The sequence below is a fragment of the Anastrepha obliqua genome, chromosome 5 (assembly GCF_027943255.1).
Source record: "Anastrepha obliqua isolate idAnaObli1 chromosome 5, idAnaObli1_1.0, whole genome shotgun sequence".
In the NCBI taxonomy this organism is placed as follows: domain Eukaryota; kingdom Metazoa; phylum Arthropoda; class Insecta; order Diptera; family Tephritidae; genus Anastrepha; species Anastrepha obliqua.
In genome coordinates this window covers 112666999-112770441 of record NC_072896.1, presented here as the reverse complement: position 1 = coordinate 112770441, position 103443 = coordinate 112666999, and the positions used below count along the sequence as shown (strand labels likewise).

The window sequence follows — 103443 nt, the reverse complement described above, 5'->3', positions numbered from 1 at the left end:
CGAGAGTCCACGATATCGAAAAGTGATCACACACGCCATAGAGCATTTTAAACAATTTGATTTGGACGCAGTATTTATTGTGACTAATGCCCCTGGCAGGAGCGCATTCAACAGAGTAGAACGACGCATGGCTCCACTCAGTCGAGAGCTAACAGGCTTTGTTCTTCCCCATGATTCTTTTGGGACACATCTTGACTCCAGCGGCAGAATATTAGGCGAAAGTCTGGAAAAGGATAATTTCAAAAGGGCAGGGGATATTTTGGTTGAAATATTTTCTGCAGTGTGCATTGACGGAAACGAAGTAGTCGCTAAATATATAGTCCCGAATAATGACACTTCCAGCGTTCCAGACCTGCCAGCCAAAGAATGGTACACTGAACACGTTAGAGAAAGCCAATATTTACTCCAGGTACAGTGCAGTTGATTCATATCAAATTTTTATGCGTGCTTTTTTTTTTTTTTTTTTTTTTTTAGTTTTTTAACGAGCGCGAATGTCAACAAATTTTCATTAAGTGGGATTAACGGGAAATTGTTTTTAATTTTTTTTAGGTTGTGAAATGCGATGACCAGAAGTGTTCCAGCCCACGCCGGAGTGATCTGCATATGATTCTTCACCACCGTTTTCTGCCACCTCCATACCCTATCACTCAGGTTGATGGACGTTTGACAATTCCGGACTTTAAAGAACATGACGGAAAGTCATTTGCTCCATTTCGAATACGCCTACCGATTCAACCGCTGAATGCCTTCATTATCTCTATTGCACAAGTATACGTGATGATTTAGAGAAAAGATGCTGCAGTACACGCGGTATTTACTTCGCATCGATCACAAGAGCTACAGAGCACAGGCGAGCAGCTCACATTGCACCAGCTAAGCAAGCGCGTATGTTCCGCAAAGTGCGACCCTCACGGATTGTCACAAGACGAGCTAATGAGTTACTGTGCGCAAGCGTCAACGGCTTAGAGTGGATAGATCAGAACGAAGTTGAAGGAGCAGATGATTTTACTGAAAATCATATGGACATGTTGGTCCCAATAGTCTCTCTAGAAACCGCGCATGTTTCTCCATGGACTGAATTAGAGTAGATATTCGAGTAGTTACGATTTAAGTCTTCTATTGTTAAATTTTTATTACACTTATAACTCTGAGCAATATTGATTAGTAGTCTTAACGAGTCATAAATAAAAGCACGAAGCAATTTTTTTTTTCTTTTTACAATCCAACGCGTTTACATAAGAAACCCACATTTTGAAAAATCTCACGTGGGATTGGGGGATGGGGGAGGGGGTTGAATAAAATCTAACGACATCTCACCAGGGGGGGAGTAAGGGACAGAAAATTAAAAAAAAAACCTCACGTAATTTATGGACGCCCCCTAAGCCGCATGCACCAGCGGTTCCCAATCGTCCGTCTCCACCAATTCCCGGGTCGCTCTTGTTCGATGTGGCGGTGCATTGTCATCAAGAAAAATTACTTTGTGACGCCGATCGGCATATTCTGGGCGTTTTCGGTGTATAGCGCTATTCAAATCGGCCAATTGTCGTTGGTAGCGTTCACCATCAACTTTTTCACCTGGTTTTAATAGCTCGTACCAAATCATACCACGCTGATCCCAGAAAACACACAGCATTGCCTTGCGGCCGAAGCGATTTGGTTTGGCCGTTGTGTTTTGCTTGTGGCCGGGTGGACCATTCGATCGTTTACACTTGGAATTGGAGAAATACACCCATTTTTCATCACCCGTAACGATTCGATGCAAAAAAGACTTCCTTTTGAATCGGGAAGGCAGCATTTCACAAGTGGTTTTTCAGTTCTCTTGCTCTCTTTCAGTCAGTTCATGCGGCACCCATCTTCCGACCTTTAAAATCATGCCCATTGCTTTCAACCGTTTGGAAATGGTTTTTTGGGTCACTCCTAACTGCTCTGCTATCATTTTGTTTGACTTCATCCAACAATGTTTGCAATTCGGCGTCCGCAAACTTTTTCGCTGGCCGGCCACGGACCTCATTCTCCACGCTTAAATCACCACTTCGGAATTTTTCAAACCACCTGAAACACTGTGGGCACGAAATTCGACATTTTTAACCAGTTAACTGTGGCGCTCCCATTTAAAAGTGCGCACAGTTTTGTGTCGCCAGAATTGAGCTATGACGAGTATATTCGTCAATCACAGAGTAAGTTGCGCTGGTAAGATATTGGATAAAAAAGATGGGTTAATTTTATAAAATTAAAAATTTTATTTTCTTTGCTTCTTTGGTTAACATAAGCATATATTACATACATATTAAACTAAAAACGCAATAAATTCAATTAAATATTATACATATAAAAGTAAGAATTCAAATTCTTGCTGTGGAGTGATACTCAGCGAAACAGGGTATTATACATAATGGGACTTTGCAAATCGGGATTCCTTCCTGATTTTTGACTTTTGCCTTTGCCCCTTTTAGGTTAACATCTAAAAAACGTTATCATCGCACATAAATAAATTCATTATGCGAACTGGTGAACTTTTTCAACCATTGCATACGGGGAAGCAAGACATCATCTCAAACTGTTTATATTTTCTATTTGTTTGTTTTATTCCGGCATAGCCTCAAAATATTCTAAACATCTTGAAATTTGAGAATATGTGTTGTTTTTCTCAAAAATTGTAATTTAAATAGCCAATGGTCACTAATTTATACGCATGACGAGTATACTCGTCAATACACAAAATTTTGCCACTTATCCATGACGAGTATACTCGTCAATCACAGTTAACTGGTTAAGAGCGACGAAAATGCATTGTTGTATGAAACGTAGCAAACACAAAATGCGTTATGAAGTAAGGAGAACTTTTTTAAATATAAGACGAATAAACAGTTTTTTTCTTCCAAAGACTCGTTTATTTTTATTCAAAATAATCCCCCTCCAACTTATGGAGCGTATCGAAAAAGTATTTTTGTTCGTTGGGCGGCATATTTCTCAGTTTTAGTATCTTTCGACGTCCTCAAATGGACGTATCATCGTGAAATATGTCACTGCAAAACTTTGTTCAACTCACGGAGCTTAAAAAGTGGATGATATCCGATGGTTTCAATTCTTGCATGTGTTGGGTCTTGCATAGGTGTAAGTTAATATATTTCTGAATATTTTCTAAGTAGTAAACGGCTCTTTGCCCGTAAGAATGCACCCGTATCTTATCCATTAAGGTGACCAGAAGACACGGGGGCGCAGGCCATTATTTAATCCAGATATTGAGCGGTCACGAATGTTTCTTGGAGTACCTCCATCGCTTTTACATGGAGGTCACTCCGTTCTGTCCAAGCTGCAACAATGCAATAGAAAGCGCGGAGCACGTGTTCTTCTTCTGTGATCGTTTTAACGAAGAACGCCGAACCCTTGAGTTAGTCTTAGAAGAACAGCTGAGTCAGACAGCTTAATCAATAACATGTGTGCAGCAAACGACTGCTAGAACGCAGTTAAAAGTTTTGCAAAGAGGATAATGCTGCACCTGCAACGCGCGGAGTGGCAGCGCAAAACGCAGAGATAGGAGGTGGACTGTCTACGAACTTACGACAAATCATAGACGGTCGGGTCATGTGCTCACGACTAGAGTTGGGTTTCGGGAATTTCCCGACGGGAATTCTCGAGAAATTCTCGATATTTTTCCATCCCGAATCTCGAGAATTGAAATTTTTAGCATTTCGGAAAATCCCGAATCTCGAGAATGTTTCAAGATTTCTCGAGAAATCCATTTTTTTTTTAATTTTTGTTGTCAAATATTAAGAGAAAAAACAATTCTTTCAAAAGTAAAAGAATACACATACATATGATTAATACCTGGAAACACCAAACTGTAACGGCCATTATGTTACAAAGAATCGCACACTACAGACTGTTTCGCAGAATCACATACAATTCACACCATAGTTTCAATTGCTATGCGAAAAGCCACAACAGTATAACTGTTCCATTTGTTTGTTTGTTTTTTTTTTGTTTTAGGGTGACTACAGAGTAAATGCTAGATGCGTTGCTATGCTATGTCGAGGAAAAGCACTGTAACATCAAGCTAATGAAGTTTAGTTTTATATGTTTCTTATATGTAGCAGCAGTTAAGCAATTAGAAATGCTTTGAAAATAGTCAAGCAATTTCAATTTGTTCGCAGACTGCACAGACGACGTTTGTAAATTTATTTTTTGTAGTGAGCGGGTGCATTTCATTTTGTGGTACCTGATTAAGTATAAATTATATACCGTATAATAAAATATTTTGTGGTCCAAATATTACTTATTTTTAAGTTTTGAATCGACGTATCGTTGACTGTGAGTACCGGTTAGTTACTTCCTTTAAAAAACAAAATTTAAAAGAAATTTTGAATTTTTAGCATTAAAAATCATGAGTTCAGAATACGAATACGACCAAGTGTGGCAGCTTTTCAAGCGATTTGACGACGAAGCAACATGTTTGAAATGCAATAAAATCATTAAATGCAAGTCATCGTCAACATCTGGACTTCACCGTCACATGGAGAGGATACACAACATGAAGCGAAGGGAACATGAGGCTCCAAAAGAACAGCCACCAGCCAAGAAGATCCGAACTCTTCACAACTTTTTCAATACTTCTTCCTCGCCTGAATCGCTTGAACAAATTGTTGCAAAATTGGCTGCAAAAGATGGAATTCCAATAAACGCGATAACAAAAAGTGAGTTCATTCGTAATAGTATCAGCCGCTTAGAATTTCATCTTCCAAAGTGTCGCAAAGCTGTTCTGGGTTTGGTTATGAAGTACTGCACGAAAATAAAAAGCGATTTGAAGATCAAAATTGAAAATTTTAAATCTGCACAGCGTAAGTTCAGCTTGAGCATCGACGAGTGGACAAGCGTGCGAAACCGACGTTACATGAACATCCATATATATTATGACGATGGACAATCTGACAACCTTGGCCTGGTTCGCATTCAGGAATCATGTCCCGCTGAAAAAGTATATGAGCTCGTAAATGCAAAGCTTTCAGACTTCAATATAAAACTACAGTCCGACATCGTGGCTATTACAAGTGATGGTGCCAGTGTCATGATCAAATTTGGGAGACTATCACCAGCGCATCAACAGATTTGCTACAATCACGGCATACATTTGGCGGTCATGGAGGTAATGTACCAGAAACGAAAAGTCGCAAACAGGATATACGATAGTGACGTAAACGATGGAGACGATTCGGCTCCGATGAAAATGAAAACAATGCAGCCAGTACTTCATTTTCCGACATTAATGCGGAAAACGCTTCCGATGACGAGGACGACAATATCGTATTTGTTGCTGACAAGACGGTCACTATAAAGTCTGCATTTGAAATCGTAAAAAAGGTTCGCAAGATAGTTTTGAAATTCAAGAACTCGCCTGTACGGAATGCCATCTTGCAGAATTATGTTCAAGAGGTCGAGAAGAAAGAGCTTTTCTTGCTGTTGGATTGCAAAACACGTTGGAATAGCCTGGAAACTATGCTGGCCAGATACATTTGCATCAGCAAGCATGTTCGTAAGGCGCTCGACACTCTTAATTTAAATTTTATGGCCACTACTGACGCAGAAGAAAAGTATTCCGAGGATATCATAAATGCTCTTAAACCTATACGTGTTGCTGTAGAAGCACTTAGTCGCCAAAATGTGAACTTACTTGCTGCGGATTCTGTTCTCAAATTTTTGTTCACAAAATTGAAGAATCAGCACACCGAATTGGGCAATGAATTCTTATCCAGCCTAAAAAAAACTTAACAGCTCGTAGATCTAGCCGTTTGTTATCGGCCTTTAAATATTTACATGATCCAGTTAACAGCTCTAGTGACAAATCTGAATTTTTCCACACCTGTTCTAAAACAGAATTGATAAAAGAAGCCGAAAACTACTTGGTTCGTCTATTTTCTACGAGCATTCAAGAAGACCAAGCAGTGTCTAGTTCTGACGATGATGACGTATTTGCAACCAACAACGTCGATGAAGAAGATATGGCGAAACAGCTTGAAAAATACGTTCAGCAATGCTCAAAACCGAAAGCAGACATTGCGCAACATGCGGCGAACCAGATGTTTTCGTCGCTTAGAAACGAGCTAAAACTATATGAAAAAACTGGAGAGAAAACACAAAATGTGGAAAGACTGATCGGGGCTTTTAACACTCTTAAGCCAACATCGACTCAAAATGAGAGGAATTTTTCTACAGCGGGTAATTTTGTGTCCAAAAAGCGTACGCGATTGTCAGACGAAGCCATTGACAGTCTGTGTTTTTTAAAACAGCACTTTGGGAAGTAATGTTTACAATCACTTTTTTCCCCTATTTTAATAAGCATAATCTTGAATTATTTTTGTTTTGAATTTTTTTGCAATTATTTTTGTTTCACTTTTTTGTTTGCAATAATTGAAATAGTAATATTTTCAAATATTTTTTTATGTAATTTATACTTTAATAAAAATAAATAAAAATAATATTTTATGAAATTCCTTGCTCTTACACTGGTTTTCGATTTTTTTTTTAATTTTTTGGAATTTTTCCCGAATTTTCGAGAATTCTCGAGAAATCTCAAAAATTATTTTCGGGAAATCCCGCATCTCGAGAATTGAAATTTTCGTTATTTCGGGAAATTCCGATTCTCGAGATTGGGATTTTCTCGGGAAATACCCAACTCTACTCACGACGGCATAAGACGGTATAATATTACCGCAACATCTTCTGTGCTGCAGGTACAAAAGAAGCATCGATAGCGTATAACATCCATACGTCCAGGGGAGAGGGGCCTGAGAGCATGCCACACATACCACTGGTATGACGGCACAGAGACATTAGACAACATTGATTCATAAAGTTATTTAAATGCGATTTAAGGGGATCCGGTGGTCTAGAAATTTCAAAAATGCTGAAGAAGATGCTGTGAAATTTTCATGCGGTTATTTGCAATATTATACAGCCCCTTGGCAGGGAATGGCAAACCTCCGAGTGTATTTCTGCTCCTCATAAAAATATCTGCTGTTCGGAATCGGCTTGAAGCTGTAGGTCCCTCCATTTGTGTGGAACAACATCAAGACGCACGCCACAAATAGTAGGAGGAGCTCGGCCAAACACCCAAACGAGTGTACGCGTCAATATATATATGTATATATATATATATATATATATACAGCCCAGCCCCAGCGCGCTCTTTTACCTCAAACCTTAAACTCGTGTTTCTCGAAACGACTTTTTCGGCCTGGTGTTGTAAAAAATAAAAGATATATAACGGAATCGTTTAAAATTTTAATATTTTGTACTAGAATCATATTATTATTTCAATTATTTCGTATTTTTTTATTAAAAAACTGAAGAGAAATATTTTTATGGTGTCAAATTCTAAACCGCGACATTTTCTCAATTTTTTTTTTATTCTAGTGGCGGGACATAACCACAGTCATACTGATTTAATAATTTTTTTGGTTTTTGTGTTTCAGATAAATAGAAGAGCCAAAATGGACAACGCCGTCCAGGTCCAATTTTTCGGGAAGTTCAACTTCAGCGCCATTTTTTAAATTATTAAAATTAAAAAAAAATTCATTTTTGTATGTAAAAGAAGTTAAATAAAAAGCTTAAAAAATTTCAATATCGTTTTTAATTTTTTTATGGTAAAAAAAAATTCCTAAAAATACTCTAAATTTTCGAGCTCTAAATCACCGGGGCCCCTTAAGGAGAAATCGTTGAATATTTAAACACGAGAATTCATAATTCCCCATACACCGGCAAATCACCGCATAACCTTTTCTATGCTTCACTCTTTCTACGGGCAAACTCTGTATTTGATTTTCGCCACATAAATCTTTTGTTGATGTGGTTCTATATACTTGCCTTGGACTTTCAGTACAAATATTTGAAGTTTAATTTATTATTCCATATTTTGTGCACCAACTTAAATATAGTTTGCACCAGCTTAAAGAGTTTGTTATACATATTTACTTACATATAAACGCGTTCTCAGAAATACCACTCAAACAACTCAAACAATCACTTCTCGAGCCAGTGCGTTATTATATAATTAATTTGATCTCTTTTCCGCTCTCTTTTGTTTTAGCGTTTGATCGCATAACAGCAGGTTATCTGTTTATTGTACCGACGCGGCGTTGTTGTTTATTTGTTTACATTTGATAAACTCAACAGCCTTGACCTTTAAATATTAATTTCGTTCTAAATAGTTATACGTGCATGCAAGCGCGCAGTTGCAAGAGGTTCGTATTTTTGTGGCATAATTTTAGGCATTTTTAACCACTCAGATTAGGCTACTGCAGAGGCGGAGGCATTTTCACGAAATTCCCCAGCAGGGCAAATAAATGAATCGAATTATGAAAAAGGCACCTATGGCGCTTGCATATAAAAGTAATTTGTTTTTGTTAGGGCTCACTGCATACCATATACAAATTTTATGTTATGGTGAACATAATTTGTTTTGATTATACATACACATAGTCCATAAGGTGCTATTTTGGGTGGTATATTTACATGTTGCTGCAAATGCTTACTGTTATGAAAAAAATAAAGTGAAGAATCTCTTTATTTTTTTTCTTTTGTAACTTATCACATGGGCTGAAAAGTTCCTGGCCTAACACATAGATGGCACAAGTTTTATTACATTTACCTCTTTTTTCAGTTAGTACTAACCTTAAAAAGACAGCTGTTGAAATTTGATGATATTCTACAGGTATTCATTAGTTCGTGAGTTATTATGCTAAGAGCGAGGCTTCTTTGGTTATTTTCAAAACAACGGATAAAAAACTCGTGTTTTAATTTTACACTGCTTCTTGAAGGGGAAAAATACATTTCGAGCAAAGCAATGGCTTCAAAAGTATTTTAGGGACACCGTTCCATTAGAAACAACAATAAAACGATGGTTTCTGACTTCAAACGTAAAGGGTGGTTGAATTTCAAGGGCCGATGTTGAAGGTAAACCACACCTAAACGTCAAGTTTTTTCTGCATTTCATTTGACATTTTTCAATTCCAGATTAACTCAATTTGAACCATGGAAAGACATATAATCGAGCAACGCGTTAAAGTTATTCAGGCTTATTATGAAAACGGGCGTTCAAATCAAAATGCATATCGCGCATTCATCTTCAGTGATGAGGCACATTTTCACCTCAGTGGATTCGTCAATAAGCAGAATTGCCGCATTTGGGCGAATGATAATCCGAGAGTGATTACCGAAAAACCAATGCACCCACAAAGAGTGACTGTTTGGTGCGGTTTAATGGCCGGCGGCATCATTGGGCCGTATTTTTTCCAAAAGCCAGCAACAATTCAAGAGCTAAAGGATAAGATAATTCGGCACATTAATGACATAGAACCTCAATTATGCCTCAGCGTCATCGAAAATTTGGACCATCGGATGGAGGTGTGCCACCGAGGCCGTGGCGGCCATTTGGCCGATATTTTGTCCCAAACGTAATTGAGCTATACCAATATTACCATAATAAAGAGTAATGATGATGATTTCCTAAAAAAATTGTATTTTATTCAAAATTAACACCGGCACTTGAAACTTAACCCCCCTTTACACCGCAGTGGACGTCCAAATGAGGCGGACGTCGAACGCCAGAAAAGATTAAAAAAATGCGCAAAATCGTTTTAAATGATCGAAAAGTGATCGAAAAGTGATCGCAAAGATATCAAAAGAAGGTGTTGGGTTTATATTGAATGAGCATTTGAGAAAGCTCTGTTCCAAGTGGGTTCCACGTTTACTCACTTTCAAGACAGCGCACCGTGACACAAGTCAATCAAAAAAATGGCAAAACTATGATACATGAATTGAAATTTGAATTGCTCCCGCATCTTCCATTCTCGCCAGATTTGGCTCCCAACGACTACTGGCTGTTCGCAGACCTAAAAAAAATGCTTCTCGGTAAGAAATTTCGTTAAATGAATGAAGAGGTTATGGTTGAAACTGAGGCTAATTTTGAGGCAAAAGCAAAATCGTTCTACAAAAGTGGTATTGAAATGTTAGAGCGGCGCTGGAATGATTGCGTTTTTCTGGATGGAAATTACGTTGATGAATAAAGCAAATTTTGAACTTTGAAGAAAAATGTATTTTCTTTGTTAGGCGCGAGACTTTTCAGCCCATGTTTTATGTAAATAGAAACATAGAAACATTTATCGATTTTATTGGATACTCAACTTAAAATCGGCCTTGGTTCCAAGCATAAAAAACACACAAATGCTATTTTATAGATTTAACGGAGTAACTATTCCTTCGCAGTTTGATATCAAGTAAAGAAAACAAAAGGGTATGCAGTTACAAAATATATACATATCTATACTAATATTATAAAGAGGAAAACTTTGTTTGTTTGTTTGGTTGTAATGAATAGGCTCAAAAACTACTGGACCGATTTTAAAAATTCTTTCACCATTCGAAAGCTACATCATCCACGAGTAACATGGATTATATTTTATTTTGGAAATAGGGCTCGAGATATAGGTCAAAACGTGGACCCGCCGTGTCTTTGCACCGAATTAAACCAAACTTACGCACATTGTTAAGTAAGTATTGAAAATGGGTTTCGTAAAGTTTGGTTGTAATTCGGAGCACTGGCAACGGGTACAGCGTTCTTTTGAGCCAGCCATAATGTCGCTTACTTTTTTAACGCTTGGGGCGGAACTGAACTGTCAAATTGACAGTGTGAGTTACAATGTGTCAATATTTCTTTCTGATTTGGATGCCATCAGGAAAAAACGTAAGTGCAACATGTAAAAATTCTTTGTGAATTTTTTTGGAGTGGATTTTGCAACAGTGAATAATTTCTTACGAAATTTGAGAATTTAATGTGAAATCCGAATGAAATTATGTGTTCGTGGAAAAAAATTTGTTTTTCGTTTTTTTTTTGATAAATATAAATGGATAATGGTTAAAGAAGCTCCAATGCTTAATAAAACATATAAATTAAAACGAAAAATTCATGGATGATCAGGAAAAAAGACGATTGTTTATTCATATGCGTTGATTTGAAATTTAAAAACAATCTTCTTTTTTCCTGATTTTCAATTTATATTTTATATTTACTCAAAAACAAAAAGAAAAACAAAAAATATTGTTTATGCCAAAGCGCTTGAATAAAGAATAAAGAAATAAATAATATGAAAATCATATATTTTCTGTTCTAAACCATATCTATTCTATTTTAGTGTGCACAGCGAAGGGGGCCGGGTTTGCTAGTGTATGTATAAAGCACTGATGCGACCTGTGCTCACATAAGGCTGTGAACTATGGACGCTGAAAGCTAACGAGACAAAACAGCTAATATGCTTTGAAAGAAGAGTGCTCCGAAAGATCTATGGTCCGCTTAGACTGGCAGATGGCACTAATCGCATTAGGCACAAGGCCGAACTGGAAGACATAAAGGGTGGTTAAGTTTCAAGGACCGGCGTTAATTTTGAATAAAATATAATTTAATTTTTTTAGGAAATTATTGTCATTTCTCTTTATTATGATAATATTGGTATGGCTCAATTACGTATGGAACAAAATATCGGCCAAATGACCGCCGCAGCCTCGGCAGCAGACCTCCATCCGATGGTCCAAATTTTCGATGGCGCTTAGGCATAATTGAGGTTCTATGCCGTTAATGTGCCGAATTATGTCATTCTTTAGCTCTTCAATTGTTGCTGGCTTATCGACATACACCTTTTCTTTCAAATAACCCCAAAGAAAGAAGTCCAACGGTGTCGTTGACGTTTAGGTCTGGTTCACATTCACCATCGGCCTTTGAAATTTAACCACCCTTTATAGTAAGATTTATTAAGTCAGTCATGTGGCTGGAATGCCAAGGGAGCGATCAAAGAGAAAGGCACTAGATCTTCGCCCAATTGGTAAAAGAAAAAGGGGACGCCCGAGGAAAAGGTGAATAGAAGATGTGGAAGCTGATTTTAGGAAAATGCGCGTGCAATGGTGGAGAGAAGTGGCTGTAAATCGAGATCGATGGTAAGAAGCTGTGAAGAAAGCAATGGTTCACCAAGGACTGTGAAGCAAATAAGAAGAAGACGAAATTACAGAATACTGGACTGTACGTTCGTTTTTCGTCTGTGGCAAGAAGAGCTGATTTGACCAACTCTACTTACGAGTAGAATTGAAGCACTGGCCTTAAATATTGCTCGAATATCCCGACTAGAAATTTTGGTGAGGCGGTGATTAGGCGCAAATAAGGCAGACCGCATTTCAAATTTGCGCCTCATAAGGCAGCCAAACTAGGCCCAAGTCCCGAAAGGTATCGCCACACATCTGCCTCATTAGGCGCAGGTTCGAAAAACCGAACTTCGGTAATACTCCGGATGCCCTTTTACAAATCAGTTAGGAACTCCAGTTTATGCCTAAGTGAAACACTGCCACAGATTTTCGTGACCACAACCAAATTTGGTATTGTTCTGGCATGCCAATCTTTGCCTTGCCTAACGTGGGACTGGTAAGGTAATAGTGAGGCGTGCCTCAGTAAGGCCTGCCTAATTCGGGCCTAATTGATTCTTCGGCATGCCTCACTGTAATTCTAGTCGGGATGTTAAGAGAAGCTAAAAAGAGTTTTATGTCATTTTATGCTCGATGTGGCCTTCGCACCTGGAACTCACTAAATTGTAGCCAATCCGGTTGCCGCATGTGTATTGCTTCAGTTTATTTATGGTACCCACCTTCTACTTCTTTTTTGTACTAATTGGGACTAGTGCTCTTATGAAGCTGTCTGAGTTTTTACTTGGTAAATAAAACAATCAAGAAGAAGAATTTATAAAAAAGTGGGTAAAATTAGTGGGTATTAAATAATAGGTCTATGGATAAGTTCGTGCGGTTTTACAACAGATGGCGTAACTTGATTATTATTCCATCGATCCACATTTCCAAACATTCATTGGAGAGCTACTGTCGTAAGGCACAAACGTCAGTATAAGTTTTTTATTTGAAGCGTAAACAACAATATTTTTACCACACTTGAAAATGTCGAATTTCGTGCCAAATAATGTGTTTTTGCGGGGAATTCTTCTTCATTATTTTAATATGAAGAAAAAAGCAGCCGAAAGTCATCGTAACTTGGTGGAAGTTTATGGTGAGCATGCTCTAGCTGAGCGAACGTGCCAGAAGTGGTTTGCACGCTTTAAAAGTGGTGATTTTGGCCGCGCCGCCAAAGTTCATGGATACCGAATTGGAGGAATTGCTCGATCAAGATCCGGGTCAAACGCAAGAAGAGGTTGCAAAAACTTTGGGAGTTGATCAATCAACCATTTCCAAACGTTTAAAAGCCATGGGAATGATCCGAAATTCAAATTTCGAAAAAAAACCGCACGAACTTATTCATAGACCTATTATCTGCAAAATTTGATGATTCAATTAATACAGGGTGGCGCACGAATCGTGCTACAAAAACAAAACGTAATAACTTTTTTTCTAATCAATGTATTTAACTTTTTGTTTTTTTATTGTATAGATAGTTCAATTTTATTTTATGTAACTAATTAATTTTGAAAATAATAGAACGTAAATGACCTCCATGCTCATTCACGCATATGCGACACCTGATGAGAAAATTGTTCATTGCGCACTGAAGGGTTGAAGTCGGGATCGCCTCAATTATTGTTGTGATGGACTGCTTCAATTCAGTCAAATTACTTGGTTTTGTTTTATACACCTCTTGTTTGAGATAACCCCATAAAAAAAAATCTGGTGGAGTGAGGTCAGGTGACCTTGGGGCCAGCGGAAAGTGGAATTTCTGGATATCAATTTATTTCTAAATTTTCGTTGGAGCTCCTCCATAACCGGTCTGGCTATATGTGCAGTTGCTCCATCTTGCTGGAACCAAATGCTGTTAAAAGGGATACGTCTTCGCCGCAGTTCTGGATAAAAAAACTCCTTCAACATGTTTAAATAACGGTCCCCATTTACAGTCGCTGTTACACCGTTTTCTTCGAAGAAGTATGGCCCGACAATGCACCTTGATGAAACTGCGCACCACACTGTGACTCGTTCTGGGTGCAGTTCCATCTCATGGAGTATTTGCGGATTTGATTGACTCCATATACGGCAATTTTGCTTGTTTACATTGCCGTTTAGATCAAAATGGGCCTCATCAGACATAAACAAGCAATTTATGAAGTTGTTGTCTTCTTCGGCCATTTCAATAATTTTTTGGCAAAATTCCAGGCGAATAGGCAAATCCAGAGGGTTTAATTTGCTTGTGATTTGAACTTTGTACGGAAACAAGTTTAAGTCATCATGAACTATCCGCTGCAATGCCCGTCTGCTAACTCCAATTTGCGCCGACAAGTTACGAGTCGAAACTCTTGGATTTGCCTGAATTGACGATGCTACAGCCGCGATTGTGGCTTCGACCCGAACATGGGGATCTCGATGGTACGGTCTGCGTGCGATGCTTCCAGATTCAGCAAACATGTTCACCAGCCTCATAATGGTCCATCTGCTCGGGGGAGTGCCGCCAAACTCCCGGCTAAATTCCCTTTGGACGGAAATGATGGACTGCAAAGCATGGTACCGCTGCACTATCCAAATCCTCTTTTCGGTATCCCAAGCCTCCATTTTTTGTAAATCTAAATACTAATCTGCAAAATAAAAAAAAAGCCGATTACTCACACAGAAAAAAAGTTATTACGTTTTGTTTTTGTAGCACGATTCGTGCGCCACCCTTTATTATAATTATCATAAATATTCCGCGCTAACTGCGTACAAGGTTTTACAGATTAGAGTAAACCAGGTTAGGTTAGGTTAGGCGGCCGCCGTAGCCGAATGGGTTGGTGCGTGATTACCATTCGGAATTCTCAGAGAGAACGTCGGTTCGAATCTCGGTGAAACCAAAATTAATAAAAACATTTTTCTAATAGCGGTCGCCCCTAGGCAGGCAATGGCACACCTCCGAGTGTATTTCTGCCATGAAAAAGTTCCTCATAAAAATATCTGCCATTCGGAGTCGGCTTAAAACTGTAGGCCCTTCCATTTGTGGAACAACATCAAGACGTACACCACAAATAGGAGGAGGAGCTCGGCCAAACACCTAACTGAAGTGTACGCGCCAATTATTTATTTTTTTTAGGTTAGGTTGAATTTGAATTTGAAAAGGTCGAGCCAAGGAGCACCAGGAGATTTGGTGGCTCCTAAAACACTCAGGCTAAAGAGCCCATTGTATTTAAAGCTCTGGAAATGGGGTAGATAGTTAAGGAGGGAAGGAGAAAAGTATCAGAGAAAGAGATAGGAAAGAATAGAGACAGAAATAGAGATAGTTAGTCCTGTGAGAATTTTCCAGATTCTTTGGCAAATCTGTAAATATCCTCCAGTTTTAGAGAACGAATGTTACTCATTCTCATGACATCGGATCCCAATACTCGTAGCCTTGCTCTAGCAAAGGCAGGACACTCACAGAGAAAGTGCTCAGTGCTATCCGCCTCCTCCAAGCATGACAGGCATACCGGGTCCTCGATGATTCCAATGATGGTCATATGCTGACCCCATGGGTGGTGTCCTGTAATGATGCCGACCATCAACCGAATATCTTTCCTTCTAAGTTTTTAGGTTAGGTTAGGTAGTGTTGGTTGCCCAGAGAGTGGGCCCACTTGGACGAAAGAAGTTTGGTTCAACTTTTGTGATACACATTGCAAGAGGGGAAAAAGAGGTGAAGGAAAAAAGGACGAAAGGGGAAGGGATGGGGAGGGTTGAGTGTTTGTGGACTACGAACGGTGACTAGTCTGCGGTTGTGTTAACCTCTTTATGCTGTTGATGAAGTTCATCAGATTTTTGTTTTCAAGACCTGCTATAACAGCAGGCGCAGAAATGAAGTGAGAACCAAGATGCTTGAATCTTAGTCCCGCGAGAGCTTGGCAGCTGAGGAGCAGGCGCCGAGATGATTCCACCTCATCCTCCATACAGCTGACGCAAAAAGGACTCGAAGTAATTCCGAGTCTCACGGCATGTATACCCCGCGAACAGTGCCCCGTGAGGATGCCCACAAAATTTGAGAGATGAGATTTTGTCATTTAGAGTAAACCAATATTATCATATTTAATTTGTGGCAAAAAATCGAGTATAAGGAATCTAATCCAATACAAAGCCATTTTTTTCTGTTGTTTTGAAAAGAAGGCGTGGCACGTTTTAAGAATATGTTTTAACATATAAAAGCACATCTAAAATGAGGCTAATTGGGCCGAATTGTTTTGTGCATAACTAACATTCCGTAGGTAACCCACCGGGGATATGAAATAGTAAATTATAAAAAGTGTTCCTTCGAAAGCAAATGAAAAGCCTCTGAGTGTATTTATGCTATGAAAAAGCTTCTCATAGAAAGCACTTGCAGTTCAGAGATTTCATTGCATAGATTAAAGTAAATTTTTGCTTCGCTCTAGCAGGCGCCATAATGAAAGTAATGCTTCCTCACGTTTTCCTCACACGTTAATGACACTAATAAGTAGCAGCGCTTAACTAGCGTCTACAACTAGTAACGTATTGAATTTGCAAACCTTCCGGTATATCCCTGGAAATGGCAATTATCATTGAGTGCATGCGCGTACGTACATATGTATGTAAGTGTGACCTTCATTTGATTATGCGATCATAGTTCCGATAGGCCTGGTCATTCTGGGCATCATTTCCATGAATTTATTTACACAATGAATTGTAAATTTTATTTTATAAACATTTCAGTTACTATAACTGAAAGCTGAATTTGCATAATTTTAACTATTTTTTTTGCTTTTACATATTTATTGTAAACAACTTTGTTTATTATTTCAATTAATTAAAGTCTAATGCTACTGCCATATTGGCGAATATGCTCGTCAGTTAAAAATTTAGCAGTTTTGACTGAAACTGAAAACTGGATTGTGATAAGATTTTTAAAATCTCAGAGGATACAATGGCTCTTTTCCCCTTGTTCATTCCTCTCGGGAGCATAGGGCCTCGACAAGACTCAATCTTGCGTTGGTTTCGTTAATCTATTTGATTTCCTGCCGCTACCAGTCCTAAGTGGTGGAAATGCTCATCTGTCGTTGCTTAGAAACAACGCCTTCTTTACTGCTTGGAGCGCCATCTGTTTCTCACATTTTTCTGCAGAAGGCTGCAGATGGTTGAGGACTTTGCTAAATTTGGTGCGTCTGCGCTATTACCGCGGTTGCCCGCTCCCTCTTGCAGGCGCCACTGGTGCAATGTGTAACTCTGTGTTTTTCTTCGTTTTTTTTTTTGCTTGTTTTAGCAGCCACAATGCAAATAATGCGCAGACTATTGTGCGGGAGTAAAGGATAAGTTTTTTGGGGTTGAAGAATGGAATTGGAGGCATTTTTTTTGTTTATTTTAGAAACAAGGGAAAGTACCCACAACCTTTGGGATGACAGGCTAGTGCACTTACGCTAGACTACCGAGGCCGCCATGTAAAGGGATGGTTAAATTTTAAGGGCCGATGTTGAATGTGAACCACACCCAAACGTCAACGTCACCGTCGGACTTCTTTCTTTGGGGTTATTTGAAAGAAAAGGTGTACGTCGTTAAGCCAGCAACAATTCAAGAGCTAAAGGGCGTGCGTCTTGATGTCGTGCTGTAGGTCCCAGTTTCAAGCCGACTCCGTACGGCAGGTATTTTTGACGTGATAACGTCTTATAATTCGATTTAGCTGGCTGCACGCACGAAAAAATGTGTCGTTACCTTGCTCATTAGTGTTACCTTGCTCATTAGTGTTACCTTGCTCATTTCTCGTTACCTTGCTCATTGCCGTTACCTTGAATGAACTGCAAGCGAAAGCGCGGAACGAACGACAAAGCAAACAAAGCAAACGAACGGCAACGTTCGACATCTTGCTCTCTCCTACTTAAGTGAGCGTATATGTGTATGTATTATATATGCGCATATGTACATATATAATATAAATTCACGTATTTGTATTTGCATATGCCTTCTTATTGATTATTATTAATTTGATTTACTTGAAGAACTTAAAATAAAACCAAGTTTGTTAATAATACCTGTTGTTTTAATGTTATTATTATTAATTTTTTTATTATATATGAAGGAAAAAATGTATGGTAATATTTACCATATACCTTATAAGATATGTTGTATACTAATATATGTATATAAACATGCATATACATATACAATTTCGCGCAAATTTCAAAAAGAACAAATCTATATGTAAAGATGCATACAAATCATATGGACATATCAAATATACGAATCTGTTCCGTACGCAAGCAAATGTAAGCTAATGTGCTTGAACTGCAAGCGACAGCGCGGAACGAACGACAATGAGCACAATCGGCCCCCGCGTTCGGCAACGTTCGACATCTGGCTCTGTCCTACTTGAGTGAGCATATATATGTATGTATATGTATGTATATGCGCATATGTAGGTATATAAATTCACATACTTGTATTTGCATATGCCTTCTTCCTGTGTGCATGGTAATGAACCATTTCTCTGTTGAGAGTAGGACGATGATAGAAAAAGTAGGAAATGAAGGGGAGTGTTTCGAGTGTAAAGTGTCTTGAAAAAAACAAATCGATGATGGTGCCTCTTAGTGTTGTTGACTTATTAACGTCTGATGCACAATCGAAATTGAAGATATCTTTCATGAATTTGATAAATGTTTCGTCATTTTGCACGTTTGTGTAAATGTAACTTGACCTATTCCATTGCAATTCCATTTACCTCCTCCTCTATATCCATACAAAATATCTATCAAACAAATAAAATTAAAATTTTGTTTTGAAAATTGCAACCATTCCATCAATATTTTCTTATGACGTTGTCACGTTAAACTATCGTCAGTAAACCGACTTTACAGACAACCTCTTTTTTATGAGCAGTTTTTCATAGCAGAAATACATTCAGAGGTTCGCCATTGCCTGCCGAGGGCCGACCGCTATTAGAAAAAACTGTTTCTAATTTTTTCTTTCACCGAGATTCGAACCTACGTTCTCTTTGAATTCCGAATGGTAGTCACGCACCAACCCATTCGGCTACTGCGGCTGGCGTCATTTATTTGCTTTATTTCTTCTTTTGATTTAATGCGAGGTAGCTCAACAGAACAAATTTTTAATATTTTTGATTTGTCCCGCCAAAACTTTAATCAGCTATCAGCATGTGGCTATCACTTAATGTTTCACTAATTGTAAATACCTACAAAACGACAAACAATGACTTTTGCATCGAATCGCATTTATTATAAGCGAGAATCATGTGAAAAATAAAACCAGCCCAGCTTGTAAACCGGTACCACAGTGACTAGCAGAAATCACATAAGTTAAACTAGTAAATTCTATGAAACCAAATCATGTTCGCACAACAGCCGGAAAGCTCTAATCCAGAACAAACCGCGAAGAGAAATAAACTTTGAGAAGTTAATCTAAAAATACTCTACAGTTAAAACTTGCTTACACTAAGTAACATTTTTGAAGATATTTTTCCACACACACTTAAATGCATTTAGCAGTATTTAGATTAAGACGCCAGCTGATACCCGCACATCGGCATTGGTTTATTTATAAGTTTGTACTGATAAGTACCGACCAGAAATATTCACAGGGTGCCGAATGTGACTGACAGCAAATTAATAGATTTAAATTAATAAATAAATAAAAACATACATACATACATACTTAGGAGCAATATTTGCATAATTATGTATTTTTTTCTTAATTTGATAAGAAATCGCTTGTCATTTTCCCCGGCGAGTACGAAAATCAGCAATTTAAAATGGTCTACGTAAAATCAATCTGCATTCAGTACCAATCGGGTCGGTTTAGTTGAACGGTCGGTGCTCAATACATTAAACTGCTAACGGGCGTATTGGGGAGTATATCGCAAAATCCTGTAGAGAACATCCTTGGTGCAATTTCAGTAGAAAATAAAGTAATTGAGGAAACAAAAAAAAAAACAAAAAATGGTTATAGAAACGTGGAAAGAGTCGGGCATTGCTACGAAGTTCCCCACTTATCGGAATGACAAGTTGATAACAACGAAAAGGTGAGTCCTGTGAAAGCAGTGTAAATAAAAAAAATAAAAAAAGACAAAGTGCTTTTGAAAAGAATGCATCAAAATCTTACACCGATTTGTGATATGTGGATATACTTAATTTCATTCAGCTGGTAAACACTTTTATAATTATCAAATGGTATAAAAAATTGTTCATTGAAAGTGCGAGCTATTTATCTATTATAAAGAGACTCTTGCCAATAGCAGTTTGGGCTACTCACTTAAGTCAACTTTCTGGCTGCTAAGGCTTAAGCTTATATCCGCAAACTGGAGTTTGAGAGTCGTGCCAGGGCAATCTTTCCAAGTAGGCAGGATTGGAGCGAGAGGAAAAACTGTGCCTCTGCACCGAAGCTGGCACCTCTGTCCTGACTGACGGCTTTAAGATGGAATTGGGAGTCGGAGAAGTGATTTTCTCTAAATCAACCAATTTATCTATTTCCTTAAAACTGCCGAAAGCTGCTAGTGTTTTTTCAGGCAGAAGTCTTTGGTCTCGACCGAATTGGTCTCAGAGACCTCCTAACTGATCTTCGGTATTCCACTGACTGTTGCACAACTTATTTATCGGGAATGCGCAAACAAGATGGAGGAGCTCTATTCCTTCATGAGCTATTTCGAAAACCCTTTGGCCCCAGTACAATAGAAGGAAGACTCAGATAGTCTTGGGGACTCCACGCCATTCAACTCCCATACTCGTAGCTGTGTACTCTAGCTTTACCATTTAACCCCCATCGATAAAGCTGTGAGAACGTGCTTTAGTGCTATTTGGGGAGTGCCAGTACGACGCTTCAATCATTTCACCTACCTACCTACCTGGTAGAGGTGAGTTGGGAAGTCGTCGAGATTTCAAGATTGACAGTAAAAGCAATGGACGTGAAAAAATAGTTTATTCCACAATAGATATATCCAATGGCGAGATCAATAACATTTTAAACCCATCAGGTTATCTACGAATGAACTTCATGCCAACTCGACTCCCGCGAACTACGTATGTAGCCGCAAAATCAGAATAATATTTATGGTATTTTTAGAGAGTTTTTGGAGCATACGAGTACAATTCATGAATTGTTGCCGATAGCGTGGACCAGTAAAAGTGCTGGCCCAGTGCAGGCTTGCTGTGAAAGCTTCCATGGCCAAATGCTTGCTTTGAATGGTGTCAGAATAATTCCAAAAAAAAAATACAAAAACACGAAGCGATGCAAGAAATTGAAAAGAGAAGAAAGAGAAATTGAAAGACCCTTAAAGCGCTGTTCGAACCGTTAAAGCACTTGAAGCACATGAAGCAAAGCTGTGATTTGGCCAACTTTCATATATTACAGAATGTTTCTATTTTCTTTTTTTTTGGCAGTTGTCAAAACGAAGCAAGTGAGCTAGCACCTTTACAGTTTCTCCTGGTTTTAGAGACATAAAAATAAATTTCTGCTCGCATATCGAGATGTGAAGGCATACAAATCGGCTTAATTAGTTGAGGGAAAAGGTTTTGTTGTGAGAAATTTTTACCATTCGGAACTGCTGGATGTTAGAAGAAGTAAAAAAATGTTTTCAGAATGAAAATTTTAAAAATTAAAACATTCGATTAACGCAACTCCGGTTTCATAGGTATACATCTGGCATTTACATAAAAGCTAAAGCTAATACTGATCAAATCTAAGACTAAGCTTACATTCCTGATGTGCGAATAATCAGAATTTCTGTATGCTATGGCAGCATAAGCCATTAAATAACGGAGCCACAAAGTTAAGGTTAGTGATATCATCTGATTCATAGCTATGAATCATGGAGAAAGGTTTTCAGAAGGCGTGGCCAATATCAGACCGTTAACCGGCCCCCAGCGAATTTGAAAGAATCACCTGATTAGCCTACGTTACCGGGGTAATGACAGCGGTTTGTTTATGAAAAAATCGAGATTGTGTTGGTGATATACAAAAAAATCCACTCACGGTACTTCGTTGCCATCTAAACAATCACTGATTGGACGAGTGTTTGAAATGAGCGAATTCTGCTGCCGAATCCCCGATGACGATGCAGCCGAAGTTACTCGCTCAATTTCGTTTTTCACCATAGTTCATGCTGGCTTGCCCCATGATAGTTACCAGGTTTGCTCGTTAGGTATGGTGAAAAAAAAAATTGAGGGGAACTTTGGATTCTACGTCATTCGCTTTATATTTCACAAAATTTAGATTTAGCTTAGTGAAACACAAAACGAATGACGACAGCATATCTGTCAAATTCGCTCAGAGCCGAATAACGGTCAGCTAGGTAGAACACCTCTAAAAATCGTTTCACCATGATGCTGGGGTACGCATAGGATGGTTGTTTAGTACTACTCTCTCTTTTGGTCTGTGCTTCTTCTTGAGTTTCATGATAATACTCTTTAGCTGTTCGGCGATCGTTACAGGTGCTGAGCGGATGAGATGTAGACTGGAGTTATACATAGTACAGGTACAAACATTAAGAAGTATCCCAAAAAAAAAAAAAAAAAAAAAACACCATAAATTTCAAATATGTTATATTGTAAGACTTCTCCCAAAATATTTCGGAAAATATATATAACAATATTAAGGTTTATGTGAAAGTACCTCAACAAATTTCATTATTTTGATTCCGTTGATAAAATTGTTCAACATTTTTTTGCAGACCTTTTAAGCTTGAATTCTTGTGTGATCTGAGTCAAGGTATATTAAACAAAAACGCGATAGCTGTAGAGCAAAAACAGCAAGAGCAAAGCATTTTATTTTTGCTTTAGATCACTAAAATGTTGTAAAAGTTTCTTTTTAAAAACTCATTAAAAAAAATTTTTGTTTTGGATCTGATTTGATTTTTTGGAAAAATATTTTAAAAGTTTAACTTATAAACTAATATTAATTTTGAAAAAAAAAAAATATTCATAAAAAAAATTAATTTTGAAAAAAAGAAAATTAATAGAAATCGGTCCAGCTCACTTAAATTTTTATATCTTTCCGAAATATATTAGCGGACGTCTTAAAATATAGTATATAATTTTATTTATATAAAAAAAAATAGATTTTTGAAAAAAAATAATAATTGACTAATTTGCTTTGATCTGATTTGATTGTTGGAAAAAATATTTTAAAAGTTTCATTTTAAAAACCAATTAAACAAAAAATTTATTTTTGAAAAAAAAAAAATTTCACTGATCTGAGTTTTTTTGAAAAAAAAAATGTAATTGATCTGATTTTGTTTTGGATCTGATTTGATTTTTTGGAAAAATATTTTAAAAGTTTAACTTATAAACAAATATTAATTTTGAAAAAAAAAATATTCATAAAAAAATTAATTTTGAAAAAACGAAAATTAATAGAAATCGGTCCAGCTCACTTAAATTTTTATATATTTCCGAAATATATTAGCGGACGTCTTAAAATATAGTATATAATTTTATTTATATAAAAAAAATTGATTTTTGAAAAAAAAAAAATTAATTGACTAATTTGCTTTTATCTGATTTGATTGTTGGAAAAAATATTTTAAAAATTTCATTTTATAACCAATTAAACAAAAAAGTTATTTTTGAAAAAAAAAAATTAATTGATCTGAGTTTTTTTGAAAAAAAAACATTAATTGATCTGATTTTTTTTGGATCTGATTTGATTTTTTGGAAAAATGTTTTAAAAGTTCAATTTATAAACAAATATCAATTTTTGAAAAAAAAATTTCAAAAAAAAATGGAAAAAAAGAAATTTATTATAATTGAAATTGGTCCAGCTCACTTAATTTTTTGAATTTTTCTGAAATATGTATATTAGCGGACGTCTTAAAATATAACATATAATTTTATTTATAAAAAAATTGATTTTTGAAAAAAAAAAATTAATTGATCAATTTGTTTTGATCTGATTAGATTGTTTGAAAAAACATTTTAAAAGTTTGATTTTAAAAACTTTTGAAAAAAAAAAAAAATTGAATTGATCTGAGTTTGTTTGGAAAAATCATATCATTGTTTGGAAAAATATTTTAAAAGTTTAATTTATAAAATAAAATTGATTTTTGAAAAAAAAATATTCATAAAAAATTGGTTTTTGAAAAAAATAAAACTAATTGAAATTGGTCTAGCTCACTTAAATGTTTACATTTTTCCGAAATATATTAGCGAAAGTCTTACAATATAATGAGTTTTATAATTCCGTCACCCCAATGCACTGAGGCCCTACGCACCGATGGGAGATCAAGGAAATGAGGATGATGACCCTAATGTACATTTGTATATGTATTTGTATGTATACATATAGTCCCATTCTGTTCACTGAATATTATCTTTCATCAAAATTTAATATTCATCACCATTCTTGTGCTCTGTGTCCCAAATAAAAAGCTCTCTTTTGGCATAATTGTCGAATTTCGAAATGGACTTGCGAAGTTGACATAGCTGCTGGCCACGACTTTTGTTTCGCCAAGTTATACTCGGAATTCCAAAAAGCTGTCGGATGGCAGTTATAAATCTTCATTATTTTCAATTCTTTATTAATTTGTCAAGAGTACACAGATAACGAGCACACAGCGCAGGGTGTAGTCTGGCAGTAGGTTGGTAAACTTTTTATTTCTAATTGTTTTGGGCAAATCTGCTAAGGTATGCGCACATTTATTAGATCGTGAACGCTTTGGTTATTCATTGCATTCAAAATATTAACGTAATCTCATATTAGAATAATCTGAGTTCTGCATACTAAAGTGCAGGGTTATCTCAATAAGTGCGCTTTAATGTTATTTTCTCTTATCAATTGTTCTAAATTTTTACTCGTAGATTTCTAATTAATTCGCAGATTTAATTTGTTTACAGAAATGATCACATTATGCAATATTTCGCTTTGGCATAGAGGCACTGACAATGATAATAATAACTAAATTTTGACAGGTTGAGCCACTCGTTTGAGGAATGCATTTTCATTTTTTTTAGAAGCTGATATGAACTGCCAACTATATATACATTTTATTTATTTACTTTTTAACTTCAATTATTATTTTTAGGTGCGCAACTAAGTTCGCGCTGTTTTTTGATGGAAATACAACTTTATTCTGAAAAAATGGATGCAAGTCAATCATTGAAAGTATTGCCCATCGCTGGCTACTACTTTTTCCCATCTTTCTGGTAAATCTCGTATACCGTCGCTGTAAAACTGTTCATCTTTTGAGGCTATCCACGGATCAAGCCATTTTTTGATGTCTTCATATGAATGGAGCTGCTAGACCATGTGCCATCGATCGGGACAGGTGATAATCGGACGTCGTAATATCTCGAGAATATGGTGGGTGGAGTAGGATTTCCCATTTAAGTGTTTCCAGGTAGCGGCCGCTTCTCGCGCAGTGCTCAGTTCAAACGCATCAATTGAAGTCGATACCCCAGTGATGGTTTCGCTTGGTTTTAACAGTTCATAACAGTTCATTGGTCCCACCAAATATATAGCATAACCATCGCAGCGTGAATATGTGGCCTAGGCGGCGACGTAGAAGCATGGCCGGGCAGTCCCCATGACTTTATGTTCTTTGAATTGCTGTCATGAATTCATTTTTCCATTTTTCACCACCCGTCACGATGCGATGAAGAAAGCCCTTCCTTTTTTACCGCTGGAGCAGTTGTTCACAGGCGAAAAAACGACGTTCAACATCTCTTGGTTTTAACTCATAAGGAACCCAAGTCCCCTGTTTCTGAATCATTCCCAAAGCGTGCAAACGCTTGGAAATGGATTGGTGGGTAACTCCTAATACTGAAGCAAGCTCTTCTTGCGTTTGACACGGATCCTCATTGAGCAATGCCTCCAATTGGGCGTCTTCGAGGGTGTTTGGCCTTCAACATTAAAATCACCGTCTTTGAAGCGACGGAACCAATCTTGGCACGTTGTTTCACCTAAAGCAGCATCTCCATAAACTTTGTGTAGCTCTCGCTGCGCTTCAGCTTTCGAATGAAAGAGGAAAATCAACACTTCCCGCAAATTACGATTATTCATCACAAAATCAGGCATTTTCACAAAACCAAAAGTATATGATACCAAAACAAAACCACTAATGTGTCGAAGCAGTTTGTTTACCATATGCCTATGCTTGGTATATGACTTCTACGTTATGTTAGAATCGACTTGCACACACTGCTGGCGGCATCTATTGACAAACAGCGCGAACTTAGTTGCGCACCTAATATGAACTTAAATTATTATTTTATTTTATAAAAAATTCAAAATTGGTAGAAAATTTTACAAAATTCGGCAAAATTTCAAACTTTATATTCATAATTTCAGAAAAATTTCAAGCATACAATTTTATAGGTCAATAAATTTTGATATTTTGTTATAATAAACCTAGTGATGAATTTTGTTATAGCTCAAGTGCAAGTTTCAAGTAGGTTAAAAAGCACACTGATTTTTTCGAATTTTTTTCGAACGCGCTCCTAAGTGTTTTCTGCATTTAACGCCTAGTTACATTTTTTTATATGGAAGAAAAACCCAATGCCTTCAGCAAAAAAAAAAATTATGAAAAACCAACGCAATTTTTTGAAGCACTTGAAACATGCACTTTACTGTACCAAAACTCAATGATCTATGAAACTGCATACCCGAAATTTTTCTAAAAATTCTGAGTAAAAAGTTTTCAATTTTACCGAATTTTTGCAAATTTTATATATTACAAACTTTGAGACTTTGCTTTATATGGTTCTTATAGGGTATATTACTATCCTCATGTTTTGGAGTAAAAAAAAATTATTTTTGGTTAAAAATATCTGAGAAAATTTTAAATTTTACTGTTTTATTTGTTATTTGCTAAAAACTACATTCGTATTCAGTGGTTAATAAAAGATTTGCAAAAGGTTCGATTTTTTTGGAATTGGGGATGTGCACCCCTGTAATTAAAAAAAAAAAGAGGTTGTCTGTAAAGTCGGTTTACTGACGATAGTTTAACGTGACAACGTCATAAGAAAATACTGATGTAAGGGTTGCAATTTTCAAAACAAAATTTTAATTTTATTTGTTTGATAGATATTTTGTATGGATATAGAGGAGGGGGTAAATGGAATTGCAATGGAATAGGTCTAGTTACATTTGCACAAACGTGAAAAATTACGAAACATTTATCAAATTCATGAAAGATATTTTCAATTTCAATTGTGCAGCAGACGTTAATAAGTCAACAACATTAAGAGGCACCATCATCGATTTGCCTTTTTCAAGACACTTTACACTCGAAACACTCCCTTTCCTTTCCTACTTTTTCTATCATCGTCCTATTCTCAACAGAGAAATGGTTCATTACCATGCACATAGGAAGAAGGCATATGCAAATACAAGTATGTGAATTTATATACCTACATATGCGCATATACATACATATATATGCTCACTCAAGTAGGACAGAGCCAGATGTCGAACGTTGCCGAACGCGGGGGCCAATTGTGCTCTTTGTCGTTCGTTCCGCGCTTTCGCTTGCAGTTCATTCAAGGTAACGACAATGAGCAAGGTAACGACACATTTTTTCGTGCGTGCAGCCGGCTAAATCGAATTATAAGACGTTATCACGTCAAAAGACATCGCATATTGATAAGTTCAGACTATTCATTTCTTTATAATTGTTTTTTGTTATTTATGTATAAAAATATTTTTTTTTATATGGAGAAAATACGCAACACCTCTGCTAAAAATAAATAGCAAAAACTAACATCGAATTTTGAGCCACTTGAAGCTCGCACTAAAATTGAAGCGACTAGAAACGTGTAAGCCTAAAAACTCTGACTAAAAATCAGATATGTTGATGAGAATTTGCCGAATTTTTATGGTCTGCTGGGCGGGCTGATAGTCTTATGCTTGTTTACACTAAATAAAGGCTGTTACACACATTGCATTTTATTAGCTATTTTATGTTTAAGAATTTACATATGTAGGTATTAATTGTAAATAATGTTATTGTATTACACTCGTATTTGCAAAAAGTTGGTTTTTTTTGGAATAGAGGGTACATATAAATTCGTGAAGTTTTCAAAAGGTCAAATTGATTAAAACAATCAGCTGCCATTAGAGCTTAAATATCGTCGCTGATTAACCAACAAATTCATAATTATTGATTATACTAATTAGAACTGTCAAATTTTGAAGTGCCCTTATCATTTTGCTCGTGATGCTTCAAGAATATTTTCACATTGTATAGTTGCCGAATCGATAAACTGAATTTGTAGAAATAAGGAAGAGGCAGAGCACATATAATATTTATGCTGCTAATTTATGAAAGACCCCCCTTAGAGGATCCATCCACATGATCTAGGTGGCGTCTCGTTGAGTGGGCCGTCTAAATTGAACAAAAGGTAAGGATAGTTTAGCCATAAGGAGGTAATAAGTTCAGGAAATTTTTTTTTACAACCATTTTTGGATGTTTGACCGAGCTTCTCCTCCTATTTGTGAGATGCGTCTTGATGTTTTTCCACAAATAGAGGAAAACACTTTTTCTATCAAGTGGGGTTTCATGCCCGGGTTCCGAACCTGTGTATTTTCTAATGGTAATGCATTCGGCTGTTGTGGCCACTCAGGCATCAAAATTGGAATTCAAAATCTACGAGCGATCTCTTTGGCAGAAACGAGCCTGGCCGAGATATGTTAGAATAGGGAAAAGATACCTCACTTATTAATTGTACATTAAATATTATGCTAAACTTATTACTATTCGAACTATTCGATAAGCAATTAGCTGCCAAATCAGCCTTTAGATTAAGGGAAATAAACTCATTTAGAACGACCCATAAGGGCTACTCGACCATATTATATAAATTCGCCTGTATTCACCAGACTTTTGTAATGCCAAGGATATTAATTTAAATAAATCCTTTATCACATTATCCTTATTGAAAATGAAACAACCATCTATACAGATGGCTCAAAGTTAGGTAACAAATTATTGGAGAGGTCAACTCCGAAAAACTAGAGATAGAGCAATTATTCCGCCTATCCACCAGGAAAGTCGTTATTTAATCAGAACGCACTCGTCAAAAACTGTCATGGAATGTTATAAACGCTTAAACGACTTATCCCGGTATTTCAATCTAAACCTAATTTGGGTGCTAGGTCATAGAAATATAGCAGGAAACTGTATAGCAGATGAACTTGTCAGAAAAGGCACAACCCACACCATTCAATCGAATTCAATTTAATTGAAGAGTTGATAAACATGCCCAAATCTACTTGTAAATTACTGATAGACAGAGAAACATTAAAGCAGTAAATTCAAAATAGCAAAAACTAACGACGCAAATTAAGCAAATTGACATTGCCGACACTCTAGATATAAAGGAAGAAACTCTAGTGGTATCACAATGGATCTACGACAAGTGTGTCATATTGGCAGCTACCAGACCTACCTACCTTCTCCTCTTCTTAATTGGCGCGATAACCGCTTACACGATTTTGGCCGAGTTTAACAAAGCGCGCCAGTCGTTTCTTTCTCGTGCTAACCGGCGGCAATTGGACACACTAAGTGAATCCAAGTCCTTCTCCACTTGATCTTTCCAACGCAGAGGAGGCCTTCCTCTTCCTCTGCTACCACCAGCTGGTACCGCATCGAAAACTTTCAACGCCGGAGCGTTTGTATCCATTCGGACGACACGACCCAGCCAACGTAGCCGCTGGATATTTATTCGCTGCGCTATGTCTATGTCGTCGTAAAGCTCATACAGCTCATCGTTCCATCGTCTACGATATTCGCCGTTGCCAACGTGCAAAGGTCCAAAAATCTTACGCAGAATCTTTCTCTCAAACACTCCAACCGTCGCTTCATCGGATGTTGTCATCGTCCAAGCTTTTGCGCCATACGTTAGGACGGGCACGATGAGAGTCTTGTAGAGTGTTAGTTTTGTTCGTCGAGAGAGGACTTTACTGCTCAGTTGCCTACTTAGTCCAATGTAGGAGGGTGGTTCCATGTGTAGAAGTCCACGCAAGTGGGGAAAGTTACTGATCACCATTCACTTGGGAGTGGCCAGGACGATTCTTCTGCATATGGTTCAAGTAGCTCACAACGTCCGGGATTAGCCCACGTATCGTCTGGGTAGCTTCCGAACAGCCGTTCGGGAGTGAGCTAACGTGAGAAGGCGAAGCATTCCAGGATAGCTTGTTGTGCGCTGGGTTTGGGACCCACCACTTAAAAAGCCCCCCCCCCCCAATGAAAACAGCAACAAAGCCTCGGATGAGAACTACCTTTACCTACCTACCTACGTAACTGTTATTGATGGTACTTTTCTCAAGATTGTTTTGTTTTATACTAAAGGAAAGGTAGGCACAAGAGGGTTATTTTGGAAGTGAATAAAATAACATTTTCACATTTATGCACCGATAAGAAAACTAAAAATATCGGTTAAATAATCAAACAGCAACACTTTTGGTTTTAGAGATTATTTCTGGCAGGAAATAAATGCTCTCTTTAAGAAAATTCTCGATTAGGGATAAATCTTAAATTATTGCTATTGTGTAATGTAACCGCTAACAGATCAATCAAAGAAATTGGAAGTAGCGGTAGAAAGTGATGACTTACTTAGACGTCATTGCAAAGTAGACAATTCCCTTGTAGTCCGACCAACCTGATAACAAAACCTTCTTCTGATGAATATCAGCTTTTGATGTTGTTTGAGTTGGTTCACCTGGCCTGCTCCACGATCTTTTCCGCTTCATATTATTGTGAACAACCCATTTTTCATCGCCAGTTATCAGGCGTTTTAAAAATGGATCATTTTCATTGCGTTTATCTAGCAAATCGCAGCTGTTAATGCGTTGCGTTAAATGCATTTCTTTCAGTTCGTGAAGAATCCATGTATCGAGTTTTTGGACACTTGGCTATGTTGCTTTGAGATGCTTTCCATTTCAATTCAACCGGGCTATTCGGGTCATGTTCTTCGATTTCGATGTAACTCAAATATGTTGCTCTCTGGTCAAAATAATGAGACTCGTATTTTTTTGTTCGCCCGAAAAAAATTTTTTTCAAGAGTTATCGGCAATTTTGTTTTTCGGCTCAAACTCGATTTTTTTTAATTATATAAGAAAAAAATTTTTTTAAATGCCCATAACATAGTCAAAAATGAACCGATTTTAATAATTCTGGGTTCAAAATGATCGTAATTACTTACATGAGCGACTTCATGTAGAAACAATTTCAAAAAAGTAATTGAAAATTTTTTATTTAGCAAAAAAGAAAAAAATTGAAATTTTTTCGAAATTCAATATTGCAAAAAGTGTATTTTTTTTTTTTATAACTTTTTCCAAATCAAGAGGACACCTCAAACTTCAATTGAGCTGAATGCCCAGTAGCTAAAATGAGTTGTTTTTGAGTAATGAATTTTTGAGTAAAAAACCTGTTTCGCACTTTTTGTTTTTTGCAAAATAAAAAATTTCCAACTACTTTTTTGCAACTGTTTCTACATGAAATCGCTTGTGTAAGTAATGACGATCATTTTGAACCCAAAATTATTAAAATCAGCTCATTTTTGACTAAGTTATGAGCATTTAAAAAAGAAATTTTCTTATATTATTAAAAAAAATCGATTTTAAGCCGCAAAACAAAACTGCCGATAAAGCTTGAAAAAAAATTTTTTCGGGCGAACAAAAAAATACGTGTCTCATTATTTTGACCAGAGAGCAACATATTTGAGTTACATCGAAATCGAAGAACATGACCCGAATAGCCCGGTTGAATTGAAATGGAAAGCATCTTGAGTGATTTTCAATGCATGTATGTGATACATGAAGCTTCTCTGCAAATCTCATGTGTTGTCCTCTGACGATCCGAATCGATTATTGCTTTGATTAGGGCGTCATGAACTTCAACTGCACGACCAGAGCGTTTTTCATCTTTGTGTGAAAAATCACCAGAACGAAATTTGGCAAACCAATTTTGACACTGTCGTTCTTTTAAGGCTTCGTCACCATAAACAGCATACAACTTTTTATGGGCTTGCGATGCGGTTTTCCCTTTGCGGAAATAAAAAAGCAAAATATGACGAAAATGTTCCTTTTGATTTTCCAAAAACCTAAAAATTCAACTGAAACCATCTATGAGTGAAATCCGCAATTACTTAGTTGCCAACTCAATAGTTTTAGGGGAATAGGTGGAATTAGTAAGCTGCCTGTGGTATCACATTCACCCAAAATCTGATTGAGTCCTATGAAGTATTACATTACTGCTTGAGTAAACCTAGTTTTTCTTCAGACACTCTTTGAGGTTTGCCTCTGGCATGAATTGGTTTTACGGCGTACTCCTAATAAAACTTGGACAAAAATATGCCTAATTAGTTTTTCATCACATCTTAGTTGAACACTTTTTGCCCAGAGGGGATTGCTGTACCGTATTGGGAAATCTTTTTTGATACAGGGTGGGCCATATAGCGTTTGCTTTTTGAACCACCTATTTTTTTGAGAATGGTAACACAATTGACATGTCAAATGTGTTCATAATTTACTTAAAAGTTTGACATTTACGAAATGGGACGCTATACGCTTGAACAAAATTGGGAAATATTGAAAACCTACTTCCAAAGGGCTGAGTTTTCTACTCAAACTGTGAGAAATTTGAAAAAAAAAATTGCAACAAAAAAGATTTGCCAACAAGACAATTGATTGATCAATTTGTTAATCGTGTTCGTGAAAGTGGATCGTTAATGGATAAAACAACACGTGAACGTGCTCCTACAGTGCGTACACCCGAAAACATTGCTGCTGTAGCCGAAAATGTGCGTGAACATCCAACAACCTCAACTCGTCATCGTTCTCAAGAATTGAACATTTCACGCATTTCTTTGAGGAGAATTTTGCATAAAGACCTCGGTATGAAGGCTTACAAAGTTCAATTGGGCAAGAACTGAAAACTAATGACCATGCAATGCGTTTTCAGTTCGCTCAATGGGCAGAAAATCGTTTGACCGAAGATGAGCATTTTTACCGAAAAATCATCTTTTCTGATGAAGCTCATTTTCACATCGGTGGCTACGTCAATAAGCAAAATTGTCGGATTTGGGGCTCAGAAAATCCACACTCTACTGTAGAGAAGCAAATGCATCCACAACGAGTCACTGTTTGGTGCGGTTTTTGGTCTGGCGGCATCATCGGGTTCAAAATTGGGTTGATCGAATGGCCTGCTGTAAAGCCAATCGTGGCAGTCATTTGAACGATGTTATTTTTTATTCATAAATGACAATGTTTAATCTTCAAAATAAAAAAAAAAGTTTGAAAAAATATTGATTAGTTTTTTTTTTATAGCCGATTCAAAAAGAAAATTTTACATGGCCCACCCTATACTTCCCTTTCACAGTGGGTGTTTAATGCAAAACGAATGATAATCAGTCCTAAAGACACACTCAGCTATGTCAAGCAGAATTAAACTAAAAACCATACATATTTTCTTCCACAGCTGGCTCTTAGGCAAACAACTGGACGATGAAGCTGAGGGCTTATGGCGAATTTATGATGGCATCTACGACTTCACGGATTTCATTAACAAACATCCAGGTGGCCAGTTTTGGCTAATCGAATCGAGGGTAAGTGAGAGAGAGAGAAAGAAAAAGATTTGTGGAGAGAGAAAGAGTGAGAAAGAAAGAGAGAGTGAAAGAGTGAGAGTGTAATGTAAAGTACTGAAAAGGAATTTTTATTAACTTAATCCGAAACATTTCCACACAGGGCACCGATATCACCGAAGCATTTGAGGCACATCACATCGCCGCAGGACCGCATAAAATGCTCGATAAATACAAAGTTCGTGATGCTAAAAACCCGCGCATTTACACGCTCACCATGCACGAAGATGGCTTCTATAAGACGTTGCGTGGACGAGTGCGCGAGAAGCTGAAAACTATTGATAAAACACCGAAAGCGAAGAGTGATGTAAGTAGGCTATGGGGAGAGAAAGAGACGGCATATTTACATAAATATATTTTTTATTGTATATTTTGCAGCTCATACACACCTCTTTGTTGGTGTCCATCTTCATATTCGCCATTCTCAGCGCCCGCTTAAAGAGTTTGCTCTTCCTTGCGCTAGCCGGCACCGCACTCTGCTGGACCACCATTGTGGCGCACAACTACTTTCACAGGCGTGACAATTGGCGTATGTACACCTTCAATCTGAGTATGTTCAACTTCTGCTCATGGCGTATCTCACATGCGCTGTCGCATCACATATATCCGAATTCGTTTCTCGACTTGGAGTTGTCCATGTTTGAGCCGTTCGTTTGTTGGGTACCCAATCCGTATCTGAAGAGCAAACTCATGCGTTATGTCTCAATAGCCACAGAGCCAATAACTTACTGCATTGCTTTTCCGCTGCAGTTGACGACCAGGTAAGTTTTGGGCTGCTTTTCATATTTGAAATTTCATATTCATATTTCTATTTCAGAATCATTTACTCGCTGCGTCAAAGCAATATCTTGTACTGGCACGACATTCTGCCACTCAGCATACCGCTTGCCATTTTCCTCCTCTCTGATCTTTCGCTACTTTTATCACTGCGCCAATGGCTATTCATCACTATGATTGCAAGTTTTGCCTTCTGTGTGATTGGCTTGAATGCTGCGCATCATGATCCAGAGATCTATCATGAAGGCGATGCTAATCGAGAGGATCGTGATTGGGGACTCTTCCAAGTGGATACGATTATCGATCGTGGCGATTTGAAACATTCACAGTTCTTGGTGCTAACTCATTTCGGCGATCATATTTTGCATCATTTGTTCCCTACTCTGGATCACGGCATCCTGCCCCAACTCTACCCGATACTCTATGAGACTTTGGAAGAATTTAAGGGAAAACTGCGTGAATGCAATCATTTGGAACATATACTCGGCCAACATAAGCAATTGTTGCGCACCAAACCGAATACGAAACCACCAGGTTCTCATAATTAAAAAAAAAGAAAAAACATTTTTAAAAAAGTTTAGAAAGACTTAGAGTAGACTATTCTGTGTATATAAATAACCTTTTGATTGTTTTAAAATATTTTATAAGTTTCGCACTATTATTTTTTATTATTTCTAAAAGAATCCAGTTCACAATTTTAATGAATGCTGATTTCTGCATTTAAGTATAAAGTCTGTAATTTTATCGATAGTGAAAATAAATAAATATTTAGAAAATAATGATTTTTGTGCGTTTAAAGTGGCTCGAGTAGTAAGTGTAGGTGCTTAGGTTGAGTTTCACCTCCAATTTGATATCTAGGTCGTGATACATACCCAAACAGTTTGATGCCGTTTCCAAACCTTAGACCTTTTTTGTAAGAAAAGTTTATCCTTGGTACACATTCTCTTCTATGGGGTTACTGTTTGATGGTAAACATTGTGAAATATAGCATTCAAGAGTAAACTGCAAAGGACACAGAGGGCAGCATCTTTGTTTATCACTGAAGCTCTTATTTGGCAATGCTCTGACTCTTGAGACTATATTGGATCTTCTCCACATAGATATCTAATATGAATTCCGAACTAATTCCAAAACAATCAGACAAGATGCTGTCAAAACGCAAAGAACGGTAACATAGTAAATAAGGCAATGAAATGGAACCCACTCACAGCGCGAGGAGAGCGCCTGGCAGACCAAGGGAAACCTGGGAATGAACTGGCGATCGCGAGATGGCTCAACTCGGTTTAAGTTGGAAGCAGGGGAAGGCGTTATCCAGTAATCGCACGCGATGGCACATACAGCTGTTGTCAGCTAATTAGAAACGCTCTCTTTTGATAAACGCTTGATGAGCATAATATTAAGCTGTTTAAATTTACCGTTATTTTTTCTCTTAAAATCATTTCCATTGCTTTTATTACTCTGTTTACTACCCAATGCGCCTCGTTTTGTAGTTGTGTAATTGAAGTACCGTTAATTTTATCCAACGCAGTGCATGGGTTACTTAGTTCAAGGTAAATAAACTGAGACCAGTAATTAGAAACAGTTGTTCAATGGAAGCATATTCGGCAAGTTGTGTTATTTTAATAGTAATATAATCGACTTTTTGGTATGTTTATATTTTAAATTGGTTGTTTAAAAGCAACTAAAATATTCGTCTTCAAGATGTGTAATGGGAAAAAGCAGCAGCTGGAAACCTGTCCTGCGCAGCTCCTTTTTTGACCTTCGTAAAGCTGGAAAGTCGTACAGTGAAATTTCTAAGCAAGTCAAATGCTAAAAAAAATGGTTTTTAACGCCTTAAAGCATATCCAACTTTTTAAGACTGTTGACAATGTTCCACGTAAGAAAAGGCCCCGGAAAACTTCAGCAGAAATTGACCGCAAGATAGCAATCATCTCCAAAAGAGACCCAAAAACGACTTCCACTGACATCCAACGGGAAATTCAGGATCAATATAATTTCGAAATATCCAAGAGGACAATTGCTCGGCGTCTGGTCGAATCTGGACTGCATGGCAGAGCAGCACGCAAGAAGCCCCTTCTAACCAAGATACAAAGGAGACGGCGAGTAGTCTTTGCGAGATCCCATTGGTCATGGACTCCAAATCAATGGAAATATATCGTTTGGAGCGATGAACCCAAGATAAATCGCATAGGCCCAGATGGTAGAAGGTATGTTCGACGACCAATCAACCAAGATCAATCCTCGCTACGTTTCGTGGGTAGTGAATCAATCATGGTGTGGGGATGTTTCTGGTGGAATGGTGTTGGCCCAATCCATAGGATTGATGGAATTATAAATAAGGAGAAATACGTCGATATACTAAAAAATGTAATGTTGCCGTGGGCTGAGGAAAATTTGCCTGTTATATTGAAAGTTCAACAGGATAATGATCCAAAGCACACGGCAAAGTTGACGAAACAGTTTTTCGACGAAAATTCCATCAATGTTTTGGAATGGCCATCATCCAGTGCGGACTTAAACCCAATAAAGCATCTCTGGGAAGACGTTAAAAAAGCCGTGAGTGCCAAAAATATTGCAAATATGGATGTCCTTTTTGCCGAAGTAAAAACGGCATGGCAAGCAATACCTGTGGCGCTCTGTCAGAATCTCATTACATCAATGCGCAATCGATGTGAGGCAGTGTTGAAGCAAAAGGGTTATGGAACCAAATACTAACATAATCTTTATGTAGATCTGATAATACATTACTGTTTCTAATTAGTTGCCCTATACAAATCGCGCATTCCACATGCTTTAAAAAATATATATGTATATATATTTAATAAAGAATTGGGATTAAATTGTTTTCCACTAGCTTTTAAGTTTATCATATGTTTAAATAAAATTGGCAAAAAGTTATGAAAATACGTGTTTAAAAGGAAAATGGAAAATTTATTTTGAAATAAGTGTCGTTTCTAATTAGCTGTCAACAGCTGTAGGTGTTGCTATTGCTCTATATCCCGCTAGGGATTCAAGGAAACAATGATGATGATGATGATCACAGAAATGTGTCAAAGGATAACTTTTAAGCCAGTGCGAGTAGTTAGTTATCTGCACTGATGGCTTAAGGCTTAATGAAAGGAGCGCCTGTGGCATCCACTCAGAATCGCTGCAGTTGAACCTATGCCCTGTAGGTCCCTCCATTTCCAGGAGGAGGGGTTCGGCCAAACACCGAACAGAAGTGTATGCTCCAATTATTTATTTTTTTTACATCAGTTCAGAACACATATAAAATCTAAAAAGTTTTCTCTAGTAGTCAAAAAAAATTCCTTTCCTGCAAATAGTAACTAGTTTCAAATCAGTTCCAAACTGCACGCTAACATCGCCACTTTTTTGTCACAGTGGTAAAAAACAGTTCGCCGTTTACATACATACTACTGTGGGCAAAAAGTAAGGTGAATTTGGTTGTTAAATGAAAAATCTTTATTTATTCTTGTCAATCAATTTCATCACCTTCAAAATAATTCCCTCTCGATGAAATACCCTTATGCCTACAATTTTTCCAATCCCCGAAACATGCCAAATAGTCCATCTCCGGTATAGCCATCAGCACCTTCTTCGATTCAGCTTTTATCTCTTCAATCGACTCGAAACGCGTTCCCCGGAGTGGTCTCTTGAGTTTTGGGAATAGCCAGAAGTCACACGGAGCCAAATCAGGCGAATACGGTGGTTGCGGACCGATATGCGTTGAATTTTTGGCGAAATGGTCACGAAGAACGAGTGCAGTGTGAGACGGTGCATTATTGTGATGCAAAAACCAAGAGTTTTTGGCCCATAATTCTGGTCTTTTTAGACGAATTGCTACACGTAAACGAAGCATAACGCTCAAATAATATTCCTTATTAACAGTTTGGCCAGGTGGAAGGAATTCATAGTCCACCACACCATGAACATCGAAAAAAACTGTCATTATGACCTTTATTTTCGAACGACTTTGACGTGCTCTTTTCGGTCTGGCCTCGCCTGTAGCACGATATTCGCTTGATTGGTCGGTTGTTTCAGGGTCGTAAGCATAAATCCAAGTCTCATCTCCCGTAATGATGCATTTGAGCTTGTCCTGATAGTCTGAAAGCATTGTTTCACACACATCAACGCGACGACTTTTTTCCAAGAAATTGAGAGTTTTCGGTACCAAACGAGATTTGACTTTTCGTAGTCCCAAATGGTCTTTAAAAATGGTTTTCACAGATCCTTCTGATATTCCGATAATATCAGTAAGGTCTTTAACAGTCAACCGACGATTTTTGAGCATTAACTTCTTCAGTTTATTGACGTCTTGGTCATCTGTTGACGTCGATGGTCGTCCGGAGCGCTCCAAGTCATCAACACGTTCTCGACCCTCTTTGAAGTCTTTGTACCACTTATAAACATTTTTCTGCGACATGGTCGAATCACCAAACGCCTTCTGCAACATGCTAAACGTTTCCGCAGCCGAAATTTCATTCCGCAAACAAAAGTTGAGGACACTTCTCTGCTCAATCAAATAAGACATTGTAAAAATCGAAAAATGCACTCTTGGTCGTTTGGTAAACACAAGCGTAAATATAATATATTACTGATAATGACATTCACATGAAAGTTGGCCCAGATGTTATTAGCAGTGCTGCCAACTCATGAAAAAAATAACTAGAGCGAAATTTTAATCTCGCGAAGTTTGACAAATAAATTCACCTTACTTTTTGCCCACAGTAGTACATACGTAGAATTCTCTAATTATCTCTTGCTGCACGTCAGCACTCCTAGATTTCGCTACAGTGCACTGCAGTGGTTGAAAATGGTATCCGCCTATTCGCTTTCGATCAACTTTTACGTTTAATTATTAGGCTACACACCCTACAACCCCTCCTCCTCTAGCTCCTCAAAGCAGTGAGAACACAACTTTTTGTTTTTGATTTTTTTTATTGATTTACATTTATTTTGTTCCTTTTTTGTATACTTTTATCTTTAAATTTAATATTACTTTCAGATTAATTAAAAAAGTAACAGTAAACATAAGCTCTGCCATAATGAGAGTGTCTGTCTATGTGTATGGTTGCTCCTCGGCTGCGTTGGCTCTCCATTTTATTTCCCATACTCCTTCTCGTGTGTGCTTGTGTTCGTGTGCTTAAAAAACTACATACAATTTAAACGGCTATTTCAATCAACTCTCACTCGTTTACTATATACTACAGATGGATTGTTCGTAGAAATTCTTTTATGCCTTTGCGACATTAGTATTTTTCTTTGTTTTTGTTTTTTTTTTTGTTTTGGTTAATTTTTACAAATTGCATGTGGTTTTTCCTCAACACTTTATTCTTGTTAATTTAAAGTCATTATTTGTATAAAAGCAAAAATTAAATACAATATAGGCTAGACTGACTTTCGTACACCGTTTCGAAAAACAAGACGCAGTACATTTCCGATTTCTCGCTTTTAACATACATACATAACTAACAACAACATCGTCATCGGTGTGAGCTTATGCTAGTGTTTGTTTTTTTTTCTTTTACATTGGTTTGTTGTTTGTTTTTGGTTTTTTTATATTTAGCTTTAAGAGATTTTTTGCCTAAGTGCATATTTCTCCCGTCGTTCGAATTATACATGTGTTTTTTTTATTTAAATTAGTTAAACAAAAAAAAGTATTGTAAATAGTTTAAATTAAATTAAACATAACAAATAATTATGAAATATTATTTTAAAATAATTTTTTAAAAACGAAGAATAGAAATGGCATTTAGAATTCGGTGTCTGGAGCAAGGTCGAATCTTGGTGGGAAAGCCAATCCGTCGAGTTGTGGCCGTACGGACATCGCTCGGGGCTGTAGAGTGCGTGAGAGAGGGAGAGGAAGAAAATACATATTTAGTATACAATGTTTTATGTAAAATGTAAAATAATACGTATAAATGTAATCATGAAAATAATCTTAAGTGCCCTAAATGGTGTGTTGGCTGGTAAGTAGGAGGCTCAAACAAACTAGACAACACTATTGAGAATGCAAGGAGGGCAAACAATTTTCTGGGATTATTTAGGGTGCACATATGTATGTATGTATATATTGCAATACTTTTCAAATATTGGAAATGGTGCATCAGATAATAGAATAATTGTTTTAATAATCCAAAAATTGCATGACACCAATTTCCTTCGAGAATATGATGAAAGTGATTGTGAATAATAATTCTAGTGCATTATTTTTCTCATTTGCTTATTGTATATTAGGTATATACTGATGACATCGTGCAGTGAGTGCAGCAGTGCAAACATGCTTGTGCGAGTTCAACAAACATCAGGTGGGCACAATGAGTGAGAGTACTGATTCCACTTTATATGTATGTGTATGTATGACAAAGGGGCATGACTGTGCCGTTTCTCCTATAGAGTACGGTTCATTGCTTGATTTCGTGTTTTGGTAGGAACAACTATGTAAAGCTCTCATATTGCATACTATTCACTTACAAATGTAATGAGAAGTAATTATTGGTCCAGCGCATTCTGGCGGCCACCCTTTGACGCTGTCGGCTACAGTTTACACATACATATATAATAAAAAAGTAGAGTTTTTAAGATTTTTTGTTGTTTTTTTAAATATTTTTTCAGCTTTTTGTGATTTTTTGTTAAATAAGTATCGAGGTATCGATGTCTGATTCAACTACACTTTTCTATCATGTTTTGTGATGATGAAAAATAAATTGAATGTTGCATGGCGTATTGGTTTTTTGTTGTTTCTTTTTTTTTATAAATTATTTTAAACTTTCTTTTAATGGCTGCTTATGAACTACAATTCTCTTTGCATTTGTTTCTCATGTGTTGTGGTCTGATGGCACCACCACTCTACTGTTGGACCTTTTGGTTGTGCCGTATTTAATTCTAATCGAGCGCGCATGAATCGAGAGGGAGAATAATAATAATAATAATAACAAAAATAAATCAATACATAAGTTCGCAAAATAAATATTTTTGTTTACAAAGCAAAAAATAAAAAAATTTAAATAAATTTCGAAAAGGAAAAATGTCACTCTACTTACCGCTGGGCTGGCACCACGTCCAACTGAACCGGCACGTCCCTTGGCGCGGAATTTGCTGATAGCCTGTTCGGCCAAGTCAGCGCGTTCCTCAGCTTCCTCGAGTTCTTGTTGTGCCTTGCGGAATTTGGCCAAGTTGAGGGCAGCGATTTCTTCGGCTTCTTCGATTTGCCTCTTGTAGGTCTTGATCTTCTGTTGCAGTTTGTCGACTAAGTCTTGCATGCGTTCGTGGTTCTTGCGGTCTTCCTCAGACTGGAAGCTCAACTCCTTAATGCGACGTTCAGATTTGCGGAGATTCTTTTGGGCATCGGCATGTCTTCTCTGCTCACCATCCAATTCGTTCTCCAATTCGCGGACACGTTGTTCCAATTTTTGGATAGCCTTCTTGCCACCCTTCAGTGCGTTGGCCTCAGCCTCATCCAAACGGACTTGCAATTCCTTGATTTGTTGTTCCAAGGCCTTGCGGAGTTTCTCTTGGGTTTGTGCGTGATCTTGTTCGGCGCGGAGTTCATCGGCGAGACGGGCAGCATCAACCATAGCCTTCTTGGCCTTCTCTTCGGAGTTCTTGGCTTCGTTCAGCAGCTCATCCAAATCGGAGTGGAGTGTTTGCAGTTCGGATTCCAATTTCCTCTTGGCAGCAGAGATAGAAGCATTTTGGGCGGAGATTTCGTTGAGTTGTTCATGGGCATCGGCCAATTCCTGTTCGGCTTGGCGACGACCGCGATCAGCTTGTTCGAGCAGAGTGCGGGATTCCTCGAGTTCGTTCTGGAGGGCGTTGGCGCGACGCTCGGAGATACCCAATTGTTCGCGGGCATCGTCACGGGCTCTCTGTTCTTCTTCGAGGGCGGTCTGGATATCCTTAAGCTGTTGCTGGTAGCGTTTGATGTTCTTCTGGGCCTCGGCGTTAGCCTAAAATGTGCAATGGATATAAGTATACATTTAATTTTCAATTCTTTTTTGTTGTACTGTACCTTGTTGGCATGATCCAGGGCAATTTCCAGCTCGTTGATATCGGCTTCCAACTTCTTCTTCATGCGCAGGGCCTCAGCCTTACCCTTGGCTTCGGCTTCGAGGGAGGCTTGCATGGAGTCGAGTGCGCGTTGGTGGTTCTTGCGGGTGTTTTCGAATTCTTCTTCTTTCTCTTGGATGCGGCGGTCGATTTCTTGACGTACTTGTGACAATTCCAATTGTGCGCGCAATACCTTGTTCTCTTCCTGTTCCAGGGCAGCTTCGGCTTCCTCGAGGGCAGCTTGGAGTTCATCCTTTTCGGCTTCCAAGCGTTTGCGTGCCTTCTCGATTTCATGGATGTTGCGGCCACCTTCACCGATTTGGTCGAGCAGATCCTTAACTTCATCGGCAAGATTCTTGTTTTCACGACGTACAGCCTCCAATTGTTCCTGGCCTTCTTCGTAGGCACCCTTGAGACGGAACAACTCGGTGGAGTAGTTGCGGCATTCCTTCTGTGAGGCATCCAATTCAGCAGCCAAATCATCAACCTTGAGTTTCCATTCGCCAATGATCTTGTCGAATGCCTTCTGTTTCTTCTCGGCAGCGTTGGCAATAGCGTTGGCACGGTCGACTTCCAATTGCAAGTCCTCGACTTCAGTAGCCAAACGTTGCTTGGTCTTTTCGAGACCAATGCATTTCTGGTTGAGCGATTCGATGGTTTCCTCAGCCTCAGCCAAACGAGCTTGCAACTTCCTCTTGGCTTCTTCCAATTCCTCAGAGCGAGCAACACCATCAGATTCGTACTTGCTGCGCCATACTTGAGCTTCAGCGTTGGCCTTGCTGAGTTGACGTTGCAAATCAGCCTTGCCTTCGGCTTCCTCTTCTACCTGCTCGCGCAGATTGTCTAGGTCGTGTTCCAAGTTGCGGAACTTGCCCAAGAGGGTGGCACGTTCGCGTGATTCTTCGTCGGCCAAACGCTTGGTATCCTCCAATTGGGTAGTCAAGGAGATCTTGATCTTGGACAATTGCGACACCTGCGATTCGGCTTCCTCCAATTGACGCAACAGATCGGAGTTTTCGATCGACAGCTTCTTCTTGGAGGCATCGAAGTCGTTGAGGGTGCGGTTGGTCTCATCCAATTTGCCTTGCACTTCGTTCAAAGTGTGCTGCAATTGCTTGGCGATCTTTTCTTGGGCAGCCTGCGAGAATATAATTCGAATATTAGAATTTGTTTCAAGCAAGTTTTGTATTGTTTTTCGAAAAGTGTAAGGCGATTTTGTGTGTTTTGTACAGTTAGTAGTGGCGCTTGAATATCTGTCTTACTTTACAAAAGGAGAGTTAGAGCTTTAAGGCTTAGGTTTAAGGCATATCTACAAAACTAATTTTATACTGCTTTCAGCGATCGATGTTGCTTTAGAGACAAGATCGTATACACAGTCTGATTTCTTTCAAATTCGCAAATTTTCGCGCACAACGGGGAAAGTACGGATGAAGTATCCTTACTTTCTCGTGTACGCTTGCTTTATGCACTCAAGTTGATTTAAGAACAATAATAAAGCAGATCTACAAATAAATATACAATTGACAACTTCAGCGTAATTACAGCAGCAGCAATGCGTACAATAACAACTTTCAAAATATATCTTTATATTTCTGTATACCTTCTCGTTGGAAAGGTGGTCAACACCGGCGCGGAGGTCATTCAATTGAGCGTAGTATTCATTCTTCTCCTTCTCAGCCCTAGATTGTGTGAATAATAGAGTAGATGTGGATATGGTTAGAGTTGTGTTAAAATGTGTAAGGGGAATACAATTCAAGAGATACATTGCATATATAGAGAGAGAAAGAGAGAGAGAGAATTGCTTCCGTTGGAGAGCGTACGCGCGTTTCGCATGAAGAGACCTGTGACAGACTGCCTTCAAAATGCCTAGCTTGTTGCAGGACTTGCTGTGAAGTGCCGCGGAAATTCTTGAAAAAGATGCTTTCATTTTCATTTGAAATTGCATGCGAATATTCTACATATTTATATGTGTCTGTAATATGTGTAATTGTTGTTGGAGGTATTTGTGGGGATAGTGCAGTCTTTAGAGACGTGGATGTTTTCTTTTTTCGTTTTGCTTTTGTTTTGTGCTTTTACGACATATTACCTTATCGCGTGACAGTTGATCGCAGGCGGCGCGAGTTTGATTCAACTCATTATGGACGGTCTGGCGATCATGTTCGGCCCTGTATTGCATTACAAGAAATTGAAAATTATTAACGGCAATCAAGTGATTTCACAAACGAATACAACAATAACAACGACTTCCAACAACACATTTTTAGCCAACGCTCCACATCACATTCGATGCACATACGACGAAATGGCGCATATGTAAACGTCCCCTAGAAACAAGTATCTCGAAAATTTCATAAAATCACGCATACTTACTTAGCCTTCAACTTGTTGAGCTGATCAACTTGTTCGGCCATCTCAGCAACGGCATCGTTGTGCTTCTTGCGCAAGTTGGCCAAAGTGGATTCGTGCTGAATGTTGGCTTCCTCCAAGTCGCGGCGCAATTTGCTGAGTTCGGCTTCACGTTTCTTGTTGAGTTCGATTTGAGCAGAGGTGGCACCACCGGCTTCCTCAAGACGCTCACCCAATTCCTCCAATTCGCGGGCCAAATCAGCGCGTTGCTTCTCAGCCTTGGCGCGTGCTTGACGTTCAGCCTCAACTTCCTCTTCCAATTCTTCGATGCGGGCTTGCAATTCCTTGATTTGACGTTGGTGTTTGCCAACACCGACCTGTTCGTCTTCCAATTTGGCGGTGATCGATGACAATTCCTTGTCCTTGCGTTGGATGGTCTGTTCCAATTCCTTCTTGTTGCGTTCCAAGTCGGAGACAGCTTCCTGGGTGAGTTTCAAATCACCCTCAACCTTGCGCTTGGCCTTTTCAACATCACCACGCAATTTCTTCTCGCGCTCCAATGAGTCCTCCAATTCATCGAGGGTCTGTTCGAGCTTAGCCTTAACCTTGTTCAAGTGATTGATCTTGTCCTCGGCAGCTTGGAGCTCCTCACCAGTCTTCTGGTTGGTCTCACCCTGCATCTTCTTCTCCTTGTTCAACTTGTTGATGAGTTCATCTTGGTGGGCGATCTCATCGTTCAAGTTGCGGATTTGGTGATCCTTGGTAGCCTTGTCTTGTTCGGCCTTCTGGACGCTCAATTCAAGATCCTCAATATCCTTCTTCAGGCCAGAGATTTCTTGGTCAGCCTTCTTCTTCTGTTGGAACAATTGGTTGCGGGCATCTTCCTCTTGACTCAGGCGATCTTGGATATCCTATTAAGCGTAGAAATGAACGAGCGTAGGAATGTAATTATAATGTGAACACACAACTGTAAATATGTATGCATGTGTGTATGATGTGTATGTATGTGTGCATATGCACTATGATTATGATTTGATTGGATACACTCAAATATCGCGCGATCGTTTAACGATCACTCGACTCTTAAGCTGCTATTTTTAGTGCCACGCACAAAAGCACTCTTTTGAATAGTTGTGTTGAATCAAAAATCGAAATTGCTTCTAAAAATAACGCACACGCCGTACGTGAAAGATTTAATAAATTTCTTCGTGTTTGTTTTTATTTTTTTTTTGTGTTTGCTGCCTGTTTGCCTGCTCGTTGTGTTGCAGCTGTGATCTATTGCGGCAAGTGCAAATCCACCACACAAATACCAGAGTAGTGATTAATTTGCAATGCCTGTGACTGTTGATGTTATTGATTTGCGATTTGCGATTTGCGATTTGCATTGGTTTATGATGCTCGCTGGCCGCACTTAATGAGCCGCTATTGCATGTGGACCGCAAAAATGCAAGAATTTGAGAATCGAGGATCGCCAAGTTTTGTACAATAGAATGGCAATCAACGATCGGTAGGAAGGTGGAATTTTTATGTTTGCATAGTTGATTTTAATTAACATCGCTGTGAGTCTGTGAGCCATCGCATGTGTGTGTGAGAGGACGTATATAATACATACACGCGAATTAGCTCTGGCCAGGTAAGCGAATTTTACACTCGTAGAATGAGCCAAAAGTTAAACGAGGCGGAATAATGAGATTATTGCTAATTAGTGATACAAATAGAAGTTTTTCTGTTTTTTGTAGTTTGGAGGCACAAGCAGTGCTGGTTCTTTTCTGAGGTTTTCTAATAGTCATCTTCATATTGAATGCTATAGCCTACTAGTTTTTCGAAAAAATTGCCATATTTGGAGTAAAATATTTTGGTGAACAATTTAGTGATGGGCGACTGTAAGGAGCCGCGTGAACTGAAAATAGATACTTCGTAAATCTTTGTGATGATTATTTTTCCTAAATACCTTAGCCTTTTTTATGTTTTCCCAATGATTTTATTTTACCATGGGTCTAATGCAGTGGGATTGAGTGGCATAATTTTTTATATTTTAATAAAAAAATTATACTTTGTTACATTTTATATATTTTATATATTTTATGTATTTAATTTTTAATATTTTATATATTTTTTTTGTATATTTCATTAATTAATTTAATTTTTCATATATTTTTTATATTTCTTCGAGGCTTGCATTAGTATCAAAAAATCATCTGTTATAGTTTTGAAAGTATCTTTAAATGTTCACCTCCTACTTTGCTCCTGTTTAATGTTGCTTAGGTCGAGTTGCTTTTTTAATTTGTGGTATGGCATAAATACTGTTCCACAAATAGATAATTCATCTCCAAACAAATGGACGAACTCAAAATCTCAATTAAAATTCCTGAGTGATGAGCGAGCGCTCACAGGATTTTCCCGTTTACTTGAGTGACATAAAAGTCAGTGATGATAAAATTCAGCGAAATCCTTAAAAGATCAACGAACACTTTGGAAAAATCGTACGTGCTTCGCATTTTTTTCGATTTAACTTTTCACATGTGAATAATAAAATTAAATTTAAGGCATAAATTTGGTTATGGCACTTTTTTAAGCACACACATCTTCTATATTTTTCTAATGGCTTTTCTTACACAGTTCGAAATTTGACCAGATATCCTTTGAAATCACAAATTTGCTGCGTGCCTAACGGTTCGACGATACTATTTGTAATTATTATGATTTTTCTGATTTTTATAGTTTTATGGTTTTATGATTTTCATGATTTTTATAATTTTTATGATTTTCATGATTTTCATGATTTTTATGATTTCATTGTTTTTTGCCTAAAAATTTCTACTTACGCGCAATTGGTTCTCGAGGTCGTTCTTCTGGGCAGTCAACTTAGCGTTCCTCTCCTGGAAGTCTTGCAATTGACCCTTCTCGCCGGACAGCGAGTCCAAAAGGGCAGTCTTTTCAGCCAACAACTTGGCGTTGAGTGCTTCCAATTCCTTGCGTACCTTCACTTCAGCGGCATGCAATTCCTCAGCCTTCTTGGCCTTCTCCTCTAGACGCTGTAATTCGTTAGAATCAAAAGGAACAGATGGGGTTTTAATATCGGTGGAAAAATTATTCGGGTTGTCTTGTGGTGCGGCGGCAGCAGACGAAGTGTTGATGCTGGTGTTGGTGTCTACCTCGTCGTTCGGTGCAGGCGTGGCGATAGTTTCAGGTGTGGCAACTGCTGTGTCATTTTCGATGGTTGCAGCTTCTGCTGGTGCGGACTCAGACGCTGGTGGCGCTGATTGCTCAGCAGCATCCGTGGCAGTGGCGGTGGCAGGAGCAGCGGCAGCCTTTTTCGATTTCTTTACCTTTTTTTCATCTGCCATATTAGATGTGGTTTGGCACTTAAATTGGGGTTTTCTACTATGTTGCTAAACTATTTTATGCTGCAAGGATATTTGCTAGGCTACGTTTAACGTTGATGGTGTAAAAAGTTACAAGTTGACGCTGATTTAGTAGCAAATATTTTTGAGCGAAATGCTTATTCGCAAAGGCGTGCGTTTAGCTTTTAATTAGCTTTCACCTTTGCTGGCTTAAATGAGCTTTCACTGGCGTTTGCGCTTTCGTTTGTCTCAAAAGAGTCGTTTAATGACAATTGATTTTGTTTTTTATTGCAAAATAATTTTTTTTATTTTTTAAATTAATTCGTATTTAAATACTGTTGGTTGTTGTTTTTTTCCTTATATCTTAACTGTTTACCATAAATTCCAAAAACGCTTTGGATTCGATTTGGTTTCGTTGCGGTCAGCGAGTGAACTGAACTGCGCGACGACGCGTTTAGACAACTAGGTCCGACTAGCTACTGGTCAACAGCTGGAATGATGATGAGTGCAGCAGCAATGAGCAATTCGGTGCAGCTCAAAGAAGAAATTATTTCAATTCAATTTCAATTTCAACCATCTACAAGAATGTGTACGTGTATGAGTAATGATTGCCCTGTGTATATGAGCGTATCAGAGTATGCGTGTGTGGGGTAAATAAATTTAGCAACGCCCCGAATATGATCGAATCGAAGATTCTGCGAACGATGTATTCAACGCATTAATAAATCTCATATTTATGCGCCTCGCCGAAAAGGGTGGTAGTCATACATTTTTTTCCGTAACCAACAACGAACGAAAGAGGCTGCGCGGAGGCCCATTCTTGTATGGCGATCAATGATATGGCACAGGTGTTGTGCCACAAATTCCGCGAGCCGGGCATATTTAGCATTTTGGGAAGTATTTAGGTGTGTGGCCATGGCTGTTGTTGTTATTGCAGCCTAATACTGCTGTGGTGGCTAGTTGTTGGCGGCGTGAGTAAGATGGCTAAACTCCGCAGTCGGCTGCGCATCCGCTCGCTTGCTCATGCCAATATGAATAGGACAAATTATTTTGATGGGGTTTCAATTAGAAATATTAATAAGTATTCGTAGGTAGAAGAAGGAAAATTCAATGGCTGGCGATTTTTATTTTCATACATATATGAAAAATGTATAAGTATTCATATTTCATTATTCATTCAGACGGCGGCGACGAGTTGAATGTTGTCGGCGCTACAGCTGCCTCAGCTGTTGATTGAGTTGCGCGCTTAGGTGGCATGTCATTTACATGCCGCTAAGTATATTCACACATACATATGCACATATATATACATATATATTTCTTGGTATACATGTATAAGTGCATATTTGTGTATGCAGCAATTTTTTACGATGAGCCATGACAGCCGGATTGAAACGGAGCAACTACTCCAAGCAGCAACGAGCAGCAGCGCCAATTGCAAACACTCAGGGGCATATACATTCATATGTATGAGTACTTGTAGGTAGAGGACATCAAATTGATACATATGCACACCTATGTAGATATTTGTATCGCTATTTGTTAACACCACTCAACTATTACTCAATTTTTTTTCGATTTTTGCAGCTGCCAACAAAGCGCAGGGGAGGAAAATAAATTGAGGAGAAACAAATTGAGGAGAAAATAATTGATACTATAAAATGGCTTCACGTCAAACGAGCAAAGTCATATCAAAGAGCCAGTGAAAAATACGAAACAAAAAAATGCCGTTATAAAGTGGTTTTGTGCAAAAATTCGCAGTTGTTTAAAATGTATTCAATGTGCTGGACATATGTGCCAATGAATTGATTGACTTCGACATTTGGCTCCACTGTTGTATGCAGAGCCTACTCCATTTCGCATTTGCAGAGCTTTTATAGGTGGAGCAAAAATTGTTGACCAAAGGAATTTGAAAAACAAACGGATGTATTTGTATATAGTTATTTATGGACATATTCAATTGGCGAAAGCGGTATGCGGGGGTGTGCATAGTTTTGATCAGCCCAAAAGAATTATAAGCAGACAATTATTCATAGCTATTCAGCGAGCATGGACACTAAATTCTTGAGGCATATGAGTAGTATAGCAGAGTGTGGCGCATGTATGTATGAATGTACATATTTACAGCTTTCACATATTCCTACTGAAGAGGAGAAAGGTTCTTTAAAACAAAAAGATTCGGCCTCGCAAAAAAATGCCAACAAAAATATTAAAAATTCGAAATGTAGAGAAAATTAAGGAAACATGATAAAAAATTGTCAATATAAATGAGAGGCTAAAAGGTGCTAGCAAGAATATTGAAAATAAAAAATATGGAGAAAATTAAAGAAAATTATTTTTATTTGAAGAAAAAAGTATTTCATTCATGAAAAGAGTACTTTTTGTAATTTCTTTGGAAAAAATTTTAAAAAATTGTAATAAAAAAATTTATTAACAGAAATATGAACTAATAAAAGTATTGAAAATTAAAAATGGGAAGAAAATTAAGGGGAAAAGTTTGATTTATGAATAGCGCACTTTTTTAATTTCATTAGAGGAAAATATTAGAAAAAAAATTTCTAGAAAAAAATTGTTAACAAAAAGCTAATAAGCTTATTGAAAATAAAAACTGTAAAGAAAATTAAAAATGGGGGGAAATTTAAGGAATATTGTTTTATTTATGAATAGGGCTCTTTTTTCTAATTTTATTAGAGAATAAAAATTAAAAAAAAAAACGCAATTATAAAAAAGTAATGAATATTTTGAAAATAAAAAATGTGGAGAAAATTAAAGCAAAATATTTTATATGGGAATAGGGACTGAAAAATGTTTAGAAAATTAAAGAAACATTTGTAATTATATTATATATACTTGAATAGGGTACATTCCACATTTTTTAGAAAACACTAAACAAAATTTATAAAAAAAATATTAACAATTAAGAAAAATGTATTTTATTCATGAGTGGTTACTTTTTGTAATTAAATTTTTTTTTTAATTTTATAAAAAAAATATTTAGGAAAATATTTTAAAGAAATTTAAACTTTGCTTAATTAAAATTTCTAACGAAATTTGCTGGTAAAAATTTATTACATTTTAGTTTCTGAAGAAAAATAAATTCAAATACTTTGAAGAATATGAACGCAAGTTTTGAATGAAATTAAAAAAAATTATCAATAATTTCTTTGAAGCATAAAAACCCAAGCTTAGGATGGAGGTAAAAAAAATTATTATTAATTTTTTTTCAAGTGTAAGGCAAAAATTTAGAATTAAATTTAAAAAAATAATAATAATAATTTCTTTGAAGACTAAGTACAAAAGTTTTGAACTAAATTTAAAAAAATTATTATAAAAATTTGTATATTGACTTTTTAGGTGGGATAAATTTTGCGCAAGTTTTCCGAAATAAAATCAAAGTAAGACCAATTTGACTACTTTCCAAAATAGGAAAAAATTTAGTGAAACAAAAAACCGTAGTGAAAATTAAAAATAGATATATTTTGTTTTTCTGCGATAGATAAAAGTTTTCATCCGCTTTAGGTAAGAAACAGCTTTCGGAAGTGTTTTCTTAAAAACCTATTAAATTATCAAAAGTTCATTTATCAAAAAATCACTTTTTCAGTCAAAAAGTATATGTATGTACGTATGTATGTACACATGAAGCATTTTCTTTTCCAGCTCATACATACAAATGTGATCACTTTCAGCTGTGCAAGCAGTAGGGCAAGCAAATTGCTTCGCTTATACTTAATTTGAAAATCAAATTTTTTACGACTCGCATGTGCAAGTGTTTTAACTTCCAGGAAAGAAAAATCACGCACAAATATTTCTGTTAAGTAAACAATTATCGCAAGAGAATTTTCCATCTCTTGCACACGCATATGCACAGCTGTGTGAGTCATCGCCCAGATAAGAGTTTGCGCATTTCTTAAATGGTCATAAATAGCGCGTAGCGGCAAGAGTTAAGAAAAAAAAAAGAAATAAAATGATTTACAAAGCCAAAATCTGCTTGTTGGCATAAGCGATATTTGCTACATCCTTTGTAGATTTGTATTTTTAGTTTCACTTGTACGCACCTCAATCGAAATTATGCAATTAATTCAATAATCAAATCCATTTCATTTGATACGCTCATATGCCGTTACAGCTCATCGATTAGCTGATCGTTAAAGTGTTGCTGCATGTGCGACACACACACAGACACAAACACACGTCTTCTTGCTAATTTGCATGTTTGGCACATTAAGAGCCAAAAGCCAACAGTCGATAGCCAAGATGAACAGAATGCCATTGCAAGTACGACAATGATCAGCGTTTGTGTGCGCACGGGGGCGTATGATTAACGTCAATCAGATTGAAAATCATATTCGCACACAGCATCAACAACCCCTAACATTCAATCATTCACGTTAAGCGCTTCGTGACAATTTGCCTGCGTGTAGTTCTTGCTGCATCTATTTATTTGATGTTCGATAGATAATCTTATGTGACAGCAGAAAAATTGCAATAATTGCAATATTGAAAAATTGAACGCCATTGGCTTCCACCTGCACATATACACACATACATACATACATATGTGTGTATGCATGTACAAGTATGCGCTAATTAAGTGAACACACTTGCCAACATTGTCAGAAATGTGAGCCAAAAGGCCAACAAGCAATGTGCAAAAGAATTAAATTAAAAAAAAAAAAAATGATTATGAATTTTATTGTTGTTGTTTTTTTGCTTTCTGAAAAGGAAGTTGTCAAGTCAAGTGTGTACGCGTTCAAGTGCTATATTTAAATATTGGCGTATTTATTTTAGATTTTTTTTTCAATTTGCGCTTTTTTCATTGCACTCGAATGCATAGGGCACTACCAGCGAAGAAGTGATGCATTCGAGCAGGTGCAATGACAGCAGCGTGAAATATTTTTTTATTCCTATTTTGAGCCTCACAACAAACTGAATTTTGTGGCAAAGTAGATTAGCGAATTTTTCAACAGCAGGCAATGTTGTGTAGTGCACATCTAATTATATGTACACTCGTAGTATACACATACACATACATACGCATGTGTTCCTTCCAACTACCTCAGCTTGCACCATCGTTCACAGTTGAAGTCAACACCAACACGCGCATGGTTCGCCTGCCTCAACCGCTGCGGCACCGCAAGTAACTGAAATGAAATAAAAATTCCATTTTTTTCTTTTTTCCTGCAATACTTACAGCAATCTCATCCTCAACGCGTGAAACGTTGAGCAAAGGCTTGATCTTCTGCCACAATTTGTACCATGGCCAGGTGCGGAGTTGCAAGTATTTGCGCAAGTTGCGTTGCACAACTTTGAGGGCAATACGTTGTTCTTGCAATTTCTTGAAGTTCCTACGGGCCAAGTAACCACGAGCCCAACCTTGCATCCAGGACATGATCTTGCCGAGACGCTCATCACGGAACTCTTCCATCTGACCCAGGACACCAGCGCGGAAGAACACCTATTGTTTTTGCAAATTTGTTTTTTTTTTGGGGAGGGGGTGGAGTAGGAATTTTGAGTGCGCGGAGAGAAGAGAATTGAAAGAAAATTATGGTTAATACGAAACTTGCCACTTGCTGTGGTATGCCACATTTAGAGCGGATGACCTAGAGTGAGCTGAGTGAGTGGCGACGGGCGTTTGGGGGTATTTTTAAAAGTTATTTTTGCGGAGTAAAATTACAAAAATTATTTAATGCAAGTTGAATTAATGTATTTAAAACAATTTTTGAGATATTTTAATTTTTTAGCAAAATTTTTATATGCATTTAAGCATAAATTTGACGCAACTCTTGCAAATACTTAGTAAATTCTTTAGGAAAATATCAAAAAAAAGAAATTTTAATTATTTTCAAATTTTTACTTTCATTTTTAGGAAAATTAAAAAAATTTCTGTATAAAAACTTGTTTTTTTTTTTTAATTTTTTTATATGCTTTTAAGCATAAATTTGACGCTATTCTTGCAAATATTTAATAAATTCCCTAGAAAAATATTTGAAAAATAAAATTTAATTTTTACCAAATTTTTACTTTTAATTTTCGGAAAATTAAAAATTATTTCTGTACAAAAATATTTTTTTAATAAAATTTGTATATGCATTTAATCTGTTCTTGCAAATATTTTGTAACTTCCTTAGAAAAATATTAAAAAATTATATTCTAACATTTTTACCTTAAAATACGAAAAATTAAAAATTATTTCTGTACCAAAAATTATATTTTTCGCCATTATTTCGTCTCGCCATTTTCTTTCAGCTCACCATCGGTCTACTATTTTTAAAAAGCGTTTCAACACAAAATACGTTCATATTTTACAAACATATAAATGAATTTTTAAAATGAATATATTTATAGCTCGGATATTAGTTGAGAATGAAAGTAACTGCATACAAAACACGGGAATGAAACGGAGAAAAAACGAGTGATTTTTAAAGCATTTTTTCATGGAGAAAAATTATGATTAATATGCGAATATATATCGATGAACATACATATATAAGTAAGAAAGGAAAATGTAAGTGAACACGTGAATATGTGAGTGTGAATATATTGAGGTGAAAATATGATCTTAGTTGAATTCGCCGTGGATGCTGCTGGACGTGGTGATGACGAAGTGATGTTAAATGGTTAATGTTAAATGGAAAATGTTAAGTTTGATTTTGAGACATTTATGTTAATACATAGTTTATTTTTCTATGGCCAATTTAGTAAGTAAAGTACTGACAAATTTCACATATTATTTTTATAATTAATGTTTTTTTTTATTCACCAAACAGTTTCACAAAATTGATTAGTGTTTAGATATTTCGCTTTTTTGGACAGTTGTTTTGACAAATTTGTACATTTGAACAAGACACGTTTTGCTTGGAAGTTTTATTAATCTTTGTTTGCGATTGCTTTAGTTTTTATTTTCTGTTTTGAAGTTTTGAATAAGGTACCTTGGTGTTACCCAATCGAAATTGGTCTTCTGGCAAATCAATATAATTAATAATAATCTCTGTGGCCTTCTTATCTTTCGGAATACCGACCAAAAGTTTCGGGCACATGATCTTGTAGCTATATGATACGAATTTATTTGTATATGTGGGTGTGTGTGTGAACGTGCAATTTTGGTGTGCGGTAGATAAATGTTGCGATGGTTGTTTGGTTCGGTGGCGGTGGGATATTGTTGTTTTTTGGTTGATGATTTTGGTGTATGAGTAAATAACGGAGTTTAGAGAAAAATATTTAAATTTAATAACTGTTTTGATGGCCAAAATGTATTTTCTATTTATTAACTTATGTGCTAAGAGCTAAATAAGTTAAAGAGCTAAACAATTTTATTTGACCAAAAAAAAAAAAAAAAAAAAATTATAAAAAAAATTTAAATTTTATTTAAAAAAGCTAAAAGTTTTTGAAAAAATAAAAATATGGAGCACACGTGCTGTAGTTATTATTTTCTGCATATGATTTTTTTAAATAAAATTTTTCTAAACTAAAATTAATTAAACTAAATTAATTTCTAAAAACCTGTGTTGAATTGTAAATTATTTTACAAATTGTACGTTTATTCGACCATATGTTTTAGAAAAAAGGTTTGAAAAAATATGTTTTAAGGTTTAAAGAAATATGTTTTCTATATCTGACCAAAAAATTTACATATTTTTGTAATTAATTTTAGCAATTTATTAAACTATGCTAAAAAACTGCCTATCATTATTGGAAAAAATTAAAAAAAAAATCGGCTTATCGAAATTATAATTATTAAAAAATGTTTTGAAAACTAACTGAAATCCCTGTAGTAAAATATATACACACATATATGTACATATATAATATACTTTTTATGACATGAATTCACCTCCAGCTGTGCTTTCATGAGATGCACAATGTTTTGTGGGAAATGAGTTGTTTGTAATGACTTTGAAACTCACATTGTAAATGGCGAAATGGGTAAATGGGTTCTCTTACTTATATATACGAGTATGCACGTATGTATTGGTATGCATATGAACCTATGTAAACGATTTATGAGACGAGCATTGAATCATTTTTCTCATGCTATACAACGCGTATCAAAGAACTTAAAACAAAGGGCATGCTTGATTGTGGCTCATAATAATGTGGAACTAATAATAATACCGTTGAAAATAATAACAATGCTAATGAGATCTACGAACATGCTGCACATGGGTAGGTATGTATATAATCTTTCTATGTGTGGTGGATATACTGGATGGGTATGCAGATGCATGCTTCATTCGCAGGGTGTATGTGCGACAACTTTCAAAAGTGTCTCTTAGGTATGTGTAGATGCATGTCCAAATATTTATGTAGGTATGCATGAGGAGCTCCCAGCTTTGGAGTCCATTTGCATTTTGCGGATTCGTGTGGGGTGTGTGTGGGTGATGTGGATAAATTTAAGCTACTGCATGTAAAAGGGCGTATATAGGTGTATGTGTATGTGTGGATATATGTACATAGGTGTTTTGGATGTGTACTAGAGGAGACTAAAATAATAATATTAATGTATACTTAAGCGGTTTTTGTGTGGCACTTTGAATTAGTTTCTTTTTGGAATTTTTTTTATAGTGAAAACGAATTAGATCCGTGCCTTAGTGTTACCCAGACGGTACTGATCTTCATCCAATTCAGTGGATTCGATCAGAATCTTAGTGGCTTTTTTGGGATCTTCAACGCCTTTGATTCCTCTTGGGTTAAGAATTTGGTAGCTGTTGGTGTAGTGAAGGTTGCACATAGTTTTGTTTTTATTTTTAATTTTTTGGTGTTTTGATATGATAAAATAAAAATGTGTATATGTTTAGAAAATGTTTTAGTAAAAATGTATAAACTTAATACATAAAAACTACATACATACGTACAATAAAAAATGTAGACATAATAATTAAAAAGGATGTGAAAGGGATTCAAAAAAAAAATATTCAAAAATTTTTATTACATAAAAATTGCATCCAAAGGCTGGGGAACTCATTCAGCATACAGTGGACGGAAAAAAATGTATAGGGTAGCATAACACGCAAATGTAATGCAATTTTTGTTTTTTTTGGTGCGCATATATTTATGTATGTATGCAAGTACATGCGAAATCTTGATTTTATGTTCTCGATGAGCGGAGAAACTCACTCGCAATTTCAAAACCACGAGCTCATTTCACATTCCTTGGGATCGTTTGCGATTTGCTTGCAATGAGTGATGGTTCGAGTGTGTGTGCGTGTGTGCAAGCTACCAGCGTCGTTCATAGACGTTTTCTAGGCTACACAATACACAATCGATAACATTGGTATGGTATGTTTTACTGAATGCAATACATGCTTTTTGTTGTTGTGAAAAATTGGGTATACATTGCATTCGCAAACCAGTCACAAAAACGAAAACAAAAACACGATTAGCAACATTTTTATTTGCGTAGTTGCAAACTATGCATATAGTGAAAAGAAACAAAGTTTTTTGTTGTTGCTTTGTAATGTTATCGAAAAAAAACGAGTCCATGCCTTTGTGTGACCAAGACGATATAAATCTGGATCAAGTTCTGTGGATTCTATAAGAATTTTAGAACATTTTTTCGGATCGTCCATACCGCTAATATCCTTTGGATTCAAAATTTGATAGCTGCGTGTGGGAAAATGTGTTGAGAATAAGACAAATACTCGTAATTGTATGCATAGTTTTGAAAGTTTAAACATTTTGAAATTGTATTGTATACGAGTGTTGTGTGACATGGTGGATAGTGAAGAGTGAGAGAAAAATGAGAGATTGAGTGTGGGTGGTGTGTTGCTTTGTCATTCGCTTCATTTGCATACGTGTGCGTGTGCGTGTGGGTGTTTCTGCATATTCAATGATTCTATGAAGTGTATACTTAAGATCAAATAGTGACAAGTGAGCAAAAAATAAGTGAGAGAGTAGAGGTGGAGTGTTGCTATGGTGGAGTGTGGCTTTGGTGGTGTGTTGCTTATTTGGTGGTGTGTTGTTTCTTTGGAGGTGAGTTGCTTATTTGGTGGTGTGTTGCTTATTTGGTGGTGTGTTGCTTTATAATTCGCTTCGTTTTCATATGTGTGCGTATTTTTGTATATTGAATGATTCTATGGAGTGTAGTCTAAGGACTAAATAGTGACAAGTGAGCAAAAATAAGTGAAAGAGTATAGGTGGAGTGTTGCTTTGTAATTCTGTAGACTTGAGGTCTGTGTGCGTGTTTCTGCATATTGAGTGTTGCTACGATATGTATTCTTAGAACTAGAAAAAGCGTTTACCGAAGTATATAAATTTTCATTCAATTTTGTACTGCAACTCATGCCAATTCAAAGCCAATTCAAAAACAATTCAGAACCAATTATAAAAAAAATATGAAAAATAGAAAATCTTCATTGCGCGAATCATAAATGCAGAGATGTTGAATCTCAAGTCGTGTTATTTACTTATCGAAGCATTCTAAGCTATACGAATTTTTGGAATTTTGCTTTTTATAGAAAATTTCTTTCGTGCCTTTGTATGACCTAGACGGTAAAGATCTGGATCCAATTCAGTGCTCTCAATAAGAACCTTTGAGGCTTTCTTGTCCTCACTCAAGTCTTTAATGCCTTTGGGATTAAGGATCTGATACCTGCGAATGTAGTAGTGTTGTGTGTGGAGAAATTTCGTTAAATTTGGTAAAATTTGTTTCATATATTCTTGAATTAATTTTCGTGTGGCGTGTTGGTGGCGGTGTAGAGTTTCTTATGCTAAATCATTAGAATTTATATATCTGCGATGTACACTACGAACACTTAATTTGTATTTTTGTGTATTGAACTAAAGATGTATAAGTACATAAATTCTAAGCATGCGTAGATATAAATATATTTCCAATTCAAATCTATTGGGTATCACAAAAATCAAAGTAGCAAGACAAATAGTACTCAAACATACAAAAAATTTTGTTAAAATCAGTCATGAAGGTTTATGAAAATTTATTTCATTTAAGGTTGGTTTACACTTGCTAGTGTTTCGGGGAAGTAATGCTGCAATACTATGTAATACGCCAGCTAAGTATCATAAGGAGATTATGGAAGTATTGATGTATTGTAGGTATATGCGCCAGCAATACTGGAGTGTTCCATAAAAAAAGGGGAACAGTTTTCCCAACATTCAAAAGTGAGAATAATTGTAATATAAACATGTTTGTAGAGAATAAAAGTATAAAGGGGCATATGTCAAGGAGCAACATCCACAAAAAAAAAACAAAAGTTTTAAGTCATGCCAGTGGAAGGCTACAGTGGCCTACATTCATAAAACCGAAGTGGAATGAGATATTGAATTCGTGTGAATTTCATGAATCTTAAGGTGTGCAAAACATCACTACAAAAATGGGGATTTATAGGAATAGGAAAATTACAAAAATAACAAAATATCAATTAACCAAAAATATGTGATTAACGAAAAAACATATATCATAAAAATATGTGATGCTCTTAAAGGGCTAACGAATCTATGATTTGCATAAAGTGAAACAATCATAGAGGTTCAACAAAAAAACCAAATATACTACATAAAATGAGTAGATGGATAACTGTATTCAAAAAAAAAAAAACAACAAAAATTTAAAAGTTATATTAATTTTTAGGATCTAACATGAAGGGTTGCATTCGTTCAGCAAGACATTTCTCTACTAATATTATATTTAGGTGAATAAAATATGTGACGAGAGCTACAAAATACTTGTGAAAGGATCAAATATAGTTCGCCAACACTTCAATGTGGGTTTTCTAGGTAAAATTATATATAAGTATGTATGTGGTAAGTACTACCAGACATTACATGGTTGGTACAATACTGATGCATGAGGTACGAGCTAATTAAACTGAAGGTGAAAAACTGATATACGAGTATGTTTCGTTCATAGAGAGGACGCAATACATGTGGCATTGTAGTGGTACAGTGAAGTATAAGGGGAAACGTGTCTAACTTGTGAATTGAAGACTACATGAATTCATATACATGAAACACTTTTTAAATAAGGTGGGGGAAAAACAGGAAATTTTCAACAGCTGCCTGCCTTAGTATGACCAATACGGTACATATCGGGATCCAATCCAACAGATTCCAAACACTTGGCTGCCGCATTCTTGGGTTGTTTCTCTTGGGTCATGATGGCTGGAGCCAAGATCATGTAACTATTTTGAGGAGTATTTGGGATTTTTTTTTTCAAGGGTATTGAAAAGGGGTGCGAAAATAAATAAATAATAGATCAGTTACTAGCATAATGGATTTTTTTTCAAATTATTTCTAATTTCTATTTCTATTTTCATTGCTGAATATAAATAATGGTATTATATAATCTAAAGGGTGATCGGTTTGGAGGCGCTTTTTCCAAAAGGATCTTTGTGACATATATAAGTAACGCGTGACTACTGTCGAGTTAAATAAATAATTTTTTTTTTCGGTATTCATTGACATTTCATCATGAAAAGTCAAGCCGGCTCAGAAATGCTTACAAACCGTTTACAAATTTGAATTACGAAAATCGACGCTTTATGAAAAGTGTGAATCGCGCGCTCTGGCTGACTTGTCATGATCAGCGATGATGCCCACTTTTGGCTTAGTGGCTACGTCAATAAGCAAAATTGTCGCATTTCGGCTGAAAAGCAAACCGAAACCTTGCAAGAACAGCCATTACACACATTAAAAACAACCGTTTGGTACGGCCTATGGGCTGGAGGAATTATCGGCCCATATTTCTTCAAAGACGCGACTGGCGCCAATGTAACAGTGAATGGCGAGCGTTATTGCGTAATGATAAACGACTTTTTGGTGCCGGAAATTGAAGCCCGTGATCTCTACAACATATTTTGTGCCAACAAGACGGCACTACTCGCCACCCAGTACGTGGAACAATGGATTTACTGCGTTGTCGCTTCGGTGAACAATTTAGCTTATATCTCGGAGCAGTGGACTGGCCATCAAAATTGTATGATATCACACCTTTGGACTTTTATTTGTCGGGGTATGTAAAGTCTAAATTTTTGTGGATACACCAGGTTCGGTTGAGGCTTTGCAAGCCAACATTACTAAAGTTATTCAACCGTAAGTATAACAACCGAAGTCCACCAGCGAGTCATTCAAAATTGGTGCTTATGGATGACTAAATTACGGCGCAGTTACGGCCAACATTTGAAAGGGATTATCTTTAAAAAAACTAAATGTCTTGAATAGAACTACACAAAAAAAAAATTAAGATTGCCCAATCAATTTAAGTTCTCGTTGGTTTATTTCAATGTAAAATCAGATACCTCTAAATTGATCACCCTTTATATACGAGTGTGTGCTAGAGTATGTAACTGTGCTTTTTTATAAATAAAATAAAAATATATATAGTTTTTGCTTTAACTAACTAATTTTTTTCACACTAAGTCTGCTTGTGTATTTATTCCCTCAGTTCACTAACTCTTTTACTATTTCTAAGTATTTAAATCTATATATATGTATGCATGTATGTATTGGTATTTCACACACTTACCGTTGCTTGAAATCAGAGTACACCATTCTGTTGGGGAAACCTTTACGGCAAATACGGATACCTTCAAGTACACCGTTACATGTCAGTTGGTGCATAACCAAGTGAGCATCCACAACACCAGGTTGTTTCATTTCGTTGGGAATGATGCAACGCACGAAGTGAGGTTGTGTTGAACGCAAAGTGGTCATCAAGCTGTTCAATTGTTCCTTGTAGGCCGAAGAGACAGTAGCGAAACCACCACCCTTCTTACCACGACCGCCCTTGGCTTGTTCGGCGGTACCAGATTGACCTGGATGATCAGCGAAGATTTCGACCAACAATTTGTTGGCAGATTTCTTGAATTGATCGACAACAGTGTCGTTCAATGGATCCTTGTTCTTCTCCAACCAACCGGTGATGTTATAGGCAACAACACCAGCATAATGGCCAATAGCGAAGTGAGCAGCCTGTTGACCGGGCTTTGGTGGTTTGGGCTTCTGGAATGGCGCCGATTTGCCCAAATGGGTGTTGACCAATTTTTCGGCGAATGTTTGATCGGTGGCCTTGGGGAACATAGACTCTTCTTCAAGAATGGACAAGATACCCATAGGCTATTGATGATTTAAAGGTATTTAAAGGTGGGAATAAAAAGAGAAAATTTTGTGTTTAGAAAATTGAAAATTGTATACATTGCAAAATTGTGACATAAAACAGTGCGTCATAGACAAAGTAATAAGCGTGCAATTTATGGACTATCACTACACAGACTACAAGTTAAGGAGCAGTAAAATAAATATCTATTTAAAAATACTACATAAATTTACAGAGATAACATTTTTTACAGCAAATTTAGCGCTTACCTTAGCATTAGAGACTAGCATCAAAATGATGCGGTACTTTTGTTAAATTTTTATAGCATTTCTTACTACGAATAACTACAAATAACTACTATTAATTTTTACAACAGAAAGACGCACTACATAAAGTGGAAAAATACTTTTATATACATTTTTTTTTTAATTTTTTTTTTAATTTTGTTGTTGTTAATTTTTATCCACATGTAAGTACATTTAAGTGTGCATAACTAACTGAGTGTGAAGTGCTGCAGGTTTGCAAATGAGAAATAATTAAATAGGTGATTGTTTGGTTTTGCATACATATTTACAACAACTTTGACACAAATCTAGTTAATCAGTTATTAAGTTTGATTTTTTTAACTTTTAGTTAACTCAACTTTCAGTTAACTTAACTTTCAGCTTACTCAATTTTAACTACTAACTCACAGTTAGTTCTTAAACGACAGTTTTCGCTCCAGGGAATATGTTTTTTTTTTTGCAAAAATTTAATTAAAATTCGTTTGCCCTTGCCGGGTGATGCATTTTTTTTTTGTTCGCTGCTATGCAATTTAAAATACTAACTCACAGTTAGTTCTTAACCGACAGTTTTTGCTACGGGAAATATGTTTTTTAAGCAAAAATTTAATTAAAATTCGTTTGCTTTTGCTGGCCGATGTGTTTTTGTTGGTCTATTAAGCAAAAAACAGCAGCTTGCCATTATTTTGCAACTAATATCTGTGCGGTATTTTGGCCACGCGCTAGCTGTGCAACGAATAGCTTAATTTTAACTGGTGGTTAGCGATTTCCAAAACTGTCGGTTTCTGCTTGGAAAATAGTGAAACATGTCAAGCTAACGTTTATTTACTTAAATGGCACTTGCACTACTCTTAACTGAAGGTTAATGAGCGCTAAACTGCCAGTTAACGCTTCTTCAAAGTTTGTTAAAATTGAATTTTTAGGCTGGTGAGCGCGCGCATCTTGAAGAAAGTAAATAGTTCATTTTCAACCAAATAATCATAACTTAATTATTCAATCAATTACATAGCCCAGCAATATACCTGTACGCACAACTAAGTTTAATAATTAGATTTTTATACTTTAGCTATTAACAAAGTTTACTGGTATTGCACTATTTAGCGCTATTTTATTAGTTTTCTCTTTTATTAGTTTTCTCTTATATTAGCTTTCTCTTTTATTAGCTTTCTTTTTTATTAGTTTTCTTTTCATTAGTTTTCTCTTTGATTAGCTTTATTTAATGAGATTTTTTACTTTATAAAGTTTTCAATAAAAATAGGAAAATATTATGTTTCATTTGGAGGATAACTAGTTTCCATAGGACTAAGTTTTATTAGGCGGGACAAAACACGTTTATATGTAGCGTTATTTTTTCAATTAGTTTTTTTTCATTTTTTATGTATATATTAATACGTTTTGGCACATTAAAAACGATCTACAGGATCGCTGCTATTAATTGCTTTTGTTATTATTTGATTAAATGAGCCTTTTTTAGGCAGTCTAAATGTAAGAAAGAGCTTTTTTGGACATTGAAAACCATCTACAGGATCGCTGCTATTCCTTGTGTGTTATTGCTTTTGTTATTTGATTAAATACGCCTTCATTAGAAAGAATAAATGTGAGAAAGAGTTTTTTGGAATATTGAAAACCATCTACAGGATCGCTACTCTACGCGTTGTTTTATTGCTTTTGTTATTTTATTAAATTCTTTAACGCGTTCGTTAGAAAGTCTAAATGTGAAAACGAAAAACTAACTATTTGCAAAACACTTTTGGAATGTTGAAGTTCAACTAATATATTATAGAAGTTTGCTACTTCTACGAGATTAGGTTTTTTCAAAGCAGTTATTTTTCTTTTTTTTTAGGCTATTTTTTTTTTATACGCGAAGCCTTTAGCGTAGCCTTTTTCACAGCTATTTTGCAGCAATTTTGCGCGAGGCGTCTTTGTCTTCTTCTCTGTTTTTTTTTTTTATTTTTGTTTTGCCAATACCTTCTCAATCAAATCAATACACAACTGCAAGTCCATGCCGAAATCGATGAAAGTCCATTCAATGCCTTCGCGTTGGTATTCTTCTTGTTCCAAAACGAACATGTGATGGTTGAAGAATTGTTGCAATTTTTCGTTAGTGAAATTGATACACAATTGTTCGAAACCGTTGTACTGTATATGAGGAAAATGGAACATAACAACCAGACGTGAATGTTGTGGTTAAACGGTTTTCAAAGGATAGTGATTTGTTAGTTACGTTGTTGGTTGGTTTCAGGTGGACTCAGTGCAGGTGCCAAGGATGGTTGCAATAAGGTAATTGTCATGTCCGGGATACACACATATGTCAGCAAAAAAAAAAGTAATCGAGATAGGGGGCACGTGCAATACACACAAACACACAATTCGAGGAATTGAATTCGATATGTTTTCGTTGGGATTGGGTGCAAACACACACTTAATACGGATGCAATATGTCCACTTGGTTGAGTGCACCAAGCGCACAATAAATCGTTATTTACGTCAAATAACAAATTACGCCCAATACTAAAAATGCTTTTGTTCTTTCATTTTGTTTTTTCTTTTTGTTTACGTGCTATAGCTTAAATTAGAGAAAACTTGTAATTGAGATGACTTTCATAATCTTTACGCTCCTTATTTTGCTATACGAGTATACGAGTATAAATACCATATTGTATATTTATCAATTGAGTACTTATTGGTCTGTGCGCATAACCAACCTTTTCAATCATCTCAATACAGGCCAACAAGTCCATGCCGAAATCGATAAACGCCCAGTCAATGCCCTCGCGCTTGTATTCTTCTTGTTCCAAAACGAACATGTGATGGTTGAAGAATTGTTGCAATTTCTCATTGGTGAAATTGATACACAATTGCTCGAAACCATTGTACTAATGGTGGTGGTGGTGGTGGTGGTGTTGGTACGTGGTCATTTTTTTACAAGACAATATTTGTATGTACATACATAGATAGATGTGGGGAATACATATGGATAAAACAATTATTACAAAAATTCTACAAACGAATGGTGAAAGGGTGAGCAGTGCCTGAGGTGAGGTGGTAATAAAGTGGTGAAATTTTGTGTGCAAAAAGTGAAAAAATTGTTGGTATGTGTTTTGTTTTTTTTTTTTTTTTTGGTTTTTTTTTGTGTGCTGCGTGCTATGAAGGTATCATAAGGGGAAAGTTGATTTTTACATATTTGTACATAGTTTGAAATATTTTTACATTGGTGACAGAAAAGGTAAAGTAATGATGCTTTTTCGGTGCTTGGTGGCAACTTTAACACGACATAGAACGCATACCAATACCTGTTGCTTCAGCGCATCGAGATTGCCCGTCGGACATTTTTGCTTGGTAATATCTACTTTTTTTTGGTGAACAATAAACGAAAAAATTCAATGCAAATTGGACAGCATAGTGACAAAAACAAACAAAGTGACAAAGTCGAAAACTGTGACACTGGCAATATTCATCATCATATTTTTGTTTCGTTTTGTTTTGGTTTTAAATAAGCACCTTTTCAATGAGATCGATACAAGCTAGCAAATCCATACCGAAATCGATAAAGTCCCAATTGATACCCTCACGCTTGTATTCTTCTTGTTCCAAGACGAACATGTGATGGTTGAAGAATTGTTGCAATTTCTCATTGGTGAAGTTGATACACAATTGTTCGAAACCATTGTACTATATTGAGGCAATACAGGGCATAATAGATGAGCTTCGTTTTTGAACAATTTTTTTCTTTCTTATTTTGTGTGTTTCAGCAACTGATCAAAGTGTAATGAAGGAGTAATAGGGGCGAGCGGGAGAGAGTGTGCATGTGCTACTAAGAAGAGGATAGTGTGTATTTGAAGTGAAGTGGTGTAGGAGGAGTGCATATGGGAAGTGTCTATGTGAAACGCTATGTTAGTTTATTTTGTGTGTGTGTGTGACACTTGTGTGGGGAAATGCAAATTCTACGTGTAAATACTGTTTGTAGGTCAATATCGTGTTTTGTGTGTATGTATATTTTTGGTTGGGATGTATGTTTTTGTAGGTATGTGTATTTTTGTATTTATGTATATGTATGTTCGTGCACCCTTTTTAAGCGTCATGTCCACTTAAGGGAGTGGTGTTAGTGTATCCTAGACACAATTGCTGCTAATAGGTATGCGTTCAAAAAAACAACAAACAAACATACCCAATAGCAAGCAATCACAGTAAATCGAGCGTAAGTGCGCATGCGATATATGAGAGCCCACTAGAGGTCGTGCATATCTCGCATGCTCTTACACTCAAGCTGTGTGTCTGTTATGTTTTTTTTTTGTTTGTATTTCTCTTTTCTTTTTGTTGCAGCGGACCGCGTCATACTTACGTCGAAAATTTCGAAACCAGCAATATCCAGTACACCAATGAAGTGTTGACGTTTTTGCTGAGTATCCAGAGTTTCGTTACACTTCTTGACCAGCCATTTGAAGAGACGATCGAACACACCCTTGCAGAGGGCACCAATGGAGTTGGTGACTTGTTGTACGTTACGACCTTGTGTGACGAATTCGTTACCGACCTTAATGCGGGGCTTCAACAAGTTCTTGTACAATTCAGCGGTATCGCAACCGAACAACTTGGCAACACGGCCACCCTCTTCTTCACCATCTTGTTCAGCCTGCTCTTCGCGACCACGTTGCTTGAACTTCATGCCACCCATATGCATGACAGCGGCGGTGATCTTGTAGACATCCTGTTTCTCTTGAGCGGTGAAACCCAAGATATCGAAGGCTTGCTACATATATTTAAATGGCATTTAGTGAGGCGAAGGTGGGGAGAAGAAAAAATAAATATGTACATTAATATTGATTTGTTTATGGATTTATTCGATTTGTGGTTTTGAGTAGTTGAAATTTTAGTTTTAGTTTTACATTTTTGCAGTGTTTAGAAAGTAGTTTTTGGTTTGCGGTTTTTGTACAGCAGTGAGCGTATAAATATACATCTGTATGTTTTAAAATTCTTACTATAAAAATTGAATATTGTAGTTTAAGAATAAATAAATGCAATGCAAACAAACAAACAGGAACAACTAAAGAATTAGCAACAAACATACAAATATGGCTATAAACTGACATATTTTTATATGCGTGTTTTGTGAAGTTTTAATAGCAGATTTTTGAGAGACTTTTTTTTAATATTTTTTATTGCTTTTTTAACTATTTACAAAATTTAAATAGCAGATTTTTCAGAAATTTTTTTTTTAAATAATTTGTATTCTTATTCTATATTTCAAATGCTTTAAAAATTGTAAGATTCAGGTGATGTCACCTAAGGCAGCATATTGAATATTTTAAAGAAAACGTTTTGTATTTAGATATTTTAACTTTTTTAAAGAAAAATGTTTATATGTAAATATTTTAATTTTTTTAACGAAAAATTTTTATTTTTGAATATTTTAATTTTTCTTTTAACGAAAATTTTTTAAATTTTAATATTTTATTGTAGATATAAATATAAATAAATGTAATATTTTAATTTTTTTTGACGAAAAGTTTTTATATTTTGTATATTTTATACATTTTTTATTTTTTTAACGTAAAATTTGTATATTTAAATATTTAAATTTTTAAACGAATAAATTTTATATTTGAATATTTTGATTTACAATATTTAACGAAAAATTTGTATACATAAATATTTTAATTTTTTAACTAAAAATTTAAAAAATTAATTTAGTTTAAGTTTATGTTTTCTTAGATAAGTGTCTTGCATGTTTATATTTTGTGTTTAAATGATTATATCGCAGAAAAATAAATATCATTTCAGATATTTTTTTATAAAAAACTTTAATAAAAAAATATAACAGATTTAATTTGTCTTTCATATTTACACGGCGTTATTGCCAAAAATGAGAAAATAATATTGTAAATGCTTCATAAATAGGAAAATTACATGGAAACGCCACACTATAAAGGCTTTCAAATAATTTTCCAAAATAAGTCCGTTATTACACAATTTTTAAAACCAAAATTAAATATATAGTTAAAAATTTAATTTTTATTTTTCTTAATAAACAAACAATTTTTTTTAATTTAGCGCCAATTATTGTAAATAATTTATTTTGAGGTGCTATTTAATACTTTTTTTAATAAAAGTACGAAGCTGTAAATCAAAGCATTTTTTATGTATCATGTAAAAATTGAAAAATTGTTTCTATATTTATATATTTTTTATTTATCTAGCATTTAAATATCATTGTTTTTTATTCATTTTGTTTCTTGTTTTTTAAGCTCATTTTTTACTTTTAAACGTTTCTTTCTTTGAGATCTGCTAAATACTTATTTAACTTCGCATCCGGATAATAAATTATCGTATTTCCATGCAAATATTAGCCAAGCATTTACTATTTTTATAATAATATTTACAATGCAGAGCAATAAAAATTAATTTTCTTAACAAAAAAAACTTTTTGGTTTTTCTCAAATCAACAATATAATTTGTGAAAATCACTACATGGGTGGATAAAAGCCTCTGGGATATAGACGTAAATAGATTCCGGAATTTTTTGGAAAGCGTAGAATGGCTGGGATACAAATTTAATCTAGACACTATGTAATAAAGTAGAGATGAGATGCGTGCAAGTAAATTTCTCAAAATATATATATACGTATATCCAATAAATTAATAGCTGCCTCACTAACTGCACCTTAGGAGCGGCTCGGAGACCCGATTCCTTTGACAGCAGTTTCGAGTGCACATGCCGGTCTGAACTTCTTCGTTAGGTACATAAATATTATAACTAACATAACTAACATTCTCAAGTAAATATAGTAAAATGTACGAACAAGCTTCCTTACAAACTAGGCATTTACAAAACAACACGAACTAGCAGTCGAAGATGGATGCAACTAAACAAAGTCTTGCACATCACTACGTAAAATTGATTGCTCCATTTTTAAGGGATCTACATATGGAGTACAGCAACTAATCAATCAATCAATCAATCAGTCAACCACGCGGTCCAGAGTTCGCATAGCGGTACAAAGTGGATGCAATTAAACGTTTTCTTTGTTTTTGTAGTAGTGAGCAACACGCCGCAGATAACACAAATGCACTTTACTGTGATGCCGACTTGGCGTGTTGACACACAACGACATGCCATACAAATATTCGGGGAAAGTATTCACACATACATACATATGCTAGGTCACGTAGGTGTAAAAGACCATGGCATATTTTCGATTTGTTTCATTTCTTGGAAGGACTTCAAAGACATGCCAAATAACTTTCACAGATGCAATCAAAAAGTTTTAAGTACAGTAAAGAGTAAAAATCAATGCAAAAACGAGCAATCTAACGACGAATTAATTTAAGTATGTATAGAGTATAGAGAATTAATTTAAGTGTAGAGAGAGAGAAAGAGAGCAGGTGTAAGGGGTTTTCCCAAATTCAGTTACGCATGTCACAAAAGTAACGACGTCGCATAGGTGGTGTAGGTGTACATGTAAACACTATGTGGTAGAGGTGTTGGTGTTGGTGGTGGTGGTGGTGGTGGTAGTGGTACTAGTACCTAAGTTGTGGTGGCATGCGTATACAAGTGTATTGGTTTTTTAAAGTTGGTGTTGGTTGGTGCATAGAGCCTTCAACTACTCCAGTATTTGGTTTGCTCTATGATTTCTAGTTTTTTGTTTTTGTTTTTGTATGTTGAAAACTTACATCTGCCAGCTGGAATTCTTCACCGTCATCTATACTGGCTACAGTGACTTTACCCTGAGACACGTTATAGTAATCGTAAATATTGTCAGTTAAGAAGCAAACATCTGCACAGTAGTCGAGAGAAGAAAATTGTTCGATATTTTTTGCGATTATTTATTTTGTACACGACAATAAAAAATATAGCTTTACAGTGGATACAGAGAGATGAATAGAGAAGGAGAGAGAGAGAGAGAGAAAGAGTGAAAGTGAGGTAAACTGGTAAAGTGATGAGTGGATAGGTGTTGGAGATTTGACAAAGTGGTTTCGCTCGTGTAGTATAGATTTTGATAGGTTATAGAGGCGCAAAAGGAGTACGGAAATAGGAGTCGGGAGGTATGATTGCTTGTGGTAGTGGTACACAGCAATGTTAAGGGTACAGGAGGTGCTGTGGGGGTGGACAAAAGTGCGCGCTGAAGTGAAAAGCGTGTAAACTAATGTGGTGAATTTATTCCATAACAGTACATTGTTTTTGTTTTTAGTGGATTTTGTGGTGTGCATACAAATAAAGTAGTGAAACAAATAATGATGTCGAATTTAAGTGGATGGAGAGGGTTTGCATTGATTTGTGTGGTAATCGAGTAATTTTATTCAAGCTCACTTACGTTACTTATTTATTTAATTTGTAACTGATCAGCCTTACTTGGTGAATAGAAAAGTCATTAAAATGCTTTATAAATAGGAAAATTTAATGGAAATGTCGTTTTATAAAGCATTTTAAATACCTTTCTACTTTTTTTCTTTTGAATTCTAAATAAGGCTTTGTTTGTGTAGTTTATATGCAAGATATCTTTTGTTAAATTAATAAGTTGGCATATTACGCAGGCTTGGCGGTTACTTAGTGTAGGTATTAAGTCAAGGTAAAAAGGCGTATGTGCCGGCATCAAATCCGCTGTACTAAGAATTTGAATTTAACCACTGTAACAATGTTGTCAAAAAGGTAATCTCTGGACCTACAAATTTTATATATTCGGTTTATCCATCATTTTCCCAACGATATTGCTTAATTAACTAATACCTTTTACACATTTAATTTTTCCCTACAATATTCTTAATCAAATTATTTTGAAAGCTTAAATGTTAATTTGAAAAAACAGTAATGAATAAGTATATACAAAATTATTTAAATAAAACAGTTTTGTATTTGGATAGTGAGGGAGATGTAGTAGAAGGGACCAAATACTACTAAAGGAACTACAAGTAAAAACTACCAATACTACTGAGGGTGTATAATTATTTCTACAAGAGATAGAAATTCCGGAATAACATTGGAAAATTAAATTTATTTACAAAGAAATCCACATAGAAATAAATACCAACAAAAATATTTAAGTAGGTATACCAGTGATGTGAGATCTGTGTAGGTAAAAATATTTATAGTTATAAAACAATTTTAGAAAAAGTATTAATATTGTCACTCGTATAATTTTTGTACAACGTAGTGAAAGTAGAAAAGTTCGAAAAAATTTGAAAAATATATTTATAAAAGATTTTCGGCAGTGATAATAGGTATAGAGATCAAAATATATAGTGAGAGAACGTAATAGATAGAGAGACAGTGTCAGCGTGAGAGAGTTTGTTACAAATTCAAGTTGGGAACGGGGTACCATTTATAGACTCACACCAACTTACATCAGTCAATTCAAATTCTTCGCCATCGTTGACACCGGTTATCCTTGTTTTACCCTGACATATTCCTGGATAATCACCAATATGATTCGACAAAAATGCCATCTCTAGCATTTGTTTACATACATTTTTAGTTTTTTGATTTTTTGTTTTTGTTTGCATAAAGAAGTAACGATATAATTAAATAAAAGAGTAATGAGTGAGTAAACGACTATGCACAAAATTGTAAACGCAAATGCAAATGTGGCAGAGAGTGAGAACGCGTGACTGTTTGGAGTGTATAGGTGCTACGGTTCAAATGTAGGTATGAGCTTTTGTGCACTAACTAACAACTGAGTACGGAATTGGACTGTTGATTGTAGTATGCATGAGGGAGCGCTGTACTTGGGTTTCGTGTTTTTGTAATGCATATTTCTTGCTGACTGGGGTAAAATGGTATCTGAGTGGTACTATAATGTGAGTGTTGACTTAATCAATGCTAAAATAATTGAGGCATGTTTATTTTTACCTAACAAGGCCTGTTTAGGCGTTGATACATATATACGTATGTAGGGATAATATCCTACTTTAGTTACGATAGGAGTGGGTACTTAGATTTAATACTATAAATAAATAAATAAATAAAAAATTACTTTCGCATTTGAAGCGTTCTAAGTATATAAGAGTCTAGGCATAGTAAATATTAATTTAATAATTAATGAAAAATTATAATTAATACCAGACAGTAATTTTATATAGCGGCGCTTAATAGAAAAGCAATCGCAATGGCATTGGTGCAAGTACTTATACATGAGCGATATATTAATGAGAGCGAGAGCGCGATAAGCACGTTTTTTACAATAGCCAATAGCATATATGTATAGTATTTTGTACAACATTAAAGATTGCAGTGAGTGCTCGAGAAATAACAGCTATTACAGCTATTGTTGGTTTTCTGTACAAGAAATAGAGAGAGAAGAAGGTTTAAGTCAACATAAATGTTAACATTTGGTACTTAACATTTGTAAGTGGATTTTGTTTGTTTTTTTTTGCAGCTTAACTTTATGTTAAGCAGCAAGTATTAATAGACGTGACAATTTTGAAAACTGTTGTTATTAATATTAGACTGGTGAGTATTTGATTTTAGAATTGACATTTCATTATTTCCTTTAAATATCAACATTTTAATAGTTGATATTTATTGTATTATTTAGACTTTGCGCCGTTAGATTTTTAGGCCATGTAGTTTTTGTAAGTTTTCTGTTTTTGGTTTGTTTAATTCGGCATAGGACGCTTTGAAGTAGTTGTAAATTTAAAGTTATCACGAATTTTAGTTGACTTCCACAGATTAAAATTATTATTTTTAACCGTTGATAATACAGTTTAGCAGTGGTGTAAATCACATTTAAATACGCTTAATATTTTTCGCATCACTGTATCTTACGTCAATAAATTGAAACTCATCACCATCGTCAAGGTCGGGTATGGTTGTCTTTCCTTGCGATACAATACGATAATCGTATATATTTTTCGATAGCATGCACATCTCTGTTGTTGTTGGCAGTGATGTAGATGATGATGTGGGCAAGTTGTGGATGATAAAATCGGTATGAATGTAGAAGGGATGGAGGGTGCATGTGTAATTTTATATAGATGTGAATTTACACGATTTCGATATGTATTGGAGAGGGGAATGGAAATAAAATGAAATACAATTTTTTATAAAATATATGTATGCATAAAAATTTCAAATCAAAATATATACGTACGATATATTCAATTAGGGCAAGAGAAATTAACGTTGCGCTTAAGTAAGTATTTTGTTTTTTTCATTTATGATTTTTGTTTTTACAGAATTTTTTTTTGCGCGCTAATTGCTCTTGCTTATGCCAAGTTATGAGTGCACTTGTTACACAGGTCAACAACAGAATTTGAATTAAATTAAATGAAAAATTAAAATTTATTTTAAATTCATTTTTTTTTTTTTGTTTTTAAATAAATTTATTAAAATTTTTTTTTTTATTTAAATTTAAAATAAATTTGATTAAAGTTCACCTTTATAATTTTTGCGTCGAAGCTGCGTTGAGTACAAAAGCAAACTTTAAACTTTTCACTCAAAGCTTTAGAATGTCAAAAACAAAATTCGTGTTGACCAGTATAATCAAAAACACTTCCTGTTCATTAATGTCGAGAGTGAAGGAGAGGGAGTTCACTAATGTGCGCTCTCTTGATCAAATATGGTTGGGTTAGGGATGTTCAATGCACAGGGGAATGTATTTCGCTATCGATGGACTCTTTAGGGTGGTATGCAATGCATATTTGTGAATTGTGGGCGGGGCACTAAAAAAGCTGCAAGCTAACTACAGTACTTCGAAATTGATACAATCGTGCACTATATAGTATATTTAGTCTACAGGTTCGTGGTGCATTTACAGTGGTGCATTTATACAAAAAACAGAAAAAATTAAAAAAAAAAAATAAAAACTAAAAAGGCAAATAATCACGAGCTCAAAAGTAGAGCCGGGCTATTTTGTTCTTTTTTTTTTGTATATATGCGACCACATTTAATCGATCACTACAGCTTAATAGTAAATTTATTTACGAGTATATATATAAAAAAAATTAAAAAAGAAAAAATTTACAATATATGTTAATGGTAGTACGAATTCAATCAAGTATAGAATTTAACAAAAAATAAAATAAAAATTTGTGGGAAATTACATCGGTCAATTGGAATTCTTCGTTATCATCGATACTGGCGACTGTGACCTTGCCCTGAGAGACAATGTGGTAATCGTAGACGTTATTGGTCAACAAACAGTAGGCTGAGGTTTAGTTTGATATTTTATATCATTTGTAATTTGGGTGTTTTGTTTTTTATATATTTTGTTTGGTAAAAAGTGGAAAGGTAAAAATTGAAGAATTTAATATTATTATTTATATAATAGGTGAAAAATATGTGTTGTGGAGTAGGTGTAATAAATATGTAAAAGTGTGCATTTAAAATAATATGTGTAGTTGGGGATGTGTGTGGGGTGTATCGGATGGAGCAACAAATGTGTGAATTGATTTGGTGGTACGAGGTATGGGTTTGTGGATTCAAGTGTGGTATGTAGTCTACTATAAATCTAAAACTATAAAAAAATATTTGATAAAATCGCAGCATTTTTGTACTCTTGTGAATCTCTGTACTTCTGTACAACGCTTAACGGCACACTTTCGTTTAATGTGCACTGAATGTTTTGTTTGATGATGATTTTTTTCTATTATGAATATTTTTTATGATGGTTTTGAAAAAGACTAACTTTTCTGGGATAAAGAAAATGAGAATGAACATGAAAATGAAAATTTTATTGCTATACCTTTAACGCCGGGAACGGAACCAGACATGATCTGGTAGAAGATATGGTACGAACGTTCCAAAGATTGCTGAGAGATGACACGAGCTTTCTCCAACAGATCTGTAGTTGTAAGAGAGTTGCAGAGAAAAATAAAGTTAACATTTGCCAACCAATAACAGAAAAACAGCAAATTATGTAAACTTACAGGTCTCAATATCAGCACCAGCCAGTTTACCACTTGGACCGAAGTGAATACGGATGAATTTACCCTAAACAGCAGCAAGTGATGAGTTAGCAAGTGAGTGAGAGAGGGAGAATAATAGTGTTGTGTGAGTAAATTGTTTGACTTCTCATTTATAATATTTTCTTCACTAAACGTGCAATACTTACGAAACGCGACGAGTTATCGTTACGCACGGTCTTAGCGTTACCGAAAGCTTCAAGTACAGGGTTAGTTTGCACAACCTGATCTTCCAGGGAACCCTTGTTCTTTTGCGATTCATCCTTCTTTGTTGAGGCGCCGACAGTGGCGAAGTACGCAATTACCTTCTTCGTGTTCTCAGTCTTACCAGCACCAGACTCACCAGTAATCAACATAGATTGATTGACGTGGTTGGTCAACATGTCGACGTAGGCACCGTCAGAAATGGCGAAAATATGGGGTGGCACTTCATTACGGCGCTTGCCACGGTACATCTTAGCGCAACGGTTGGTATATACGGGGTAACGCTTGTAAGGATTGATGGCAACGCAGAAAAGACCAGAGTAGGTCTGTATATCGAATGAAGAATTTTTTGGAGAAAAATTGAAATTTATTGATTAGTGATTAAAATTTATGTGAAATTAATTACAATAAAATAAAACGAAAGAACTACGAAAGGAACAAAGTGAAATGGGGGAGCATACAGTATGAAAAAAATATGAAATTTTTCTTTGCGTGACTGTTGATGCATCGGAAAAATGCTATCAAACGGTCAGCAGCGAATGGAGAATTTAGCAGTAATACAAACATTTTCGAAGCATTTTTGTGGAGAGCAGGAACGCATTCAAGATCATCCACCACAAAACGACACCGGCAATGTTAAGATTACTGACTAGGGGAAAAGTGTGGAATGAAAGTGGAGTTTTTAGTAGGGAAATTTACAATAACTTAAATTATTGTTAGCGCTATAACTATGACATATTCAAAAATGGGGTACGTATTTTATAAATGAACGATAACAATTAACAATATTTTTTTGAAATGTTTTGCATTCACTTTTTTGTGGTTTTTTGTGATAAAATGTCAACTCTATCGAGTATTTTGTTGATGCATTCATATGATTTGTTGATTTTATGTTGATACGTTTTTATAAATATTTGATGTTGCAAACTCAATATTGCTCAGCTCAAAGTATTGGTTTTTTTGTGTGTGGTTTTTTTTTGCTTTTTTTTGTTGACTTATGATGGTTTTATGTGGTGTTTCATACAACTAAGTATATATGTAACTCTTTGCATTCCATTCTCATAACAAACGAATACGAATTTGATGCGTTGCATGCCATTGTTTTCCATCTCCGCGCTTGCCAGGAAACACTTAACGTACTCCTTTGGACGCAAAAGATGTGATGTAGTGGAGGTGGTTGTGGTTGTGTGGGTTCAAGTGTATTATGTAGTGGTTTGGGATGTGGAGTGCAAATTTTGTGTGTGCGTGTACCAAATTTTTTACTTATTTTTTGTTGGTTTTGTATGATGTTCGATTTTGACTAGGATTTATGGAAAATGTGTATGCTTGTGGAGGGCATAGTATATGGGTGTGTGTGTGTGTGTAGTGTAATGTATCCAATGTGATTTTTCCAGTTTCAGTTTATCCTTATGCTGGGTTGTGGTGGTTGCGTGCATTTCGTGCTTTTGTTGTGTTTTTGTATGGCATTCACTGATGAACTGGTGAACAAAATTGCCGAGAATTTGGCATTTTATTTGTTTTTGGTTTGGTTAGTATGTGGCGTTGTTAGCGCGTACGAAAGGAGTATTGGGTGCTAATGGACGGATGTTGGTTAATTGGTTATATTCGCAAAGATATGGTGAACAGATAAGATATATGTGTAGATTATTTTTGGATAGTCATTTGCTTGACGGAAACGACTGGCGAGAAAAAGATTTGTTTGAGAAAAATTTAATTGCAAATATATTCTGCTTAATGTCTCGAATTCAAAATTAAAAAAAAAAATTTAATGGGATTTTTTTGACCATCATTAACGCAAGTTAATTTTAATTTAAGCACAAAAGTTTGTATATTTTGAAGGGGAAGCTAATTAATTTTCTTTATTTGCTTTAATAATTTTCGTTATTTTCTTTAACATCATATAAATGACGGACATACATACACACAAATATGTATATCTACGTGTATTTTATTGGTTAAAATTCAGAGTTGGAATAAAATTCAAATTCTTTAACATTATTTTCTCAAGGCAAATTCAGAAATTCACAGCAGCAGATTAAATCTATGGGCCATTTAAAGGTAATAAAAAATCGAGTCAAATTTGTTTGGTTGTTTTTTTTTTGCAAAACTTCTTCACTTGTGAAATCATATATTTTGAATGTTTGCATATTTAAAAACAAAAATAATTTTATAATTGAAAAATTTAAAAGGATTTTCGGTGATAAAAGTGCTTCTAGTTTGTACTTTAGTTAAATTCAGGACTGGAATAGAAAAATTTGTATATTTTGAATTTGTGCATATTTAAAAAAAATAATTTTATGATTCAAAAATTTTAATTTAAACCAAAATGATTTTTATAGATGATAAATTATTTTTATAAATTATAAGTTATTTCAAATATTAATATTTATTTATATATTTTTTCGAACAACATTAAAGGGCAAGACGCTCAAAGCCAATTGCACATAAAATAAAACAGATTCGAAATGCTTTAGTAAATGACATTTCCACACTATTTTCCTATTTATAAAGCATTCTAAAACAATTTTATTCTCAATACAAATGGCGATTTTTTTATTTGAACGAAGTGAAATTTTTAATATAAATTTTTAAAACATAATTTTTAATACCCTTCAAAAAGTTTGTTTTCTATTTTTTTTTTTTGTTTTGAGAAAAACTTATTTTTCAATAAAAAAAAGAGCTTATTTTTCAATATAAAAATATTTTTATAAAAACGTGATTGCCTTATAATTCACTCCACAAGTTATACGAACTTTTTTTAAAGAATCAGAAAATTTTATTTAAAAATTTGCGACGAAAATGGCTTAGCAAATTGTTTTTATAAATCTACACATATTTTGTGACAGCAAACAATTTGTGCAAGGAACTCGAATATTTTATTAATTCAATTTAGTAATTTTTTTTTCAATATTAAAATTAGTAGAATATTTTTTTCATTCTTTTTTTTTATTTTTAATTTATTAATTTTTTTCCCTTAAATTGAAATAAAATATTTTCCTTCACTTCCTTGCCTCTAAAGCCGTTAGCTTCGTAGTCTCAACTTTGCATTAGTTTGACACGAATAAGCACGAATTGTTTCTCTTTTTTCTCTACAACAAATGTTAGTCCGCTGCTTCTATGCTTCATTTTGTGATTATTTTTATGTGATAAATGAGTGTCATGAATTTTGTTTGTTTTTTTTTGGTGATGTTCTCCATGATTTTTTGTGTGTGTTTGAGTATGTGACAGTTCCACTACAGGTATGGACAATTTGTTTCATACAATACAATAACAATTTACAAAGACAAGTAAACAATCAACAACAATTACATTCAAAGCAAACATTGCAGGTTTATTGGAACCCTGTGCATAAGTGCATGTAACCGGTTCCAGCCATACTTACGTAGATAAGTTTGTTGTAGTATCTCTGTCTCAAGTTATGGAGTACAGAGGCGTCGTTCAAGTATGTCAAGTTGGACATATCCTCAGCTTTTTCGTATTTTGGAGGATTGACTTGTTGGAGCTGATCTTTCTTGAAGTCTTTCGTCTTTTGTTTATGCGTTACATTTCAAGTGTTTAGTATTTGATTTTTTGTTTTTAAGTTATGCACCCGAAATTTTTTCAATTTATTCATTTATTTATTTTATATATATTTTTTTTTTGAATTTTTTTAATTTTTTTTTTAATTTTCAGTTATGGTAATGCATTTTTAATGGTTGGTATTTAAATTTTTCAAGGGTAAGTATTTTACAAGTGGAGTTCAGAGAGAGAGAGAGAAAAAAAGAAAGCTAGATTAGTGCTACGTTCTAGCGGAACTTACGTAGATCAGTTTGGAGTAGTAACGTTGTCGCAAATTGTGCAAGACGCAAGGCGTGTTTAGCACAGTCATGTCGGCCATATCTTCGACCTTTTCGAATTTCGGGGGGTTCGTTTTTTCAACCTTATCGGCCTTAAAATCTTTTGTCTAAAGTTTTTTTTTTAATGTAGAAATGTAAAAACATTAAAAATTTGTTTATCTTTGCACAATAAAAAAACTAATAACGCGCAAAATATATTTTTAGTTAAATTCTAATTAAAAAAAACTACTAAACTATAAAGCCAAGTTAAAAAGAAAATTAAAATTGACTAAAACGCAAAATGGAATGGCAAATTTCCAAGCACTAATTCAAAACTGCATTTCTACGTTTTAATTTTGAGAACTACTAGTTTTTTTTTTAATTTTCAAAGTTCTCTACCACAAAATTCAATAAAAGCAATACTTTTTTTTTTAAGAAAAAAACTTTCCAACGGCAACACCAATTTTCTAGCCGTTGAAACCTTTTTCTAACAAGAAAAGAATTTCCAACAGCAGAATCCTATGCGACTGGCATGGAAAGTTTTCTTATTAGCAAAATATTAATTAACTCGCATTTCCTACTGTTAATTAATTTCTACTCTTTAATGTCTTTTCTTTGCTACTTATTTTCTTGCAACAACGAACAACTACTTCGCATATCTTGCGGTTTCTCTTTTTGTTTTTTTTTTTTTTATTGTACGCCATCTGCATACGCCATTGGTTTACGCTTGTTTTACCTCACCACCGGGCAGGCCAACGGAGACAATGTCACCCTTGGTGGCCTTAATTTCACCAAGAAGATAACCCTCCTTCTCATCGGGCACCCAGCAATTCTTCTTGGAGTCATAGGGTTTCGATTGATCGATACGTCTTTGTTCCAAAGACACGAACAGGTATGGCGTGGGATCCTCATCCTCTTGGCTAGCAACTGGCTTCGGCATCTTGGTTAAAGATTCGCTTGCTTCTTAACAGAAAACGTAAATTAAATATGTATTAATGAAACTCGAGTGAGAGTCGGGGCTTGAGTGCAAAATTCGTGGGTTTTTGCTAAATTATCCTTCTTTTCAATATTAGATTGAAGTGTTTCGCGTCGTCTCAGCCCAAATGCTTCCCTGTAAAAAGAATAGAAAGAGAAATAATTTTTATAAGTTTTTTGTGGTTTTATTTGTGTAGTGCAAGTAAAGAAAATATGCCGTAGAATAAGAATACAAACGATGGTGGTTAAGGTAGTACGCGCTAACGGTTCTGACAATCTCTGCCAACGCGATCATAAGAGAGATTGTACAGAAAGAGGATTTATTTCTAAGCTTGCTGTAACTGTTTTTTTTTTTTTTCATAACAAATGCATCGAAATTATTAATTTTATTAGTATGAATAATAGAAGAACTTTTTTTTCAGAAATTTTGGTTATAGTTACATATAATTTTTTTAATAATAAAAAAATACGATACATTAAACAAAATCAAATGGAATTATGATTTTTATTTTAAACCTCCGAATATTTGTGTACCCGCTTATTTTCAATTTAGTGCAATCAACTTTTTATTGTTTTTAGAGACTCAATTGTTACTATTTTGAAATTTAAGTTAAATAAAAGCCAAAAACGTTTATATAAATGGCGTCGTGCGTCAATCATATTTGACGCTTGTGAACTAAATGGGCAGAGTATACAAACAGACAAGCAATGGAGCGCGTAAAGTTCAAAACAAGGATTTCCATCACTCCAAGTCATTTTTTTTACTGAGTACAAAAGTTATTCAGAAACAAAATTGATGATTAATTTTGCGCCACTTTGTATAATTGGCGTTTACACCCTTTCTGAGTGTTTGACCGAGCTGCTTTTCTTATTTTTGGCGTGCGTCTTAATATTCTCCAGAAATGGAAGGACCTACATTTTTAAGCGCCTTCGAATAGTTTCTTATAAGGAACATTTTCATGGCAGCAAAACACTTAGAGATTTGAATTATCTAAGTAAGCTGAGGAGTGACTGCTAATGGAAAATTTCTTTTTTATCATTTAGCGTTTCATGCCCGAGATTTCGAACCTGTGCGCTTTCGAATGGTAGTCACGCACCAATCCATTTGACTACGGCAAATGAAAAATTATTTTGATTGCAATATTTTCAGTTTTCAGTGCTTCAATTAACTTATTTCAAATTTATACAAACTATTATTTTGTTCGCAATTACTACCTTTCATTTTTTAATTATTAATATTTTTATTTTTTGTTTATTAATATTTTTGTTTTTTAGTTCTATTTTTTTTATTATTACATTATATTTACTACATATTGTATTTTATATTGCTATATTTTTTAATCATTAATACTAATAAAAGTAATTATTTTCTTAGTAACTACACTTAACCATCCATCGTCTGTTACTCTATTAACGATATTTGCTTTTATTGGTTGTGTATTTCCTGTGTGGCAGCTGATTATAACAAATCAGTCGATCTTAATAAGAGCGAGAGTAAAGACCAGTTATCCCAACGCAAAACGCAAGCGCGTGTGTTTACGCGAGAGAGTTAGATGGAAAGAGAGATTACACAAAAAAGCTATTATTTATTACTACTTTGACGTACATAATTCACAAATATTTTTTGGGTCAAGATCGTGAACAAATCGAAAATATTTTTAAACAATGCAAAAAAAAAATCAAATAAAATACCAAAAAAAAAAAAAATCACAAACAAAGTCCCGTCCATCTATAAATAACGCTTTAGCATTTCATGATGTCTCATAAATGTCTGCATAAATACGGTAGGTTTTCTTTTAAGCACATTTCCAATTAAGTAAATATGCATGATTAGCCAACCCACAACACACTTGGCCAACTTTTTAATTGTTATCTTTTCCGTTTTTCTTCGCCGCCACTTGTAATCGGATAGTTTTTCGCTCGTTTCGTATGCCATAAAAGCAGCAAAAGCTCTCTTCGCCGCATTAGCCTGTAGAGAGCGATCTTTTACTCGCTCTGTAATTGCCCCCAAAAATGGCCATCAACATTTTCAGGTGTGCACAGCCTTTGCTAGTGCAGCACGATTATGTTAAGTATAAGGGGAAGTGTATTGGTGAGAGTGCGTGGTTCATGACGAAGTTTTCACTTCCGAAGGTGTATGTGGATTTATGTTGTTGTACTCATTTACTGTGCTTTGTGTGACCCACTACAGGTAACGAGCCAGTCTCTTGTTTGCCATTGTTGCTGCTATCTCTCGAAGAACTTAGAGCATCAGCACACAAATAAGCAACAACTAACATGCGCTTACTCAACAATAGTCAGGATATGAACCAGTTAATTGCGGCGGAAAAGCGCCACCACCAGCAGCGATGTGCTCAGCTCGGTAGTGGCTATCGTTGCTGTTGCTTTAGTAAGCGTGCATGTGTGTGTGTGTGTGACTTGTGTGGGTTGCTGTCTAAAAATACCACACAGCGGTATTGCACACATCCAAACATATGTGTGTGTATATATATATATGTACGCTTGGCTGCCACGAACACCTTTCTATAAATACTTGAAATATTTTAATGCATATACACAGATATCTACATATATGTAAGTATGCATATGTATAGGTGTGTATATCTGTATAAGCGTCTATGCGTTTGAATTCTCGTTGTAAATGTATTCGTGTGTATTTGTGTCTGTGTATTGCCATTTTGGGGCGGTGGTGCAGCTGTTATGTAAACCTTTCGAAAATTCGCAACATTTCCGTTAAGAGGCGGACAAATGATAATTTACGAATTAAGTTATAAATGCAAAGTGGCATGAGCGAAAAAAATTTGAAAAATATTGGCAAGCGTCAAGTAGAAATATTTTTTTAAATAAATTTAAGATATGCTGAGAATTTTCGAATTCTTTTCTGGCACTTCGTAGACGTACAGTTTAGAACGTCTTTTGCTTAATCGAAAAGTTATATAATACCGCTTTAATTTTATAGCAAAATCTAATTGAAATTCGGTGACCCAACACAAAAATAATTGTCAAACTCGCTAACGCAGATTTAAGCACTCGAAAAATTTTTAATAAGAAATTTGATTTTTTTGTTCTTCAAAATATCACTACATATTTGCACTGCTTTTATTTGATTAAATTATTTATTTTTAATTTGCATCATTATTTTAGAATTTTTCGTACACAAATTTTAATTCGCTTCCATATAAAAATTTTCAAAAACCACTTTTGCTCCAAATAGTGTTTTGTCACTACCACCAAGAACGTTGTCCACTTACTTCACGCTTAGGCAACGGCTGTGTAACAATTGATTCTCACTTTTCTACGAAAATTGTTTTTAGTTATTCATACAAAATGTTCGTTTTTTTGTTTTATTTTTTTTTTTTTCAAGCAAAAATCAACACAATTTTTTTGCTCTGTAATTCGTTTTGAAAAAAAATTAATCCGTATAAGAAATCAGAAATTGTTGAGTTAAATTCTTCGCTTTCTAGCCGTGTCCGCACAAGAGGAACAGATCTAAAACGTCCGAGTTGCGAGATCGCAATGAATTGGAAAACGCGAAAATTTGTCGTAGCCGAATCTCTAAACGAATAAAAAAAGTCTACTAAAATACATATGTTCATACGTCGTTGAACTAACGAAAATGTTTCAACGACAACAACAACAACTAATTAATAGCGCACCAAAGCTGCGCGTTTTTCAATACACAACGCGTTATTTTTAAAAAACTTTCGGCATTATTTCGAAACCGACCACCATATGCGCATATACACATGCATTCGCTTTGCCCATATGCTGGCTATACAGCCTACATACATACACATGCATAGTTGGCTATTCTAGCACACGAGCAGAACAGTGCGAAAGCCATTCGGCCGCTGGTCGCTTGGCTGATCGCCGTTCGCAGATCGCCGCCATCTATATGCATGCATGTTTGTGTGTGTGTAAGTGAACACATTCATGCTTAGAAATATTTCTATTTCTATCGCGCTCTTTCACCTTGCTTCTTCTATATGTGTGTGTGCACGCTGTGTTGGTTTTTTCCCTGTGTGTTTGGCTGAAACTCTCCTTTTGCCTTTGGAAGCGTTTTTTGTTATTGCATGATTTAAATTCTAATTGTTTTTGTGATTTTTTCGAAATATAGTTCTTGTTTTCACGCAGGTATGAAATCATGACATCAACGAGTTCATTTTAGTTGCCAAAAAAGCAACCCTGCCAAATTGCCAAATAGCTAAAATCTAACTGAATTTTTCAAAACTTTTTGTTGTTGTTGACTAACTAATCTCTTTCCTGTTGACTAGAGTGGCTACATATGCACATACATGTGGTATTATCTTTGGCACAAACATATGCATGCACGTCTGAGTCTTTTTTGTTGCTGTCCGCAGTAATTTTTTGGCTTCACCTACGTGCGGTTTTCGTATGTGTTTTTGGGATTGTTCTATTTTTGAAAAAAGCTATTGCATAGGTACACACAATTTCTCCATAGTTAGAGCAAAGCGGAGAGGGGAAAAAATATTTCGAAAAAAATTCAAATTTTAAGGCTATTAGGTTTGAAATATTACATGAAATATTTCGAAAGTGCCAAGTTTCTGCTTCTTATTTGTGGTTATTGTGTTCTAGGTTTCTATTAAAAACGGTGTAGACTTTCATATGTCGTTAAAGATCAGGAAATTAGTTTATTTGTTATAAGATATTAAAATGTCCTTGACGGTAAAATAAAATTTCTATACTGTATTGTATATTGGGGGTATGCCTTTCCTAGAAATATAAAAATATATGTAAACAAGAATGTGTCTTCCTATAAGTTTGTTCATAAAAGGAAAAGTGTGATTTGAAATGCTTTTTCAAAATCAAAAATACTGAATTAAATAATTTGCTTTTGGTCAAGTTATGTTGCGAAAGGAATTACAATTCATAGCAAAAGTGAGATGAGAAAAAAACCAAAGAATAGCATAAAATTAAAATTCAATATCTGCCTTTAAAAATTTATTCATAAAAGAAAAAAGTTTATTTAAATTGCTTTTTAAGTAGAAAAAATTTATGAAAAGGTCAATTAAAAAGCATTTTAAACCACTTTTATTTTTTAAGACAAAAAAAAAACAATAATTCTGCAGGGTTCCGTAGCTGATGCAGGAAGAAGTCCCGAAATAGATATTTAAAAAACTAATATTTTTTACTCAAATATTTAAAAAAGTAAAATTTTTTTATTCAAAGTAAAAAAGTTAAACATTTTATTTTAAAATTAAAAAAAATCTACTTTATAAATTTAAACCAATAACTGAAATGATTATTTTTTTTTAAATGAATATTTAAAAAATTATTTTTTTTTTATTTAAAAATTAAATTAAACATTTTATTTTAAAGTTAAAAAAAGGTCACTTTACAAATTTCAATAAAAAGCTGTAGTGAATATTTTACGTTTTCCACAAATGCTTTGTTCTCATTTTAAACACAGTTTGCTATCTACCACCTGTTGCTGGCTGCTAACTTCCTATTCTTTAATCTAATATCTCTGAGTGGCTACAATTTTGTAAAGCCAAATTCAGTTAGAAGATACAGAAATATTCATAAAAATCTTCTTGAATTGATTACAGGTTCCATTTTTATAGAAAAGAGGGGTTTACGTTTATTCAATGTTTATTTAACTTTCTGTCGTTTGGTTTGCAGGCCTTAGCTCTGTTTTTTGCTGAATTAAAAATAGATTTATTTGAATCTTTCCATACTCTTCTTCCCAACACTAATCAAACTGCAGCTCTAAAACTGAGTTCAAAGCTACCGGCTCACTTCCCTAAGCTGTATTTGTGCTAGCGGGTTCCATAAAAAGTCATCAAATCTCACAATTCAGTAAAGCCACAATGATTTCCACATAACATCAGCCATCTTAGGTCTATACTACAAATAACTGAAACCTGTTGAAACTTGCTCGCCTCGCTAATTAGTGTCAGCCCCTCTTTTTATTCAATTTCTTTCCTTGTTCTCAGCTTATTGTTGCCGCATTGTTCATACACTAAAAATATATTCAATATCTCTACAGTAACTGATTATCTAATCAATCCGTTTTTCGTGTATGGCTAAGGTCATACGATAGCTTTCATATAACCTCAATTGTGGTCGTTGATACCTGAGAAATTTCGGCTCGAAGAAAAATATTTTTTTTTTTACTTTTCTAATCAATTCTATTGAGTGGGTTTTCAATATTTTTAGTTTCAAATTAAATCATCTTAGAATAAACTTCATTTTTTTCCAAGGTGTTGGACAACTATTTCTTTGTGTGTACCATCGATTGGCATATTGTATTGAGCTCTCTAATTCAGCGCTATATTTCGATCAGTAGCTTATAAGTTTCTTAAACCATTAAAATCTTTAAGCCTTCAAAAATTTGCATTTGAAAGCATTTTCTATGTATTGCTAGTTTACTTCATAATCAACGCCCACCGCTTCAACGGCTTATCTAACCTCAAAGCTCAGTGGTAGAGGTCTGTCAATCGGAGACTTTTCTCTCCTAAAATTTTATCTAATCAGCTGTGCTAAGCCGTTCTCCTTAGCATTGAACTTTTCACTCACTATTTGGAACTTATAGGGTACAAGTATAAATAATTTCATTCAAAAAACAAGCAGTGCAAATTTGCAATTCACAATAAAAATTTTTGCGCAATAAAAATCAATATCATTTTTAGGCTTGAAAGCATTTTGCGGCCACGACGTAATCCATTGGTTTTGGCCAGTCTTTATTTTTGGTGTGCATTTATTTTTTCGCTTGCATCAATTTGTGTGTTGGATAATCCACAAGTGTCTGTTAAGTAATCCTTTTGTCCTTTATGGCCATTACGGTTATAGGTACACTTTTAAAATTTTTATTACTGTTTTTGATTTATGCTGTGCCACTATTTGGAATTGTTTTCAAATGTCACTTAAGTTTTATCACTAAATAATTATTATTTTTCAATTCTATAAAGTTTACAGGATTTGTAGGATTTGAAATGTATTTTTCAATTTCAATATATTCCGCTAGCTACTTCTCTCTCGCTCGTATACACTTTCGCTCAATCGCTTGCTTGCTTTTGCTCTCACATCGACGGCATATGCATGCCACAGTGAAAACGCAAAAAAAAAATTTATTCACAAAAAAAAAATACACAACCAAGCAATAATCCAACATTAAGGTGTTGCACTTACGCGTTCGAAAGCCGTTCTGACCCATACAGCCGGCACTGTTCCTTTTTATATGAGGCAATTTGACACCATACACTTCGCAAGGCGCCGACATTTGCCGAACCGTTTACGCCAAAGCGCCAAAAGCGCACGAAACATCGATACAACCGCCCCCTGACCGATCGCTTCTCCTCTCGATCCATACACCCACACAACGACACACATCTTCACATACACCGGCACATGCACGCACTCGCTTTATGTGCAATTGTATGCGTGCGCTATGTTCGACGGGCTGTCAGTCCTGGTGGTTGGATCTTCGCTCCCTTTTTCGGTGTACGCTCATGCCAGCCAAAAGTCGGTGTATGTTGATTATTGCTGTCATTGTTGTTGTTGAGTTGTTGTATGCGTGTCGCGATCAGGTCGTGTTCGGTGTGTTCGGTGTGCTCGTATACGATGGTATGACTCAGTTACTTTGGCATTTGTGTTGGTGTGATGGTATGCAGTGGCCATTGAAGTGTGATGCAATCGATTGCGTTAGTATAAAGTTAGCATAAAGTGTCAGGATCCAATGGGGAGAACGATAGGAGGGTTCGTGAAAGCTTTCGGAGAGCAGCGCATTTAATGCGAGAAAGCGCGAGAGCAGGAGGGTGAGCAAAACGCACACATACATGTACGAGTATATTGTATGTGCTACGGAGCGCACATGGATACGAGAAAGTTATTCTGGTTGCGATTTTGAAGAGAGCGATACCATTTGGTGTGTTTTTAAATTCATAAAAATATGATTTCAAAAATTATTTTAAAGCAAATACTTTGTATACAATTGCAAATCAAATGTGATTTGTATTCACTTTCAATGGACTCCACACATACTGGTGCATAGAAATGTATGAATTCATGCTAATATTAGTGTGTAAAAAAGAACTAAAGCTTTTTTTTTACTTTCTATGAAAGATTTCTCTTCTAAAAATTCACCTTAATAAAAGTAAAAACATCACAACGGCCAGAACGAAGCAACCATTGCCCTCGTATCGGCCAGCATGCGGAAGGGAGCGCGGTGTCCAACGCAACCTCAACAGGGATAGGGAAAGATCTTGCCGGCCACAGCATGGCAAGGTGATTTCTAGCATTGGTGCTATTATAACGTTTCAGTTCGTATCGTTTCACATCACATTAATTTAGCATATCGCAATACAATGCCAGTGCAAACAAGCACACGTATACACACACATGCACATGTACTTATGTACGACATATAGGTATTGAATGTACTGCGATCACCTTACGATCGCCTTTATGTTGGCTGCAACTTGTTTTGTTAACAAAATATGCATTTGCACAAAAATCGGAAATCGGCTCCCAATGACATTTCGGTTGATATTGAATGTATTTACTTAGTTTCAGATGTTCTTTTTATAACCGTGTAGTTTATTTTTCGTTTAGTTTGGTATTGTTAGCTTTCATACTTGAGGCAATTATGTACGTATGAATTTATGTATGTATGTAGGTATAATCAGCTGTTTCATTACGTTTTAAGATTCATGTTGAATTAGCAAGGCTATTGATCAAGGCTGATAATACTCAATCGCCATGTATGTATGTGGGTATGTATGCATGTTAAGACTCCTTATTGAAAACAATTTATCATAAATGCAAATAGAAGTGCTAAAGTTGACAGAGGAAGTGATTCTCATTTTTCCACTGACAAAAAACTGTTAGAACAAGATTTAAACAACTGAATAGAATTTGTAGGATAAAACTGTATGAAGACTGAATTTCTAACTTGTAAAATTACGACATATTATTTAAAATTGTAGACGACCCATATGCACCTGGGCTGAAAATCTTGGTAGTGTGACGAATTACCAAGTTTTAACTATTTTTGTTTTTGTACTTAATAATTTTTTTAATTTTATAAAAGTATACTGCTTTCAATGACAGTGGCGAACCACTGAGCGTATGCCATGAAAAGCTCTTTATTAAAAAATATCTGCCGTTCGGAGTCAGCTTACAACTGTAGGTCCCTCCATTCGTGGAGCCACATGAATTTTCACAAAGTTTCCTTTGAAATTCGTTTTTAAAATCGATCGGTTCTGCAAAGTTCTATATTTAAATGCGCATCGAATTATTATTATTTTTTTTTTGGTTTCTGCACATTTAAAAAGCAGGCATGCAAAGATGTGCAGCTGCCAGTCTTTTTTGTGTTTTGAAAAAAAAAATACAGTTCAGGACATATATGAAGGGTCTCTTTCAGATCTTTTATTTAGTTCATTACGGACTGAAAAAATATCCAAATAAATATAATATATTATTTTTTCTGACACTACTTAACCAGTGCCTAACCATTTAACAAATTTGAGACTAATAACTACTGTAACTCTTTGATGATGTCCCTTTAAAAACTGCCGCTGAGAAAATTATTGCAGCTATCACGGCACATGGAAGACGAAACTAAAAGGCAATTTTTATAAAACTGTGGTCCGACCCCCAATGGCGCATGCCTCTGAGTGCTGGCTGCTAAGCAGGAGCAAATTGTGACGGAGATGAGGGCGTAACGAAACTGGGAAAAATAAGTAGTAAACATATCAAACCAGATCAGCATACAACAAAGAAATTGGTAACTCAGCTGCTTACACTGGTACAGTGTGAGGCGATGCCTGGAGATGATGATATCTATATTTTCACTGATAGCCAGGCGGCGATAAATTCCCTCACAAAACAGTCGACAACCTCCAAGTGAAAATCGCTACCAAATTGACTGATGAGTGCATAGACAATGATATAGGTATACCCTTGCAAACATGTAAACTACGTATCCGCGAGGAAATTGTAAGATTAGCGCATGAAAGATGGCGTAATGAAGCCACTTGCAAAATCGCCCGACAGCTGTGGTGGACTCTCAATGCTAAACGCACGGAACTTCTACTAAGAAGAGATAAATAAGCACAGTCTTAACACACTGATTTTAGTTATTACGGGGAACTGCCCAGAGAATGGATGTCCAAACACATGACTTCTGCAGAAGTTGTCTAGATGAAGAAGAGGAAGATATGATCCCGGACCTTCTCTATCCAGAAGTAGACTCGCCATTTTGGTGGACAATTCTTTAATGAATTAGAAAATCTCGGCTCTGTCGAAATTAAGGATCTTACGAAATTTATAAAAAGTACACATTGGTTTTGAGGAGGGATAAGGGCTAGATCTTCTTACGGCATCACATTCGGCCATGAGCCTGAGTGTGTCCTACAGTGGTTAACCGGTTCAACCTAACCTAACCTAACTCAGCTGCTTCCTTCAACGCGATTTTCTAGAGCCGTATTTCACACACGGCGGCCGCCGTAGCCGAATGGGTTGGTGCGTGACTACCATTCAGATTTCAGAGAGAGAACGTTGGTTCGAATCTCGGTGAAAGACCAAAATGCAGGAAAAGTTTTTTCTAATAGCGGTCGCCCCTCGGCAGGTCATGGCAAACCTCCGAGTGTATTTCTGCCATGAAAAAGCTCCTCATAAAAATATCTGCCGTTCGGAATCGGCTTGAAACTGTAGGTCCCTCCATTTAAGGAACAACATGAAGACGCACACTATAAATAGGAGGAGGAGCTCGGTCAAACACCCAGATAGGGTGTACACGCCCATTATATATATATATATATATATATATTTCACACAGATGTTTCAGTGGTATTTGAATATAACTCGCAAATTTATGGGAATCCCACCGTGAAACTTTCAGAGATTACTGAGCATGATCTCAGCTACTAATTGAAATAATAAGAAAAAAATCTGAGGGGGGCGGGGGGGGGGGGCTGTTTTCACATAGTATGACAAACAAATTTGAAAAGGGTATAACGAAATTTTACCCGATGCGTTCTGCAACATCTTCATTTCTCTGATCCATTACCATCCTACAGCGCTCGGTGCGTTCTAAAAAATCTGGGGTCCCTTGCCAATAGAAGTGCCCTTCAGCCCTTGATGTTTGTTTTTAGTGTTATTTGTGGTTCTGTTGATTGTTCCGAAGCTCTTGAACATATTGGCTTCAATGTTACTCACAAAACTTTACGATTTACTATCCATTTAATGTCAAAACAGTCAAATCAAACTATTATAACTTTGGCTTTACTGCGAGAGCTCTATCTAAATTAAATAGTGCCTACAGACTACTATAAATACAAAAAAAAAAATACCATCGAGTAAAATGTGCCATCTAGGAATTATTCACTACTGGCATCTAGGGGACACTTTGGATGCATTCTTTATATAATTGACGCCTATATTCGTTTTGGGTTCTTGGCTGATTCCTCCGCCTATTTGTGCAGTGCGTCTTGATGTTTTCTAAAAATGAAGATGGTTTCTTATGAGAAGCTTTTCCATGGCAGAAATATGTTCGGTGATTTGCCATTATCTGAGTGAGCCGAGGAGTGACCGCTATTAGAAAAATTGTTCCCGGGGTTTCGAGCTTGGTAGTCGACAATCGTGGTCATGCTCGCACCTATTCGGCTTCTTCTTCTTCTTAATTGGTGCGATAACCGCTTACGCGATTTTGGCGAGTTTAACAAAGCGCACCAGTGCTTTCTTTCTTGTGCTAACCGGCGCCGGTTGGACACACCAAGTGAAGCCAAGTCCTTCTCCATCTGATCTTTCCAACGCAGAGGAGGCCTTCCTCTTCCTCTGCTACCACCAGCTGATACCGCATCGAATACTTTCAGAGCCGGAGCGTCCGCAGCCGCTGGATCTTTATTCGCTGCGCTATGTCTATGTCGTCGTAAAGCTCGTAAAGCTCATCGTTCCATCGCCTGCGATATTCGCCGTCGCCAACGTGCACAAAATCTTTCGCTCAAACACTCCAAGCGTCGCTTCATCGGATGTTGTCAACGTCCAGGCTTCGTTAGGACGGGCATAATGAGAACCTTGTAAAGTGATGGTTTTGTTCGTTGAGAGAGAATTTTACTACTCATTTGCCTACTTAGTAAAAAGTAGCCATTACCTTCGGCTAGCCATCTTTATTTACTAGTATTAGCTTTATATGTTAACACCATTTGCAACTCCAACTAAATGAATATCATATTTATGCCATCCCTTCTTCCAACGTGGTTTTCATGCCTTTTCATGTGCCTCACCCATTCAGATCTAATATATAACCCAGTCCTCTTCTAGTAGAAGTATTGTGTTTTCCCCTATCGAAACCCGCTGTTAAAATCTATTAACTAAATTTAGTACTCAAGCGATAACCAACCCAAATTTCCCTCATTTACTGATATTAGTGGCATTCTTAGTGCCAACCACCTGAATGGTAGCATAAAAACCAATTAATGGTGCTATTTATTAGTGTCAAGAACTTAAGTAGCCGAAGAGGTACGAACATAAAAGAAGTCATAAGCGAAATATGCGGTAACAATGGGTACATAAGTTTCTATGCATGTACTGGTATATGTGTAGAGTACATGCATATATATATATTTGCCGCACATTTTGGTATTCCACACATACCGCCGAGCAATTTACTATTACTGCTCTTACTTGATGTGTCTTTTGCCGACGAATGCCAGGCCACAGCGGCATTGCCAATTCACTAACGATGTATGAAAAATGTATTGCAGAAAATAAAATAAATTTACTTAAATAAATACTTAGATATTATTTGCATATACTCGGGTGGGCAAATATATTCCGCTGTGTGTAAATATGTATATAATATTAGAGAGCGTAATTATATACTCGCACATAGTTCGCAAGCAGAATATTTATTTTATTGTACAAGCAAAATTAAGAAGTAAATAATTCATGAGATCCTTTTGGCTACTCGTACCTCAGCAACTTGGCGAACGCATTGGGCGTTTGACGTTTGCACACCTACATGCATACATTTGTGGTATGTGGATCTACACATACGCGGACAATGTGTTCGTAAAAATATATTTAGAATATCATAGAAAAATGCGTCTATGTGTAAGTGATTAGTAGGTTTTACTGAGATTGTTCTTATGTGCGAGTCTACAGCGCATTGGGCTTTCCTGCTGTAGCTTTTACTTTACCATTGCTGAGTAGGTTGAAGCTGTTGATGGTGGTGTTGATAGCGATTCGATTTTGGTGCGCGCTTTGAAATGCGAATGTGAACCTGCGTGCAAATACCTATGTAGAGGCATGAAAATAAAGGTGTATTATGATTATGTTTGGTATGCGGTCCATTTCGGCAAGAAGGCATATATACATACATATATATATATGTGCATTTGTACATAAAAAGCGACAAGTGCTAAGGCGCGTCTACAAAACGTGTTAACGATATAATTTTTTCAGATATAATTTTTTTCGTTTTTTTTGTGCTCTATCCATTGTTCAGCTGGCTTTCACAGCCCCCATGCAAAGTCAGGAAATGCCGCAAATACACATGTCGTACTAGTATAGCATGTATGTATGTGTTTACACAAGCGTATATGTGTATAATCTCTTCGTATGAACTTCAAATCAATATTGGCATTCGTCCTTCAGAGCAATTCAAGCGATTTTTCAAAGTTACGCCCCGGCCGCTTGCAAAAGACGACCGCTGACGATGCCTTCTCACTTATACGAGTATGCACAAAAACTCGTACATACATACATACACGCATGCATGTATGTGCGCTCTCTTCAAGACTTACACGACAGACTGCAGCCACATTTTGTCTTCGCTATGATGCCGCACACAACAGACGTGCGGCAGTCGTAATGCTAAATTGATCGACATAAGCCAACGCAACATTTCATATCGATCTTTTAACAGATTTACCGCTTTGCCGTGTGTTGCAGCCGGCCTGGCGAACGCTTAGCTCAATTAATTAATTGCATACGAAATGATCTATGACAGTATCGATCATTTAATGCGATCGCCTGAGCTTATGATCCGTTTGTTGATGTTGATGTCGATGGCGATTTGAATGTGTTTTTTTATTTTTATTTATTTCTTCTTTTTATATTGATTTGATGAGTCTATAAGGAAAATATGTGGCATTTTGCAAGTACAATAAAAACTTAAATGACGGTAATTTTTGGTACAAAAAAAAAAACAAAAAAAAAATAGATTAACAAAACCAACGCAAGACTGAGTATTGTCGCGGCCCTATGCTCCCGAGAGGAGTGAACAAGGAAAAAAAATGTTTGGTACTTTTTATGTAATAAAATGAGTGAAAACAATTATATAGAACATAATATATTTTACATTTGGCATGAAGTCTGATATTTTGCACACAAATATGCCTACTTATTTACCTGCATACTTAGTTGCTATCTACCAAAACACCCCCAAGAAAAATTCCTATGTAAAAAGCTCAAATATGTGTATGTGTGCGTACATAGTTAACCCCACTTGTGTTTGTTTTTGCATACTTATTTATTTTTGAAATTCATGGACATTCTCTAGTTTTGTCACAATTTTATGTATTTCTTTTTTGCGCTCTCTTTAAATACGAAATATTTATGTGTGCCTGTATATTATAAAACGTAGACTTGACTTATGTATTAGTGCGACGTTTTTTTGTTTTTTTTTGTTCTAAAATACCAACAAAAAATGTGCGTTCTCACCATCAAAGCCTGTGAAATACAAAAAATCAACACAAAAAAATTAAATAAAAATAAATTAATCTGCCAAGCACACAAATTTCATAGAATTTTCTAGATAAAATAAAACCAAATTAAATCAGTACTATTTAGCTAAGAAATTCACAACATTCACTACTTAGCTGAAACAAGTAAGGCATACACACATACACATGTGCATGTAAATAAGCGTATACATAAGTGCATACATAAACATACACATGCATACATACATACATATCCATATGACTAGCATTTGAAAATCTACATTTGCCTGAATGTAATGGGAAATAGTGTGAAAAATGAAGAAATATATTTTAATTTATATTGTAATACACATCATAAATATATCTACACAAGTACAGCTATATTAATAATAAAATATTTACGCTCTAGTATTTTCCGCTAATTTATAATTTTTAACATCATTTTTGAGTTCGCGAATAAAAAGGCGATGTTCTTTCTTGCAGTGCACTAATAGTTAAACACTTTTTCCTTCTTTCACTTTTTAGGCCAGAGTTTCTCATGGACTTCTGCTTTTATGTATTCCACAATGCATCTACGAAATCCAAAGACAAGAAAAATGGACGCATTGCCCCTTTTCGAAGTTCTAAGAATTTGACATATTGTTTGGCCATTTCGTAAAAATGGCAATGCTATGCAACAAGCCCTTGCATCAGTGATCAAAGTAGTTGGAAATTCAGAAAGAGTTAATATTTGGACTACATTAGCTTTAAGGGGACAAATACCTGTAAAATTTCGAAAACAATTTTTTTTCTTTCATAAAATGTTAATATAATCCTTTAAGAATATGTTAAACAAATTTTAGAACGTAAATTTAAGTATTTCTTATATTATAGATCGTCAACCGTGACGACTCTATTCTTTGCGTTCGAGCGCTGGGAGAGGTATACCATTTATGTATGTATTTAAACTTTAGACGCGTTTTTCTCAAAACTATGATTTTCGAATAGGCGTACACGATAACTCGAAAAGTTATTGACCGATCTCCCTGAAATTTTGCACACATCTTTTTTATGATATTGCTTTCTATGTGAACAAGTTTTTAGTGTACAAGTTTTTGAAAATGATTCGAAAAAATAATTTTTTCGAAGCAAAAATAGTAGGAAAATTCGTCCCAAAATTCATTTTTTTAAGCATTTTATTCCCCGATTTTTTTTTTCCAATTTGGTTCAATTCATATAGAAATAATGACATTAATAAACAAAAAAATGTTTGGTTCTTGTATTCAGGCCACTGACGCCGATGCTACAATGCCCGCCGATTGAGAAGCCCCGCTGCAACTTTCCTGGAAGAATTGAGTGTACATCCGCCATTTTAAATGATTAAAACAAAAAAAATGGATATTATTTTAATATATAAATAAACTGTATGCGAATTTTGAAAAAAATATATTGACTTCTTCATTTTAAACAATTTTAATGAAAATCAGGGGAAATATGGCCGCTTACAGCTATCTGTCCCCTTAAAGTACAATTTTTCTTTCCTCACTCAAGTGGGTTTTAACTGGCGTACAAACTACTTGACTCAATTCCATTTATTACATGGGTGCTTCGGAATGATTTTAGACGATTTCAACACCTTATAAAGCGTGATCAATATAGAGACAACAGATTTCAGATTGAAATAAAACAACGAAAATTCAGATTTATTGGGCAATCTTTATTATTTTTGTGTAGATCCATTCATGTCATTTACCTTTTAAAAATAATCACTTTCAAATGTTGGCCGCAACTGCCCCGTAATTCGGTCATCCGTAAACACAAATTTTGAATGACTCACTGGAGGGCCTCGGTCGGTATCTCGTGAATAGCTTTAGTTATGTTGGTTATCAATGTCTCAATCGAAGCTGGTTTATCCACAAAAGCATTTAGACTTTACTTACCCCCACAAATAAAAGTCCAAAGGTGTGATATCATACGATCTTGGTGGCCTATCCACTGATCCGAGACGGAATAAATTTCCCACCGAAACAGTAACGCAGTAAATCCATTGTTTCACGTGCTGTATGTCAAGTAGCGACGTTTTGTTGGAACCAAGTGATGTGAAGATCACGGGCTTCGATTTCGGGTATTTAAAAGTTGTTTATCATGGCGCGTTAGCGGGTTGTCGCACCAAATGGGGACTGTTGTTTTCAATGGATGTAATGGCTGCTCTAGAATAGTTTCGGGTTGCTCTTCAACCCAATTACGGCAATTTTATTTATTGACGTAGTCATTGAGCCAAAAATGGTCCTCATCGCTGTATACTTTAAGTTGGCCGGGCCACTTTTCACAGAGCGTCGATTTTCGTAATTCAAATTGTACGATTTGTAAACGTTGTTGAGGCGTTAGTTGGAAGGTTGAAATAACATGAAAGAATGAAATGTCAATGAATACTGGAAAAAATTATGCATCTAGTTTGACAGTCTCAGTAGTGATCTGTCAAAAACCCCTATTAGAAAAAGTACCTCCAATCTTATCACCCATTATTATGCCACGCAGCATGACTTTCGAGCTGTGCCATGCAAGTCGGCGAGGCTAATTTCTTTTTTTTTTGCTTTGGATTATTTTAACCCATATTGCATTTCCGATCATGATAATTAAAAACGTCCTATTTTGCAATGCATCAGATATCCGCATGTTAGAACGTCGCCTGACGTTGAGAGAAAATTTCACGTAAAAATTTCTAAAAATCACTCATACGACCTGGCGTTCAAGTCCTACTTTTTTCTTTATCTGGTCGTCATCAGAGTAGGAAGTTCTCAACCTAGGCTTTCGTTTTTATTGAATTCACTTGCATTTAGTTTGCAGCAAAAATTTTAAGCAATGTAAATATCTCTCTCACCTGTGTACCAGGCGGTCATAGGGACTTCAAACAGAGATCAGAGATTGACCCGGATGGTACCGAGCCAAGTTGCACAGCCAGAAGAAGAAGCAGGCATGATACATCTCATAGACTAAAGACAAAAAGTGAGGCATATTGATATTATGACCTCAGGCAGGATTAGATGATTCATAAGCATTAAGCATTTCCTTAAGGCTGATTAGCAAAAAGCTGTGCGATGATGTTTAAATTTGCTGAAATCGGATGCTGCTGGAAGTTGTTGAAGCGAACTTTTCCACTTAGATTTAGGTGAACTCTAGCAATCAAACCGATTAAAATTTTTTTTTTGTTATATGGTCAATAATATACAGCCATTCCATATTAAATGTAATAAAAAGTAGTGATGTCCTGCAACATTGTCTTCGACTTGGAACGACTTGGATTGAAGTTAGAAAACTATTTGGAGTGATTAAGGCTTGTGCCATTCGGGTCTTCCCTGATTTTAGTTTGGATCCATTTTTTGGTGTTATATTATTTATAAATATTAATAGCCCTTCTGCCCCTTTTTGCCATAAAAGTCTGCCATAAAAGTCCTGGCACCCAAATCAGTGAGACCTGATTGTGAGTAAGTACTATCGTTGAGTACGTCCTTAGTTTCTCATCAATAAATCAAACTCATTATCGGATCAGATTCATGGAAGCATATTAAAAGTTATGCAGTTGCAACACAAAAGGATTTCTCAAATGGTTTTACTTCTATTGTGCGGCCCGTACGTGCTCAGTCATCATATATTAGGTGCCTTACATCCGTACGTACGAAACATCTGAAACTATTATGTCATAACTTTCGCAACATTCTTTTTACGCTCCATAAGTGTAGTCGAGGAATTGAGTTAATAGCATTTTGTTGATAAATGAAATTATTAAAAGCGATGGTCTATTTATTTGTAATTTTGTTGCAATGATTGAGTGATGAAACACGGACGCCGAACGCTATCCCCACGCACCAACCACCAACCACCAGCTTCCACAAGCCCAGGCGAATGCCACGAAATGTGTTCATGCCACTGCTGGTGCTGGCTACAAACGTAAATAATTAAGCATACAGTTGCGGGCATACAAATGTGGACAGGAAGAGCGCTTGCATGTGAAGGGTTAAAGCGTCTAGCAGGTAGTGCTTACTTGAAGAAGTCTCTATGTAACTCACTACATCATATAATGCTTGAAATGTATTAGAAAAAACAAAACATTTACCACAGGTAACGAAAATCTTCTAACTGAAACCACAAAAAAATATGAAATTAGTACATTTCTCTCCTTAACCTATAGCGGCCTCGGTAGTCTAGCGTAAGTGCACTAGCTTGCCATCCCAGAGGCTGTGGGTTCGAATCCCACGTAAAGCACGGTCCTCGCACTAATTCACCTACTTTCCCTGTTTCTGTATTAGGTGCGCAACTAAGTGGTCGCTGTTTTTTTTTTTGAAGAAAATACAGCTTTATTCTGAAAAAATGGTTACAAGTGAATCATTAAAAGTATTGCCCATCACTGATTACTACTTTTTCCCATCTTTCTGGTAGATCTCGTATACCGTCGCGGTAAAACTGTCATCTTTTGAAGCTATCCGCGGATCAAGCCATTTTTTGATGTCTCCACATGAATGGAGCTGCGGAACTGCTGGACCATGTGCCATCGATCGGGACAGGTGATAATTGGACGACGCAAGATCTGAAGAATATGGCGGGTAGGGTAGGACTTCCCATTCCTGTGTTTTCAGGTAGGTTTTAACGGGTTTGGCAACGTGAGGCCGAGCATTGGCATGCTGTGGAATCACTTTTTCATGCCTCTCCGCGTATTGCGGCCACTTCTCGCGCAGTGCTCGGTTCAATCGCATCAATTGAAGTCGACACCGATCCCCAGTGATGGTTTCGCATAGTTTTAATAGTTCATAATAAATAAAACCAACTTGGTCCCACCAAATACATAGCATAACCTTCGCAGCGTGAATATTCGGCCGAAGCGACGAAGCATGACCGGGCAATCCCCATGACTTTATTTTCTTTGGATTGCTGTAATGAATCCATTTTTATCACTCGACACGATGCAATGAAGAAAACCCTTCCTTTTTGCCGCTGGAGCAGTTGTTCACAAGCGAATAAATGACGTTCAACATGCCTTGGTTTTAACTCACAAGGAACCCAAGTCCCCTGTTTCTAAATCATTCCCAAAGCATGCAATCGCTTGGAAATGGATTGGCGGGTAACTCTTAATACTGAAGCAAGCTTTTCTTGCATTTGACACGGATTCTCATTGAGCAATAACTCCAATTCAGCGTCTTTGAAGGTTTTTGGCCTTCCTTCACGCGGACGGTCGTCAACATTAAAACTGTTAAAACAAGCAAGAAACAAAGAAAAACACACAGTTACACATTGCATCAGTGGCGCCAGAAAGAGGAAGCGGGCGACCGCGGTATAGCGCAGACACACCAAAATTTAGCGAAATCCTCCACCATCTGTGCGATCCTTCTGGTAGAAAAATGTGAAATACAGATGGCGCTTCAAGCAGTACGAATGCGTTGCTCCTAAGCAACGACAGGCGGGCATTCCCACTATTTAGAACTTGAGGCGGAAGGCTAATCAGCTACCCTGCCAGAAAGCAAAATAGACTAACGAAACCAACGCAAGACTGAGTCTTGTCGAGGCCCTATGCTCCCGAGAGGAATGAACAAGGAAAAAAAACATTTCTATCCTAAAATTAAAAACTAAATTTGTTTGTTCCTATATTTATGTCCGCCACTGTATATAGAAAAGTAGCGGTACATGTATATGTAATGCTCGTATGTATGCTTTGGTATGTGCATACATACATACATATGTGCCGAAAGTATCAATTTGTATTTATTTGAGTTGGCCTGGCGTTTATGGGATGTGCGCGCATTTGTAGCAGCGCGAATATTTGCTAATGCATTGGAACGCATCCAAATTGCGGATATATAAATACACGTTTGCCCCTCACTGCGCAGTACACACACGTCGTGCATATTTTTACACTGCAGATGGACATATCGCTAACACATACATATACATACACATTCGCATGCATATATTTATGCGCACTTGCAGGTATGTATTGATGGCCATCTTATGAATTAGAGTTAAGCAAAATTTGCGGTGTTACCAAGCGATCGTGGATTTTAACAAATACTAAAAACAGATAAATGCATCTATAATACTCAGACAGCTATGTAGATATGTATCAACAGACAGTCGCACACGAGTGCGAGTATCCTGAGGCATGCAATGCAACTGAGCGGTAGTGGGTGTAGACGAGTACTTCCGTGTGGAAGAATACATACAATTTTCAAAGGGAAATATTTTCGAATTTGTATTGCAAAGCTAATGAAGTCTAAAAATATTTGATTCAATGAAAGGGGAAACAACAACCAGTACCGAAGTGACATGAATACAAAGATACAGGGTGTGTTCGAGCTGTCACAGTTGTGGTAGGGCTACTTTTTATCAGATAGCATCACGTTCTGTCTCATAATTGTGACAACAGTGCCAACCTCACGCATTGTGTTTTGTTGACAAGCTGATGGTCATCACTAACTAATCAAGTGCACTATAAAATGTTTCAATGCGTTCTAGAAATGGAAGAGGAATAGTAAGCTTTTATTATGGGCTTCTAGCGTAAATTAAATTTAGTTGAAAGGAAGTAATTGGTAAAAGTTTCCATATTGCCAAACAGCACGAACTTCTGCAATATTGCGGCAGCTAATCAGCTGTGTATCAGCAACAGGCCATCAAAAAAGTAACAGGAACGCAATATTGCTGTAATTATTGAGTGCAGCAAACCCACCCATGCGACACTGAGTATGCATACATTAGTTGGTAATGATGAAAAAATATCTGTATGCATACTTACTTCTATATACTAGGTTGCTCAACAAGTTTTGCGGTTCGATAAGAAAACCACAATTTTATAGTTTGAAATACAGTTTATTATTCAGTTTAGTCTCCCTGAACATCAACTCACTTGTTTTATTATAATTCAAAAATTCAATCCCTGATATGAGAATCTGGCTGGGCTGCGAAATATGTTTCCACAGCTGTTATGACCTCATGATTTATTGAAAAACGCTTTCCACGCATAAATTTGTTTGGGTCTGGAAACAGACGGAAGTCGCTAGGTGCCAAATTTAGTGAATACTGAGAATGCTCCAACAATTCGAACTTTAATTCATGGATTTTAGCCACTGACAAAATGCTCTTGTGACACGGTGCAGTGTCCCGATAAAAAAGAATTTTTTCTTATGCAAACTGGGTCTTTTTCGCGAATATTTTCATTCAGCTGATCTAAAAGTGTTGCCAGTTTCACCAGTTTGCTAACACCTTCTTGGCCGATTTCTAGACACGAACTCATTTCGTAGCCAAAGAACCAGGTTCGCACCACTCTTTAGCCTCTGGCTTTGACTTAGAATCATACTGGTAGTCCCAAGTCTCATTCATAGTGATAAATCGACGCACAAAATCCACTTTATCCTTTCGAAGACGCTCTAAATGTTGCTGAGAAAGACGCATTCGTATGAGTTTTTGCTCCATTGTTAGCGAATGCCGCACCTTTTTGAAACCCAATACTTCAGTCAAAATATTACTTACACTGCCCAATGAGATGCCTAGGGCTACTACCAAATCTCTTCCAGTCACTCGGTGATTCTCCAATACGATTTCCAGTATTTTTTCTACGATTTCAATGTTAATATCTCTCGGTAGGTTCCTACTAATATCTCTCGCTTGAGTGTTAGGCGGCAATGGGAACTTCAGCGGAGTCGAGCGAGCGGGTGGGATGGCTGTTCACAAGCAAAGATCAAAATCGAGTTCATGAGCCAACTCACACAGTCAAAAGAAGGAGCAGGTTTGATGTAGCGCATAAGTAGACCAGAAAAATAAAAGAAGTGAGGCTGCACTTATGGCCGACCGCGACTTCGGCCTTTTTCATTAAAGAATAGTCAATAAATCGTTCGAGAGGAAGACAAACTTTTTATATGGGTTTTTAGCATTATTTGGTAAGTATTATTTGTTATCTCTCAACATTGAACTGGCATTCTCTTCCGTCGACTCCGTCACAGAAATAGGGAATCTATCAGTCCACATTAAGTCGAATTTGTATTTACTCATTTGGTAAAATTACAACTAAAAGTTAATTTATTACATTGCGAAAAGACAGTAATAACCAATTAACCTATCGGTAACCAAAGTAGCCAATCAGTCATATAGTGATTTTTGCATATAGATCTTAACTTACACCGCTATAAGGTCAAATTAGCTCAAGAAGCGAAATTTCTATTGTAAAAACGGTATCTTCTCCGGCTGGGCTTTTAAAAAATTTCGTTATGTCCTTATTTAAACCCCTTTTATAGCCTGTATTACACCATTTCATCACCGAAGGATGATGCTTTATTTGGAAGGAAATTTGATGCGTGAGCATTGGAGTAATCAAGAATGAGTTCAAAGAAATTTGACGGATATTTTCTTCATCAATGGGTCCAAGAATGGAATAAGTAATAATTGAGAGGAGATGAAGCTGTACATAGGTTGGGGCCTTTATTGAGAGTCAGGATGCACTGAAAGC

The 103443-nt window shown here is 35.9% G+C and overlaps 2 protein-coding genes across 26 annotated transcripts; one reads left to right on the top strand and one right to left on the bottom strand.

Moving 5' to 3' along the window:
• The first annotated feature begins 19744 nt into the window (after window positions 1-19744).
• LOC129247028 (cytochrome b5-related protein) lies at window positions 19745-35064 on the top strand. Its single transcript, XM_054885889.1, has 5 exons — window positions 19745-19999; window positions 33386-33512; window positions 33652-33855; window positions 33927-34309; window positions 34366-35064. The coding sequence occupies exons 1-5, from the start codon at window positions 19917-19919 to the stop codon at window positions 34871-34873; spliced, it is 1305 nt and encodes a 434-aa protein (XP_054741864.1). The 5' UTR covers window positions 19745-19916; the 3' UTR covers window positions 34874-35064.
• A 4769-nt stretch (window positions 35065-39833) lies between these two features.
• Window positions 39834-83773, bottom strand: LOC129247025 (myosin heavy chain, muscle). Of its 25 annotated transcripts, XR_008582532.1 has the most exons (19): window positions 83538-83769; window positions 80048-80422; window positions 79296-79439; window positions 75442-75822; window positions 75257-75320; window positions 75073-75171; window positions 74432-74535; window positions 66738-67145; window positions 64364-64534; window positions 61545-62134; window positions 54994-55111; window positions 53256-53519; window positions 47546-47755; window positions 44745-45631; window positions 43975-44053; window positions 42337-43512; window positions 41369-42274; window positions 40800-41210; window positions 39834-40161 (listed from the first exon to the last, which is right to left on the bottom strand). XR_008582532.1 is itself a non-coding variant. In XM_054885888.1 (18 exons), exons 2-18 carry the CDS (start codon window positions 80249-80251, stop codon window positions 40078-40080), a joined length of 5889 nt encoding a protein of 1962 aa, XP_054741863.1. In that variant the 5' UTR covers window positions 80252-80422; window positions 83538-83773; the 3' UTR covers window positions 39834-40077. The 25 variants fall into 25 exon arrangements, 24 of the variants coding, with proteins under 24 accessions (XP_054741863.1, XP_054741860.1, XP_054741859.1 ...); XM_054885888.1 differs by lacking the exons at window positions 40800-41210; window positions 43975-44053; window positions 54994-55111; ... (1 more) ...; window positions 74432-74535; window positions 79296-79439 and adding exons at window positions 44461-44539; window positions 57547-57664; window positions 65897-66067; window positions 70067-70170; window positions 78879-79022 and having other exon boundaries at window positions 83538-83773; XM_054885885.1 differs by lacking the exons at window positions 40800-41210; window positions 43975-44053; window positions 54994-55111; ... (1 more) ...; window positions 74432-74535; window positions 79296-79439 and adding exons at window positions 44461-44539; window positions 60084-60201; window positions 65101-65271; window positions 70067-70170; window positions 78879-79022 and having other exon boundaries at window positions 83538-83773.
• Between the last annotated feature and the right edge of the window lie 19670 nt (window positions 83774-103443).

What these genes read in the sequence shown, in the direction of transcription:
- LOC129247028 (XM_054885889.1), top strand. Translation starts at nt 19,917, where the DNA reads ATGGTTATAGAAACGTGGAAAGAGTCGGGCATTGCTACGAAGTTCCCC. An exon ending in TTTGGCTAATCGAATCGAGG is followed by an intron (nt 33,513 to 33,651) that starts GTAAGTGAGAGA and finishes ATTTCCACACAG; the next exon opens with GGCACCGATATCACCGAAGC. An exon ending in CACCGAAAGCGAAGAGTGAT is followed by an intron (nt 33,856 to 33,926) that starts GTAAGTAGGCTA and finishes TATATTTTGCAG; the next exon opens with CTCATACACACCTCTTTGTT.
- LOC129247025 (XM_054885888.1), bottom strand. Translation starts at nt 80,251, where the DNA reads ATGCCGAAGCCAGTTGCTAGCCAAGAGGATGAGGATCCCACGCCATAC. An exon ending in TTGGCCTGCCCGGTGGTGAG is followed by an intron (nt 79,023 to 80,047) that starts GTAAAACAAGCG and finishes CATAAACAAAAG; the next exon opens with ACGAAAGACTTCAAGAAAGA. An exon ending in GTATCGATCTCATTGAAAAG is followed by an intron (nt 62,135 to 65,896) that starts GTGCTTATTTAA and finishes AATCATCAATAG; the next exon opens with CCTATGGGTATCTTGTCCAT.